General features: G+C 32.7%; 12 protein-coding genes and 1 pseudogene across 20 annotated transcripts; 8 read left to right on the top strand and 5 right to left on the bottom strand.

Annotated features, from left to right (window-relative positions):
• The first annotated feature begins 9,821 nt into the window (after positions 1-9,821).
• LOC129872180 (26S rRNA (cytosine-C(5))-methyltransferase NOP2B-like) lies at positions 9,822-16,215 on the top strand. The gene is made up of 17 exons (XM_055947065.1): positions 9,822-10,335; positions 10,429-10,613; positions 10,695-10,758; positions 10,839-10,972; positions 11,073-11,156; positions 11,243-11,317; positions 11,457-11,528; positions 11,635-11,708; positions 12,150-12,202; positions 12,748-12,857; positions 13,130-13,198; positions 13,273-13,347; positions 14,172-14,264; positions 14,357-14,436; positions 14,514-14,613; positions 15,389-15,729; positions 15,835-16,215. The coding sequence occupies exons 1-17, from the start codon at positions 10,071-10,073 to the stop codon at positions 15,893-15,895; spliced, it is 1,935 nt and encodes a 644-aa protein (XP_055803040.1). The 5' UTR covers positions 9,822-10,070; the 3' UTR covers positions 15,896-16,215.
• A 206-nt stretch (positions 16,216-16,421) lies between these two features.
• Positions 16,422-20,743, bottom strand: LOC129872181 (universal stress protein PHOS32). Of its 2 annotated transcripts, XR_008762482.1 has the most exons (3): positions 19,849-20,743; positions 18,237-18,522; positions 16,422-16,707 (listed from the first exon to the last, which is right to left on the bottom strand). XR_008762482.1 is itself a non-coding variant. In XM_055947066.1 (2 exons), exons 1-2 carry the CDS (start codon positions 20,531-20,533, stop codon positions 16,688-16,690), a joined length of 705 nt encoding a protein of 234 aa, XP_055803041.1. In that variant the 5' UTR covers positions 20,534-20,741; the 3' UTR covers positions 16,422-16,687. The 2 variants fall into 2 exon arrangements, 1 of the variants encoding a protein (XP_055803041.1); XM_055947066.1 differs by lacking the exon at positions 18,237-18,522 and having other exon boundaries at positions 19,849-20,741.
• A 1,090-nt stretch (positions 20,744-21,833) lies between these two features.
• On the top strand, positions 21,834-24,631 carry LOC129872235 (E3 ubiquitin-protein ligase CSU1). The gene is made up of 2 exons (XM_055947144.1): positions 21,834-22,241; positions 23,762-24,631. Exons 1-2 carry the CDS (start codon positions 22,003-22,005, stop codon positions 24,435-24,437), a joined length of 915 nt encoding a protein of 304 aa, XP_055803119.1. The 5' UTR covers positions 21,834-22,002; the 3' UTR covers positions 24,438-24,631.
• A 6,680-nt stretch (positions 24,632-31,311) lies between these two features.
• On the top strand, positions 31,312-34,844 carry LOC129872234 (uncharacterized). Its single transcript, XM_055947143.1, has 5 exons — positions 31,312-31,815; positions 32,538-32,601; positions 33,027-33,191; positions 33,823-33,885; positions 34,080-34,844. The coding sequence occupies exons 1-5, from the start codon at positions 31,517-31,519 to the stop codon at positions 34,221-34,223; spliced, it is 735 nt and encodes a 244-aa protein (XP_055803118.1). The 5' UTR covers positions 31,312-31,516; the 3' UTR covers positions 34,224-34,844.
• Positions 34,845-35,368: 524 nt separating this feature from the next.
• On the top strand, positions 35,369-44,156 carry LOC129872944 (pentatricopeptide repeat-containing protein At1g11290, chloroplastic). Of its 3 annotated transcripts, none has more exons than XM_055947904.1 (2): positions 35,369-38,181; positions 44,082-44,156. In XM_055947904.1, the coding sequence occupies exon 1, from the start codon at positions 35,520-35,522 to the stop codon at positions 37,962-37,964; it is 2,445 nt and encodes an 814-aa protein (XP_055803879.1). In that variant the 5' UTR covers positions 35,369-35,519; the 3' UTR covers positions 37,965-38,181; positions 44,082-44,156. The 3 variants fall into 3 exon arrangements, with proteins under 3 accessions (XP_055803879.1, XP_055803878.1, XP_055803877.1); XM_055947903.1 differs by lacking the exon at positions 44,082-44,156 and adding an exon at positions 42,828-43,357; XM_055947902.1 differs by lacking the exon at positions 44,082-44,156 and adding an exon at positions 38,553-38,602.
• Positions 43,343-45,353, bottom strand: LOC129872945 (putative cyclin-D6-1). The gene is made up of 6 exons (XM_055947905.1): positions 44,999-45,353; positions 44,765-44,851; positions 44,587-44,682; positions 44,286-44,487; positions 44,050-44,180; positions 43,343-43,701 (listed from the first exon to the last, which is right to left on the bottom strand). Exons 1-6 carry the CDS (start codon positions 45,164-45,166, stop codon positions 43,465-43,467), a joined length of 921 nt encoding a protein of 306 aa, XP_055803880.1. The 5' UTR covers positions 45,167-45,353; the 3' UTR covers positions 43,343-43,464.
• Positions 45,354-57,314: 11,961 nt separating this feature from the next.
• LOC129874610 (uncharacterized) lies at positions 57,315-61,166 on the bottom strand. The gene is made up of 2 exons (XM_055949922.1): positions 60,965-61,166; positions 57,315-58,710 (listed from the first exon to the last, which is right to left on the bottom strand). The coding sequence occupies exon 2, from the start codon at positions 58,704-58,706 to the stop codon at positions 57,453-57,455; it is 1,254 nt and encodes a 417-aa protein (XP_055805897.1). The 5' UTR covers positions 58,707-58,710; positions 60,965-61,166; the 3' UTR covers positions 57,315-57,452.
• Positions 61,167-77,335: 16,169 nt separating this feature from the next.
• On the top strand, positions 77,336-80,939 carry LOC129874942 (equilibrative nucleotide transporter 3-like). Of its 4 annotated transcripts, none has more exons than XM_055950338.1 (10): positions 77,336-77,479; positions 78,251-78,337; positions 78,425-78,529; positions 78,656-78,811; positions 78,890-79,033; positions 79,126-79,231; positions 79,482-79,657; positions 79,743-79,903; positions 80,191-80,449; positions 80,546-80,939. In XM_055950338.1, exons 2-10 carry the CDS (start codon positions 78,290-78,292, stop codon positions 80,654-80,656), a joined length of 1,266 nt encoding a protein of 421 aa, XP_055806313.1. In that variant the 5' UTR covers positions 77,336-77,479; positions 78,251-78,289; the 3' UTR covers positions 80,657-80,939. The 4 variants fall into 4 exon arrangements, with proteins under 4 accessions (XP_055806313.1, XP_055806312.1, XP_055806311.1 ...); XM_055950337.1 differs by lacking the exon at positions 77,336-77,479 and adding an exon at positions 77,787-78,066; XM_055950336.1 differs by lacking the exon at positions 77,336-77,479 and having other exon boundaries at positions 78,105-78,337.
• A 2,430-nt stretch (positions 80,940-83,369) lies between these two features.
• LOC129872677 (uncharacterized) lies at positions 83,370-85,256 on the top strand. The gene is made up of 4 exons (XM_055947606.1): positions 83,370-83,460; positions 83,779-83,859; positions 83,986-84,573; positions 84,767-85,256. Exons 1-4 carry the CDS (start codon positions 83,370-83,372, stop codon positions 84,808-84,810), a joined length of 804 nt encoding a protein of 267 aa, XP_055803581.1. The 3' UTR covers positions 84,811-85,256.
• A 4,527-nt stretch (positions 85,257-89,783) lies between these two features.
• Positions 89,784-92,128, top strand: LOC129873770 (equilibrative nucleotide transporter 3-like). 2 transcript variants are annotated; one of them, XM_055948943.1, is made up of 9 exons: positions 89,784-89,874; positions 89,968-90,072; positions 90,212-90,367; positions 90,452-90,595; positions 90,688-90,793; positions 90,924-91,099; positions 91,183-91,343; positions 91,546-91,804; positions 91,889-92,128. In XM_055948943.1, exons 1-9 carry the CDS (start codon positions 89,827-89,829, stop codon positions 91,997-91,999), a joined length of 1,266 nt encoding a protein of 421 aa, XP_055804918.1. In that variant the 5' UTR covers positions 89,784-89,826; the 3' UTR covers positions 92,000-92,128. The 2 variants fall into 2 exon arrangements, with proteins under 2 accessions (XP_055804918.1, XP_055804917.1); XM_055948942.1 differs by having other exon boundaries at positions 90,212-90,595.
• Positions 92,129-98,487: 6,359 nt separating this feature from the next.
• Positions 98,488-107,337, top strand: LOC129873854 (lysine-specific demethylase JMJ28). Of its 2 annotated transcripts, none has more exons than XR_008762783.1 (12): positions 98,488-99,788; positions 99,907-100,052; positions 101,213-101,315; positions 101,401-101,533; positions 101,605-101,668; positions 101,762-102,500; positions 104,095-104,424; positions 104,819-105,343; positions 105,422-105,494; positions 105,572-105,657; positions 106,085-106,195; positions 106,719-106,837. XR_008762783.1 is itself a non-coding variant. In XM_055949047.1 (12 exons), the coding sequence occupies exons 1-12, from the start codon at positions 99,174-99,176 to the stop codon at positions 107,047-107,049; spliced, it is 3,015 nt and encodes a 1,004-aa protein (XP_055805022.1). In that variant the 5' UTR covers positions 98,489-99,173; the 3' UTR covers positions 107,050-107,337. The 2 variants fall into 2 exon arrangements, 1 of the variants encoding a protein (XP_055805022.1); XM_055949047.1 differs by lacking the exon at positions 106,085-106,195 and adding an exon at positions 106,969-107,337 and having other exon boundaries at positions 98,489-99,788; positions 106,719-106,838.
• A 428-nt stretch (positions 107,338-107,765) lies between these two features.
• On the bottom strand, positions 107,766-110,965 carry LOC129872676 (protein MOTHER of FT and TFL1-like; annotated as a pseudogene).
• Positions 110,966-126,973: 16,008 nt separating this feature from the next.
• Positions 126,974-128,695, bottom strand: LOC129875089 (transcription factor MYB41-like). Its single transcript, XM_055950521.1, has 3 exons — positions 128,418-128,695; positions 128,169-128,298; positions 126,974-127,968 (listed from the first exon to the last, which is right to left on the bottom strand). Exons 1-3 carry the CDS (start codon positions 128,548-128,550, stop codon positions 127,107-127,109), a joined length of 1,125 nt encoding a protein of 374 aa, XP_055806496.1. The 5' UTR covers positions 128,551-128,695; the 3' UTR covers positions 126,974-127,106.
• Between the last annotated feature and the right edge of the window lie 15,484 nt (positions 128,696-144,179).

Here is a 144,179-nt window from a genome sequence, read left to right as displayed (position 1 = left end):
CACAACCATAAAGCCAATGATTCCTCAAAAAAAATAAAATTGCTTTGGTTCCTTGAATCATAGCCACACAATTAAGCCCACATACACCTCGTTGTGATTTTTTTTCCACAAAATAAGCTCTAACTCCAAAAAAAATAATTCTTGACAAGGTGAAGATGGTTTAAAATTATATAAGGCGATGATAAAAATTCATAACCTAATTAATTACCTTCCTTCACACGTTCAGAGCCAGTTGTGGTCATCTAAAGCGTATGGATGTATAATATTGCAGTGCGCTTATTAAAATTGGATAAATGAATGAGTTTGGCAGCTCTAATATACTTGATGTTTAAAAATAGACCTTTGAATATCTAACTTATTCAAACTGGAAACATACAATAATATATATTTTTTTCTCTATATCCATTATTTTGTATTTACAGGCAAATAGTAAGGTTGGGTTTAAATGAAGATAAACTAATTGAATGGACTCCACCCAATAGTATTTTCCCACATTACATATGTATGTAATAAAGAAAGCAGATTCTTGTTCAAGTTCAAGTATGCCTAAACAAAAGTATACTTAGTCAAAATCATGTCTATTTATCTACAATTACTAGATTCTTCATCTAAAATTACAGGCCTTTCATTTTTTTTCAACCTAACAATGATGATATGCACAGGAGATTGTTGGGCTATGACCCATGTTCTATCCAAAGGCCAACGGTCTAATTTTATTTGTAAAAGGATTGAAATAATTTTTCTAATTTGGTTTCCAATTTTATTTGAAAAATGATTGGAATTATAATTCTATTTGAAATTGGTTTTGGCTTTAGGAAAAAGTACTACTCTATAAATAGGATGATTTGAGAAAATTATGCAATTGCTCATTGGTAGTATCCTTGAGAGACATTAGGCACATAAGAGAGGTTTTTGAAAGAGCTTTCAACAAGAGAGAAGCGAGAAGAATAGGGTGTTTTCCGTAGCAGTTTTGCCTATTCGATCAGAAACTTTCAAATTGTGTTTGATGATTCATTAACCGTTGGATCGGGCTGAAATTTTTACTTAGTATTCCTAACATCTTAATGTTTGATTTGAACGGTAAAGATTGGATTTGAAGGTCAGCAACATCCAAGTTTAGGTTTCGAACAATAGCTCTGTTTTGGGTGGTTTTCTTCCTATTACTTTTGTTGGTATAACTATTGTTTTTCCTTACTTGGCAATTGTTGTGTAGACATTTAGAAGAATATTTGTAACCCTCTTATTGTTATAGTGGAGCAACTCGGATTTCGAAAATCCCGTGGTGTTACCTTCGATTTGAGGGGGTTTTCCACGTTAAATTTGATGTTATTTATTTTCTCTGTTTTTGAATTTGCGTCCTTCCTTCATAACAAGTGGTATCAAAGCTTTGGTTGCCTATCAAGAATTTTTTGATGAAGGGTAATATGAGCAAGATGGTGTGTTTAAATGGTAGTAACTACAATATATGGAAGAGCAAGATGAAAGATTTACTGTTCGTGTAAAAGATGCATCTTCCCATTTTTGCTGCTCATAAACCCAAGAATGTGACAGATAAAAATTAGAATTTTGAGCACCAACAGATATGTGGATTATAAGGAAATGGGTTGAAGATAATATTCGCAACCATATTGTGAATGAGACACATGCTAGAACATTGTGGAAAAGTTGAAGACGATTTACGCTTCAAAAACTGGCAATAACAAGTTATTTTTTCTAAAGCAATTGATGACCTTTAAATACAAGAAGGGCAGTCATATTCTTAATCACATAAATGATTTTCAAGGTGTTCTTGATCAGTTGTCAAGAATGAGTGTCAATTTTGATGATGAAATATAAGGACTTTGGCTTCTTAATACTCTACCAGATTCTTGGAAAACTCTTTTTGAGTTTCTTTAACAAATTCTGTTTCCGGTGGTAAGGTTACTACGGAATATGCAAAAAGTGGTGTGTTAAATGAAGAAGTCAGAAGAAGATCTCAAGGCACATCCTCATATTCAGACATTCTCTTTACAGAAGATCGAGAAAGAGGTAAAACAAGAGGTTCGAGAAATAGAGGTAAAAGTAGAAGTAAGTCAAGATCCAAGTATCAAAATATTTTATGTCATCATTGTGGAAAGAAAGGATTTATTAAAAATTTTTGCAATAAGTTAAAACAAGACCTTAGAGAAGGAAATAAATAAGAAAATAATGGAGACAATGTTATTGTTGTTGTCTGAGATGACCTTCTCTTTGCTTGTGATAAAAACATCATCAATTTTATATCTCAAGATACAAATTGGATAGTAAATTGTGGAGCTACATCGCATGTCAAATCGAGGAAAGACTTATTTTCATCTTATACTCCTGTTAATTCCAGCGTGTTAAAGATGGGTAATGCTGGTGAGGTTAAGGTGCTTGGTGTTGGCACAGTTTGTTTGAAGACCAATCTAGGTACAACGTTAATCTTTCAGAATGTCAAGCACGCTAGATATTCCTTTGAATTTGGTCTCAATAGGATAACTAGATGATGATGGCTACCATAATAACTTGTTCAATGGCCAATGAAAGCTCACCAAAGGCTCATTGATTGTATCTCGAGAAAGAAAGAATTCAAATTTATACATGACACAAGGATCAATTCTCGGGGACTCTATAAATTTGATAGAAAGTGAGACTTTGTCAGAATTATGGCATAAAAGATTCAGTCATATGAGCGAGAGGGGGATCACATGTTTGGATAAGAAGAATTTGCTTGCTGGTGTGAAACAAGAAAAGGTGAAAAGATATGTTCATTGCTTAGCTGGGAAACAAAAAAGAGTTTATTTTCACAGTCATCCTCCTTCAAGAACGTCTGAACTACTAGAGCTAGTACACTCTGACTTGTGTGGTCCTTTTAAAGTAAAATCAAAAGGTGGTACACTTTACTTTGCAATTTTCATTGATGATCATTCTCGCAAGTTGTGGGTATATCCTTTAAAATCCAAAGATGAAGTACTTGATGTGTTTAAGGAGTTTCAAGCCTTATCTGAGAGACAAATGGAAAAAAAACTAAAATGTATTTGCACTGACAATGGTGATGAGTATATTGGTCCCTGTGATAACTACTGTAAAGTGCAAGAAATTCGTCATCAGAAGACTCCTCTCAAGACGCCTCAATTGAATGGCTTGGCAGAAAGGATGAATAGAACTCTTGTTGAGATAGTTAGATGTGTGCTTTCAGAGGCTAAACTTCCCAAAAAAATTGGGCAGAAGCACTTAACACTGTTGCTTATGTTATTAATTTATCTCCCAATATTGCTTTGGATAGTGATGTTTCAAATAGAGTTTGGTTTGCAAAGGATATCTCTTATATCACTTGAAAGTCTTCGGCTGTAAAGCTTGTGTGCATGTTCCAAAATATGAGAGATCAAAACTGGACGATAAAACTAAGCAGTGAATCTTCATTGGTTATGGTCAAGATGGGTTTGGATATCACTTTTATGATCCAATTGATAAGAAGCTTATCAGAAGTCGTGATGTTGTATTCTTTGAAGACCAAACAATTGAAGATATTAACAAGGCTGAGAAAATAGATTCTCAGATTAATGAGAGTTTGGTTGAAGTTGCTCCAGTTTCTAGTACTAACACATCTTTTGCACATGAAGGAATCCAAGATACTAATGTCGATGGGGATCAAGATCAGAATGATCATCAGAGTGTAGAACTTGAAGATGCTCCTAGTAATGATGTTATGGTTGATCATCCACCAACTCATATTCAAATGAGTACTCCAGATGCTCCAGAAACCTCTTGTAGAAGATCTACTAGGGAGAAGTTAAAGTCAACACGTTATTCTCCTAATGAGTATATACTTTTGACTGATATGGGAGAACCTGAATTTTATGATGAAGTCATGCTAGATACTCATAGAGATAAGTGGATAAAAGCCATGAAAGATGAGAAGAAGTCACTTCATGAGAATGACACATATGAGTTAGTGGAGTTACCGAAAGGTAAGCAAGCTTTGACAAATAAATGGATCTTCAGAGTAAAGTAAGAGCAACATACATATGCACCTAGATATAAATCGAGGTTAGTTGTCAAAGGTTTTGGCCAGAGAAAGAGAGTTGACTTTGATGAAATTTTCTCTCCTGTTGTGAAAATGCCTTCTATTCGTATGGTTTTAGGCTTAGCTGCAAGTCTAGATTTAGAAGTTAAGCAGATGGATGTCAAGACTAGTTTTCTTCATGGTGATTTAGAAGAAAAAATTTACATGGAGCAGCCTGAAGGTTTCGTGATTAAAGGGAAAGAAAACTATGTCTGCAAATTGAGAAAGAGCTTGTACGGCTTGAAACAAGCTCCAAGATAGTGGTACTTAAATTTTGAATCTGTCATCGAAAACCAAGGATACAAGAAAACTTCTTTAGATCATTGTGTATTTTTTAAGAAGTTCTCTGATAATGATTTTATTATCTTACTACTTTGTGTGGATGATATGCTAATTGTTGGCAGAAATAAATCTAGAATTGTATTTCTTAAGAAAGAGTTGAGCAAATCATTTGCAATGAAGGACTTGGGGCCAGAAAAAGAAAATTTTAAGCACACAAATTCATAAAGATAGAAAGAAGAAGGAGTTATCATTATCCCAAAAGTAATACATTGAGAAGGTACTCGAAAGATTCAATATGACAGAAGCAAAAATGGTTAGTACTCCTCTTGCTAAACACTTTAAGTTGAGTACGATCCAGAGTCCATCTACTAATGAAGAGAAGAAGGAGATGTCATGTATTCCATACTCTTCTACAATTGGTAGTTTGATGTATGCTATGATTTGCACTAGACCAAATATTGCTCATGTTGTTGGTACTGTTAGCAGATTTCTTTCTAATCCTGAAAAGGAACACTAGAATGCAGTGAAATGGATAGTAAGATATTTGAAGGGCACTCCAGATATGGAGTTGTGCTTTGGTAGTGGCAAGCCTGAACTTGTATGCTACACAAACTCTGATTTGGAAGGCAATCTTAACAATTCAAAATTTACTTTTGGTTATTTGATCATTTTTGCGGGGGGAGCTATTTCCTGGCAATCTAAACTACAGAAGTGTATGGCTTTATCTACCACAGAAGCCGAATATATTGCTATCACTGAAGGTACCAAAGAATTACTTTGGATGAAGGAATTTATGAAAAATCTTGACTTTAAGCAGTCAAGGTTTGTCTTATTCTGTGATAATCAGAGTACTATTTATCTCACCAAGCACTCCACCTTTTATTCTAAGTCCAAACATTTAGTAGAAAGTATCATTGAATTAGAATGACCGTGGAAGAGAAATTATTTGAGGTTAAGAAGATACACACTGATGACAATCCTTCAAATATGTTTACAAAAGTGGTGATCGCAGAAAAACAAGAGTTTTGTAGAACAGCGACAGGCATGAATCATGTTAAGAGTTCCTCCACTTGAAGTCCATTTAGCCCCTTGGCTGGAGGGGGAGTTTGTTGGGCTATGGCACATGTTCTATCCAAAGGTTCATGGCCTAATCCTATTTGTAAAATAATTGGAATAATTCTCCTAATTTGGAAAAGAATTGGAATTATAATCCTATTTGGAGTTGGTTTTGGGCTTAGAAAAAAGTATCATTCCATAAATAGGATGATTTGAAAGAATTATGCAATTGCTCATTGATAGTGTCTTTGAGACATTAGGCACATAAGAGAGGTTTTTGAGAGAGCTTTCAACAAGAGAAAAGAGAGAAGAATAGAGTGTTTTCCGTAGCAGTTTTGCCTCTCCGACTAGAAACCTTCAAGGTGCGTTTACCAAGTCATTAACCGTTGGATCGGGCTGAAGTTTTTACTGAGTATTTCTAACATCTTAGTATTTGATTTGAACGGTGAAGATCGAATTTGAAGGTCAGCAACATCTTAGTGTTTGTTGGTATAACTTCTCCTTGTTTGACAATTGTTGTGTAGCCATTTAGGAGAATATCTGTAAACCTTTTATTGTTATAGTGGAGCAATTCGGATTTCGAAGATCCCGTGGTTGTTACTTTTGATTTGAAGGGTTTTTCCACGTTAAATTTGGTATTATTTATTTTCTCTGTTTTCGGGTTTGCGTCCTTCCGTCGTAACAGAGATAAACCTACTTTTATACGCACTAAAGTTTAATTTAATTAGTAGTCTTATTTTTTAAACAACTTGATTAAGATTTTATACACACTTAACTTTCAAGTCAAATCATACTCCTATAAAAGCAAAACCAAATCACTTGTAGGATTCATCATATTAATTTTACGGAACTCGGCGTAATTTTGGGACCAATTACGAGTCATTGATTAGTACACTATCGTGATGTTCTGCGATTTGATTTGTGCCTATTTAAGTCTAATGTGGACGACAAGTTTCATTAAAAAAAATGAAAAGCAAAATAGAAAGAGATTTACTTATGGAAAACACAATCCTCGGAAAATGACTTGTGTGATACCAAACACGCCCATATATACATGGTTTAAGCTAAAAAGTATACTGAATTATGCCTAAGTGTATATCTACGTAACTTCTATTAAGGCTCAGCTTAATATTATACTAGGTTTTGTCCAACTGGAGTGTAATTGTCTTCATGTATATGAAGTCTCTCTAATATTCTAAAGACGTGTTGCGTGTAAAATATCTTCGTAGCCATTTTTTTCCGACCAACCTTGAAAAATGGCCTTTTCCTAATTAAGTATGAAAAAAAAAAGTTGCCAACTTCCTTTCTCCGCAGCACTCGAACTTCTGAGCTGTAATTTGATGTGTTGATACTTCTAAAACATATACAATATCCAAATTGATATTTTCTTTGCTAATCTTGTTCATAATCACGAGCAGGGCCATTTAGATAATAAGGCCACTAAACTAATGGTTTATGGTCTCAATTTTTTTGAGACATTCAATTTTATATATATATATTGTTAAAAAAGTATCATGTACTATTAAATTTGTGAAAAAAATTTTGGTAAAATATATAATAATTTTTATCTTATCAATTTATCGCTATAAAAACTTATCAAATTATTTTTTATCTTATTTAATATGGGGATCGTTGTTATAATTGAGAAATAAAATAATTTTTAAGTAATTGTACTATCATTTTTTAAGTGGCTACCTATTTTGTTGTTTTGATTTATATTCTGATTACTTATTATTCTTATATTTCCCTTTGTTTTTTGTTCTTTTTTCTTTTCACCCCTTCTTATGATCTCTCATCTTTTTTGCTCCCTTGGTGACTTGAACTCAGAACTTTATGGTTGAAATTGAGAAGTGCTTACTATACTAGCAATTCTCTTATTATTGAATATTCTGAAGTCTCCCAAATGTTTAAACTTTTTGCATTACGCAAAATCTATTGTTGTCTACTTTCAAAAAGATCAAATATGTTTTTTGATGTATTCTTCAAATTTCAAGCGTTGCAACAAGTTATCATTATATGAAAGCAACATAACACTATTTCGATATCATCATATCAACTTATCAGATTGAGTGCAAAACTTTTTTTTGATATCGCTATGTCAATTTATCAATATCTTGAGCCAATTTTTATTATTCTAATTTTATATTATATTTTTCATTTAAAATTTGCATTGTTTACACTTTCACTTGTAGAATTACATTAGGTGTATTATTGTTGATACTGTCATTCAGTTTATGAAAAAAAGTAAATTAAATTAAGGTCTTCTGATAAAATTTGACTTCAAACTCCAAGTTGAAACGATCCTGAACATGAGAAAGTCTTGCAATTTTGACAAATTTCTTGTTCATAATTTGATGTCTCCATCATTTTGGTGGGAATTAGTTCCTCAATCACTTCTTTCTTCCTTTGAAAATGACACTTTTGCAAAGCATTAGCACTTGGCAATATTCTGGTCTAAAATATAACGAGTTGGATGAATTTGTGAGTTTAACTGAATATATTATTTTAATTAGAATAGCATACATTTAACTTATCTTACATGGTGGACCTCAAAATTCTCTATTTCGCATCAATTAAAGATGCGCTTACCTTCCTCAGCTTGTGCACTTCCCAATTTTAACTGAAATTCTTTACATAAACCATGTACGTACTATTAATGCTAATGTGACGAAAGGAATACTTTATTTCTCAAACACCACTTAATAACCACATAGTAATTACAAACTTCACTCATATACGTGATCCCAAATTATGAACACAATGTCATCGTCACGCTCACGCTCCCAATTCTGCTGCGGGATGTAACTAATAGGCGTTTGAATATATGATGTGAAATAAAGATTTTAAATTAGTGTTTCCATATGTAATTTGGGATCACAAATTTTGCAATTCAAAAATCCTGATTTCAATCATTTTTTTTTAAATGTAAAACTTGATTCATAAGTTTATATTTTGTAAAAAAAAAAGTATTAATATTTTTAAATTTTGCAAAAAAAAAAAGAAGGCTCATGCTCGACGAGAAGAAATTGATCGTACCATGTGGAAGAATTATAATAAAGAATAGTTAGTTACAACTATTGCTAACTAATAAATCTTTATAAAGTTATGTGTATTTGAAAATTTATAATTACAAACATTTGTTTATAAGCGGAACATGAAGATATGATTTGCTCAGTTGGTAATTAAGATTGTATAAAAAATGAGAATTTTTTATAGTTTTCGCAGTTTATGGTAAAAAAATAAAATCTAAGCCTTTATTGAACCGTTGAACCAATAACACAATTACCAATAAATCATTAACATTTTTGAAATTTAAATCATTGTATTTGGTTCAATTTTGAATAGCCCTAGTTACATACGGTTGAAGTTATCCCAAAACGGATAAGCTTATCCAAAAAAAAATAAGGGAAAACTACACAAATTTGACCCATTGAGCAAAGTATTTACCAAATTGACCCAACCCAAACTATTTACCCTGATTGGATCCACAACCCAAACTATTTACCCGACTACCCCCTTATTCTATTCACCGAATCACTGCCTTTTCATCTTTGATACCATCGGAGTATATATATACATTCTGATGGTATTTATATACTTTGATGATATCAAACAGTATTTGAACAATTTTTTTACTAAATTACTATATGTTATATATATACTCTCTAATGGTATCAAGGAGTAACTGAATAGTATTTTCAATGAAGCATTGCTTATTTCTCTTTGATATCATCAGAGTATATATATACTCCAATGGTATCAAGCAGTAAACACAAATTAACAGTTAAAAATAGGGGGTATGAAAGTAAAGAGATAACCGCTTGTAAGCAAAATTAAAATTCTTAAACACAAATTAACAGTTAAAAATAGGGGGTATGAAAGTAAAGAGATAACCGCTTGTAAATAGAAAAGTAAAGGGATAACCGCTTGTAAATAGTTTTCCAAAAAGGGTACAAGTGTTCTTTTCCAAAAAAAAAAAAAGGAAGGATTACACAAATCTCATAGTGTTAAGATCTTATTACATCATATCTCTACTATTTCTCAAATTACAAAAATTTATTGAATTTGGTAAAATTTGGATACATCCCAAAACGTCCTGAAGTGATGTATCCGACTGATATATTGTGTAAAGTGATGTATTCGACTGATACATTGCTTAAAGTAATGTATTCGACGTCCCGATACATCACGTAAAGTGATGTATCTGACTGATACATTGCGTAAAGTGATGTATTTGATAATACCAAAAAATAATTCAACCTCGGACGTTAATTAGATGGCGGCCCAAAAGCGGGATTTGTGCAGTTCGGCCAATGATCTCGTGTCAAAGCCCACATTCCTTTTAACTGGGCCTAAAGAAGAAGAAACAATAATACAAAGAAGAATATGCAATACTTAGACCCAAACCCAAAGTTGCATCCAATTCAGAATTCCAGTTGAGCCCTCGCAAATTAATTCCTACATTCAGCCGCTATGTTCATCTTCCTCTCTGCATGCCTCCATAGTTATTTTCAACTAATTTTATTGGCTTTGGCTCACTGCAACTAACGTATAGTAATACTGGAAAAATAGGGTTTTGTTGATTTTCCTTTGTGTGGTACAAGGTTTGGAAGTCAATTTGGGTTTTATTTTTGAACATTTTTTCTTGTATTACATTGTAGCTTAAATGGCTGGTCCCAAACTCGGTAAGAAATCGGGTTCTAAATTAGGGAAACTGCCTACCAAGAAGAAGCAAAAGAAAGAACCTTTGGTACCTAAGCCACTGGAAAAGGAGGAACTTTTTAGTGACAGTGAAGGAACAGATGGCGATTTTCAAGAAAATGATGGAGGTTTTGATGATAAAGAGGAACAGGAAATGAACTCAAATTCTGATATGTCTTCTGACGTCGATGACCCCTTTGCTGCTGATATATTAGCAAGTGGTGATGCTGGTACTGTCTTACTGCATTGCCTTGGTGTTCTAATTTTAGCCAATCATTTATGACTCACTCGCTATTCTTCTTTGTTTTGTCATATTTTTGCAGACGATGGTGCAGATGTTAATTCAGATTCAAATGTAGATTCTGATTCTGATGCAGATGATACTGATCTTGTAAGGAAGTCAAAAGCTATTGATGATGAAAGGAAAAGAGAAAAAAAGGACAATGATTTAGAACTGCAGCTCAATATTAAAGAAGAAGCTGATGATTTCAGACTGCCAACAACTGAGGTTTGCTTTAATGTTCAAGTTCTTGATTTTAGTGGTTTGATTTGTCAATCATGAATGCCTAATTTGCCATTGTGTTTTTAGGAGCTTGAAGAAGAAACACATAGACCTCCGGATCTCTCTAACCTCCAAAGGAGGATAAAAGAGAGTGAGTTTCTTCTCCTTCATTGAATGATTTTTTCTTCTGAGAAGTAAAGTTATCATTCAAATATAATGAAATAAATGCAGTTGTTCGAGTGCTTTCAAACTTGAAGTCATTGAGGCAAGAAGGTGTGACACGTAAGGATTACGTTGATCAACTTAAAAGGGACTTGGGTTCATATTATGGATACAATGATTTTCTGATTGAAGCGTTGGTGGAGGTAATTTCTATCTCAAAGTAGTCTAGGCTCTGAACCCTTTCCCTTATTCAAAAGCTGCATTTTTTCATTTCAATGTGGATGATATGTGACCTTACTGCAGTTATTTCCCCCTGTTGAGCTGATTGAACTTATTGAAGCATTTGAAAAGCCTAGACCAATTTCTCTACGGACAAACACTTTAAAGGTCATTTATTTTCTGGCTCTTTTCCATCCTTACAATTTCTCGCTCTGATAGATGACTCATGGTGTATTGCTTTGATGGGATTTCAGACTCGCAGACGGGATTTAGCTGGTGTTCTTCTTAACAGAGGTGTCAATTTGGACCCATTAAGCAAATGGTCAAAGGTACAATTACAACGATCAACTGTCATTCTGTGCGTTTTCTTTGGATTAACCCATTAGTTAGGTATCAATTTGCATTTCGTATTTCTTAGTTTCTTAAGTATCCTTACTTATTTCAGCATACACATTTATGACTTTGTAGGTTGGACTAGTTGTATATGATTCTCAAGTTCCAGTTGGTGCCACTCCTGAGTACATGGCTGGTCATTACATGGTAACCTGACTTGCGTACAGTTTCTAATAACTAACTTGCTTACATGATATCTTTGCTCTTAGTATGCAACTGTGATACTTATTTCTAATAACTAACTTGCTTACAGCTCCAAAGTGCGAGCTCTTTTCTGCCTGTAATGGCCCTTGCCCCCCAGGAGAATGAACGTGTAGTTGATATGGCGTAAGTAAAGAACTTATTTTCTAAATAATGTTTGCTTCAATTTACTATTCAGTTAGTTCTTAATCGATATTTTTTTTCAGATTTATTATCATTTCATTTTCTTATATGCATCGGTAAGAATTAACAAGTTTGGTTGCTGAAAGAGTTGTCTAGTCCATACTAAGATAGTCTAGGAGAAGCTAATAAAAAAAACAAAGCATCTGTTGTTTACTTGTTCCTCGTTCACTTTTAATTCTCCTTTCTTTGCTTCTTTAAATAAGCAGCTTTGTCTTGGATATAACTTTGTCCATCTTAGGTTCAAGTTATGCACCTAATATCTTTTCTTTCTGAGAGGAAAGCTAAAACGATTTCTGCCATCTTTTTACTAGTTAGTTCAATAATCAGAAAAGTGAAATTTTTGTTAACTTTTGTTCTCCTAAAGTGGGCATTTTTTTCATGTAGTGCTGCTCCTGGAGGCAAAACAACTTATGTTGCTGCACTGATGAAAAATAGTGGTATGTATTCATTGTTCAGTTAATTGTGTTTTATTTTTTTCTTGTGAAGGGATCTATTTTCTCCACAATGCATCCATACTTTCTGGATACTGATAGGAGAATGAATTTGAATACATCTGGCTGCCCTGGTGTCAGTATTGATTATCTCCATTTCCTTATAAAAGGAATCACTGTTTTCCATTTCTTGTCCTGCTAATTTCTAATGCAGTTTACCAAAATATACTGGATGTTTTCGTTCTATTTTACTATTCGCTCATGTACATCATTCTAGGTAAAAAATAGTAGTATATAATAACCTGTGTTATCAATCTGTTTGCTTGCTCCAGTTGTCATTCCTGATGGTCGTATATACTTACTATTGTTTGTCCTAAGATTTTGTGACCTATTAATGTTTGCCATGGTATTTTTCTAACTTTTCCCTTCGCTCTGGTTCTGCTTTTGAAGTTACTCGTAAATAATGCCGTCTTCCAGATTAGTGGTTAATAGCATTTGCTATTTCAATCATTGTCTGAATGACACTGACATATTTTACCTTGAAAAACTAGGTATTATTTATGCAAATGAGGTGAAGGAGTCAAGACTTAAATCTCTCACTGCTAATTTACATCGCATGGGGGTGACAAACACCATCGTCTGCAACTATGATGGAAGAGAGGTTTGAATTGGACTATTTTGCAATCTTCCTTTTAGAACTGGGACATTTTTATTTTATTTGTATTTCATATGGGGCAATGTTCTATTTTATTCCCCCTTATGAGCACTCATGCTTGTTGGCTGAAGTAGGTCTTTACTAATTTCATCGAGCTACAGGCATTGATCTGACAAGATTTTGTTGTTCTTGTGTTTCTGTTTCCTGGTTTACATTCTTAATGATAAGATATGGACAACGTCCTCTGATCTAATACCTTGTTTGGGGAATCATTTCAGTTGCCTAAAGTTTTGGGTCAGAACACTGCTGATAGGATTTTGCTGGACGCTCCCTGCAGTGGCACTGGGGTATGTGGTAATCTATTTATGTATATGCTTGGCTTGGATCAGGTTTATACCAATGAGTGTTGTTCTTTCTGCAGGTAATCTCCAAAGACGAGTCTGTTAAAACTTCCAAAACTGCACCTGATATACAAAATTGCTCACAATTGCAGAAGGTATATATGAGTTTGACGTAATAATTTGGTTATTTTCTGTCATCCATATTTGTACACTTGCAACGACGTGCTCTGTGCCTATATCATGAAAATTTCCATGAATTTAGTTGTGTGCTTTTGAGAGCTTGTCATGATTCATAACAGAACACCACAAAGTACATTGCAAGCATCTGACTTCTCAGGCTGTTTGAGAATACTGGTTTCAGAAAATCTGCATTTTGGGAGAGCTTAAGTTGCAAGAAGAATTGAACATTATCTTCTTTGTTTCTAATGATTGGTTCCATTTATCTTAATTGTTATTTAGGAGGACAAATTTTGCATTTCTAGTTGTCTTATCGCCTTCCTTTTTGGATGTGTTATTATATGCGCCCTTACAGTTCTTGTCATATGTTATTTATTGCATCTCGATTATCACATTATTTTCCTGTTGTTACTGTTTTCTTTCTTGTAGACTTTTCACTGCTTTTCTTTTTAACCGGTATGCTTTCTCCATTGTTTTCTTCTTCTTTAACTTGGGTTTTGATACACTTGAGCCAAGGGTCTTTTGGAAACAACCTCTCTACCTCCTCGAGGTAGTGATATGGTCTACATACATTCAACCCTCCCCAGACCCCACTTTGTGGGATTTTACTGGTTATGTTGTTGTTGTTGTATTATATGTGCCCTCCCAGAGCTGGAGGGTTTTGGTGATGGTATTGGACGCTTCATGTCCCTCCTTCAGCAGTGTTAATTTTGCTCCATGATTATTTTCACCACATATTCCCCCATTCACATATTGTTGTGGTCTTTGAGAAACCTGTTTCATCGTCAATTTTCTTTTGCAGGAACTAATACTTGCAGCAATTGACATGGTTGATGCCAACTCAAAATCAGGTGGATACATAGTGTATTCGACCTGCTCCATTATGGTTGATGAGGTATCTTTCTAAACATATATGTCCAAGTGAATTCTCAAAAAAGCTGGTGTTTTTCAAAGTGTTCAACTCAATTGTCTAACTTGGTATTGCAGAATGAAGCAGTTATAGATTATGCACTCAAGAAGAGAGATGTTAAGCTTGTGCCATGTGGACTTGATTTTGGGAGGCCTGGGTATGACTTTTATTGTGCATTTGTATTTACTTGAAAGGTTGTCTAATTGTACAACTAATTAAAGCTGCCTCTCCCAGATTTATTCGCTTTAGGCAGCACCGTTTCCACACATCTTTGGACAAGACAAGGCGATTCTATCCTCATGTGCACAACATGGATGGATTCTTCGTAGCCAAGGTATGCCTTTTTATTTGGTGATAATTTGTGCTGTCAATAGCTGCATAGCAAATGCATTATTTAAGAACTTCAGTTTGTCGAACTAGAGATGACTATAAACCAAAAGAAGGATGAGTGTCAAGTTGAGAGAGAGCTTGAATGGAGGCTTCAGAGTCCTACTTATGATGGTCATTATTCTTAAAATTGATTGAGTGAAACGCTAAGTGAAGTACAAAAGGATTCAATTCTGTTCTTCTATACCACTAGAAAAAATGCAGGAGAACAAGCCACATTAGTTATTCTGACTTAGCATATCATCGAATTGTCCTCTGGAAGTCTTCTTCTTTTCTCGAAATAATTTTTCCTTTTTGTTCTACTTGGTTTATATAGTTTTGGCCATACCCAATAAATATCATTTAACACTATACACACGAGGTTTTGTGTGCTTCTCTCCAGTTCTCAGGCTTCTGTACTCGTGAAGAAATCTCACTTCCTCATGTCAAACAAACATTTCATCTTTTCATTAAGCTTGTGGAACTTGAAATGATTAATGATTTTCTTACTTGTAAGAGATATAGAAGAATACAGACCCCACTCAAGTGGGGACTACACTGGATATGTTGTTGTAAGAGATATAGAAGAAATTATTATGGTTTTTGGGACTCAAAAATAAATTGGGACTGGCACATGTGGTTATAAAAACAAATGAAAGATTATAAACATATTTCTTCTTTGGAGTTGCTGCAAGTTTGTTTCAGTTGAACATTTTGCCCCATATGTCGTGTTTCTTATTCAGTTGAAAAAGATGAGCAATTCCAAGTCTGCTGCAAGATCGTCGGTTCAGTCTGAAGAAATACAAGGTGCTGAAAGCATTGAGAGCAACGACCAGCAGGATTCTGAAGAGGATGACGACAAGCATTCAGATAAAAAAGGCATTGCAAATGAGAATGGGAAATTGAAAGAGGAAGTAGCTGGTGATAAAAAGAGGAAGAGGGATGTCCAAAATCATTCAGTTACGAAAGGTGTTGGACAAAACAGTGGTGTAACTGAAAATGGGAAGGCAGAAAACCAATTGGTGCCAACAAAAAGGAGGGAAAAGAAGAAACCCCCTCCTAGAGAGGAAATTGCAAAAGCTAGGTACTATTTTGTAGTGTCACAATCACGAGTCGGTAACACCGACGTGCTAATGGAAGAGTTAACTTCAGATCATATAACCTATTCTTGTCTTCAACATTTTTACAGGGAAGAGAAGAGGAAAGCTCTTAGGGAAGCAACCCGAAAAGCCACGATGAAGAAAAAATGAGGTCTCTGGTGATAGGCCAAGGATATTTTGTCAGAGGCAACATGAGCGAACAACAAAACTAAAGATATTCTCTTGTGATGTTGTCGAAGCTTACCTTATCAGCAGCTGCCAGCTAGTTGTAATATTTTTGTTTGATGACTTTGAGATGAGGAGGGTTGGAGGGTCGTGTATGGCTTGCTTTAGAAAATTGAAAACTAGGATTCATCATGAATCCAAAAATTTTGTATTTATACTTTTAATTTAATTGGGAGTGAGCAATGAAAATTACAAAGGGAAAAGGTAGTTTATATTCCTTCATCTATTTCAATCCTTTTCTATCATAGTTGATATATTTGGAATAAGCTTATGTTATGATTTCCCCAAGAATCTTACACTGCCAACTACTAGGACTGGAATGCTATAAAGACTAATCTTTAGTCCAACATATAGAGGGATTAGACATCATCAACTGATACACGTAGGATTGTGAACTGATACGCTAGAATAAGAGAAAATGTCCAAGCATAATCGTAATGCAATTAACATGGAGCGTTGAACTTGCAAAGCAGCTTCAAAAGATAGTTATTCCACATGAAAAACAGACAACCTATTTTAAAACCTAAAACAAAGAAAAGAAGATCATGAACAATTACAACCATTCCAAACTTCATAAACACGACACACAGCAGACAGCCATAAGAAGAAAAAGAAAGCACTGAAAAACCATGAAATTCATGTTCCAAATGGCCCGCGCCTGTACCAGGATCAAGGCCGTCTCACCAGTACTCAAACATCTCCTCACCTTCAACTTATTCAATAAGCCTTCTCCGAATCTGCATAATGAGGACAGCTTAGGAATCAGCAATGTCATCCAGAATAGTAGGTGAAAACATGATTGATATTTATTTCGTGCAGAAAGAAAGGCCTGTTTCTTGTAGGGTCTTTTTCATTGAGATATGGGTAGAGGAAGCCGAGGGTCTATTGGCAATAGCCTCTCTACCTCTCAAGATAGGGTAAGGTCTGCGTACACACTACCCTCACTAGACCTCACTTGTGAAGTTACATTACTGGATATGTTGTTGTATAAGTAGAGATTCCAAGGAAGAAAAGGGGTACGAAAACTCAGAAATAAAATCAAAGAGAGAAATAAGGACAAACATTCACACAACTCCTTTTTATGCCTTAGAAGCCATTTGATATCATTTCTACTTTTAACTTATTTTAAAGCTTTTAATACAGTTTAGATGCACGGGGCTTCATGTTGTCCAGTGACTGTTGGTACAATAAAGAAAGGCTGGTTAGAAGCAGTCATTCAGAAATAGCAAAATCACCCAATAATTTATTTTTATAACCTATTATATGATCTTTCACAGTTGCCTCCTTTGGAGCACCATATTCCTCTGAGGGAAAACTTGTACAGCACAGTCCAACAAAGATCAGACATTACCCAAATTCTGGAGTCATTTAGTATTTTTATCTAGTAAGTCATTTACCTCACAATTTAAATATTAATACTACATACATTCGTTCCATCTTTATCTAAAGAAAAAGATAATGACCATAAGAACTTCGTCTGCATGGGGACCTTGCAGAACACTTAGTGGTGCGCTAAAAAACCACATAGAGCATCAGCTACAAATCCTTTATCACAGAAATAGGAATGAGTGTTAAACCCACTACACGTCTCACTTGTAAGAAAACTGAAACATGCAAGAAGTAACAAATTGAGGAGCTGGATACTAACACAATTCATGGAGATCACACGATGTCAAGGTTTGTGCCAGAAAAGGGATTAAAAACCTTGTTTTCAGCTATAGTACATATGAATCCTATGCTAGATTGTCAGTGCTGAAGAAGCAATGTTTTCAAGTTGAATGGTGGAATCAAAGGCACCTTACTGCAGTTATTTACATCAAGTTATCTTCTCACAGATTTAGCATATTAGGACTGATTTTTCAATAGTGTACACATACAGAAGATGCAAAGGTAAGTCTATCCCTCAGATGCTAAAACATGGCTACTTTCCACAAGAACCTCAAAGCAAAGAATACATTTCATTGAAATGGCCATGGTTTATAGGAGCTATTCCTTTAACAAAACCAAAAGAACAAAGAGAATCTAGTTTCTAGGTTTTCATATATCTACCAGAAAAAAAATATCAAATTACATTGTTAATCCTTCTGTTAGAGCATATACCAAATCCTTCTAGCCAGTTCTAATTTCCACGTAGAAATGGTTCAAAATCAAGATTTCACAAGGACAAAGTAGAGAAAACAACAAAGAGAACTCAACTTCTTTATAACCAAGAAATCTTTAAGGATCAGCAGTGTAGAGTTAGAAACTCATCGGATAATGGGCTTACCCATTTATCCTTCACGTAGATACCAGGCTTTTGTCTGTAGCAGGGTTCAAACCCATAACGTGCGCCTAGTCCATACATCATGAGCTGCCAAGACATTTCAGCTTTTTTACTTCACCCTGCTCTACCAAGTACCATTCCATGAATTTAGGGCCAGCATTTTCTCTTTCCACCTGTATCAATCGCCACCGAACTCCCACTAAACCTCATCCCTCCTCTCTCCTTGTTGACACTATTTCCACCAGAAACCATCCACTTGTTTACCTTTCTTCCTCTCCCTTTCTCCCATCTACAAATAATTGGACCCTAGGTTAAAAGGCTTCTTTCACTAGGTTTTGGTGGTAACCACAGTTTAAGAATAAGGCACTCAAGAATAACATGTACAAAATTCAAATCCATAAATTGATAATTAGACCAACTGGAAATGCTCTTAGACACAGAATTACTTGCTTAGTTCATTATACAACCTCCATAAAATAGCAGGAGGAGAGTCCCATTAGTACTAGGAGGAAAAGCTTAAAACAAAACTCAGCTTTAGAATTTATGCTAATTAGGAAAACCATATATTTTTTATAGCCAAAGGGTAACCACATATTGACTTCTCTATCTACCCATATCTTCTGATAAATTTTCAGACTTATGTATAAGCAGGAAGACCGGGCTTGGACTTGGCTATGGGTCTTGGGTTGGTCAAGCTCATGTGTGATGCGATACCAATGTCAATGAGAGATGCTTCTCTCAGGTAAAAAAAAAGAGCATTAACATCAAATAATTAGCACTTTAGAAACCTCAGTCTGTTAAATGTTTGTGTATCTTTCATGTAATAATGAAACATGTACTCTCGTACAAAAGTTAAATAATATTTACTAAATTAACCATGATGAAATGCATTCTCCTAAAAAAAATTCGCAGCAACCGGAACACAGCTAATGGTGCATCATCTCGTGGTCTGATAATAAGTTCACTTGACAGAGTATACCAGCTCAGAAAAATGTCATGAGAGCATGGTTAAAAAGGAGAAAGGCACAAGACAGAAAACCAAAAAGAAAAAAGCAGCAGATCAGCAAACTGAAACGAATAGCCGAAAATTGTATACCACAAAGGCGTCACCCCTGATAAGTTACAACTAATATCTATCAATTATGCCAAACAGCTAGTTCTCTAGGCCAAAAAGCGAGAAATAGCCAAACCTTGCTCACAGGCTACAACCCCACAAAATTCTCCTAATATAAATACATTATTCATCTAATCAACAATCATCCTATAATAACGAAACACAAATAATACTTGACATGGCATTACTTACGACTAGCTAAGCTGATTGAAACCTTAAACTAGATTCAGCATACTTCCTAGCTGATAATCAAACATCTGGACGGAGTAATTACAACAGACCGCTTTCATATATCTAAAAGCACACGAAAAAAAATCAAAGATAATGGTCTAAAAGCATGAACCCTTAAACAAAGTCACAATCTTTGAGGCAGTACTCAACATCCAATCATTCAAACTGATCATCACGGTACTCCTTTGATCAAATAGAACTTACATCACTAAACAAAGACCACACATAATCAATGTCTAATTGCAAAGAAATAGAAATTGTGATATATACCTGCAGCTTTATCGGAGGCATCATTATATATAGGTTCCTCCTCAGGCACAGAGTGAAGCACATCTGTGACCGATTCATTGCCACTAGTAGCATCTTTATCATCAGGATATCTAACAACAACAACAGGGCAAACACAATGATGCACACAGTAATCACTCACACTACCAAGCATCCCTCCTTTTGGGCTACGCCTTGATGCACCAAACCCTCTACTCCCCATTATAACAGCACTCAAACCCAACCTCTCAACTTCCAAACACAACCTTTCCTTCATATCATGATCCTTCACAATATGAATCTTAAATGGAATATTTGCCTCCACAAGTGGCTGTGCTAAATCATTAGATTTTGTAGTTGTGAAGTTATCAAAATCATCTTCCAATTTCTGCTGTGATTCTTCATTTGCAGTGTCAACAGAAACATCACTAGCACCCCAATCAGCTCCGTAGAGTACGGAAGTTGGACGGACATGGAGAAGAATAACGGCGTCACCTGGTCGGAGGTAATTTTGCACGGCCCATTTGACGGCATAAGCACTTTCGTCGCTAAGATCGACGGCGATAGCGACCTTCCGATTGGCTCCGGAAGTGGGTGTTCCTAAATGGAAACGAGGAGATGCCGGTTGGTGCATGATCGCCGTCAATGGACGGTCGGATTCTGCCGGTGGCTTTTTTGGTGATGTCATGATTGGTATAAAGAGATTAACACGAAATTGGTATTAAAGAATTATTGTGTCTTTTGCGATCTTCGAATCCGATTCCACAGTGTGTGTTGTTCTATATTGTTTGAGTTCTTGGGGCCTTTGGGAAGAAGAAAGGTTACAAGAATTAACTGGAATAGAGCGTACTGGATCTTCTTTGAACCTTTTTTTATTTTTGGTAATACGAAATGGTCATAATATATTGACTTTTTGGCTATTCCTATCTTCTCCGATACAATACAATATACTTTGGATAATACAGTATTTTTAATTCAAATACTACTACTTTAGTTATTTTATTATCTTAATTGGTGAAAAATATTTCTTTTGGAGTCTAGCTATTACTATATAATAACTTTTCTCTTATTTTTAGCACCTTCAACTTTTTAATTTATTTACCTAAATTTATTTTGTCTTTATCGCATCTCTCTAGTATTTTTCTTCATATTCAAAACAAAATCAAATGATGAACAATTAGAAAAGACACAAACGGGTGATCGAAAGATATAAATTTGAAAATGAATTATTTCATACACTATCACATAAGAAAGTTAAAACGAAAAATAATAAGAAATCAAAATTTAAATTTCAGTAAAAATAAAGTATTAATAATCAGATAATGACATTTGTTGTTTATACGAGGACAACAAGATTGAATCCCAACGACATATAGTTACATAATTTAATTGGATAACTAAACTACAAGAAGAATTGAAAATCTAGACAGGCATCAAAATACAAAAAAAAAGGGGGCAACACAATTTTTAAGATGGATCAAAAGTAAGCATCGGAAACAATTCAAGAAAGAATTGGCAACTCTAATATGAAATGTCATATATCACACATAAAAAAGAGAAAACACATAAAGTCATAAAATATTGTTAATAACATGTTGTATGCAATGAAATTGAATAGGAGAAATAACATACTTTGTGAGATTAAAAAAATCAACTAGATTAATGAAGAATATTAGGAAGAACATATATAGGTTAAAACATTGACTTCCTTAGCTTTAAGGTATTTTGCCAACTTTATGTTTCCTTCTTTTTTGTAGTGTGATGCTTTTATATTGAATTTGTTTTTTAAAAAAAATAATCTTTTCCCATATATATTTTTTTCTTATACATTTGATTTTCTTCGGTAAATGTCCACATTTTTATGTATCTATATTTAAGTTTGATTTTATCTTTTTGAATTAACTAAATTTTATAAGTTTTCTAGTCATAAATGAATGAGGAAACGGATTCTCCAAAAGAATGAAAAAATAGCAAGCCACGTGTACCAACATTTTATCACCGCCAAGTCACGCTATAATTCCCTTAAGGAACCCGACGACTGCTACTGACCCGATTGGATAATCCACTTCATAGGGTTTTTCTTCATCGTTCTCGATCTGCCCAAATTTTCAAAAATCGTCTTCCAAATTCAGGTGAATTACATTAGGGTTTTGAGAGATGCCGCAGAGACACTCGAAGAACAACAACGATCTCGCCTTCTTTACGTATGATGAGAAGCGAAAGTTAGGGTACGGAACACAGAAGGAGAGGCTGGGCAAAGACTCGATTAAGCCGTTTGATGCTTGCTCCCTTTGCTTAAAACCCTTCATCGATCCCTTGTGTTGCCAGAAAGGACATGTATTTTGCAAAGAATGCATTCTAGAATGCCTTTTGTCCCAGAAAAAGGATATCCAAAGGTGCCTATTTTCTGTCCTTTTGCAAACTTTCTCTCAATTGGTCTTTTGTAGATTTGAAAGAATAAGATATTAGATATGAATTGCCGAGTTTTTTTAACCGTTTGGTATGAAATTATATGTCTTGGTGCTGAGATCCTTTGTTTTTACTTGGGTGTATCTCATTTACTTTGTTTGTGAAATTGTGCTTGTGAATTCTATTTCAGCTGTGAAATAATAATAAAAAAAAAGAATATTATTTCAGAAGAGAAGCTGGCAATATCTGTGGTTCTTAATGTGGGAGTTATATGTGTAGATTGGCTGTATGTTAAATTTTCTGCTAGATTGTTAAGAGGAACTCCGGGGATGTCCTCCTTATGCAGTGAGGCTAGTAGTTCGGACGAATACTGCAGTAAGTTTCCAAAATTAGCAACTATGAGAGTACAATGGCCATAGCTACTTAGCTAGTGCTTTCTTCTGTTTGACACCAAAACAGAGAATATCTCATTAATTAAGAGACTCCTATTTTTATGTCCTTAATATAGGTCCAGTTGGATTAGATTGAATTTTATGATGTCTGTAGTTGTAGGCTTGTCTTATGATTCAGTGCATCTTGAGGAGAACCTATTGGATATGTTTGAGTCTATTTTATAGTTGTGAATTTGACCTTCGAACACGCCATATCATCTAATAAATTTTGGTTTAGAGGCAAATCTACCCCAGAACTTATGGACAGGATACTTGACTTGCAAACTATACTTGTAGCCCCATGGTTAACATAAAAAATATTGGTGTTCGGTCGTTCTTACAAGAATAGTCTCCCGTACTTACAAACTGCAATAATCTAGTGATGTGGTTAGTTTTAAGAAGGGTGCTGTCATTTTTCAGCTTCTTCTTTAATGCTTTCTTACTATTACGATTGTACTAATATGCAAGTACAACAACTATGACTCAATCCCAACCAGGGGAGTTGGCTATATGAATCCTCACGGTCCATGTCAGCCTCTTAAGCTCATCTCAGTCCAATACTAATATGCAAGTCAAGAAAGAAAGAGAAAGAGTATAACACTGAATTTTCACGAGCAACTTTAATGTTTGCCTTCTATTATTATAATGATAATATGCAAGCCAAAATTATTTCCAATCTCCCAAGTCCATTGTGTCCCATAAAGTAGTGGATGAAAGGTGTATTAGTTAGACTAGCTATTAAAGTGGTCTTCATACTGACTTGTTGAATATTTGTTTGGAATCTCTTCCAAGTGAAAACTGCAGCCTTTCTGTGTATATGGTTACTTATTCTTAAGTTGCAATGCATGTCGTTAGTTACTTCTATGAACAAAACAGTTGTCTGCCTTCCACCTGGAAGGAATAACATTGACTAATACATCTTCCAATCTTGCTTCAAGCCTGCATTTTTCTGGAAAAAGAGAAAAGGGAAGTGAGGAGTGGGAGAAAGGGGTGGGGATTTGGTAACATTCTTGTTTGTAATCTTAGAATCATCCTTCGAGGAATTTTATTTGAGAAGCTGTTACTTTGTCTTGCAGAAAATTAGCTGCTCATACTGGTCAGCAGAAGCAAGAAAAAGAAGAGGATGAAGAGAGGTTGATGCTGCAGAAAGCTAGGGAGCTTGATGCATTTGATCAACAAAATCATGGTCCAGTTCCGCAGTACAATGATAAGAACTACAACAGAGACAAGAATGGATTCCACGGGGCCAACAGCGTGAAGGCCACTTCTTATGAGGAGGAAGCACTTAGAACCATGAAAGCATTTTGGCTGCCCTCTGCAACACCAGATGCACCTGCTAAGGTTGAAGCCCCATCCACAAGCACAACTTGTCCAGAAGGGAGTGAAAAAATTAAGATGAAAAACCTTTTCCCTATACACTTTACTGAAGATACCAGTGCACAGAAGAAACATAAGTCTCTTGACAAGAGTTTCATATGCCCCAGTTGCAAGGTCACACTAACCAATACTTTGTCACTTGTAGCACTTAATACTTGTGGACATGTCTTCTGCAAGAAATGTGCAGAGAAATTTGTGGCTGTTGACAAAGTTTGCGTCGTCTGTGACAAACCATGTAAAGATAGAAATCTGGTGAACGTGGAAAAGGGGGGAACAGGGTTTGCTGGCCATGGAGATAATCTTGAAGCAAAAGACTTCAAACACTTGGGTAGTGGAAGTGGGTTGGGCCTGGTTAGGCCTGCCATGAAGACGTAACTTGCAGTATACCAGTTTGCTCATTAGAGATAGTGGGGCTTTGTAATATGGTATTACATCTTCTACCCGGAAAACTGAGTATTTTCTTATGTTGTGTTTATTCAACTACAGTTTTACGAAAGCAACTTCTGTTACTTATATCCTTTCCAATTCACAAGAGTTATTTCATTTGACAAGTGAAACTCGTTCGTCAAGTGGTTGCTGCTGCTTTTGCAGTTTCAAATAAACTGTGTATGTTATGGGGGCGATGAGGGGTGCGGGGTGGGAATTTGACTTGTTCTGTGATAAACTGTTGTCAACTTAAATTTAAAACATTGTTTTGTTTTTAACAGGTATACTAAGCTATAAGTTCCAGAATTTTGTATAATTGATTGACTGATGGAATGATTTGGTTCACTCTTGTTGGTTGCGCCTCTTTAGACCTTTAATTGATTGCATCAAATTGAGTACAAAATTCTTTTATTTTAAATCCGAGACAAGGTGGGAGTGGCATCGGTGGAGGACAAGATGCGGGAAGCGAGACTGAGATGGTTTGGGCATGTGAAGAGGAGAGACACAGATGCTCCAGTGCGGAGGTGCGAGAGGTTGGCTATGGACGGTTTCAGGAGGGGCAAAGGGAGGCCAAAGAAATATTGGGAAGAGGTCATTAGACATGATATGGCACAGTTGCAGCTCTCCGAGGACATGACCTTAGATAGGAGGCTATGGAGGACTCAGACTAAGATAGTGGGCTAGGTGGCCGATCGGTTCCCCATAGTAGTCGTAGTCGCGCTCATTTGTCTTAACATAGGATTGTGCATGGGTTTACTGCTTATATTAGTTGGCCCAGTCTACTTTGGGTATCCTATTTTATCTATAGTAGTTAATGCCCCTTTATCCCCGATCTTTCCTACCCTGACTTTATCGCTTTATCGCTCTCATTATTCATTATTCATTATTCATTATTCATTATTCATATCTTTATATTGTCTGTTATATGCCTGGCTTTACTGACCTATGTCTTGTTATTCATATCTTTATATTGTCTGTTTTTCCTTGTTTCTCCTCCCTTGTTTCTTCTCTCTTAAGCCGAGGGTCTTTCGGAAACAGCCGCCCTACCTTTTAAGGTAGGGGTTAGGTCTGCGTACACTCTACCCTCCCCAGACCCCACATGGTGGGATCACACTGGGTTTGTTGTTGTTGTTGTTGTTGAAAGTCAATCAATTTTTTTCTGAACATTTAATTCGAAAAATAAAACTTGTTAAAAGCAATTAAAAATGAAATCTAATCGACCAAAATATGTGGGGAAAAAATATTAGAAATCTTTGGATTCGATGAATATCGATTATCATCTTTTAAGTTTATCTAAATTTACTTCTTAAAAAACTACACAGCACTTCCAAATGTTCATACTCCACGGACCATGAGCAATTTAATCAAGTGAAAGTCAAATGTGCGTGAGCCACTCAAAAAATCTTTAAGATACAAAATGACATTATAGAAAAATCAGAAAGCAAAAGATTGAGGAAAAACACATTCTCCTAGTCTGCCACAACAAAATAGAATAGTATGGTCAATTTGGTTCATAAATAGGCCAACATTTAAGCACTCTGGGATGAATAATGGTCAAAATTGTTGAAACTTTATTATATAAAAAGGCTTACAATTCATGTGCTCATCTGAATCTTATCCAAAACAGACAACTCATTAGTCATTGTCCACTAGGCCACTTTGGTTCCTACCACTACTTTTGCTCATCAACTTGGACTTGATCAAGAATCATTTCCAATCTTTGAAAGGGTAAAAGGAGAAAAAGCATTAATATTACATTCTAAAAGTTGTTTTTGGTTTCCTACTTTATTATATTTTGAGTAAACCATCTCCACAACTTGAATTAAGGTGCTAGAAGAGAAGCCCAAATCATCAAATTGTCCCCATCTGTGTACCTTTCTCTTTAGGGGGGTTTATGACCGCGAGAAATATAATTCTTTTTGTTATATGCTTTATACCAGTCTCATATCTTTATATTGTTATTATTATCTACTTGTATTATCATATTGTAACAATAAAATATAGTTCTCCACGCATAGTGATTCATGAATTGAATCAACTAAGACCACCTAATTTAATTTTACTTGAATATGATTACAGTAGACTCTCCCTTTGGTTATGAAAATTAGGAGTATTTTAAAAAATAGATTCCCGTTTAAATAAGAATGATCTATTTTCCTTTTTAGTCTATTTAAAAAATAATGGCTCATTTTCTTTTTTTGGCAATACTTTAATTTCAACTTTACACGTGACATGTTTAAGGCTATAAGATTAAAGGACATTTTGGTACATTTGATATAACTTTAATTAAGGACCACAAGATTGAAAATTCTTCTTTATTTTTTTAAACTCCGTGTCAAATCAAATTAAGTCATTTTTTTAAACGAAGGAGTATTGTTTTTCAAAGTGAAAAATGGTATTTGGAAATTGTGTATGGTCAATAGATCATGAATATAAATTGGAATTATTTTTGAACTTTTGTGAATAATTTGGAGTGAAAAAAGTGAAAATAATTTTTTGGGGTTTTCCAAAAATTTATGGCCAAACATGATTGAAATTTAACTCCAATTTTTTTATATAAAAAAAATTTCATAGCCAAATGCTCACTTATTTTAATCATTATATAAATAAATTTGTTCCCCAAAAACTCCTTAGTCCTTACAATTTGTGTAATTAATAGAGGAAATTATGGTATATTCAATTTTAGAAAAAGTAAAAATTCATCACACGAAGAATCTAACCTTGAGACGAAATTTCATTTGTATCATAATCGAAAATAGAAAATGAGTCTGGCAAGTTAGTTGTATTACGTGAAAGGATCATTTACTTGTCAAAACGTTTTCTTTGCTTTCTGGTATGTTTCCCTATAGTAGGGGTCATCTTGTTTCTTGGTTGAAAAAGAAAGCTAATGATAGATTTAAGATTTAAAATTAATACGTTCTATTTATTATAAATTTTAGAGAAAAGACTTAAATATGTCATCAAACTTTGAGAAAAGGTTTATTTATGCCTCCGTTAAAAGTCTGGCTCTACGTTTGAGAAAAGACTCATCTATGCTATTATTTTTTAACTCCAGTTTTGCAAAACCACCAAACAACTTTTAATACTTTTTATTGGAGTTTTGAATTAAATATATTCTTTTTGCTTCTTTCTTCTTCAAGAACACATGAAGAACACCAAGAACTCCAAATTCCAACTTCTTCAATTTTTCATGAAATCACCTCAAATTTCAATATTAGCATTCTTTCGAGCTAGACATCAAAATCCAATATCTTTTGAGCTTGAATTCAACCTGATCCAACGAGACACACTTAAAATTTCTTCAAAAGTTTCAAAACTTTTATCTTCTTTAATGGTGAAATTTCTGCCACAACGCCAATTTACTTGAAATTTTGAACATAGACTCAAAAAAATACTATGTTAAAGTTCACTATGTCTATGTTCAAAATTTCAAGAGATTTGAAATTATGGAGAAATTCTACCATTAAAGGAGGTTAAGGTTTTGAAATTTTGAATAAATTTTAATTGTGTCTTATTGGGTTAGGTTGAATTTGAGCTTAAAAAATATTGAATTTTGATATTTAGCTTGGAGGATGCTACTATTGAAATTTAAGGTGATTTTGTGAAAAATTAAATAAGTTGAAAATTAAAAATTAAAAATTAAAGAAGTTGAAAAATTGTATATTTGATTCAGATCTCTAATAGAAAAATGTTAAAAGTTGTTTGAGTGTTTTTACAAAATCGAAGTTAAAAAATAGCGACATAAATAAGTTTTTTTTCAAACGGTAATGGTTCTATGAATAATGTAAAATTTCATGATTAAAATCATAAATTTTCATTATCTTCCTATCCTCGTCCAAACAAATAAAATACAAATTAAGAATTATATCATTAGCTACAACTAACACAATTATTTGAATATTACAAGTTAATTACTTATTAATTCATTATTGATAATATTCCCGATCCCACTTTCATTTATAGACAAAATTATAACTTATCTTTATCTCAAAAAGGATTCAGTGATAAATTATTGATCAAATAAATTAATCAATATTTATAACCTAAGGAATCAAGAGCATTTAATTGATGAGAAATAATGATTGCGGCCTAATAATAATCTAATTAATTCGCACAACGCCTACCAAACCATGTATATATAATTAAATAATACAGCTAATAGCAGGTGCAACGTAGGCTGGCTCACACTTCACACTTAGTCAACCCCTTTCAACTTATAATTAACCGACTGATTCAAGTTGTCCAAATAATAATATCACTTGAAATGGTCCATGATTTAAAGTTAACTGAGTATAAATTTATTAAATTTTACATTACATGGAAAGTTCATAAGAAAATAGTACAAGCAAACGTAATACAATATCGTATTATAATTTTAAAAGATAAATGTCAAAAACACATTTAAATTATCTTTTTTTTTTAAGTTTCATACCTAAAGGCCGTTTGAATTGGCTTATAAGCTGCTTATAAATTATTTTCAGTTTTTTTTTGAGTGTTTGGCTAGCCAACTTAAAATCATTTTGTGCTTAAAATAAGTCTCAATAAATAGTTAGATTTATTTGAATGAACTTATTTTAAGCAGTTTATAAGTTGAAAACAGCTTATAAGTTAAAAAAAGAAGAAGTTGGCCTGCACCTATTTTTTTAAAAAACTTATAAGCAGTTTTCAACTTATAAGCTGGTTAAAAATAAGTCAATCCAAACAGGCTACTAAACTATTGGGAGTGCGAGTTTCATACCAAATCTATCACTTCTTAGTTTGAGAAAAACACATATCTCTTTTATTCCACTCTCACCGTGGTGTGTGTGCGCTACACTCTCTCTTTCATTTTAAAAAAATTATCACATCACACTCCACATAGAGAAAATATTTCACCTAGACAAAAATTAAATAAATTTTTAGAATTGGTTAAAATTAAATATTAAAGTATTACTATCTCACCCTCAAAAATATATAAAATAAAATATAAAATATTTTTATTACCCCACTCCATCACTTTTTCTCACCATACTCCCCCCTTCCCTCCCCTCCCCCCCCCCCCCCAATTTTTTTTGTTTTATTTTTATTTTCTAAATTTCTTTTATAAATTTTTTTCAAAAAAATTCTTACTTCATCTTCCCCCTCCCCCTTAAATAATAATTTAGATATTATTTTTATATATTTTTTTAAAAAAAATTCTACCCCGCCACATCTAATCCTCCGCTTTCGATTTTTTTTCTCGTTTTGTGTTAGATGCATACACATGAGTGAGAGAAAAAAAACTTTTTTTAAAAAAATAATTTCTTTTTTTGGGGATAGAAATACTTTAGTTTTAACTTTTAACTAATATTAATAGTTTTTTTTTTATGAATATAGAATGTTTTAGCCACGTGGCAAAAAAAAATTCAAAAAATAAAGAGAGTAGAGAGAGTGTACTATACACATTACTGAGGTGTGTTTTTCAAACTGAGAAATGATAGTTTAGATATAAAACTCAAAAAAGTAAAATAATTTAGATGTGTTTTTGACACTTATCTCTAATTTCAATATTAACAAGCTTGTTCTCGGTCATTTCCTAATTAAGTTCACTTATTATAGTGGACTTCACTGAATAAACAAAAAAAAATCATGATCATAAGACTAATGTTAGTACCAAAGTAATTAGGTGAAGTGCACAAGTTAGCAAAACAAATCTCAAATGACTATGAGTAAGAAGATACATAAGAAATATATCAAAAGAGACAAAAATATTTAACATGGTTTCGGTCAACCGACCTACATCGACAAAAGAAGATGAACAATTTACTATATAAATATGAGAGTATAAAATATCGAGAGAAACAACCTCACTCAATTCACTCGGAATACAAAGAGGTTCACACAAGTGTTGACGTAACACTTGTGTCTCACTAATTCAATCCCTACACAATTTTTTCAAAGCTCATACGACTACGTTGTGAATGCTACCATGTTAGAATGAATGAATCTTTATTTATAGAATCATAAATCTTTTTCTACCAAAAGAAGGACTAGCTAAATATGGAGATTTTGTATTTTCCTTTAAAAAAAAGAAAAACTCAATTATACTTAGAAAGTCAGAACAAATACCTAACAACTAAATTAATACCCTTGTCAATTCAACAAATCACATGATGCATTAATTTCTGCAACTTCACTCCTTGCATTCTTTGGTTGTGAGCCCCGCATAAAGGGAGATACTAAGGGAAAGGTGTAGCGTTAAATATGTATTGTCTTTGGCTCAATATATACATCAACGACACTTCAAACTATTTTTTAATAATTTTTATTTAGACATTTAAATTATGACATATTTTATATAAGCAATTGAAAAAAAATTAATTTTATACACTAAACTTTTGCTATATGCACGATTCAAAAAAAAAACCAATTCATAAATATCTATTATATGAAATCTTATCTTATATTTATACAAGAATCTGCTTCCACTGTTTGAACTTGAACTTCAACATATGATACACCTTACCTTGTCTTAGAAGTGTTTATAAGAATATATTATTATGTATTTAAATATTCAATTGGAATTGCAGTTATATTCAACCTTTTTTCCCCTCCCTATGATGCGTTAATAATTACGTAATGTCTTTTTTATTGGTTTTAAAACAAATAGTGTTAGTACAATAATTTTGACCGTTAACAGGACAAGTAAAAATCCCTCCAAAGGTATATTCATGTGTGTACGTGTCACCAGCTGTACCGTCATCCATAAGGGCCCACCATCATTATTTCTGGCGCCAACCAAAATGCCTTCTTTTATTTTTTCCCAATAATAGAAGGAATCGCCCCCATATCATCCTCTAAAAATAAATATACTCCACAATATCCCTTATTACTAAATTTATATTTATATATGATAATAATAACTCCCTCTAAATCCCAGCAATTTTAATCATCTATCTATATCTTACGTTTTATTCGGCCCAAATATTCTGCCTTAATCCACAATAAAACTCTGTTGATTGATTTGATTATATATAAACTTAACAATTTTGGAAGAGAGCACCCAGATAATGGATGTTTTTGAAAAGAGAGAAATGGCGGCGGAGAAAGCAAGAGAGGAGGAGGAGGAGGAAGATGGAGAGGGGCAGAGGTTGTTGTTGGAAGGGGTGACGGTGGTGGATTTTGATTTGTTGTGTTCGACGGTGGCGATGCAGGCACAAAAGGGTCAGTGGGTGAAGTTGAATTTAAATGGGGATGAAGAAAATGTTGTTGGTTATGATTATGGTGGAGGAGGTGTATTGAGGATGTGGGAAGGAGAGCTTTTCTGTGATTGTCTTGACGACCGTCGAATTGCTCTACAGTCTGCTTGGTAAATTTTTCCTTTTTTTCCCCCCCAGATTTCCTGTTATTTCTTTTTTTTTTCGCCATCATTTTCGTATGTGGGTTTTGGATTTTAGACAATTTGGTTATGGTATTGGTTAAAATTTTCTTACTTTTCTTGTGTGTTTAGAGTTTCCCGGTCCTCCATCTGTACTTTTTTTTTTTCATTTCTTTGGTTTTGTTAATGGAGCTTCAAAATCTTTCAAAAACATTAAAAACTTGGTGGGTTTCTCTCTCCCCAAACTGGGGGCTGATTGCCCTTCCACCGACGGCGGGTGATAAAGGGGCTGTAGCTTTTCAGGTTCAAGATAAAGTTGCACGATTTTGAAGAGTCGGAACAACATAGGTTTAAGTTGAGATAGAGGGTGGTTGATTGATTGATTTTTCATTTTTAGTTTCTAATTTTGGTTTCTCTTTTGAAAATCCAGGATTGGCTTTCTCTTGTGTTCATTTCCTTTTGTGTAATTTTTAGCCTCAATTTTGTGAGGGAAACCTTTTTGGGAAGGTGCATATATATATTTATATATATTCTCTTTAAAATGAAGAAAGTTTAATAGTCAGCCAAATTTGACTTATAGTTGAACTTTTCCTTTCCTACTTGGAAGTTGAATGCTTTACTTGCAATTGAACACTTCCTCTTGTTCTTAATTCGTCTTCAAATAAATGGTTTCGATTATGCCTGTGATTTTGATTTTTCTTCATGTATTGCAGCTTCCCATGGTACAGATTCGGAAAGAATATGAAACGTGCTGGTTTTGGTTCCTGCTTTGTTCAGGTCAATATTTTTCACATTTAAATCCGTATTAGTTGTTGATCTACCCACCCCCCTCACGTTCTTGGCAATCCCTCGTGGTCAAAGTCCTCTTTAAATTTGTTTCTATTATAGTGATTAGCGATGTGATTTCAATTATGTATTACTTGTTGTTAATCTATCTTAAATTTGTTAATTTACCTAGTTAACATAGATTGGCTAGGACTAGAAGAGTTTTAATGATATACATATGGGAAAGAAATATATTGCACTCTTACTTTCATTACACAATGTCTGGTATAAATGTTTAATTTTACCTGTTTTAGAAATGTTAGCGAGATTAGATTGGACCTGAATTAAGAAAAGTTTACTGCTTAGTACTTTAACATTGATTTGTCAGCTTTCCATAAAATAATCGTGCATTGAAACAGAGTTATACTGGTCTGCAGGGCTCTATTTATTTGGTTCTCACTCTTGTTGCTCTCCTAAGCATTCTGGCATTCATTGTCACAAAGAAGCACTGCTTTCTATATATTGGTGGTCCTTTTATAATCTCAGTTGGATTATATATGGGTTATCACCGCACAAAAATGAGAAACAAGTTCAATATCAGAGTGAGTACTTTAATCCTTAATTTCGCTTTTGCTGCTACTTTTCAGTTCTTCCTGTTTGATCATATTCCTCTAACAGTTGCACACACAAGCTATGTGTGGGAATTGGTTGAATTATCGTTAAGGTTATATGCAGTAGATTACCATAAAATATTGGGTTTAGAGGAAGTGGAAGTAGGTCCGTATGAGAATATTAGAATCAGGAACAGACGAACAGTTGAAGGGTTCTTTTTACAGTTAAAGTCTCTTGTTTTTTTGGGGTCACCAAATGTTCTTGAAGAGTATGCCAATACATGATATTTGGTCCTCCGAAGAACAATCTAGCAAATCTACCTTACCTAGAAAAGGTGTTCAAGTGTGATAGGTATAGCTTTTAATCTTTCTCTAGTTTTAGACTTTTAGTAATGGTTTCTCTGCAGTCCAGTTTTTACAAAGAATAATCTATCTTCAGTTTTTTTTCTTAAACCTACCCTCTTAATTGGTTTCATATTCTCATATCTTCTCTTGTATTTTGAGCCACTGAAATGCTGATGAGTGATACCATATTTTGATGGACAATAGTATTTTACTTGCATCTATTATTGTTTTTCTTTTAACTGTTGTGATAACTCTTGCTCCTTTTATATTTCTTCAGGGTGATAGTTCTTTGGATGATTGCATCTTCCATTTGACCTGTCCATGCTGCACCTTATCTCAGGTTCGTTCTATTATTCAACCTGCATTAAAGAACAACAAAGTAGAGTTTATTTGCAAGTTGCTTTTTCTTCACACCCCTCAGTTCCCAGGGAAGCTTAATAAATCAAGCTAATAGATTGACTCAGAAAACATAATCTAAGTCAATCGGGATATGTAGTTTGATGACATATTTTGCTTTAATGTTTTATTGAACAGGAAGCTAGAACATTAGAGATGAACAATGTCCAAGATGGCATTTGGCATGGTAGAGGTGATACCATATGCGTAGGAAGTTATTCTGAACTTGACAAGACCCCATTTGAACTAAGTCCGCCTGCTATTGTGTCAACAAAGTCCTGAATCATAAATACTGCAGGGCTTAGGACACAAAAGAGAGTGACAATATGCGTAGCAGTTAATTCTAGAGTAGAGCATCCTTCACATTGTTCTCTCCCTTGAAAAGCCAAGCCCACAAACGCGGTCATGAATTAGCAACATTCTTTTTCCAGGACGGAAGAATCACTGAACTTGCCCATGTACATCTCATATGGGTTATCACATGCAATGCTAAGGCACAGAATGCCAGCTGTTTCTTAGGAAGCAAGGCATTTTCCAGCGTCAAAGTGGCAAAATGCTTCAGAAAGATGTGCTTCCAATTTTAAAAATGTATTGCAAATAGGAAACTTGCAAGCATTGTTGTATATTATATGTAACAATAAGCAAATGCTTCCAAAAAGAAATGAGGGAGGCAGTTGAGTATTAATCACATAGTTAAAGTTCATTTTTTAAGGAAGAACTAGCACAAGCTTTTATGTATATATTCAATTTAGTCATAGAATGAAAAGATTTTACTCGTCTCGTGAACTAAATTCATGGAGAGAAGAATTATTTTCTTCATCCTACTTACTAGATTTCTCATTTGTTAATGTTGTGGTTCAATTTACCATGTATAATATGCTCTTTTGGTGTTTGTTTTCTTTACCTTTCTCTAATAATGTCTAATCTACACGCTGATTTTCGTGTTAAAAGATTTATCATGTCTAATGTATAAGATGCCTTTTTTTTAATTACAAAATAAAGTAAAATAATTTTGTTACATCATTTCCAGTTATTGACCGACCATATAAGCAATCTAACATTTAACTCTCAAAATAATTTTGTTACCTTTTATTTTCATAGATCAATAAAAACCAAATTGTAATTTGGAAGAGTTGAAATTTTTTGGAAGTATTGTGTTTGAATTATATTGCGAGAAAATGTTGTTGAACATTTATGTTAATCTTGTACCTTTGCTTTCTTTTCCAAAAGCATATTCAAACGGGTTCTTAGTTTGATTATGAAAAATAAAAATCTATTAAAAAACGAAATACATGTTAATAAATACTTTTGGTTGACTATTTATTCTTAATTAATTCTCTTTGTTTTCCTTTTCAAATGATTGGCTTGTGTTTGGTATATATCCTATTATCCTGTTTATTTGAAAAAATCTAGATTGAAACTGAGAAAATAAGAATGGAGAATTTTACTAGAAATAAAAGCTATATAAAAGATAATGAATATTAATGGAGAATGGAGATTACAGCTCGATTGTAAGCTGCGCTTTGGAAGTGGTACTTTACTGTATCAGTAGATTTCAGTGAAGAATCAGTAAGCTTCATGAGTTTCCCGCTGTTGGCCGGCTCCGCCACTCCACCGCTATCTGCAACACCGTTACCGGCGGCGACTCCCCAGCCGCCGTCTCTATCTCAAAGGGTCCACATCCCATCACATATATACAAACACCCAACAGCAATCCTCCTTGAACTCTGCAATTCCATGAAAGAGCTTCACCAAATTCTCCCTCACATTATCAAAAACGGTCTCTGTAATGAACACCTCTTTGAAACAAAATTAGTTAGCTTATTCACCAAATATGGTAGCCTTAATGATGCCACCAAAGTGTTTGATTTTGCTAAACTCAAAGTTGACCCCATGTATCATACGATGCTCAAAGGCCATACCCATCACTCTACTTTGGATTCTTCTTTGGCTTTTTACTCTCGTTTGAGATATGATAATGTAACTCCGGTAATATACAATTTTAGCTATTTGTTAAAAGCTTGTGCGGATAATTCTGATGTTGTTAAGGGTAAACAGGTACATGCACAGTTGATTCTTCATGGGTTTTCAGATAGTTTGTTTGCAATGACTAGTGTTGTGAATCTCTACGCGAAATGTGAGATGGTTGGTGATGCATATAAGATGTTTGATAGAATGCCTGAGAGGGACTTGGTTTGTTGGAATACGGTTATTTCAGGATATGCACAAAATGGGATGTCAAAGAGAGCGTTGGAGTTGGTTTTGAGGATGCAGGAGGAAGGGTGTAATAGGCCTGATTCGGTTACAGTTGTGTCCATTTTGCCTGCTTGTGCTGCTATTGGGTCCTTGAAAATAGGAAAGTCAATTCATGGATATGTTTTTAGAAATGGTTTTGAGTCTCTTGTGAATGTCTCGACTGCTTTGGTCGATATGTATGCTAAATGTGGGTCAGTGGGTATTGCCAGGTTGGTTTTTGATAAGATGGATTCTAAGACGGTTGTATCGTTGAATGTTATGATAGACGGATATGCACGGAATGGATATTATGATGAAGCTCTTATCATCTTTCAGAGAATGTTGGATGAAGGATTCAAACCAACGAATGTGACTATTATGAGCACTTTACATGCGTGTGCTGAATCAAGGAATATTGAGCTTGGACAATATGTTTACAAATTAGTTAACCAACTAGGTCTTGGTTCTAATGTTGCAGTTGTTAACTCGTTGATTTCAATGTATTGCAAGTGCCAAAGGGTGGATATTGCAGCTGAATTGTTCGAAAACTTGAAAGAAAGAACACTAGTCTCATGGAATGCTATGATATTGGGCTATGGACAAAATGGATGTGTAATGGATGCATTAACTCACTTTTGTAAAATGCATATGCAGAACATCAAACCTGATTCATTTACAATGGTAAGTGTTGTTACTGCTCTTGCTGAGTTATCAGTATTGCGCCAAGCTAAGTGGATACATGGATTTGCTGTAAGAACTTGTTTGAACAGGAATGTTTTTGTAGCCACTGCACTTGTTGACATGTATGCAAAATGTGGAGCAGTTCACACAGCAAGAAAGCTATTTGACATGATGGATGATAGGCATGTTACAACATGGAATGCCATGATTGATGGATATGGCACATATGGATTTGGAAAGGAAGCTGTTGAATTGTTTGAGGAAATGCGGAAGGGGCATGTAGAGCCCAACGATATAACATTTCTCTGTGTTATCTCAGCTTGCAGTCACTCTGGCTTTGTAGAGAAGGGGCGCAATTATTTCACAATCATGAGAGAAGAATACAGCTTGGAGCCTTCAATGGACCATTACGGGGCAATGGTTGACCTAATTGGTCGAGCTGGTCGGCTGAGTGAGGCTTGGAACTTCATTTCGGATATGCCCATCAGACCAGGACTCAATGTCTATGGTGCGATGTTGGGAGCTTGCAAGATTCACAAAAATGTTGATCTGGGAGAGAAGGCAGCAGACAAGCTATTTGAGCTAAATCCCGATGATGGTGGATATCATGTGCTTCTTGCTAATATGTACGCCACGGCTTCAATGTGGCATAAAGTTTCCAAAGTCAGAACTATGATGGAGAGAAAAGGTATTCAAAAGACACCTGGATGCAGTCTGGTTGATTTAAGAAACGAGGTCCACACATTCTACTCAGGAAGCACTAGCCATCCTCAGTCAGAGAAGATCTATGCTTACCTTGAGAAATTGTTTGATAGGATTAAAGCTGCTGGATACATAGCTGATACTGATTCAATTCACGATGTGGAAGATGTAGTTCAGGAGCAATTGCTAAAGAGCCACAGTGAGAAGCTTGCTATTGCATTTGGACTTTTAAATACAAGTGCCGGTACAACTATTCACATCAGGAAAAATCTCCGGGTTTGTGGTGACTGCCATAGTGCAACAAAGTACATCTCACTTGTCATGAAACGAGAAATTATTGTCCGTGATATGCACCGTTTCCACCATTTTAAGGATGGAACCTGTTCATGTGGAGATTACTGGTGATCTGAATTATTGATAACTCTATTAAGTTATTACCTCATGTTAATCATGTAAAACATTTTGTAAATCTGAAATGAACGAGCCACACGGATGCACCATATCTGGAACAAAGGTGGAAAGTCACGACTGAGGTGGAACTGTTTTCTCTAACTAGTTCAAAGGCACCTTTAGAAATATTGAATTGAGCAATCATCATCATATTTGACAACAATTTGTTCAGGTATTTCCTTCCTACCCATAAAAATTTGCAGATACTTCAATTTTGTTCTGCTGAACTTTTTATGTTCTCCTGCGGTTATTTGGATGTTAGTTAAGAATTTAGATTCGAATTTTATTAACTGAAGGAAGATTTAATGATCTTTATATTGATTCAAAAAGGTTTTTCTTCTATCTTCTTTAGCTGTGGTTTAAATTCCCAAGTCTATGAAATTTATGAGTCACTTAATTAGAGGAACTGCAAAAAGCAATCAAGTTTATTTAGCACTTGCTGGTTGAGAAAATGAAAATCCTCTTCTTGAAAAATGAGCATTCTACGTAGCATGCAGTACGATTTTGTAAATTTAATTGATATTTTCTGCTTTATTATTCTAGGATTTCCAGGTCTGGGAAATATGTGTGCTTTGTTCTTCACTCTTTACAACAACAACAACAACAACAACCCAGTGAAATCCCACAACGTGGGGTCTGGGGAGGGTAGAGTGTACGCAGACCTTACTCCTACCAAGGTAGGACGGCTGTTTCCGAGAGACCCTCGGCTCAAAAAAGGCATAAAAGGGGGTCAGATAAGGTTAAGAAATTCAAAGCGCTATAGGAAAATAAATAACGAAGGCATCACAGATAAAATAGAGTAATCAAAAGTACTGAAAGCAATAAATAGTAACAGAAATAGCAGAAATGAGAGTACAAGGAATTGTAATGTGCTAGTGCGCCTATGAATAGGGAAGAATAACGAGACTATGTACTAGCCTTCTACCCTAATGTGGGTCCTCCACAGCCTCCTATCTAAGGTCATGTCCTCGGTAAGCTGTAACTGAGCCATGTCCTGTCTAATCACCTCTCCCCAATACTTCTTCGGCCTACCCCTACCTCTTCTGTAACCATCCATGGCCAACCTCTCACACCTCCTCACTGGGTCATCTGTGTCTCTCCTCTTCACATGCCCAAACCATCTCAGTCGCATTTCCCGCATCTTGTCTTCCACCGAGGCCACTCCTACCTTGTCCCGAATAGCCTCATTTCTAATCCTGTCGCTCCTGGTGTGACCACACATCCATCTCAACATTCTCATCTCGGCAACTTTCATCTTTTGAATGTGAGAGATCTTAACTGGCCAACACTCTGCCCCATACAACATAGCCGGTCTAACCACCACTTTGTAGAACTTGCCCTTAAGTTGTGGTGGCACCTTCTTGTCGCATAACACTCCGGAAGCGAGCCTCCATTTCATCCACGTTGCCCCAATACGATGTGTGACATCATCGTCAATCTCCCCGCTGCCTTGCATGATAGACCCAAGATACTTAAAACTACTTCTCTTTTGAATGGCTTGGGCACCAAGCTTAACTTCCACGCCAACCTCCTGGGGTGTCTCACTAAACTTGCACTCTAAGTACTCTGTCTTGGTCATACTCAGCTTAAACCCTTTAGATTCCAAGGTATGTCTCCAATCCTCCAGCTTAGCATTAACTCCACTACGAGTCTCATCAATCAGGACTATGTCATCCGCGAAAAGCATACACCATGGCACCTCACCTTGAATTTGTCGCGTCAATGCATCCATTACCAAGGCAAATAAAAATGGACTTAGAGCTGATCCTTGATGCAACCCCATCCCAATTGGAAAATGCTCTGAGTCCCCTCCTACTGTCCTTACCCTGGTTTTGGCTCCCTCATACATGTCCTTGATCACCCTAATGTATGTCACAGGTACATCTTTAGCCTCCAAACATTTCCATAGTATCTCTCTTGGAACTTTATCGTAGGCCTTTTCTAAGTCGATGAATACCATATGCAAGTCCCTCTTCCTCTCCCTATATTGCTCCACCAGTCTCCTCATAAGATGGATGGCTTCTGTAGTTGAGCGTCCCGGCATAAATCTGAACTGGTTCTCTGAAATAGACACGCCTCTCCTCACCCTCATCTCCACCACTCTTTCCCACACTTTCATAGTGTGGCTTAGTAACTTGATACCTCTATAGTTGTTGCAACTCTGGATATCCCCTTTGTTTTTGTATAGAGGGATCATTACGCTCGACCTCCATTCTTCGGGCATCGTTGCCGTTTTAAAGATGACATTAAATAACCTAGTCAGCCACTCCAAACCTACCAAGCTGGCGCTCTTCCAAAATTCCCCAGGAATCTCGTCAGGTCCGGTTGCTCTTCCCCAGCGCATCCTACGAACAGCACCCTTAACCTCTTCGACCTTAATACTCCTGCAATATCCAAAATTGCGACGCCTCTCTGGATGTTCCAAATCTCCCAACACAAAGTCTCTGTCCCCTACGTCATTCAAGAGTTTATGGAAGTATGACTGCCACCTCTGTTTAATGAGAGTCTCTTCTACCAATACTTTTCCATGCTCGTCCTTAATGCACTTCACTTGATCCACATCGCGTTCCCTTCTCTCCCGCGCCCTGGCTAGCTTGAACAATTTCCTATCCCCACCTTTTTCTTCTAGTTCAGCATAAAGACGTTCAAAAGCTATCGTTTTTGCCGTCGAAACAGCCAACTTCGCCTCCTTCTTCGCTATCTTATAAAGTTCCTTATTCGTCCACTTCTCCACCTCATCCGTGCTTTCTATCAACTTCGCGTACGCCATTTTCTTTGCTTCCACCTTCCCTTGCACTTCTACATTCCACCACCAGTCCCCTTGATGTCGACTACGACTACCTGTCGAGACTCCCAACACTTCCCTTGCTACAACCCTAATACAACTAGTCGTCCTATCCCACATACTGTTCGCATCCCCACTACTATTCCAGGTCCCCATGTCCTTCAATTTCTCTCCCATCTCCAGGGCACTAGCCGTGGTCAAACTCCCCCATCTGATCCTAGGTCGATCATTCCCGACCCTCTTCTTCCTCGTCATCTTGATCCCTAAATCCATTACCAAGAGCTTATGTCGGGTTGTAAGGTTGTTTATCGGAATGACCTTGCAGTCTTTGCACAGACCTTTATCATCCTTCCTAAGGAGTAAAAAGTCTATCTGAGTCTTAGCCACCGAACTACTGAAGGTTACCAAGTGGTCTTCCTTTTTTGGGAAATTCGAATTAACTATCACCAACCCAAAAGCTCTTGCGAACTCCAAAAGTGAAACTCCTCCTCCATTTCTGTCCCCGAAGCCAAAGCCTCCATGCACATCGTCATACCCTCCCGAAATAGACCCGATGTGCCCATTGAAGTCCCCTCCCACGAAAAGCTTCTCAGTAGGCGGTATGCTTCCCACTAACTCGTCCAAATCCTCCCAAAAACGCCTCTTCTCCTCCTCTGCTAAGCCCGCTTGCGGCGCATAAGCACTAATAATGTTCAAAGTGGTCCCTTCAACGACCACCTTAATCGACATCATCCTATCAGTGATTCTCCTAACCTCCACCACCTGATCCCTTAGATCACTGTCTACTAAAATGCCTACCCCATTCCTATACTTTGATCTACCAGAGAACCAAAGCTTATACCCGTCTACCTCCTTAGCTTTAGTACCTACCCATTTGGTCTCTTGGACACAAGCTATATTAATCTTTCTTTTCTTAAGAATCTTAACTAGCTCTATTGACTTTCCCGTTAACGTCCCAATGTTCCAAGAACCTACTCTTAGTCTAGACTCTCCTTTAACCCATTTACCCCTCCTTACCCTCGTCCCCGACCCTAAATGAGAACATGACCCTAATCTACCATCACTATTCAAAGCCACGAAAACGCGTATGAACTACTAAAGTATTCAATGGTCTAAAGTCAGCAAAATATAACGACAAGTGTATGAACAAAGAATATTTGGAAACCGGAGGTACCAACTCCAGTTGAAAAGAACCTAGTTCACGCCGGAAATATTGTTCACGCGCTAAAAATACTGTTCACCTCGAAACACTGTTCACGTGCCGGAAACACTGTTTGAAATTCAATATTAAGCACAGCAGGTTAACTGAGCAATAAGGAGCGGATATTTAATATGAAAACTGTGGAGCTCATTATGTATGGTGCTTTCAGCTCTTATAATTGTATTCTTATTTGTATAGCTGCATTCCGGCAGATGTAAATTTTTCAGAAGCTAAAATGAAAAAACAGTGAATAATGCTATGGCATTCAAGTATCTGGAAAAGAAGCTGATAATCAAATCCTTTCATCAGTTTTCATCATTCTTTAATTTTGATATGTTTGAATGCCGTGGATTTATACTTAACCTGCAGTAATATCATAACTTGAGTTATTCTGCCTATGGGTAGACATTAACATCCATATCATTACCTTGACTGAAAACAAATTATTGGCCTCCTCTTGAATCTGAGATCTAAGGTCAGTTTTACTGAAAATGTGCACTCTCAAAAATGAATTACGAAAGTTCAAAGATCTGGCTTTGTCGGTATCTCATAATAGTCCAGCTAAGATTTTTAAAGTGCCTTTTACAACCGGTAAATATTTGATGAGTAAATGTACATATTAGATGCATATTGTTTCTCTTTGCCTATTATGTATCAAAGAATGAATAATGTCCACATAATTCTTAATCTTTCTAATTCCCTTAAAAAGAATATATGCTACATGATATTACACTTCTACATTAACATGAGAAAGTTTCACTGTTATATGTTTCTTTCCTCCTAGGCACAGTTATCTGCAAGTAAATTAAGTGTCAGATTTTCTTATTTTCAGATTGTCAACACTTGCGGCCTACCTGGAAAAACTGACAACGAAAAGTAATTTACTTGGTTCAAGAAACACCTGATTAACACAATAAAACTTTGCACGTTTGGCAACAAGTGGAATATCACTTTCCAATATTTGGAGGTTTAAAGAGTAAAGATTCCAGTAAACTTCAAGTAGAATCTCTTGGTTTTGCTGGACATCTTGAAGAATTCAACTGGTACCTCCTCTCTGTGGAAGTGCCGCTTTCCAATCTAGAATTTCCCAAATCAGTGTTGGTACGAAGCATAGAAGGGAACCCTTATCACAAGAAAGGTTCAATGTGGAAGATTGACAAATCCAATTGATATTTAGTGCTATGTCATATTGGACTTTTTAGAGATGCATCAGTAGAGTAATTTCGCCTTGTTGTCCATGCTTATTTTAACAGATTGAATAGTACTATCGATATTTCGAAGCACAAAGTTGAACCGATAGAGATTGTGCATCTAATTCAGTACAATTCTATATTGTACTACTTTAGATTAGAGTTCAATTCATTTAAAGGTTCTCCACGTATCTGTTCCCACTCGAGCAAAATTGCTATGCACGAGACAACAAAACCAATGAAAACAAAATAGGGACGCTGGTACACCGTCTTACTATCTTAGCACCACTGAACCTGAGAAATCTGTAACGTTTGATCATCCATTAAATCGCTCAATCTCCGCTTTTTGTTGTTGTCACTGTCCTGATTTATGGGAGTCTCGCATTGACAGCATGTATTTTCACACTCCAGCACACTTTTTGGCGTCAACATACTACATGACTCTGCATCGACTGTGGACTCCCGCCCTTCTATCAGCATTTCCCGCAATATAGCCAAAGCATTCATAAGTTCCTCCTAACATTGAGTATAATTCTGCAGTTAGAATTGCAAATAAAAAAAGTCGTACTACCAACACAAATGGAGAAAAAATCATACTTATAATTCTAGAAAAATAAGAACAACATTGGGAGTGACTCACTCGGAGTAGAAGTACTTTTTGGTCTTAATGGTTTAGAATGACAATTCAGTGCTTACTTATTTAGAAATTACACCTAATGTAAAATGTACTACTATAAAGTATTTGGCATATTAGAAAAAGCCAGTCAAAAAAAGAATTAGTTGACTCTCCAATCCAATAATATAAATTGTATCATATGAAACAGAATAAGGAAGAAGGAAGCATATTATTTAAAGAAGACTGACTTTATTTATGTATCGACATTCTGAAATTGCAGCTAAGCAAGAAGAAAATTGCATGGGAATCAACTCATCAGCTGCACACAGAAGCGCCGATGCTGCAATTATTGATGGTTTGTACTCAAAAAGTTTAATTTCTGCAGTAAAATTTGTAAATATGTCGGGCATTAGTCAATGGTTAAGATAGCATTTATCACCTAACTAATAACATAATTTTGGAATTACTAGAGAATTAACAATACCGTATTGAGTACTGAAGATGATATCTGAAGCTCGTTGTTTAAGAGACTGAGTCAGAGACGTGTCGCCGAGTTGAAAAAACGAGATGAAGAAATGCAGAAACGAGAAAGGCGTGATGGATCTTAGTCGCCACTTGAGAGTATGGAGAATCAGCGATTCCATGCGGTGAATCGATTGAGCGTCAAAAATTAAACCTACATCTCTCTGTTACAATTTTCTAACTAAGTCGTATTGAATCGAGATTTTCGCAATGATGAGAAATTGAGATGAAAGTTTACTGTACAATATTAACTCACAGTTTACCTGAATATCGGACAGAGATAATTCAAAGTTGCTCATCTTTGCGGCAAGCGAAAGGCTAACAATGACGAGAATCCGTACAATCCATGGCTTATTCTCCTGAAGTAAGTTTCATACAATTCTCATCAGATTCTCAACAATTTCATTACTCTTCTATGAGAATGAAATGAAGTCCGTTTACCAGAACTGTTTGTTTGGAAAGAAAACGATCGACGTAATTGACGGCGAGGTATGCAATATAGCCATCAAATTTGTAAGAGCATTGTACCTGAAAAAATCACAATCAATGAGACGTACAATTAACTGCAAGTTACTATACTATTGATATAATTTTCATTTTTAGAAAAGTAAACTTAGTTCTGAAAATGCAAAACTGAGTAGGAAGAAAGCAGTAAAAATGATGAAGAGTGTTTACTTGAGAAATAAGGAAGACAGAATGGCGGCGAAGGGAAAAGCGAACATCGGTGGATTTGAAGGCGAGAAACGACGGCATGTGATCAGATTCGGTGGCGAAGAGAGCTGAAACGGCTTCGAAATGGTATTGTTCGAAGCCCGTTAATGGATTCTCTAGATCGAATTCCATTTTGCCTTTTGTTAATCAATTGAAGTATAGTACTACTGGTATGAATTAAACGGCAATAAAGTGAAAGGTAAAGTGAGAGCGACTGAACTTGTTGAATTTTGTTCAGTCAGAATGTATGAAAACAGAGCACTTTGCTTTCTGAGCTCTGCAATACAGAGAAAATAAAATAAAAGAAGAAAACAGTTAGTAAGAGCCATACCCGATCTTCATATATAGGCTCCCGCGGGGCTATAAGGATCACATTTAACCCATTTACAAAAAGTTAGGTACAACTGTTACTGCACATAGTACAAGAGTCTTGTTTTGACTTAAAAAGGTTTGTGGATGGACATGCACAATTCTTTTTCTTTTTATATTTTTCATGTGGGGGTGAAGAAAAGATTGATTTAGAGCACCTATTTAATGAAACAGCAAATTAAATTAAATGTATTGAGGAATTTAATGTCCATTATAGAGGAATTAATTGTTTAAATGAGGAAGTCTTTGTTTAAATCTTGATTTAGAACTTTTTTTTATGATAAAGTTGGTGCCTTGGTTGTTAGAGGAAGATCTACTTTGTCTAAAGAGCTGGAGTCCTTTACATCTGTAAAGATGTCGGTAATATACAAATTTTATCCATTGTTAGCACGATATTGATTTAAGTTAGGTACTTACACGGTACATCTTTTTAAAGTTTCATCTTGAAGAAATTAACAATGGTTATATGGTCATAATTCTAAAAATATTATTTTTTTCATCTAAAATTGACATATATTAATTCATTATGAATATATATGTTTAAAGGATCGTTCAACATCATTTACAATTCAATTTGGGAATAATCTTAATCAAGAAAATTCAAACAACAAAGAAGTTGAAAACTTAGCGATTACAAAGTTTCCTCCATCCATGTTATATCACTTTTTCCACAACTTTCATTATTGCAAATGCTTCAGTAATCCTAGACTACCCCCAACGAATTGATCAGGAATCCATGGGTATTATCATGTGATCAAATTTGTTGCATAATTATTACTGTCCATTAGACTTTTTGGTACTTCTTTTTGAATTACCATAGTTTTTAATATATAACTTTTCCATAACTTAGACTTAGGTGACATTTGATTTTCAATATTGAGTTATGTAAATCAACAAACCTTATATGAAAATTTATTTCAATTTGTTTTTATGGTTTTGATTTTACATGAAATTTTAAAAAATAAGAAGGTTTTAAAATCTTGTGGTCTTAAACTTCAAATATGTAGAATGTATCAAAATCCCTTTAAATTTATGGTCTTAAAGAGTGAAAAATTAGAATGAAAAAGTTGTGAAAAAGAAAAAAAAAATACTTTTTATGAAATTGAAATTGTATCATTTTATGAGAGCCGTAATAGAATTAAAATAACAAAAATACAACAACAACAATATATATACGAAGAGGAAAGTGAAACATGTCAATCAATAAAAAAGGAAAAATAGAAAGTATAATAATATTTAGATATAACTTTATATAAAGGCAAACCCGTTCAACTAGGAGTATCTTATACTATTATTCACCGTATAACATTTTCAATATTAATGTCCACGCCGTAACAATTCTCGTATATATTATAGTTTCTGCCTAACTACAGAGATAAATGTCTATCGTAAATTAAGTGGACTGGTAAAATGAGAAAGAGGGTAAGTAACTCGTTACATAATTGTAAATTTATCATGCTAGGGGCGGATCTAGAGGATTCACTCAGAACCTTCATGTCTAAAAATTACATTGTATATTATATATATAAGTTAATTCTAATATTTTCTCAATCCCTTAAACGTAAGACTGGATTTTAATTAATTCAAAATTTATCTTGATTTCAAGGTTCATACATTATATTTTTATTTGTCGAACCCACTTATCAAGCCCCTGGCGATACGTATCTTAAAAATCAAAAAGAAAAACAAGTGAATGAATGGAGAATTGGAAGGTGTGGTCCTAGATAGAAAAGATTAATAAGGATATGAAAGAAAGAAAATGAGAGTCTCACATTTGGAATGCATCTTATCTGAAATTTAGAACTGAGGAAAGTGCATGAGAGAAGAGAAATTAAAGTCGAGGTAATGGGAGTAATGGAGTACAGTTTGTCTGGTGTACGTACTTGTCGTTGCCTCCCTATTTCTCCTTGTCTTTAAGGAGCAACGACATCATCCTTCACCTTCTTCCTTTTACTTTCACATAAAAATACATACTAATGTTTTTATATTTGGACTCAATCAATTTAATGCTCTGTGCCTCTGTTCCGTCCTCACTTACTGCCTTTCTACACTAAGCCTCCTCCATCTCTTCTTTCAGAGCTTTCACGTGCTCTGCTCTGCCTGCCGTTCACATTTACAACAATGACATATCCAATATAATAAGGTTTGGGGAGGATAGAATGTACCCAATCCGTCAAGGTTGACTGAATGTGACTTCCGATACGACGTGCGCCAAATGAACTATAATTAGTAATTAAGTGAAGAAGAGTGAAAGGTTCTAGCAATTATCCCCGATCTTCTATCGTCGCGAATGAGCTAAAGGGTTGACTCTAGATAAATTTCTCAATCATCAAAACAAATTCCATTGAACGACGCCAAGACATAGGAGAATTGTTTTACCAGATAGGCTGGTTCAAGTTAGGTATTGATTGTCCGGCTACATAAATCGGTTTAATTTGATTTTCATTAAAAAATAACTAAAACAGTTATGTCGGTTGATTAAATCTATAAACCAAATCAAACCAACGTAACGAAGGTTTTTTCGATTTCGCTTTTAGTCGGTTCTTTCGATTTTCTCAATTTTTCAATTTTCTTTACAATTACATCGTGATTTAATAAGAGAAAAAATTGAAGAGGTTGTTTCTCTGATCGTGTGACTTAATGCAGCACTTGAAGTTCTCAATTGAAGATTGTCCCCTTGATCATGTAATTATATTGTTTAATGACATTTCAAAAACACTTGAATAAAAAAAAGATGTATAATAACATCTTCAAGACATTGTCTTAGAAACACATATCAAAAACTTACGAAAAAGACACAACACATGTCAATTTTTTTAGTCATATTACAAGCCCAAAAAAGAGTATATGTAAACATGAAAGTTATAGACTAATTTAAAAAACACTTACAAAGCATATTTGAATAAATATCATTTTGTGTATAAAAAAAAATAATTAAAATTATATAAGTATTATGTCGGTTTGATTTGAATTCGAACTGACTTTTTTTCTGCTAATACCAAACCAAACCAACAATGCTCGATTTATTATTTTAACACTAAACCAACCAAATCAAACCATAAATCAATTTTTTTTTATTGATTTAACTTGATTCATCGGTTCGATTTAACTTGACGATAACCCATGATATAACTAGTTTTGAGGTATATTTTCCACTCGTTGCAGAAGAAAGTCAGAAACAGTAAGGACATTCACATGATTCTTGAATGGAGTACAGGCCCCATTTTCTTGGAACATCTATCCCAAATTGAATAACCATAACCAAACATATAATATAACAACACAAACAATTTTACTCCTATTTGAGAGTATAGTTTAATTTCTTTTATATATATATGTGTGTGACACACGTGAGAACAATCAATATGCCTGTACTCATTTCAATCTTCAGAACATTTAATCATAAACTTGGAAACCATATTCAGAGAAGGCAGACATTGGAAAATATATTAGAGAAGGCAGACAGGCTGATCCCATCACCTTTTTATAAGCATCAAAAGGAGATTATATACTCGGCAGCTATTTATAATGGACTAGGATTTTCAATATTATAATTTGCAAAATTAATATAGCTAGTTCATAATATTTGGTAAGATTTAATAGAATTCAGTACAACAAAATTCCTGAATCTGCTACTAATATATTTGATATATACAATAAGCCTTGACCACAGATTTTGGGTTCGAGCCCTGAGTATAGAGAAAATCTCATTCAGACCCTGCAGTGTGCAATACAAATTTAATCGGAGGCTTCAATGTAGGCTCTGGACACGTGGAAAACCAAAAAAAAGATATATACAATAAGCTAAGCAGGGCTAGCTGTTAACCTGGAAGAAAATCGAAGTATATATTGGCTTCTTCATTGCGCGATAGGAGTAATAATATAATCCAAAGAATATGGTTGTTCTTTATTGTACTATTATACGTTTCATACCTAAACTATTGAGACTGTGAGTTTTATACGTAAACTATTACTTATTAGTTTGAGAAGCACAACTCTCTCTTTTATTCTACTCTCATCATAGTGTGTATTACACTATCTCTTTCATTTAATTTGTTTTTTTGGAATATCACACTCTACATGGACAAAATATTCCACCTTAACAAAAAGTAAATAAATTATTAGAATTAGTTAAAAATAATGTAATGACCCGTTAGATCATTTTGAGAACGAGTCTTCCTCCTTTCATACGAGACCCTTCTCGTAAAAATTTTAATGGATTATTTGGACTATTCGGTAACTTTGGCTAATTAGTTGGGGGATAATTTTAGAGAATTAATTTAATTGATAGGCTAAAGTGTGAATTTATTTAATACCCTATACCACTTTTCTTATATTTAATAAAATAGGTTAGTAGGGTTTATCACTTTTAGTACATGATTAATTTAAAAAACAAAAAAAAGGAAATAAATAATAATAAAAGAATAATAATAATAATATAAATATATATGGCATTAAGCCATCAGGTGACGGCGGCGTAAACAGAAAAAAACAACAACGCAGAAATTGAAAAAAAAACATACGGAGGAAGAAAGAAAAGAAAGGGGAAAAGAAAAATAAAGGGAAGAGAAAAATAGGTATTTTCATTTCAAAGCGTCAAAGTAATTATTCTCATCCTTTCCATAAAATTTTCATGTGATTATGAACATATTTTTAGAGTATATTGATGGAGAAAATAATGCTGAAATAAGAAAATATGACCCTAGGGTTCTTCACATAAAATCTTGATTTGGAGGTCGAATAACGATCCGTTTTAGCTGAAATTTGACATGTGAGTTTATTTTATCATGAGTGAACATAATCAAAAAGAAAAATTCAGATTTAACTTCAATGACATAGAATGAGTTAGTTTTCGAATTTTGATATATTGAGATAGATAATTAAATATTAGGTACATTATATTTTATGAATTCCATTAAATTTATTATATTGGGCAAATTAGAACCTAACCTTAGGCTTGAAATTCAGAAAATATGGGAGTCGACATCTTAAGTGGCATCAAGATTAAGAACGTGATTATAGATTTGTGTGAGCTTTTGGGTCTAGGCTAGACATATGGTAATAAGGGTGTTGTTAGTTTCGAAAATCTTATTGTGATTATTCATTTGACTAGATTATGTTGAATTGGAGGCCCAACGAAAAGGGAAGGCTCAAGTCCCGGAGTGACTGCTTGATTAATTAAGGCAAGTGAATTTCTAAACCTCAGTTTAAGCTTGTAGATGCTTGTATTTCCGTGTTATGTGTACTAGGGAGTAATGAGAATTAGATTGGGTTATTGACTATATGATTGACCTTAAAAATAGAGATGAGGGATATAAAATTGTGATCTAATGACATGTATTGGTGGAATTGATATGTTGTGATTATGGATTTATTTTGGGCATGTGAAGTGACTATGTTGATGTGAGATAGGAAAAATTATGGTTGTTGTCATATTATTATCGTGAATTATATGAATATGAATTGATTGCATTGGTTCTGACATATTGTGTTGAGATTGAAAATGATATGAAACAAAAGGGGTCGGGCCACACGCTCCGTGGCAGGTATTATGAAACAAAGGGGTCAGGCCACACGCTCCGTGGCAGGTATTATGAAACAAAGGGGTCGGGCCACACGCTCCGTGGCAGGATATATATATTGAGGGGACGGGCCACACGCTCCGTGGCAGGTTACATGGACAGAAATGTCCCCCATGGGTTCCGGACTGTAATTCAGCGGATGTGTACCGATAGGACAGACATGCATCATCTCATTGCATTGCATCGCATTTTGTTGATATTTGTGAATTCGTGTTTACCCCTTTATTGCTCTGTATATGCTGAACTTGACTGGAGATGATTCATTGATGAGGTTATTGATGAGTATTCGTGGACTATGTTGCTGTTGTTATTGTACAAGTATAGAGTTGGACTGGTTTTATGCAGGTTGTAGTTAAGGAGGTTCGGTTGGGAGGACAGGAGTACTTGTGTCTATCAAGTTTGGCTTAGTTTTAGTTATTCACTTGCTGAGTACCGTCCGAGGGTCTTTCGAAAACAGCCGCCCTACCTTTTAAGGTGGGGGTTAGGTCTGCGTACACTCTACCCTCTCCAGACCCCACATGGTGGGATCACACTGGGTTCGTTGTTGTTGTTGTTGTTGTACTTGCTGAGTACCGTGTTATTTGGTACTCACCCCTTGCTTCTACACTTGTGTAGGTTATGAGCCCGGACCTTCTTGATCTCTTAGTGTTCTCTACCACGTCTGAGGCTATCATCTCGAATGTTGAGGTAGCTGTTACATCCACCTAGCGGACACCTCTTACTCTTTTATTATGTTTTAGTCCTATTCTAGAGACAAAGACATTGCGACTGTATTCTCTTTCGTACTTCGGTAAGGTATTAGTTGCTTATACACGTGACAACCAGTCTTGGAAGATTTTGAGATTATTTATTTATTTTTGACTAAGTTAAACCTTTCTTTATCTCAATTACTTTCGCATTTACTTTCCGTTGAGTTTTAGGCTAACTTATCTCGGTGGGTTGAGATGAGTGCCATCACACCTGGATTCGGGTCGTGACAAATAAAGATTAAAGTATTATTATCTCCCACCTAAAAATATTTTTCTTACCTCACTCCACCACTTTGTCTCACCATAACCCCTACCCCCACCCTAATTTTTTAGTTTTATTTTTATTTATTAAATTATTTTATAAAACTTTTTAAAAAAAATTATCCTGCCCCACCTAACCCTCCGCTTTCAATTTTTTTTCTCATTTTTTGTTAGATATATACATATGATTTTAGAAAAATATTTTTTAATTATCGCAAGACTTCTCTTAAAATAAAATATTATTTTTGCTATATTCGGTAAGTAGGAATATATATTTCTCTAAAAATATATTCACGTATCTAACAAAAAATGAGAAAAATATATTTTAAAATATATAAATTAAGAGCGGAGGGTTAGATGAGGTGGATATAATTTTATTTTTTAAAAAATAAAAATAATAACATTTTTTAGGAAAGAGTGGGGAGGGATGAAGTATGAATTTTTTAAAAATATTTTATAAAAGAACTTTAAAAAGTTTTAAAAAATAAAATGACGGGGATTGTTGGGGGAGGGGGGAGTGCGTGAGCAAAATATTTTAAATTTTAATTTTTTAAAAGTAATTTCTTTTATAAAAAAATAATATTTTTTGGGGGATAGAAATACTTTAGTTTTTAACTTTTAATTAATATTAATAGTTTATTTAATTTTGTCAAAGTGGAATATTTTATCAATGTGGAATGTCATGTGACAAGTTTTTATCAAAAAATTAAGAGAGTGTATTACACACACCACTAAGGTGTATTTCTCAAACTAATAAGTGATAATTTAGGTATGAAACTCACGCTTCCAATAGTTTAGGTATGAAATTCAAAAAAAGGAATAGTTTAGATGTGTTTTTGACCCTTATCTCTATTTTTTTGATTCCCTTAACTGTTTGGTACTCGTTATTTGAGTTCTAAACACATAAGATACTTGTTTTATGATTTGATTAATTTAAATTGGTGTTGCATAAGGTTCATAAAAGAGAGAAGTTTTTTTTATTCAAAAGAAAAAATGATCTCATACGTAAGACTTGAATGCGAAACATTTTTAATTATGGTAAAGATATCTTATTCATTCCACCACAACTTTCGATATTAGCGTTCTTAAATTTGCTTTGCTTTTAACTCCAGAACCATCGAAGAAACATTCTTAGGCATAAGTAACCATGCTTATTGGGGTAAGATTCTCAATTTAACACACCAATTTTACTAATTAGAGTAATCTACAGGCATCAATATTAGTAATTGATAAAATTGATGCATGACTAATTACTGATATAAATTTCGTTACAACGTAATCGTCACATAATCTTGGTGTTAAATGTAATTACAACTACTAAAAAACTTGAAACGAAGGGGCACATGTAATAGCCCAAGTACAAATTAAAGCAATTTTCTTTTTCTTTTTTTTTCTGTTAATGCATTTCCCTTTCCTCTTTGATTTTTACCCACACATAAAGCTAGCAGATTGAACTAATTGAAAAATACAGAAGTTCCATACGTTTGTGATTACATTTTTTTAATACACATAATTTTGTAAATAGTTAGTTATTTTTTAATATATCCTTTCATATATATATATATGATACGGACAATTTCTTCACGCTGAGCATGTATTTTTTGGGTAAAATTTAAAATAACGAGTCTTTTTATTACAAAATATAAACTTTTGGATTAAGTTTACATTTTAAAAAAATTGAAATCAATTTAGAATCTCAAAGTATGCTTTTAGAAGAAATTGAAATTTGTAATTATGATCCAAAATCACACATTTACACATTAATCTAAAATTATGATTTTATATCGCGTGTCGAAACACTTACTTACTATCTTTTGGTGTTTTTGTTCATCATATCATGTCTTCTTCCGAATATGATTCCCTCCTTTTCTTTTGTTGATTGAAGAGAAAGCATAAAGTCCCTCTTCATTATATTCTCATTTTTTCTGCCAATACAACTTTTGCTTTCTTCTTTTCTCATTTTTATTTTTTGCTGACCTCCATCGTACTTCTCAAAATATCAAAAGTTGGACATAATAAATAAGATATATCAAAAAAATAAAAATTAAAGGATTAGAAAGTAAAGAAAAATACATAAATTTGAAAGAATGGGAATTTGAAGAAACGCCAACTCAACAATTAAATACATATTTAATTACTAAGGTAATAGATAAAAGGGAATATACCGAAGTTCACAAAGGAGTAACTTCATCTCCAAAAACTAACTAATAAACTCATTCTTAGTATCTACAATTTATAATAGTGATAAACTAATCTAAAATAGTTACAATAATAGTACTCTTAAGCTAAAAATTAGAAAATTATACTGCGTAGCTGATTAGTTATTTAAAATATAGTCACATCTTGCTTAAATCTCTACTTTAGTATATATGTGGTAGAACTTCTATGCTTCTTTCATTGATTTTCTAACTTTTTCAAAGCACTTAATTAAATCTAGGTAACGATCTTCATATCGATGATGGATAATTCGTATTCCATCATGGATATGAAGTATTTCAAGCACTTTTTTGATACTTAAGGTGCTAAAAAACAAAAATTAAAGATCACAAGCAAAATTAAACATTATCATCCCAAAATATAGGCATTTGTGCGAATGACCTGCTTAATAATCCATGGTCTTCCAATTAAGTTTGGGTTATTCTTATGGGCTTTCATAAAATTCCAGCGGTTTAGCCCAATTTGAAAACAGATCTTATGTGGATCGTTTCAAATACTGTTTATAGATTTTTTAGGAATCACATAGTGTAAAGAGATAATTATCATTTTTTTCTACACTTTTTTAATTTACAGAAAATTCTTTAAAATATGGTAATTCAGATAAATTAATTTATTAATTTAGTAATCCGGATACATTAATTAGGGTTTTATGTATCAGCAATTAATATTTAAAGCATGATACATTGAAAATAAAGATAATTTATAAATCAAAATTAATGTATCCGGATTACTGAATTAATGTATCCGGATGGAAAGAAGAAATTTTTGTAATTTTTTGAAATGGGTGGGAGTAATGGAAAATATGATAAATAAAGGAGTGTAATTAGATATTTTTTTCATCTATTGTTACTTTTTTAGTATTAATATGATACACTTTTTAAGAAATAATAAATATAATAATAATTTTATCATATCGCCATTTGAATATAATAAATTCAATTCATTGAGAAATTACTATAGCTAATAATAAAGGTAAATGAAGAATGATGTGATAAATTATATCTTAATTTTACAAACTAGACAAGTGAACATCAATTTTTAATAAAGTAATAAATAAAAGTTGACCGGAAGAGTAGATACCTTGCCTATTTTATTCTTTTAAGGAATGCATTCTTTTACAATTTAACACTTAAATTATCTTGATAAACTGAAACCTATTAACTCAACTAATTCAAATTCACATGAATAGAAAAACTAACAGACAAAAAGCATTTTTCGCCATAATATTTTCTATTACAAAACTCGATTTAGAGACCTATGATTAAGAGAGTAAAATTCCACAAACTCACGATATTGCTCCATACTAAAATAGTTCCTATTTCAAAGTTTGAAGTCGAAATTTTTGATTAAAGAATTAGTAGATCTGTTCCGCCCATGCTCCAGATTCTTACATATTTAATGTTAAAAATTATTGGTGACATAACATTTTAACTATAGAACTTAAGATTTTAAATAACCTTCTTCGTAAATGATTGCTACCCACGATAAAAACTTAATGGTTATGTAAGGAGTAATTTATTCAACCTACTCAGGTTAATGGTTTTATGTGGAAAGAGATGATCAAATAATTGACCCTTACAAGTTACAAGCTTTTACACTTTGACTTGTAACATTTTTACTTACAAGTAAGGATTTTTTTCATATCTAACACACGAACTCAAAAATTTTGATTAAAAGTGAAGCAGTTTCATCATTGCACCATAAATTATGTTGGTGATGTCTTATTCAAAAATGGTGTTAAAACAGATTATCCAAGGAAAACATCTTTAATGAAGCAACACAAGTTATATGTTTACTGGTGCAAGTCAATTTCCATTCTACTATAAGCTTGCCCTAATCAACAGAACATGTGTATTATTTTTACTCTTTTGAACATGATTAACTTTGTCCGGAAAGAGTCATTTCATGCTTATAAGAAAGTTAAAATGTGTAAATGATTTCCTGCGTATTCTTTTTCTCCCACCCATCATTACCCAGCTAGCTTTATGTCTTTTAGGGTCGTTTGGTATAAAGATACACAACACACAGGATTAGCAATATAGAGATTAGTAATATATGAATTAGTAATGCAGGAATTATTTTTTTATCAAAAGTGTTTGGTTTATTATTTCCCACCTAATCTTATATTTGGATTAAAACTTTACAAAATGTTTCTCCAATTATATCCATAAATTATTATGAAATTTTCTATTTTATATAATTGAATCAAGATAGATAAATATCGGATTAGTTTTTTTTGTGGTCTTCTAAATAGCTAAGAGAGGAACAATTTTGTTGTCATGTTTGCTATTTTCTCACTTGAATAATTTGAGGATAAATAATTGTCATCTTAATAAATAAATCACTCATAAAACATCAATTTTCAATTTAAAAAAGATAGACCATCTACTTTTAAAATCAAAAAAATGGCAAACGGTTGTAAAAATTAATAAATCATCTACATTTACACCTAAAAATTGCAAGTTATAGTTTTAATATGTATGCAATTTTATAAATTGTTCAAAATACATATACTTAGAAACCACATACATATCAACAAATAATACATTCAATTTAAATTACAAAAGTCATGTGGTGATGTATTTGCTTTTTCAATTAGTAAATTTTAAACAACTCACATTTCAAATATTGCATTGATTTGTATTTGATTTATTTATCAACAAATAATTCTCTCTAAATAATAAAAATTGTAAGCTATTTTTTTTTAAATAAATTTATTAGTACAAATATAAAACATAAAATCAAAAAAAAATGATTAAAAGGATTTGAAGGATATTTTTGTCTTTACATAACTTAATCTCATAGTATTAAACCTATATATTACTAATACCACCAAATGTGAGGTATTAATTAATAGCATGTAGGTTGCATAACTAATCCATGAATTAGTTATACATACACCCAAAATTTCTATCAAACATAAAACTAAATAATACGATACATAATACATGAACTATTTTTGTTAATACTTCCTACAAAACAACCCCTTAATATCAAAATATCATTGTAAATGACTGTTTAAAGAAAGCACTTCACAAAAATCATACCATAAACTTGTAAACATTGACAAGTTCTTTACTTAAATGCTTTTACAACTTGCTCTTTACTAGTCAAATACTCACATATTGGAATTGGAGGATCGATTATCAATGACAGCTTACTTACGATTCACAAAACTTTGCTTCAAATATAACAAAATGCTTCAACACAACCAAATATGCTTCTCAATCAAACCTTTAATTATTGGGAGACCCGACCCGTTTTCCCATCAACTCCGGGTCCCTGCATTTCTTCCCTAACTGGACCTCCATAACCCGGAACAACACCTGAATTCCTAACTCCATAGTAATTCATTCCTTCCCTTGCAGTAGCAGAAAAGTCATTCGGGTCAGCACTCATTACCGGCCTCAATCCACTGTATACTTGCCCTATATTTGAAACTGGTGGATATCCGACGGGAAATTGATTCGGAGCAACCGGAAACGGATGAATATATGGAGCCCGTAATGTGGATTGGACCGGGATATTTCCGGGCGGAACCGGACCCGGGACATAGTAAACGGGTATGGTTTGCACCGGTGGGGCGGGGTAGTGCCATAGCGGACTACTTGGATAACTCGGTTGTTGTTGCTGTTGAACCGTCTTTTCGCCTGACTCAGTCGCACTTGCAACCGGCGTTTCTCTGGATTCAGCTGTCGGGTTTGGCTTATCGGGCTTTGTTTTAACGGGTGGAAGATCCGGCATTACTGTCATAGCTGCTGTAGGTGTCATTGATGATGATGATATAGAGCAATACGGAGAAGAAACAATGGGTGGAGCGGGTGAACCCGGCTCCGAAAGGATCTTGTTCTTCACGAATTTTGATTCACGGGGCGGATCATCCGAAGTATCCAGTCCGAACAAGTAATCCGGAACTTCAGAAACAATAGACGATACTTCGGATCGCCCACGCTCCAGACCCGTACCGGCTCCACCATTGAGTGCATCAACAAACCATTGCTCTCTCTTAGATGAGCCGTCAAGGATGGAGCTGATAGTGCTGGCTCTGGAACCAGAATCGTTAGAGAAAAGGAAGAGCCGAAGACGAGCCGATTTCTGATTCTGCGTGAGCCGATCGTACTCTTCCATCATATTCTCCAAATCTTCATCGGTTGTGACGGTTATCAAAGCGTCCAGTTCCTCATTAGGTAGCTGGTACTTGATGTTAATGTTTGGATATCCGACGAGTTTGGAGAGTTTTCCGAGGAGAGCTGCGAAGGTAGTGTGGCGGTTCACTGCAACAATTCGAGTATCGCCGCCAACGTAGCGGAGTTGATTGTCGTGTGGCCTAAGCATAATTTTGCCACCGAAGCTGCACATGAAACGGGCACGTGGCTGCGAAGCGGTGGTTTCATCGTACATGTGTTGATGGTGCTGCTCCGAGCGAGGCGTGGAGGCTACTGAATCGCCGTTGCCGGAGTCGAACTCTGGCGGCGCGTGAAGAGACCCACTCATCGCTCTGCAAGTGGATATGAAAGGAGATTGTTAGAGTCTGTTACGTACTGTTCCTGGTCCTGTTACATTGAAGGTGTAATTGTAGCCTTAACAGAAATTGTGCTGAAAAAGAATAAGAAATTCGAAATTGTGAAGAATTTGTACTGAACTTTATCATAATTAAACATGACTTAAAAGAAATTCTCTCATGTTCTACAAGTATTGAATGCAACTTTTTTTTAACAATGTTGATACAATTTAATTATTGCACTATGTATCTACTATTTCATTTTCTTGTATCTACTATTTTTATTTTCTTTATTATGCGTTTTATTGTATTTTATCATGACTTTTTCTTTTTGTTATTTCTTATTCGATTTGCTTTGATATTTTTTTTTTTTAGAGTTGAAAACATTTCTCTAGCTCTCAAGATATAAGTAAAATATTCAATCTTCTTCCGATTCCACTTGTAAAATTAATTGATATATAGTTGTTAATTGATAATACGAAAAGTCAATGAATTATAATTAGAGTAAAATTAAAATTCAAGTATTTTCGTAAAGTTGAATAATGAGTCACCGTCCTCAACAAATGTCGCATTAGATTAGACTTTTAAAAAAGTGGAAAGAAGACCAATCTCATTAGCGTAATGTTAGTAGCCATTTTAATAAGCCATTATGCAAATCAAAATTAGGTGTTAGCTGAAAGCTTCGTATTGATGAGATCAGCCTGCCATTATTAACATGGACGGCTAATAAACTATGCTTAATTGCTTGTATAAAAAATTAAGAGCACACAAAATTAGAAAGATGCCTATTAAACCCAGCACGTCACGGGATGTAATTAGGCCATTTAACACGAGGATAGGCTAATTAATTCCCTAATAAAATTTTCATCAAAAGCTTTTTTTTAAAGTAAATTTCAAAAAGAATAACACATTTTTATATTTAATAAAAAAATTAACTTAAAAATTTTCATTTTAGCCCTAATGAAATAATTATTGTCACACAAATATTTATGACTTATTTTAGACCACATCTTTCTTAAACTTCATTTCGAGTCGAACTACATTATATACATAGGAACGAAAATAATTTTTTTACTAAATATAGAAATTTGTTATTCTTTTTGAAATTTACTTAAAAAGAAAACGAGTCATATAAATTGAAACAGAGTAATTTTATAAAATCATATGGCATATTAGGGGGCAAATAATTCCAAAAAATTATGTTTGAGGGGGTAATTAAGACTTCTCATAGTTTATGGGGTAAATAGTTCCAACAATCTTTGTTTGAGGGGGTAATTATGAATTCTCATAGTTTTAATTGTACATGTGATAAAGTTTGCCAAGTTTAAAGGTAATTTTAACTATTAACTCATTTATATATATATAAGAATCTATGTTTGATTTCCTTTTAACTCTTCTATTTAGAATCTCATCATCTTTTTAACCGTCAAACACACATTACAATTCTTACCATTTATAGTAGATACATAAAACAAATTATCTCATTTAGGATCAGTTGATAATGTAAAAATTATTTACATCAACGTTGAGTATATGACTTAAATTGTGTTTTTCCTTTTAGACACTTGCATATATTCACGTGGGGTAAGTCTGCTAAAAGTGTAAAATTACTCTATCAAAAAGTTTTTCATTCTCTAGACTCAAAACCTCTGATTATAACCTAATAAATCTAGTGCTTTACATTACAATCTTTCGAATGGATAAGGTTTAAAGGAAGGAGAATCGGTCGATGGAACTAGAAGAAAAATGAGCTGGTCATCCATCATTTCTTTTAGTTGCCAGGTTTTAGGGGACGACGTTTAACGTTACGAATAATGTTATATTATGTTGCCAAAGATAGACAAACATTTGGAATATATGCTTATAAGTTTTATTTCTCTCTTATTCTTTTTGAATAATTAGCGTAGGACAAAAAAAATGACAAAAACAAGAATTCAATTGTGACATTACTTCTATTTGTTCTTGACTTCCAAATTCGATCTCAAAAAGAATGAGGATCAAAGGACTATATCAATTATAGAACTCATTTAATCAATGAGTTTCTCAAGTATATTCGTTCAAAATTCGAATAAAGTTGCGATAGATGAACTTTTATAGCTAATGTAACTATAATGGATCTTTATGTGTACTAAAAAGTCATATAACTGATTTTAATTTGCTTTAATCAAATAGAAAAGATCGATCGAGAAGAAAACGAAAGAATTTAATCAAATATAAGTTTTTTTTTTTTAATAAAATGGCAATAACTTACCTGATGGAGACTTGCAAAAGAAGACTATTAATTATGCTGCAATTTTGGCCTGCAAAAGAAGAGAGGGAGGAAATGTTTGTTGGAAAGAAAGAAAGAAATATAATGGTGAAGTTAGGATGAAGAGATCTAAGGTGCAGGGGAGCTAATAAAAAGGGAGAATGAGACCTTTAGGGGGTGGGGTGGGGTCATTTATTCATGTCTTTAGTCTACCTCTTTCTTTCAAAGACGTGGCTTCCATATTTATTTATTTTTTGGTGGGGAATGGGGATTATATTCCCAAATTGTAAGTAGGAAAATGGTTTATGTCCACTTGTTTTTGCTAACTCATGCAAACCAATCCACTTTTATGTCTTACCTAAAACTATGTCATCATCTCATATTTGTTTCGCCTTAAATTTATTAGCCTTCTTATGAAATTCAATTATTAATAAAAATAAAGAAAGTTTCCACGAGAAACACAAGAAAATAAAATATACTCGCTCCGTATCATATCAGTTGTTATGTTTCACTTTTTGAAAATCAAGTTAACTAATTTTTGGAATAAAATTAAATTAAATTTATTCAATATTTTAAAATTTATGATTCGGATATTTCAAAATTATATCTAAAGTACTATAAATTGTAAAACATTGTGAAAGAATATATTATGAAGTTTGATGGAACATAATTGAAAAGTATTTTGGAGAAAGAAACTAAAATTATAGTGTCACGAGTTCATATTCCGCCAAACCAAATAATTGGAGTAATACAGTTATCAACAAGCTACTGAATTGGAAAGTTTATGTTGTAATTCGATTGATGATTTCTTAAGCAACAAGCCAAATTGGGACAAAATACTCACTTAGTTCATGATCAATACATACAAATAAATTTGAAATAAGTTTTAAAGGTATGCTCTAATTAATTTTGCAAGTTCTGACTTGATATGATTTTCATATCCCTAAGAGATTTTTAAAAAAAAATAGATTTCTCATTTTGTTGCTCAATGTGGGTTCATAAAATTTTGCAAAAATAATAAAAACACTAATAAGTAAACACTTTATTTTAAGGTCAATACTCCAATAAACACTGTATTTTAAGGTCAACACTCCAACTCTCCAAGGATAATTTTCTAAAATTTCTTTTATTATACTACAAAGAGTTTATGGACGTGGTCAATTTGGCGGTTTTAGTCGGTGCAACTAGTCTAGTTTCTTATTTCTAAAATCTTAGGTCTAAGAAAATAATTACACAATTATATGAATTATTTAATTAAGTTACATTACTTATTAGTTTCTTTAAATAATGATTTGTGCAATATTTTGGTTAATCCTACAATTGAGTTCGATTCCATACAATTGAGATGTTAGCCAATAAATAACACATTTCCAACTTATTTATTTAAATACTTAACATATAAAATTATTACCAAGTAAATGGAAGGCCTGATAATTGATTTTAAAAAATGTCAAGACCCCAAATCAAGTTGTTAGATAGAAAATATTATATACTGAAACTCAAAATTGATAATTTCTTAAAGAGGAAAAGAAAGAGTCTTAATTTTGAATGTTTTTTTGTGATGTGAAATTCATAATTGAATTTATATTCTTTGAAGCAAGTTGGTAATAGCAATTATGTATCCTTCACTTTCAGTGTATGATGGTCGGTAAGTAAAACCTTTTAAAGATAAAGACATTATTGTACATTAATATGTCTTATTGTTTAAAAGTGGATGATGAAGAGCATCCCTTTACAAAAGCAACCCTATCCCACTTGCTTTTTTCAAATTAGAAGTGGACAAATCTATTATTTCATTTCCTAAATTTAGAAAATAAAATGAGTTATTTATATATATATATATATATTTGGGTTGGGGGTTGGTGGGGTGGTGGCTGACCAAGGGAATATGAAAAGAAATGCCATTTATTTGGATTGGTTTCAAGTAATTAATATCATATGTTTCAAAATATTTCCCTCAAGTTGGATAGCCAGCATATTTATTTTTTAAGAGAAGTGATCTCAAAATAATTTAGCGCCATTTGGTTAACTTTTTCCAGAAATAGAATATTATAGTAATATGTTCTTTAGGGTCTGCAATAAAGGGTCAGCCCAATTCGGTACACTAAAACTCTCGTTATGCACAGAGTTCGGAGAAGGGTTCGACCACAAGAACCTATTGTAGGCAATCTTACTTTGCATTTCTGCTTACCTTATATTTTTTTTAGAGGTTGTTTCAAAGACTTGAACCCGTGACCCAAGGCTCCCCTTCCCTTTAGGGCCGACAAAATGGTTTTAAAAAAACAAATACTACCATTCAATTCGATGAATTAAATATGATAGTTTTTCTTATTTACCAAACACAATAAATATATTACATTTTATGTGAAATTTGAAAATTACACGATTTTAGTGTATAATTTGAGGAACTTGATTTTTTTCTCTCCATCAGTAAGCCCCACAATTTTGGAACCTTATTTGTTATCTCCATAAGTTGCCTCTCTTCTTTCGATTTCCTTTTCAATTTTAAAAGTTTTTCTTTCTATATATCACAGTTTTGAAGCGCTATTTTTATTTTACAAAAATTGGTTTCCTCCTCCACTCAAATTGGCCATCATTATGCTACCATTTTAATTTTTATATCAAATACAATGTGGACTAATAAAAACATAATTTATAAAGGGAAAACTTATCTTTAACGATGTTAACATCAAATTAAATCAATCTAATTCTAAGAGAGCTATAGTCGCAAATTAAGTTGAACTAAATGAAAAACTATCATGTGTATTATTTCTTGATTAATATTAATAAAGCATATTTTTCACTTCTAGAATAGGACTATAAGGATGTATATCAATGCATATCTTGTTAGTTTAATTTACTCATAAATAATTTTTTTTTATTGGGAAAATTACACCACGTGACAGTCCATAACATTTGTTTATCACTTTTCTGACAAAACTTTACAAAATCACCCAAAATGGTTTAATTTGGATAAAAAGATCATATTTGATGTAATTAATACATTAGCCACGCTTCATTGCTTTTTATCCATGGTTAAACCGTGGCAAAATAACACTATTAAAAAAAAACTTTTTTGTTGTTCATATTCTTTTTGTTGCTCTTTTTTTGAAATAAAATAAAATAAAATTTCTTTTCTAATTGTCACACTTTTTTGTGGAAAATAAATATTTATATCATTTTATTATTTTTCGTTTATTTTTTTTATTTATTAAGATTAAAATGAATGATAGTCAAATTAATATCGATACATTACATAATTGTTTATATAATTCGAGACACGATTATACACATTTATACAATATTGATATATTACATATACACCATATATATATATATATATATATATATATATATATATATATATATATATATATATATATATATATATTTATACACGATTAATACAATATCGATACATTACATATGCACTACATAACTATTTATACAATATTGATACATTACATATACACTACATAACTATTTATACAACTATCGATACATTACATATGCACTACATAATTATTTATACATCATATATACCTGTTCACACACCATTTATACAATATCCTTACTTGTTTAGACACTATCTATACAATATTAATGCATTGCATATACACTACTTAACTGCTAGTTATTAAAAAAATTAGTTATTTAGGCACTATCAAATCGTAGCTAGAGAAAAATAAAAGTAAACCGTGGCTTCATAGCAAATTTGGCTATATTCCATCTAATTATTTTCTTGGCTATATTTTTTCGTAAACTAATAACGTTTTGGTAGATATTTGAAATTATCCCTTTTTATTTGGGATAATAAGTTGATATATATAAGAACTTTTCCTAATCTACCTTCTTATGTGGGTCAAGGAGGCCCATCTTCACATAAAGTGGACTTCTTGTTTAGGTAGACTTGGGCCCCCAAGCTGGGCTGGTATAGGGTAGAGCCCACTTTTTGTCATTGTTAAGTCTCAAGTTTCATATTTTCCAATAAAGATTACTTCACCAGTTGCCCAAACTAAATTGAAAGGATAGTTAGCTTAAATAGCCGTCTATCTAGAAAATAGTCAAAAATAATAATAATAAATAATGTATAGTTAATATATGAAATATGTGTTTTGGCTAATTAATATGATGTTTTTGTCGACAGGCCAAATGTAACTAATATACCAAAAAGGATTTTGCTTTTGTACGTTTAGGGGTTGTTTGCTTTATTAACTTATTATGCATGCTGAAATTATAATACAGAATTATTTATGCATTAAAAAACAATAAGGGATTTTTATATATTTGAAGAATAAATGTTTATGAATCGTACTTGGGTGTATAATAATGTAAGAATTATATTGTTATAAAATGAGTAACAACACATGGATTGTTAAGTAGAGAGATTATTTAATTTAAGGGTATCGTTTGTCTTAGATACTCTTTCCACGTATTGTTAATACTAATATACATATTCTTTTCTCACATGCTCAGATTCTATCTTTTATAACAAATTCCTGTATAGGAAATATCAAAATTAGTAAGTGAGGTTCAATATTGTAAGCCATTGTTGTTTTATATAGTTGTTAGAAGAATTAACTTAACGGTCATTCGCCCAATTGATTAAATTAGAAATAGACGATGAATATATAATTTATGTATAACAAGTGTATGATCGTGTATAAGTAATATATACCGTCTAGAAAAAATAGATAGTAAAATTATTCGATTAATAATTATGTGAAGATCCCTTTTATATTAGTTATGCAAACGTCAAATTAGCTATAAGGAGGTTATCGTTGAAATGAGATAGTGCACAAAAAGAAAAAAATGCATTATAGAGAAGGGGGAAAATGGCAACAAAACAAGAGTTGATCACATTAGTGAGATACACAAATTAATGAAGTATGATATTGATCTAATTTATTTTTTATTTTTTATCGATGCTAAGTTGTTTGTTCATAAGCACATTTAGAAACTTGGTCAACATTAAGGGCGGTATTAAAAGATTGGAATAGCTTCTGCTCAAACAGTTTATTTATATTATTTTTCTTTTATCGAATATATGTATATATTTTAAGTTAAAATCTAATTATTAATATTTGAAATCCTCATGGTAAAATTCAGCAGTTATAAAGTTAAAATTACATCGCCCCTTCAAGACAACATCATTGTAATAGTCGTTGTACTTGTGTGAACTAGCTGTTAGGTGTCCACACACCATTATTTCAATGCAGAAATTTAGGACTTATTATAACATATACTTTTCGACAAGTTGATGATAGTATACTTTTGCAAACCAAATGCTGATTACCATATGACGTGTACTAAAATGGATCTCTAAATATTAGTTTGACAGCCAGCCCAATTTCAACTTCTTGAAGTTATTGCAATACAATATTTTCATTTTTCGCGACTATATACCGTAAATCATGAATATTTTTATAATAGAACTTGTGAAGAAAATTCATTTTTTCTAAAAATAATGATACATTTTTTAAAAAAAATAGTTCATTGCTTTAGTTGCTTTATAGTTGAGCCGACCCTATATAAGTTACTCGTATGATTACGAAGTCCACTTGCTAATACCATTTATGTTAATAAAGAATATGATTTGTAGTTTAATATAAGAAGAAGGAATTACATAAAGAACATTCTTAATTAGTTGATGTTTAATTACTAGTGTAATTCAAGAATTTAGATCTACTCAATCCACCTAAATAAAGGAAAATTCTAACGGTTTACTTTTTAAAATTAGGAGTAGTTGCATTATAAAAGAATCGAAAAGGGTAAAAAAAATGTCTTCGCATTATGTGAAATTGAACAAAAATATTCTTAGTTAATAGTTTGGTCTAAAAAATATTCTTGCCGTCAATAATTTGATTCAAAAATATTCATGGCTTTAATAATTTACTTGTCAACTATGCATATTACTTTTGTATCAGACACTTAGATCAAGTAATTTTTTTTAGATGATTGTGATACTTGTTGAAATTGGTCAGTAATTCAATTTGATTACTTTCACAAAATTGACCTCAATAAAAGCTATAAAGAGTAAAGACAATAAATGACGGAGTTCACTATTTCTTCATATTAAATTGTTGATCTTTTAATAATTTCTTTGCTGTGAAACTCTTTAAAATGTGGTGCCGAATTGAAAAGAAGAAACGTCTTCTAGGCAAGACAATGTGAATTAGAAAAATTAGTACCCAAAGCACATCACTTCAAGTGAAGATTTTAGTATTTAACAATGTTTAATTAATATTTATTATTATCTTATTAAATTATTTAATTACTATAAATTATATGATTCAATGTAAATATTGTAAGATATTTACTCTTTTAATGAGAGTAAGTTAAACGAGGAACCAATTTGAGGGAAAACAGTTTATAATTGTCATTTACTTTGTTTTTTTTTTTTTTTTTTTTTTGGGAACAGACCCTACACGAGGCTCCCACCTCTCGTGCACAGTCAGGGGTTGAGCAGCACCCCCAAGCCTTACCATAAATAATCAAAATAAAATACAAGGAGGGGGACATAAACCTTACCTCCGATCCTATGGTGGTTCATAAGTCGGCTAACCTCTTAAGGTCGGCTAACTCATCCCCGATACAAAAAGAGACTAACTATAACTAGAAAGCATTAAACCTGTGAGAGGACTCCTCTCGGTACAAATCAACTAAGAAAGCATAAATGAGGGAGACTCTCCCCTTCCATGAGAATACAAGAAAGTAGCCTACACTAGTCCTATTCAAGAACAAGTATACGAACCTTCTATCTCGCATGGGTTGGGGAAATTCTTTTCATCTTTGCTCTTTTTAGACATGTCGTACCAAGTAGGTCCAAGAAAAGTTGCAGCAACACCAATCGTAGCCAAGTTGGGAAAATTAGAGATAAACATGTTCAAGAAGGTTGTTTTATCCTTTTTAATCTTCTTCTACTGAAGCTTGCCATTCCTATCTTGTCTAGCTTTATGTAGCCCTTGGTTTCTTGTGGAAGTTGTTGAAGGTTGTAGAAGTATTGTGTATTATCAAGTGTATGGCTGTACTTAGATAATGTATCAGCTGGAAAATTTGCTTCCCGAAAAACATGTTTGCATTGGAAGTATTCTAGCAGTTGGACCAGTTGTTGGAGTTCATTAACGTAGTTTTGAATGTTCCAGGGTGGTTTGATGTCCAGATTCAGCCACTTGATCACAAGTTCCGAATCTACTTCCAATATTACTCTATTATAACCTTGTTGAATGCACCAATTAATGCCAAAACTGGTTGCCTGCACTTCCGCTTGATTATTTGTTCCAACTCCCAAAGGAGAGGCAAAAGCATATATCAAATTACCCTTATGATCCCTTACTATGCCTCCTGCTCCTATCTTTCCTGGGTTGCCTATGGCACTCCCATCAGTGTTAAGTTTAACTATGTTAGGGGGGGTTTGAGCCATTTAACCTGGGTTACTTTTATGTCATGCTTACAGTTTTCTATCCAAATAATTAGATCTTTCCAAGCTGGTGGCCATTGGATATATGGAAAAACTGTGGTAATAAGCATGTATATTTCTTTGATTATATTGAACTTCACCCTAGTAGTACTAGATTTCTTTCCTCCATATTTACTTGCACACCTGTTCTTTCAGATATTCCAGCAAATAAATATAGGGAGGGCTTGCAACATGAGTTTATGTACAGCATTGTTTGGTTTGTAGGTCCACCATCTCATCAAGATGTCTCTAATGGAGTTGTGGTCCTGCCTGATTCCCCCCCAGTTGGAGAAATATGTCCAGATGTGTTTAGCAAAGCTTCCAGAGACAAATATGTGTTCTATGTTGTCCAAACCAGGCCTGTAGCAGCATGAGCACTCTGCAGTTTCTCTCCCAAAAGAAATCAGTTTATCATTGGTTGGCAGTTTGTGTCTCAATGCTCTCCAAAGCAAGAATGAAGCCTTGAAAGGGATGTTAGTATGCCATGTCATCCTATCTGTCAATGTCTTGTTTTTTTTTCTTTCTCACATTTTCCCAAGCTGATTTACAAGTGAAATTTCCATGTGATTGCAGCTTCCATTGAGCTTGATCTAGTGTGTTTTGTTGGTACATGATTTTAGTATTGAGAATTGTGTGTATCATGTGTTGAGGGGCCTGTTGCCTGATTTTCTCTTCATTCTATTTTCCATTTGTCAAGAACATGGAGACAGTGAAGTTGTTGAATCTTGGAATATATTCATAGTGATTGGCTAGAGGGCCAATACCCAGCCAATCATCCCACCAGAAACTGCAGTTCCCTGAACATAAGGTCCACTTAATGTGAGGTTCTATGTCACCTTTGTTCTTCATCATGTTCTTCCACATGAGAGATTGACCTGTGTGCCACTTTTTTGTGACAGGGTGAGCTCTTTGGCAGTATTTAGCTCTCAAGAAATCCCCCCATAAAGATCTCTTAGTTCTGAACAACCACCAATGTTTGTATTGCATTGCCAGACATATATCTTCCAAGTTTTTTACACCAATACCTCCCTCCTCATATGGTAAGCTAAGGGTTTCCCAAGAGGCCCAATGGTACTTCCTTTTCTCCTTATCCCAACCCCAGAAGAAGTCAGCAATAAGGCATTTTATTTGTTTCAAAGTGGTTCTGGTAGGGGTTATGGCAGATAACAGATGTATGGGAAGTGATTGAAGCACTGATTTGATCAAAGTGGCTCTCCCCCCATAGCTTAGCATCTTTGTCTGCCACCCTTGAATTTTAGCAATCACTTTTGAAACTATACCAGTGAAATATATGACCCTTTGTCTTCCTATATACAATGGACATCCCAAGTATGTCATAGGCCCATGAGTGCATTTATAACCAGTGATGGTCACTACTCTATCCATTATATCATCAGGGGTATTGGTAGGGATTAAGATTTGGCTTTTGTCCTTATTAATAAGCTGCCCAGAAATGCCTTCATACATCTGAAGAGTCTTCATGATGAGTTGAAGGGAATACTTGGAAGTTGAGGTGAAAATAATAATGTCATCTGCAAAACTCAAGTGGTTAATTTGAGGACCCCTTTTCTCCATTTGAAAACCAGTGTATAGATAGTGCTGATGAAGGTTGTTTAACATTCTGGTCAGTACTTCTGCACCAAGAACAAAGAGAGCAGGAGAGAGTGGGTCTCCCTGTTTGAGACCTCTTGTTGAGTGGAAAAAACCATGCCTGCTGCCATTTATGATGACAGAGTACCAATTGTTAGACATTATTCTCCATACCATGTCTATGAAGGTTTCCCCAAATCCCATCTTTCTCATGACAAGACAGATAAAGGACCATGAGACTCTATCATAAGCCTTGGCCATGTCAAGTTTAATAACCACATTATCTCCAATTTTGGGTTTGTTTATGTTATGCATAATTTCTTGAGCCAGCATAATGTTCTCAGATATGCTCCTTCCTTGGACAAATCCAGACTGATTATCAGAAATAAGATGTGGAAGGATGGGAGCCAGTCTGCTACTAAGGAGTTTGGAGATTATTTTGCTACTAAAATTGCTGAGAGATATAGGTCTGAATTCAGATAGTCTATTAGGATGTTCAACTTTTGGGAGTAGAACCAGACATGCATGGGAGACGTATTTTGGGATGTCATGGCCATTAAAGAAAAACAGAATCAGCTCCAAAAGGTCCTCACTGATAATGTCCCAGCATACCTGGAAAAACTTGCCACTCATCCCATCAGGACCTGCAGCAGAAGTACCATCCATAGAGAAAATCACTTTCTGTAACTCCTCTTTAGTAGGTACCCTTTGCAACATGTGGTTTTGATTGTCACTGACCTTTCTAGGTATGTACTTAAGGAAATCTTCATTGATTTTCTTGTTGTCTGTAGTAAATATCTTTTCAAAGTAATGACATGCAGCCTTGGCAATTTCCTCATTTCCCTGAATACTATTACCCTGATCATCCTCAATTTTGTGAATATACAGTCTTCTCCTTCTCCCTCTAATGATAGCATGGAAGTAATTGGAGTTGGCATCCCCTTCCTTAAACCATTGGAGTTGAGTTTTTTGTTTGAGGATGGATTGCTCTATCTTTAGATACCTGATGTATTTGGCATTGATCAAGTTCAACTTGGTTCTATTTTCTTCGGAGTTATCACTGATTATTGCATCCTCAGCCTCTCTAACTTTTGTCTCAAAATCAGTGATGGAAGAAAAAATATCACCATATGCTTGTCTTGACCACTTACTCAGAGTGCTTCGCACTCTTTTCATTTTTTCCTGAAATCTTCTCATAGGATTTCCTGCGGCAGGTTTTCCCCAGCACGTTTTCACTACATCAAGGAAGCTATCATTATCAACCCAGCAATGTAGAAACTTAAAATACTTAGGGGCATTGTTCTGTCTCTCTGCACACTCCATGAATAAAGGGCAATGGTCTGATCCAGTGAAAGCTAAATGAGTAATAGTAGTCATGGGCATCATGTCTAACCACCTATCATTTACCATAGCTCTATCTAGTCTCTTCCAAATCCTGGCATCATTATATCTGTTGTTACACCATGTATACTTTGCACCATGAAAACCCAAGTCTATGAGTCCACAAGCTTCAATAGTACTTATGAATTCAAAACTTTTGTTCATGTTGTAGGGTATGCCCCCCAGCTTCTCTTCAATGCCAGTGATTACATTAAAATCCCCTATTGTACACCATGGTTTGCCTACATTGGAATATAGCAGTAGTTTATCCCAAAGATCTCTTCTCAAATGATCTTTACATTTAGCATAAACAAAGGTTGTGAGATAGGTAATATGCCATGTAACGTGTTTGATCTCACAGGTAATCTGCTGCTCATCCTGATCTATAATGGAGCATGCTACATCTTTATTCCAGAAGAGCCAAATTTTGTTGTTGGAATTATGAATAGCACTGTCCATATTAAGCTGAATTTTATGCGAATTGAGGTGTGATTGGTTTGAGAATGGTTCAAGAATTGCCATCATAGATATTTTGTGATAGTCTTTGAGTTTTTGAAGTCTATCTAGTGAACCCTGAGTATCAATATTCCTTGCATTCCAACATAGGGTATTAATCATTGAGACTTATTTGATTTGGACCTTGTTTTGATGCCACTTTTGCAAATAGCATTATCAGAACTTGTTGTGTTATCTTGTTGCTTCTTTTTCCTATTTTCTTGCTGACCCCTGGTAGAAAGAGCCCTCCTTTCCTCCTCTTCTTTTTGAACCTCATCATATTGGTCAGGATCTTCCTCATCCTCAGAATGTGTGACTCTGTATTCATCTGTTAGTTCTTGTGGAGTAATTTCCTTGTTAAGGGCACATTTTCCAGTATTCGGTTTCTGAATTTGCAAAGCTGTCACATGGATGCCTGCATGTTCCACCACCAGTACATCATGTAAGCTCTGTTGTCCTGATTGCATTTCTTTAATAATTTTCTTCTTCAACGCATCCCTTTTCTTCTTACTAAGTGCTAATGTAGACTTGTTGTTAAACGCCTGAGGACTCTCATTTTGCCTTTTCGGATCCGGAGGTTCCTTATCCATTGTGTAGCAGTCCTCTTCTTGTTGTGAGTATTCATTGTACCTCTCCTTTCTGGTTACAGTTGTAGTAGTTACCTCTGTGGTAGCAGGAGCTCTAATGTCATTCCTATGGTCAACCAAAGTACTTTCCATCCCTCTGGTAACCCCTTCCTGCAAGTTAGTGGGTTCCTCCTGTATTCCCCCATCCTCACCTCCATAAACTACAACAGCTACATCATTCACAACATTAAAATTATTGGGGGAGCCATGAGGCTGTGGGAGAGATAAGTCAATACCTGGCTCCTTCATTTTTGTAATATTGCAGTCATCCTCAAGTGTATCATTTGTGTCAGCATTTAAACCAATCATCGGGACTTGGGGGTGTGGGAGAGATAAGTCAATACCTGAATCCTTCCTTTTTGTCGTATTGCAGTCATCATCCCGTGTGTCATTTGTGTTAGCATCTAAATCATTAATGGGGACTTGGGGGTGTGGGAGAGATAAGTCAATACCTGAATCCTTCCTTTTTTTTTTTGTTGCAGTCGTCATCCATTGTGTCATTTGCATCAGCATCTAAGCCATTAATGGGGACTTGGGGGGATGGGAGAGATAAGTCAATACCTATTTGCTTTGCTAGATTCTGCTTTGATTGAACATTCTTTTGTTGTTCCTTCTGTCTTGGTTTTGTCATTTACTTTGTTAGATGCCCAATTGAACCTAAAAATCGACCCAAAATTCCGAACTCTTATCACAAACACAACAAAATAAGCCAAGTTGAGTGCAAAATTGACAATTCATCATGTCTGGAGCCAATCAAGTCAAAAAAGTAAAGCGTTCCATGGCCCATGCTTTTACTGGCTAATGATATTTAAAATATTATATACAAACATCCAATAAAATCAGGCATACAGATTCCGTAAGGATGACCAATTTGATTCAATTGAGATTTTAGGTTTGAAAGCTCTGATATGTTTTTTTTTTTAAGTCGAGCTTATTGTATGGGGTTAGGGGTGTGTATTGGTCGGTTTGATTTGATTTTATGTATTATTGATTTGATTTATTGATTTTTGAATTTTGAATATGCTAAATTAATAACTAAATCAATAAGATATTTTTTTTTATCGATTTTGATTTTTAATGGTTCAATTTTTGGTTTAATTAATAAGAAAATATTTATAAAATAATAAATATATGACTTCTCCCACAATTTACACCATAGGATATTAAGAGGAATATGGTTCTTACTTTAGATTTTGACGTTTTATATAATGTGAAGATGTGAACTCAAAGCCATTGTGAAGTGTAAATTGAAGGCTAAAGAAAAAAAAACACTAATCAGTAAGATACATAAATATTAAATATTAATATTTATGTAGCGGTATAGTAGTAAATTAGTATAGGCTTAACGGACTATTAATTTACTCAATAAATCAATATTAAAAAATCAAAATCGAGCTAATAATTCAATAATTTTTTTTTAATAAAATCATTAAAAATTCATTAACCCGTTAACCTAATAGCAATAAATCAATAACGTTTTTTTCGATTCAATTTATTAATCAATTTAATTTTTACACATCCTTATATGAAGCTCACCTAATACAATTTATCTCTCGTATGATTGTAAATTTATTACGTTGGAATGAAATTTATTTTGCGTAAACCTAATGGATAACAACGAGAGACTTGTAATAATAATAATAACAATAATAATAATAATTAAAAAATAGGGATAAAGTGGGATTCTGCTTGGATTCTCTTTCCAATGCACATTTGTTACTACTATTTTATTATTGTACATATAAAGCCAGAAATATATGGAAAACTACACACGAATTCGACTTTTTTGTCCTTTCATTGAAAAATATCCTCACCGCTCTCTGTAAAAATACTCATTCATATAGAGCATTTATGCAAATTATAAAAAAAATTAATAATTAGTTAATTTCATAAGGTAAAAATGTATATGATGAATTATTATTAAATGCTAAAAAACTGAAATTAAATACATACATTTTTATTATCATTGATCCACCTTACACAATAAAAACAATTTTCGATTTTCATTAGAGTTTTATTCGTTTTGAAAGTCTATCTATTATAGCAATATGTGTTATATTCAAACTACATATCTTTATTTATTTATTTTATTATCAAAGCTCATTGTCTAATGAGTTAGATTTCCACTATGCCTTTTCCTTTTCTCTATCCCAATACAATGGAAATTTGTTGAATTTTTTTCTTTCTTTATCTTTTAGTAACCCCTTTAATATTTTTCTAGTTATGACCCCCTAAGCAAATCCCCACCGAATTATTACATGTTGACTAACCACTTTGTTATCTTTGAACGTGATTAAGTGGTTTTCCATAAGTGGAGGGTTAATTATATAACTAACTAGGAAATTTTAAAATAAAATTTGTATTAAAATCGCACCTTTTTACATGATTGGTATAAATATATTACTTTTTCATTAATATTGGTTTTGTCAATTTTCAAAAATATCAAAAGTGAATCTTTTTCAACTTAGATATTCTAAAAAAAATTCAAATTATCGTTTTTTCTTATAGTATATACGTAATCATAACAAAGTATGAAGACACATTTCACGAACCATCCTTGATTTTTTCCGTTTAAAACTCAAACAAATCAAAACACTAAAACTTTAAATATAATAATTGATATATAATCATGGTCCATGACTTGTACGAAGGTCAACTTACATAGAAACATAAATGATCCATAGTTTACATACAATGCTATCTTTGTTGCACTTACAGCCACAGACCATGGAGAACAATTTTTGTTTGCAACATTTGTTTTAAAAAAATATCTACTGAGTTCCAAAGTAACGTAAAAAAACGTAGCAAAAATGTTCCGAAGCAAAGCACAATATTACTCGATGATTGTTTCTCAATCTTCAATGGACTTGCAACCCAAATTAACAAACAACGACGTAAAAACAAAACATATTAACAATAAGTTTCAAACTTTAGAACAATAAGCAACATTATAAAGCTGTAGTTTTTTCCCCTTCATCTTTAATAGATCACCAGAACAGGACTGTACAAATAGCAAATAACATTACTGTAAAAAAAATTAAATCCTTGTGATAGTCTTCCAAAAATATTACTCAGGAAAATGCTAACCGGTGGCCACAAAAACAATAATTCTAAATAAGAAGAGAAAAAACAGTCACATGAGGAATTCACAAGAAAATAGTTAAAATAACTTCCTAAACAATAAAAATATATAGCTACTCGAATCATCTTAAAAAGGCAAGAATGTGTTATATCATCATACATTATAGTCAAGTATACACTATTTTTGAGATTATCTTTCCATAGCCTTGTCTTCAGTTGAATAAGAATCCTTAAGAGGGAAAAAAAACATGAAAAATTGAAAAATAAGTTGCATTATAATTACAGTAATTGCTTACTATACTTACGTCAAGCCTTTTTGGAGATACTTTCTTGCGAAAAATGATAGCAAATATTCACATCTTTCAGCATATAAACGTGAGATGCAACGACAATATACTCAATGTACTTCCACATGTGGGGTATAAGGAGGGTGGGACGTACGCAAACTATACCCCTTCTTTTATATAACTCTGAGATGCATGATTACATAACTTCAAGTAATAAGGAAACATATGAAAATTACATGATGATCTAAAGATACAACATGATATATTCGTGAGTGTGAACGATTAAACACTACTTCGAAAGACATGTCGTTCAAGAAACGTAGGTGAAGACAACTTCTACAACACTTGCATGTTGCAAACCACTTATCTACTCATATTGTCTAGTTGCTTTATTGAAAGGAAAGAATGAGAAGAAAAATGCATATTAATTACTCAAATATATGAATATCTCGACTGCTATGTCTTCTTCAACACTAAAACTCAATATGTGATCCCTATGTTAGCAACATAAGATCTGCATAAAAAACATAGAAAAGTATTTTGATTGTTTGACTCTTCTATAGTTGAGATGAAGTGCTCTGCTATCTATGACACAATTGTACATATTAACTTATCTTAATAATACATTTATATAGATAGCAGGAAAATAAGATCTGCAAACATATGCCTAATCACGAGTCTGCTGCAATAACCAAAAAAGTTACCGAATAGAAACAGCAAATCAGTCTCTTTCACTACACCAGTCCCATCACTTTGCAGAAGACTAAACTTTCATTCGATGGAAACAATGAGCCCTATAAGAATTCGAAGTAAAAGTGAAATGTACTTATCTTCGAAGTAAATGTGAAATGTACTTATCAACAGTAAGAGACAGGAAAGACTAAATTGATGTATCCGATGCAATAATCGAAATATTTGATTGTTGAAAGAAATACTGCATCATCTCTCTAACTCCACCAATCCCAACACTTTGCAGTAGACTAAAATCTACATATCTATGAAAACAATGCCCTCAATCAAGATCCGAAGCAAAAATCAAAATGAATTATCTACAGCAAGAGACATGAAAACTCTCTCATAAACTTATTTTGAGTTCAAGATTCAATTGAAATGTGTATATAATTTTATATAACTACGTAAAATCAATATATGGATAGAATAAGTGAGGAAAATTAACCCCAACGATTTACAGTTATCAATTAAGGAAAAAGTTTATATCAATCCATTAATAAAGGATGTTATATAGTCAAGAAACTTACGAATTGCAATGACCATCAAAATTGTTGTTTTCCAAATAATAAAAAATAATTGATTCATATTTTGTACTTCCAGTAGAGCCAAACTAAATCATTTGATAGTCTATGAAGATATCTTCAGGTGAGGAATATTGGAAGCAAGGATAGATACATCAAGGGCTCCTATATTAAACTTGTCAAATTCTAATGGCGCACATGGCGTTGAGAACCCGGAGGCTGCTGGTGGTATGACGGTAGAGGCGGCAGAGAGAACACCAAGGTCGTGGGCAGTGGTGCTTTCGCTGTGGAAGAAGTGCGCCGACATGGAGTTGTGATTACGGCGAGAGAGGGAAGTGACAAAGGAGGTAACTTGAAACGATGCAGGGAGAGAAAGATAGAGAATAAAAATTTTCTAAAATTATTGATTGCCGAAGCGGTGATTTTTTCCATTTGAGTTTGGAGTGCCGTATGCCATGAGTAGGATAAAGGATAGAAACAAAAAATTTTAATTAAAAAAGAATTTGGCGGATCTAAAATTCTCTTATATAACCTATTCATTAATTTATTTTTATGAGTAATATGAATAGACAAAGTCTAGTACAAATTAATATATTCCTACAATTATTGCATAAGGTATGCCTTCAAATATGTAGAATTCTATAAATTCTAACGAATCTCAATACCAATTAAACTTCCCAACAAACAAGCCGCTTTATAAGGTTCCTACACATACTATTGCTATTTATTAGTTAATTGACTACTGAATTTTTATCTGAGATTTATTCTGCCACCTTGTAATTCCTCTCCGTTGCCATTTTGACCCCTTGGGATTCCAATAAATTCATGAATATAAATAATCCTAAATAGGCCTAGAGAATCTTCCATTCACATCTTTTTACACTTTTGCAGTCAACAGAGACTCCATCCATACCTTTCTTTGTCACTTGATAAGGTCTCTTTAATTGGTTTATTATTTCAATGTATGTAATGTTCATCTATATAAGATCCCCTATTATAAAATTGATATAGGGTTTTATTACAGTACCCCTGTTATTGCTTCTATACAAATTTCAAATTCTGTTTTACAATTTGTTCAAGAGGCAAATTAAAGATTGATAGATGTTACTGTAGAGCAGTTTTTGTTGTGCGATTTTATTTTGCACGAAGAAGCAACCATGACTAATGCTCTTTCTAGTAGAAGTCCAAATCCTACAAGGCTTGAGGTTTGTTTTAGATTTTGTTCTGTTATGACAAATTGGAGTTATTGAAATTTGTTGTGGCTGAACTTACGATGTATGTGAAATTTACAGGGGAAATTTATGGGTGTTTTTGTTTGTTGGATTTTGGGACTTGGGTCCCTTGTTTCTTGGAACAGTTTACTGAGCATAGGAGATTACTACTATGCATTGTTTCCGGTAAGTTTTCCTTGATAGCTTCTTATGTATTTTTAGTTTCAATTTTATTTCATATAATATTAGACTATGCTTGGGATCTAGGCGTAGTTGTATTCTGACTTGTTTAATTTGGTATTAAAATTGAAGGATTATCATCCTTCAAGGGTACTCACCCTAGTGTATCAACCATTTGCACTTGGAACAATGGCAATTCTTGCATATAATGAGGCAAAAGTTGATACAAGAAAGCGTAACTTAGCTGGATATATTCTTTTTACCTTAAGTACAGTTGCACTCATAATGGTATGTTCAATTTCTGATGTTTTTACGTTGTCATTATTTTGTTCCCCGTTTAAAATCTGTTGTTTTACTTCTTTTCAGTTGGATTTGGTGACTTCCGGTGCGGGTGGAATAGGAAATTACATTGGTATATGTTTCATAGTAGGCTGTTTTGGAGTTGCAGATGCTCATGTTCAAGGTGGAATGGTTGGAGATATAGCTTTCATGTGCCCTGAGTTCATGCAAGTGCGTGGCAGTAACATTTTTTATTTTGTTTTGCTTCAACTGCTACATGAAACACTGAATTATGTTTGTATCCCGACTCATGAATTATGCAGTCGTTTTTTGGTGGTCTTGCTGCATCTGGTGCACTTACCTCTGGTTTAAGGCTAATAACCAAGGCAGCTTTTGAAAACAGTAACAATGGCCTACGCAAAGGAGTTAGTACGTAATTCTGATCTCATTGTTAAAAAGTAGTACGTAATTCTGATCTCATTGTTAAAAAGTAGTACGTAATTCTGATCTCATTGTTAAAAAGTAGTACGTAATTCTGATCTCATTGTTAAAAAGTTATATAAAGAAAAGTATGCTTGAGCCTTGATGTACTTCCATTGTGATGCAATTTTAACGTTTCTTCATATACTATGTTCGAGAGTTTCCCCTTGTCAGAAACTTATAATTGTTGATTTCGCAGTGTTGTTCCTTTCCATCTCCGCATTCTTTGAATTCCTATGCATCCTTCTATATGCATTCATATTTCCTAAGCTACCAATTGTGAAGCACTACCGCTCAAAGGCAGCTGCAGAAGGATCAACAACTGTTGCAGCAGACTTAGCTGCTGCAGGCATCGGAATTCAACCGATGGACAAAGTAGGCAGCTTTTTCTCCTCAACTAAAAACTGTTTTAAGTGATATTTATGATCATAAATTTGATATGTTTTTGTTTGCTGAACAGGCTGATAATGATACCAAACAATCGGAACGTCTGAGCACCAAACAACTAATTCTTCAGAACATTGATTATGAATTGGACTTGTACTTGATTTATGTCCTCACTTTATCAATTTTCCCTGGATTCTTGTACGAAAACACTGGTACCCACCAATTGGGATCATGGTAATTGTGCATACCTTTTCTCTGAATTGATCCCTCTTGTTGTAACTTTATTTGCACTACCTCTTGAATTTCTTTTCTCGAACTATCTTGATTGGATGTTTCAATCTAAAGTAGCATATTCCAACTCCATGTGATCGATCATTCATATTATCAAATTAAAATTCAAAAGACATACTATTTTGTATTATCTTGCTTGTGTGCAGAGCCAACTTGATTTCATGGAGTTCCTAACCAATGTAGATTAGACCTGCTAGTTGAATTACTGATAATATATATATTTATTTCAGGTACCCTCTAGTTCTGATAGCAATGTACAATGTTTGGGATCTGATAGGAAGATACGTTCCACTGGTTAAGATAATCGAGCTTAAATCACGAAAGGGCCTCATGATAGCGACCCTCTCTCGTTTCCTGTTGATCCCTTGCTTCTACTTCACTGCAAAATATGGTGATCAAGGCTGGATGATATTTCTCGTATCCTTCTTGGGACTCACTAATGGTTACCTCACTGTTAATGTCATGACAGCTGCACCTAAAGGATACAAGGTTGGTGAAATTTTAATTTCAGAATCCATATAAATTGTCATTTTATAATCATATGAACTATGAAGTATCAACATCATATTAATTTGAATTTTGTAGGGGCCTGAGCAAAATGCATTGGGTAACTTGCTAGTGTTATTCCTACTAGCTGGAATATTTTCTGGTGTTACTTTAGATTGGTTGTGGATTATTGGTAATGGAAAATTCTGAGGAATACTCAAGATTGGTATGTGACAGGACAATAGCTTACATTGCATTTTAGTTTGGGATGAACATATATGGTTCTGGCTTCAAATCTGCATTTTGTGTGAATGTTTTCTTTCTTATCAACTTTCAGCTTCTAGGATATTAGTATAGTATAGAGAATGATGAGATTTCCATATGTGATTATTAAACTTCTTTCTAGACTGCAAAGAATGTTACAGAAATTGTAAAGTTCAATTCAAACAGAAAGAGGAAAACGAAATGGTTATCTTGTTCAAGTTCTGATGTACATTCATTCAGTCTTTCCTTTGTTCAAGTTCTGGTTGTCATTCATATAGTAGTCTTGATATGGCTAATAAGTAAGTTTTTAGCAACATAGTACTGATTTTGGGCGGTATTTTAATGAGAAAGTCACTTCTAAAAGTTTTCGTAACAATGAAGTCATCCAACTTAACCTGACTTTTTCAAAATTGAAGTCGGAAAATAGATTTTTCAATTCCTAAAAAGATGATGTGGCATGTCAAAAAAACAAAGGATAGCAGAAATTACAAAAAGTGGACTTTCAAATATGAGTCACGTTAATTTATTCTTTTTTAAAAAATATAACTAAGAGAGTAAATATCACCAAAAAGCATAACAATGAAGATAGATATGAGTCTATGACCAAAAAAAATAATAGAGGATAAATATGTAATTTTTTAGAATAAAGGAGCAAATATGAACATAAATGGTCAAGGAACTATATTAAATCTACCCCAAACATAAGGGCCCTTTTTATCATTTTCTCCAAAATTAAGCAACAAAAATAACTTGGCGCGCAGCTTGCAAACCCTAGTCCAAGTTCGTCTCTCAGAGCCCGTTTGAATGGGCTTAAAAAAATAACTTTTATGTATGAAGTGCTTTTAGAACTTTGAAGTGCTGAAAGTTATTTATATAAATAATCAGTTGGATGTTTGGATAAAAGTGCTTATGTTGAAAATAAATGTTTGAATTTTAGGGTTACAAGAATAAAAAGGATAGTTTGAGAATTTAGTTAAAATATAAGGGATATAAAAGTAATTTACACGGTCAAACAAAATGGCTTTAAGCACTTAGAAAAAAAAAGTTAGAAATCCTAACTTTTCATTTTTGACTGAGTTTAAGAACTTTATGGCTTAAAGTTAGCATTAGTCAAATACGTCCAAAAGCTAAAAAGAAGCTTATAAGTTGGTTTGACCAATTTAAAGCCCATCCAAACAGGCTATCACTCACCTCTGTGCTCGAGTTTCTTGCAGACTTGGTACGTCATCACGAGCTCAATCAAAACATCAATTAGTTCTTTTAATAGGTTGCATTTTACCTAATTTGTACAAGCTTTATTCTTCTTTGTTCTAAGCATAATATTGCATCTTACCAGTCACTCTGTTAATATATACATACATGCCTTTTTTGGTTATTCTATTTCTGTATGTTGAATCTGAGAATTGAGATGAAAACTAACAGTAATATCTGTGAGTTTGCTTTATAACTTGTAAGGCATTTTTGGTGCAACTGATAATGGAAGGACCTCATGAGAAAATTGTCCAATTTTATACTTGACGAAAGAAAATATTGGAGGTAGGCTGGTTTTCAAACTCATTTTGCTACCGTTTCACCCTAGATTTTGAAGTTGAAACTTGAAAAATTGAGTTTTTGAAGTTGTGTTCGGACAAGCATTTTACTAGGAACAAGTTTGAAGTTTCGTGAGTGGAAGTGAAATTTCTTTTAGGAAGATAATCAAATTTCACGGGCAAACAGATATTTGAAGATAAATTTTTAAAATGTGATCCAAAATCTATGCCTGAACACTAACTCTATTGCGAAGTAGGAAACATGGCCAAGAATGAGGAAAATTCATAATGTAAAGAATGGGTATTGAATTCAGGTGTTGTCAAAGGCAAAAAGAACTAAAAAAACACTCCAGGTCAGTTGGGGCTTTAAGCACTAAGCATAATTTAAGTGTAGGATTTAATTAAAAAAGGCTTAATAAAGGAAAAAATAAAAATATATATATGTAAATCAAGAAAGGTAAATTTAATCATAATGTCGTTCCTTAACAACTCATACATTTCTTTGCTGATTATATTTGTTGCTTGTTACCGTTTGATTCAAGATATAACTCTTGGGTAATGAGGTGCAAGTCTTAGTGCCTTGTAAGTCTTAGTGCATGACCTACACTGAAGCGCAACTTAAGTGAGGCGAAGTGCCCTTCCTGAGCTTTAAGGCTTAAGTGCGCCTTAAATAATCCTTTGACACACTGAATGGATTAAGCCAAACTGAGAGTAATTCTTATAGCTGAGATTTGCTTTTTTACAAAGAACTCCTTGTCTTTCCATTGTGGTTGGACATAGCAGGAAATCTCAGTTCCCAGATTCCTTTTATTTTCTTGAGAAACATTTACATCCTATTTAGTCGGTTGTAATCTATAATTTATTTGCATCATGCATCAATGCTACTTGCCTTGAGACATTCACCCAATGCTAAAAGCTGAAAGCATTGATGACATAGCAATTTGGACACTTATCCTGCTGTACATAGTTCACTTACTGGGGAAAGTGACAGAATCTTGTTAATATACCTTTTGTACTTTAAAATCAGTTGGATAAGCTGTATAGAACTTTTTTCTTTCTAGTATTTTCACCATTTAGTATAGTTTTTTTTCCCTTTAATCCAAATGTCGTTCTAGTGATAGTTGAGAAAGATGGAGATATTACAGCTGGTGGGGAAATGTACTCTGACAGTTGTTTTAGAGAGCTGTGTTTATTGTGAGTTGCATAGCACCGATGCCATGGGTGCCCATCAGACTTTGTAGTCAACTTCATTTATATATCTTCTAGAATGAATCCCTTACCCCCACTGCCTAAACGTTATGCACTTTTGTGTTTAATTCAGTAAGAGAATGAACATCATTTTGTTTTCATATTATACATGAAAAAGAATTATATTTGTCATTCATCTGTAAAGCTGGAAAAGTTAATAGAAACATACATTTCTTTCCTTATGGTGAAACTTCCTTTATTTGGCTTGTATAGTTTGTTTTGGGTTGCTCTTGGGTTTGGGAAGTTGATTTCAGTGTTTTGACTAACCAAATTTGCAATTTTTTTTTGAAGAAATTGATGATATTGGAAGTCTTCAAGGTATTGGTTTCCTTGTGGCTGGAGCAGAAAATATGACTAGTGATTATATTGAAGGTCAGCAACATATTAAATTAGACACATACAGATAATAAATATTTCAGTTCTAGTCTATGATATATGAAATTTAGTTCCCTCAAGTTGCTTGCCTCTTTTGTTTGTTCTTTCTCCTTTTTTTTTTAGTCCCTTCACGCCCATTGCGTTCAAATGTCGTGAAGTTGTTAGAGGTGGAGCAGAGAAGGAATGCAATATATGAGAAGACATCTGACTTGGAACTACAAGTGCTCAAGGTCGTGTCTAAACTAGAGCAGTATATCCTCATTCTTTTTGCATGGACGGGAGGAATTAGTATCTACCTAACCACCAAAATACCGTCTGACGTGGCCTTTGCCATCTCTATTCTATTGATGTGTTTATTTTTGGCTATTTCGTTCATTCACATCGGCATAGCAAAATCAAGGATTACAAAAATGAACAGTTTCATCATGTTATTGACTGAAAGATATAAAAATGTAAGAGAAGAGGCAAGAACTCTAATGGAATTGGAACGAAACAGGAAAGGAAGGCTAGCAGTTAATGTTGTGGATAACATTGAAGGTCCTGTCATGGACATGGATTCTTTTATTGCCAGAACTATGACTATTTATGATGATGCTACAGATTTTTCCGACTTTGAGAAAGTTTACCATAAGATGATCTATATGTCTTGGGGGATTGGAGGTATCTTCATTCCTGTTGTGCTGGTCATGTCATTTTGTAACTATTACTACGGTGAGTACCTTTTTTTCCCATGATTTTTTTACCTAATGTACAGAAAAAGTTGCACACTTTTACTAAATGAATTTAAAGTCTATTACGTGATTAAAAAAATAAAATTGAAGTCTATTTTGGTGCATGCTAAAGCGTGATCTTTTAAAAATATAGGTCTTTTTATGCTAACCATTTGTTGATTTATCAATTACAGGAGAGGATTCCTTGTCTCCTGACAATCAGTCTTTTGCTGCATGAGATGTTCAAGTTCTGCATCAGTTGTAGTCGTAGTGGCAGAAGATCATCATTTTCATTAGACGAGATATAAATACTTTTGTGGTGGCAGTGATTTTTACTTTTGGCTGAAAAATGCAAACCATTATCATATGAATTGCTGATGGATATTGGGGGTTAGGTATTGGGGACTGACTTATCAGCCTGATTCTCGACTGTAATTACAGATTGTTTATGCTTTTGCCTGCTGCTGTTGTAAATAAACGTCTCCAACTCCAGAAAACCATACACGTTAAAATCACTGATATGTTAACTTGTGCTAATTTGCAATATCTTTCTTGCTTCATTTACTTCGGTGTATCCTGTGTAACTCCTCTGGTTAAAGTTAAGTGATTTGGTTGCATCAATCAGCGATCCTATATATAGCAAAAGCTTTGTTACTATTCTTTATTTTATGTAATTAATTTGGTGATACGATGGGAAATTAGCTAAAGAAGTCTCAAGTTTGACTGTACATGTTCCTTGAAATCAATTTCTATGAATATAATTATAAATACTAAATACTGATGTAATGTTAAGAGAAGAGGAGCTCTTACTTGATCAAAAACAGGAAGAGGAGCTCTTACAGTTTTTCTTTTTCCTTGTATAAATTTTTTGGCTGCGAACTACTCAAATTTCGAACTACTGGAAATAGTGCCTCTCATCACTATTTTGTATTTTTTTCAAGAATTTAGGGTTATGATACAAGTTTTTTAAGACTTTAGAAATGAATCTTAAAAATAACATATTTTTATATTTTTCAAGACTCGGCGTAAGATTAAAGACTTATTTGGGATGTAGTCATGATAGAAAGATATTTCATCAATTTTTAAGATTTATGGTCTCTTTACTCAATTGAAAACTCAGAGAATATTTTGCCACTAGACCCATGTAACAAACTCCTAATTACAGAATAACATAAATGAAAATGGAAATTAATATTTTTTGTAATTCATGTCGGGATGAAATATTTGAAGGCATAAATAAAATATTACTTTCCATTATATTTTGTCCACATGTGTAAGCATGTATTTCCAATACATATCTCCGTTAATTCCAAAGTGGACATAAAATTCTTTAATATGAAATAAAGCTTTCTTCTTCCTCGATTTAGTATTGTAATACCCCTATTCTTGAGGAAACTACTTTTTTTTGAGAAATAATCATTTTTTTCTTTTTCGTAGCGTTTTCATATTTTGTTTGTGATATTGGGATGTTTGGCACAGTTTCCGATGAGATTAGGTGTAATTTTAGCGATTTGATGTCTTGAGTGGGAAGTTTTATTGAGATAGTTGGCTTCGGTCAACATATTGAGAACCGAGCATCGAATAAAAATTCCATCAGTTTCATTGCGTCCGGAGCGTCGAGTTTGGTCTACTTGAGTGTTGACTTAGAGTCCGGGACCTTAGAATTTATTTTAGGAATATACGCTAAAAGCTGAGTTTTAGACCTAAAAGGGATCCGGATAGGATATTTTCATCATAATGATATTTTTTCGAAAATTCAACGATTTCGTTGAGTCTGAAGTATCGATTTTAGTGAGGTAGCATATCCGGTTTATTTTTATTGGACTCCAAACAAATTCTGAGGATCCGTTCGAAGATTTTTTTCTTAGCTTGGGGGGTTGTTCTAGTGCTAGTATGTTCCCTGCGTCACGTTTGTGATGGTCAAATCTGCGTTCGCGAAGGGTTTCCTCTTTGTGCTCCGTGATCACAGCCATGAGGCTCACGTTCACGATGAGCTTGTTTGCAGTGTTCCGCGTTCGCAATGCATTACTTCTGTGTGCTACGCGATCGCAGAGGTAAGTGACCGTGATCGCGATAAACCTTTTTGAGTTCTGAAACAATGATTTTTCTCATTTATTTCATTGTTACTCAATTGGAGAGATGATTTTTGAAGCAATCTTTTGAGGAAATTCGTTATAGTAAGTTTCTTTATTAATTTAAATCACTTCCTTCAGTTTTTCTCTTCCAAAATCATTTTAAAATCAAGATTTGAAGAAAGATTTTGCGATTTCCCCCTCAAATTTCAAAAAAAGTAATTTCATGATTTCGAATTTGTTTCTTGCTCCATTTTAATAGGGTTTCAACTACGAATTCCTTTTGATGTGTAGAACCTAATTTTAAAATAAAATTCCAGTTTTGCTCTTTTCGTTTTCAAGGTGATTTTTGGACGATTTTGACCCCGATTCTTAAACCTTGTAATATGGGTATCGTTAAACTCCTTTTGATGAACACTTTCCATTCTTGATAATTGGTGATCATTTCAGAGTCGGTGTTCGTTAGTAGATCTCCAGTTAAAGTGTCGAGCGAAGTTTCGGCCTTCGGGGTAGGTTTAACTATCCCTTTTTGAGACTAAATGGGGTAATTAATCATTTTTATGTCATAGGCTTTGGGATGAGATTGCAATTGTGATTGGGACTGTTGATTATATTATGATGCCCGTGGGGGGGGCTTGATTATATTGTGTTGCCCGTGTAGGGGCTTATTTGTACAGTTTAGCCTGTGTGGGTGCCTTATTTACTATCCTATTTATTGTGAGAGTATGTGATTCATGATTTGCCCGTGAGAGAGGCTTGTAATGCTATTTTACTTGTCATGCCCGTTTGAGGGATTGAGTTAGGGGTTTTGATCACACTTGAATAATGAAACATTTTCAAAAAGGGTGAATACTTATTTCAATGTATTCCTTCCCACTTTTATCTATTTGAGGGTGTAGATCATGTTTAGGTTGAGTTTTGAAAACTTTGAACCTTATATTACATGTTGAGTTGAATATTGCCTCTATGCCATATGTGTTGTGATGCATTCATCCTCATTCATCATATCATTGATCTTGGGAAGTTGAGAAATGTGGAAATTCTTTTTGAAAAAGAAAATGAGACACCTTTTTATATGGATTGCGAGTCCCCTATAGGTCCTTGTTTGGAAGTCTTAGCTCGACAGGTGTATACGACAAGTCGTGCGGCAACCTTAATTCCACCATACCACCACATTATTGCATTATCTCATTGCATTGCATTGCTCTTAGATTATTTGACTTATTTGATAAAATGTGATATTGAGTTGACCTTATGTGTTTACTTTACTCGCCCCTTTCTATATAAATTGGCGACACCAATGTCGGAGTGAGATATTTCTGTATGCAAGTGGAAGCATTCCTTAGCTTATTGCATAAGTTTGACTAATTCCTTATATTCAGTCGGTTGATCCTACTGAGTACATGTGGATTGTACTCACCCCTACTTCTGTGTCTTTTTTTTATGCAGATCCTAGTCAGGGTATCTCGCGCGGCAGCAGATCTCTTTAGCCGATATTGCATTATCAGATTAGTGGTGAGATCCTGGGATCCAGATTGTCACTTGTTCTACCTTTTATTTTCAGTCTTTTCTATCACTCAAAGACTTATGATGTATATCAAATTCGAATATTGTACTAGATACTCTTTATGCTTATGACACCAGGTTTTGAGATATTTTTCTTCGTCATTCTTTTTTTTTTTTTGTAGCCCAACTTCTTCTTTGGGAGTCCTGTGTGAGTTAATATTAGTATATATCTGGTTGGGTTTTGGGGATGTGTACCATTTTGGGGTGTTTATGAGTTGGTTTGGGTCGATTATTGGTCAAAACCAAAACAAATAAAATTTAATTATTTTAAAATTATTAAAACCAAATCAAGCTAATTACAATAAATATCCATCGATTTGGTTGTAATCGATTTCGATTTGGTTTGGTTCGGTTATTCGATTATTAATAATACACAAAAATAAAAGAAACAATTAATTCAAAAGAGAAGAAAATACAATAATTCATTCAAAAAAATAGTCTTCGTGCCATTTTGGATCTTATAATTCTTATACCAAAACTTTAATTATGTTTAACTCCCTGCTTATATTGTTAGCTAATTCAATGTACTAAGTAACATAAACTTACTGAATAATGCATAAGCTAATGATATGGTTATACAAATAAAAGACGTATCATACGTTACTATTTTAAATTAGTGTGCTGTATTTTTTGCATAAGAAATTGTTCATTAAAAATAATACATTATGTATATATAATTATAAAAAAATATGTATTTAATTTTTTGATTTGGGTATTTCTTTGATTGTTTTGAACAAAATCAAAATCAAACCAAATATTATCGGTTTTTAAAAATGTAATACCAAACCAAACTGAAATCGGTTTATTTGATCGTGTTTGGTTTGATTTTTCGGTTTGAATCGATTTTTATCCAAACCGTGAACATCCATATGTACTATCATGACCTCGATTTTTGGACCGTGACATAATATTTGGTTTGGCTTGAACTAAGAGAAATCAAATCAAACCAACCCAACATTACATGTATACATTCTATAAAAATATTGTATACACACAAATATTTATGCTAATAAAGTTTATGAATAATTCCTAAACTTTTTCATAATTTTTATCTTTTAATATATTATTTTAAATTTGGACTTAGAATTTTGAATGATCCAATAAATTTATAGTTCATAGATGTCAGGAACTCAAATAAAATTCAACCCAAAATCTAATTCACCTTAATGCTAACAAAATAAATTCAATTCAAGATTATGAATTAAATAATGTTGGATATCTTTCTTTAGTTTTACATTTGTTTAGATAGTTCAATAATTAACTTAGTTTTTCTTTTTTTTATCATGTAATTAATATTTATTAGCCATACTTATTTTTTTACCAAGTAATTAGTAAAGAGGATAAATGATAGGAAAAAAAAGTTTAATGGCTCATAGAACCGTCACAGTTTAGTTGTGTCAATTGACAATTTCACCCTAATTTAATTGTGTTTCTATGTCTTATTCACAATAAATTCACATATATAAAGAATCCAAAAAAAAAAGTTAAGAGAATCTGATTGGTCTTTTTAAAATAAATTTTACATTCTATTTTCAAAAGAGGCAAATCAAAGATTTATATATGATGGTTTGTGCAATTGTCTTTAGTGTTTGAGTTTATTCCACAAAGAAGCAACCATGAGTAATGCTGTTTCAAGTGAAAGTCCAAGTCCTACCAGGCTTAAGGTTTGTTTCAGACTTTGTTACCTTATTCTATTATGGCAAATTGAAGGAGTCATTTGTTATGGCTGAAATTATGATGTATGTGAAAATTTTCAGGGGAAATTTATAGGTATTCTTGTTTGTTGGATTCTGGGATTTGGGTCACTCATTGCTTGGAATAGTTTAATGAGCATAGGAGATTACTACTATGCACTGTTTCCTGTAAGTCTCCCTTGCAATAGAAAATATTGACAACTTGTAATGTTTATGTTTTTTCATTTTATTCGGTATGTTTGGGATTGAGGAGTAGTTGTGTATGAATTATATATCTGACTGGTTTGCTTTGATATGAAAATTGAAGAACTATCATCCTTCAAGGGTACTCACCTTAGTGTATCAGCCATTTGCACTTGGAACAATATTAATTCTTGCATATAATGAGGCAAAAATTGATACAAGAAAGCGCATCTTAGCAGGATTTACTCTTTATACCTTAAGCACACTCACGCTTATACTGGTATGTTCTGCTTTTGTCATTTTCTGGTCAATATTTTGTTCACCCTTTCAGAATCTCTTGTTTTTTTTCCCCACTGCTTTCCAGTTGGATTTGGCAACTTCTGGTACGGGTGGAATAGGAAATTACATTGGTGTATGTGCTATAGTAGGTTGTTTTGGAGTTGGGGATGCTATTGTTCAAGGTGGAATGACTGGAGATTTATCCTTCATGTGTCCTGAGTTCATTCAAGTGCGTGGCAGTAGCACGTTTAACTTTGTTCTGCATAAGTTGCTACATGAAATCCTGAATTATGTTTGTATCCTGATTCATGAATTATGCAGTCGTTTTTCTCTGGTCTTGCTGCATCTGGTGCAGCTACGTCTGGTTTAAGGCTAATGGCCAAGGCAGCTTTTGAAAACAGTAGCAACGGTCTACACAAAGGAGTTAGTACGTAATTTTTATCTCTTTGTGAAAGTTAAATCGAAAACATTATGCTTGATGTACTCATAGTTTGATGTGTCTTGATATATTATGTTGAGTTTCCCCCATGAGAAACTTAGAATTATGGATTTTGCAGTGTTGTTCCTTGCCATCTCCGTATTATTTGAATTTCTATGCATCCTTCTGTATGCATTCATATTCCCTAAGCTACCAATTGTGAAACACTACCGCTCAAAGGCAGCTGCAGAAGGATCAACAACTGTTGCAGCAGACTTAGCTGCTGCAGGCATTGAAACTCAATCAATACAAAAAGTAGACTACTTTTTATCGTTAACTAAACTGTTAGAAGTGATTTTCATAATCATAAATTTGATATGTTTCTGTTTACTGAACAGGCTGATAATGATGCTAAACAATCGGAACGTCTGAGTAACAAACAACTATTTTTCCAGAACATTGACTATGAATTGGACTTGTGCTTGATTTATGTTGCTACTTTATCAATTTTCCCCGGGTTCTTGTATGAAAACACTGGTACCCACAAATTGGGATCATGGTAAGTGTGCATACCTTTCTCTAAATAAATCCTTCTTCCTATAACTTTATTTGCAGTACCTCTTGAATTTCTTTTCGAACTGTCCAGTTGGATGGTCTAAATCATTTTTTAAAAAGGAAAATGGATAAAGTATTAAAACAGTTCTCTTATGAATTACTGATAATATGTTACAGTAATTTTATTTTATTTTTTAAAATGTCAGGTACGCTCTAGTTCTGATAGCAATGTACAATGTTTGGGATTTGATAGGAAGATACGTTCCTCTGATTGAAAAAATCAAGTTGAAATCACGAAAGGGCCTGATGATCGCGACCCTCTCTCGTTTCTTACTAGTCCCTTGCTTCTACTTCACTGCAAAATATGGTGATCAAGGCTGGATGATATTCCTCGTATCCTTCTTGGGACTTACAAATGGTCATCTCACTGTTTGTGTCATGACAGCTGCACCTAAAGGATACAAGGTTGATGAAGTTTCAATTTCAGAATCAATACATATGACATGAAGTATCACATCATATTTTAACACTTAAATTTGAATTTTGTAGGGGCCTGAGCAAAATGCCTTGGGTAACTTGCTAGTGTTATTCCTATTATGTGGAATATGTTCTGGTGTTGCTTTAGATTGGTTGTGGATTATTGGTAATGGAAAATTCTGAGATGCTATGTGACAGGACAATACCTAACATTGCATTTTACTTTAAGTGGGGACGAACATATGTAGTTCTGGCTTTACAAGTTGTAATCAGAAAATTGTCAAGTTAAATTCATTCAGAAGAGAAAAAAGAAACGATTGTCTTGTTCATGTTCTGATGTACAATTAGTCTTTCCTTTGCCTTTTTTTTTTTGGTTCATCAAATATGTGAATATGATTAAAGTTGTCATTCAAATTGTAGACTCTGGCATGGCCAAATAAGTAAAAGCCTTTAGCAATTAAAAGTCGACGTAAAAGTTTTAGACCTCACTTTGAGATATTTGAAATACCTTGCTATATATAGATTCAACGAACCAAGACTTTTCAAGTCGAAGCTAAAGGTTGTACACTTAGAATAAACAATAAATATTTCCTACTTACACTATGAGCCCGTTTGGAGCCCTTTTTAGCTTATTGTGGTGTTTGTCTAATGTTAACTTTAAGTTATAAAGTTCTTAAAGTCAGCCAAAAATGAAAAGTTAGGATTCCTAACCTTTTTTTTTCTAAGTGCTTAAAGTCATTTTCTTTGACCATGGAAATTACTTTTATATCCCTTATATTTTAACTAAATTTTCAAACTACCTTTTTTATTCTTTTAACTCTAAAATTCACATTATTTTCCTCATTTCTTCGGCATAAGCACTTTTATCCAAACACTCAACTGCTTATTTATAAAAATAACTTTCAGCACTTCATACATAAAAGTTATTTTTTTTAAGTTCATCCAAACGAGATTTATATCCTCTTCAGACTCCATAAAAACTTTATGGAATTTTACTGAGTATGTTGTTGTTTATTTCCTTCTTAGCACAAATAGATACTAGTACCTAACCACTTTCAGCCCATTTTGTGTTCTAAGACTGACTGGTCTTCTTGCTTCTTCTTGAAAGGGTCGTCATGTTTCGGGCCAAAATTGGGCTTAGTTAACGGATAAAAAGGATGGGCTCAACTTGCCACCAAATAATGTCATTTTCAAGTAACTACATGGAGTAGTTTCTTTTAGAAAAAAAATTAAGACCCTATATTTATCCAAAATACTGGTAGTTTAAAGAAATTACATAATGTAGAGATAGTTTGTAGTTTTACAGGAGACACATACAAATATACTTATTAAACTCGTAGATACAATATATTTTGGTTACACATGCAGATACAATATATTTCACTATAGAGATATTGTATACACATAGATGCACTTATTATGTGTATGGATACAATTAATATCTCTATTATTATGTGCTCGTGAATATAATGTATTTCGCCACATTTTAATTTTTTGTAAATCTAAGCGCAAATAACACTATCTACGAAATTTTTTCTCTTTTTTAAAAAGTAACTACACATTAATGAAATCGAGAATGTGTTCGTTGGTTAAAATTTTTGGAAAATATTTTTTCTTTAGAGAATAAATTTCTTTAAAAAAATGAGGACAATGATTTTTCTGGTGGAAGTAAGGAAAACAAGTTTCACAAGTGATATTCCGCATTGATTGTGCATCCTCCCCACCCTCCAACGCACTGCATTTTCACCCTCACCGCCATAGCCATCATCCCCACCACTCCACAACCTCCCATAATATTTGTTTAGATTATATATATGTACACAAATACTTTTAAGATAATATGCATTACTTATATACCAAACACAAAAAATAAGAAAAAGCCCACTTAATTTCCTTCATAACAATTTCCTTATTGCCTTGCAAGTAGGGCTGTACAGGACAAACCGATAAACCGCACCAAACCGACAAACCGAACCAAACCGGAAAAAAAACCCGACTAGTGGTTTGGTTTGACTTGATTTGGTGTTTGAAAAAAAAACCCGACCATTATAGGGTTGGTTTGGTTTTAACTAAAAAAAATCAAACCGAACCCAAACCGACCCGATTATAGATATACTACTTTTAAATTATGTTATACATAAAAATATTTATTAAAATGTAATTTATAAATATTTTTTAAAATTTTTTCATAATTTTTGTTTTCTTTCTTACAATTAGATTTGGACTTGAGTAGCCCATCTAAATAATATACAAAAAAAACTTATCTTATAAAGTTATATTATAAAGTTAAAACTTCAAACAGTGTTGTGCCTCCATCTTATATGTTGATATTTTGTACTAGAACTCTTTTTAAGAAGCACTGCTCTGTACTTTTTATTAGATACTATGAGAAACCCAAAAAAATCCGAAAAAACCCAAAAAATCCGAGAAACCCGAAAAACCCGAAAAAATCCAAAAAACCCGAGAAAAATTGATATCGAAAAACCCGACTTTTATTGGTTTGGTTTGGTTTATAGATTTAATAACCCGACACAAATGGTTTGGTTTGGTTTGTAAAAAATCCGAACCAACCCGGTCCATGTACACCCCTACTTGCAAGTCTAAGTTGAATGCTCAAATTCTTCCACGAATAATTGTTCTATTTCCCCTTTATTCTGCTTCAACGCAGTAATAAGATGTACAAAGGTTAAAGTTTACTCCGCTTCTTCTCTTGTAGCAGTAGTTTTTATATATGTCTTTTCATTTTTCTCGTTCAAAGTAGTAATTTTATATATTATTGTTGTAGTTCCATAAATACAACTATTTCCACAGGAGTGGTGTTGTTAAATTTGAAGATATATTCCTACCTCTCTCATTTAACATAAGAATCGTAGTGATATCTAGTATACGTACAATAACACGACCAACGATATATAGGAGTACTAGTAAACATTAATATATAGTACTAGCTAGCTGTAGTAGTATTAATTTAATTACTGGCAAAGTTTCTATTACGTATGTATCTTACCCTAACTTCGAGTAGTTGTACAAATGTTGAATTGGCAAAAACACAATATATATAATTCCCATATAGGGAGTAAGTTTTGTGAAACAAATTAAAAATTAGATAATGAGTTTGTCCTTCTATCCTTCTTCACTTAAATATCCAACTTTTGTCTTGAATAAGATTCTCGTGACATACGCCTAATCCACACATCATACATTGCGCTCTTACAACTGAACCAAGGCCTGGGGCTGGTGGAGTAAGTTAAACTTTAATTTGATGGATATATAATACTATATTAATGCAAATACAATATTAATGCAAATACAAAATAGGAAGAGCCAGTACTACTGAAGGGATTTTCAGTAACTATGAGGCCAAATTTCTCCTAGTCTTTGCTCGTTGATTCCATTGGTAATGAAAGGCTCTCATAAAAAAAAAAATCTTAGCTATGTTATCACGCAAAAAAAACTTTTAAGATGTTGCAGCTAGCGTAGATGTACGCATTTTTGTCATACAATATGCTTATAAATTCAGGAATTGTATCATGTTAATTTTCATAGTTAATTTCTTGCCTATAACAATTCAATTTTTACTATCGCTTCTGATATTACGAATCAGAAATTAACGAGAAATTGAAAAAGGAGGTGCTCAATATTCTCCTACGTGGAAAACGCGATTTGGCCTTTGTGCCGCGGGTTCAACCTAATCCGAGTAATTTAAATATATATGTGAAAAACCAAAGTTTCAACGGATATTAAATCTTTAAATCTGAACCTATAACTTCAAAAGTACAATAAATTTAATACTAATAATGATTTTTGAAGTTCAAATTCATCAAATTTAAATTAAGAATGCGCCTATGGTACGATATAAGGTCGAGTCAGGCTGATGAAGTCTCATGAGGTTGATTTTCTGTTTTTGGTTCGTGAATGGCTTCAAGAAAGCTTCTCGAACACTTCGGGTGTGCTTTTGGTACGGAGAAAAATACTTTTCAAAAAATATTTTTAAAGGAAGAAATAACTTCTTTAGTAAAAGAAAGGAAAACAAGTTTCATATGTTACATTTCAAGTTTATTGTCTCTTCTCTATTCATGATCCAGTAGCAACCCCACCCTCCATACCCTTTGACTGGGGACGTCAAAATGAGCCTAAATATAGGTAACCCGTCCAACCCGTTCAAACTTTTATAAGTTGGGCTCAAGATAATTTGTATTGAGTTCAGTCTCAATCCATTCAAGTCTTAACACATTTTAAAGAATTTTCAATTGAGCCCAACTTAATCTCCAATTTCAACCCGTTTTAAAGTTCTTTATTTGCATTTGTGTAATGTATGTTCTCATATTAAAGATATGAATTACTATCTATTTTATATCTTTTAGGATTAATCTATCCATTTGTAATTTTTTTTATTTATTTTCTTGAGTTGAAATTCAAATTGTGGTTATAAAAGGTAAATAATAATATGTTAAAATTATTAAAGGGAAACTTACATAAATATACAATATTAAGAAAATATTTACCATTTATAGCAATAAAAAAATAATTTCACTGAACACTTATAATACATTTATAATACAGTTTTAATACATATTGCAGAGAACTATTTATAAAGCATATATAATACAAGTTTTATAAATGGATAATACATTTATCACATATTTTAATAGACTTATAATATATTATGTTAGTTTCTTACTACACAAACATAATATATATTTTAAAATACTTATAATACATTTATATTGTATGCATAATTCACTTTTAATACAAGTGTAGATTTATCATAATATTGCTATATATTGCTATAAATGGTAATAAATAAAAAAATATCGCTAAAATCAGTAATTAATTTTTAAAAAGCACTCAATCAAGTAATTTTTCCATTATTAAAATTAAGCGTGTCAAATTGGGCGAGTCATGACCCAACCCGAATTTTAGCTCTATTGAGCCCAACCCATTTGAGCCCAAAGTAAATTTGTCCTGATCATGACTCAATCCGATTTTTATTTCAACTCATTTTAATATTCTCAATTTCAACCCGACCGGCCCATTTGACACCCGGCCACCCTTGACCATCCCACCCGGCCACCCTTGAAACCCCCCCCCCACACACACACACACATCTCACCCCACGGTGTTTTGCTAGATTACATATAAATTTATTTGGGATAATATTTTTCTACTTATTTATCAAACACTAGAAAAACAAATAACAAATACACTCAATTTCCAAGAAAATATTTTCTAACACCTTTCTTGCATCAAATTTCTTACTCTATATATATAGTTTGATTAGTTTGAAAATATATCTTTCATGCAAACGTAAATTAAATTTAAAACTTAATATTAGTATTCCAAAACGGGACTGTTGGAAGCGGACAGAGGTTTTGAGATATACGTTTGACAGAACTTGGTAGATTTGATCCAAACACTGTATAAATTTATTAAATATGTACACAAATTAAATTTAAAACTTAATATTAGTATTTTTCTCTTTCATAGTGCCACACCATGAAAACATAGCGGTGCTATAACTTTATCAGCGGACAGTTGAAAAACGATACGACTGAGGACCAAGCTCTATATATTTGGCTGAGCTCAAGCAACCAGGGGCTATATGCATGATAATTGAGGCAATTTTGCTGTTTGGTTGTCAGGCTAGTGACTGTTTAATGTAATGGGATGGTACAAAATAATTGAAGTACAATTATCACTTATTGTCTAAATAAATCCACTTTAGAAAGCAGCTGTTGCCTGTTTCCATGAAATTTCATAGATATATGCTATGAATAGTGCAACCAATTTTGAGGTCCATTGAAGCAAAATGCAACCAATTTTGAATATGTAGTTTCATTCATCATCTCAACTTCCATGTAAGATTTCAATTTTGGAAATGAGAAGCTAGAGCTTTTTCTAAAGGACAATTGATTGATACTCATTTGACAAACATACTAGCATACAACTAGCACTGGTTGGTTGATGTCTCTGTCTCAATGAGTATTTATTTTCTTGAAAAAAGCTAAGGTTAGCTATCTTCTGATATTCCTGAATTGACCAACAGAAAAACTCATAGATCACGAATATAACTCTCCTTTTTCCAAGACCATCTCTTCCTAATAAATTAGTTTATATTTAAAATGTTGATAATTTCTACAAACAACTATAAATTGTTATTGCTGCAGCCTTAACTAGAGAGAAATAATAGATTCAGAAACTTTGGGGGTCGGTAAATGTCAATAAGAATAAAAAAAAAAGTAAAGAAAACAAAAGTATCCGTAGAGAGAAATAACAGATTCAGAAACTTTAGGAGCTCAATAAATATCAGGAATAGAAAAAAAAACCAATACAAAAGAATTCGTGACAAAACTCACACTTGATGCCAAACCTTTTTTGCTGCTGACAATAACAGTCTATTGTATAAATGTGCTGAAAATGCACAAAATACACCTCCAAATTTATTATTTCCTGGTCTATCATTACTATATATACACAAAATCTTGAATTTTAGCACTATTACTTGAACAGGTTGGTCATACCAAAATATCCAACACATAATCAAATATTATGCATTGCCATTATTTGATAAATCATTCTTTGAACATACCAACCGCTATCTGATATCCAAATTACTACATCATATATTTAGCTGTTTATTATAAACTTTCCCCAAGTTCCCAACCAACCCTATTAATGTAACCTCTGCCAAAAGTGAAAAAGAGAAAAAAAAATCATTCAGGAGAACAATTTCATCTTTGCAGCAACTTATATTCAAACATAAAATTCATTTCTTTTGTTCAGCCCGACATAACAATAACTACGCCTCAATCTCAGACAATTGGAAATTGGAAAATGTAGATGCACCAGGAAAATGCAAACGACCACATTATCTCATTGACCAATACAAACAAAAAAATCATTCACAGACAAACAGAGTATACTGAATTTTGCCATCTCTCATCAAAATGCTATTCAATTTTGTCTGATTCATCCATTGCTTAGCTACATAGGGTGAATTTAGGAGTTCCTGATTGTGTGGGACTCATCAGATGCTGTGACACATCTATCTATACAGTATAAAAACTACAGAAACTGAGGGGGTCATTATTGGTTGCAGTGTCAAATAGATTCCACTTGTGATTCAATCGAAGCATCCAAGACGATATAGGACTCTATATCTTTGCATCACAACACACACAAAGTACATTTATCTATCAATTTCTCATTACACACACACTAAAAAGGAAAAAGTCACGCACTAAACCCTAGTCACAAAAAGTCCCTCAAACACCCACAAAATTTTCTTTACTCTGTACTTCCAAGATTCGGTTTTTCCTAGAAAGTTTTGAATTTTCTTGGAAAATAAAGACACCCAATGGAGGATAACGAGGCTCTACCGGACGATCTCCGGTGTAACAGAACTGACGGCCGACAATGGCGGTGCAAGCGGCGGGTAGTGGAAGGGAAAAAGCTTTGTGAAATTCATTATGTTCAAGGTCGTCACAGGCAGATGAAGAAGAAAGTACCTGAATCGCTGAAAATCGTGAGAAATACGAAAAACAAGAATCAACCGAAGATTCAGAATCCAAAAGGGTCTCTTGAAATTGGGTTTTCAAAGAGTGAAAGGGCGTTGAGAATTTTGAAGAAAAGGAAACCCCTCAAGCATAAACCCTGTGTTTCAGAGGCGTTAGATGAAGCTTTGAGGAGAATGGAGCTGAAAAGAGGCGATTTGCCGTTAGAATTGATTCGTGTTTTCTTGAAACGGCAAATAGAGAAGAAAAATGAGAAGGAATTAAAGAATGGTAGTGCTGAGGTGATGACAGAATTCCCTAATGCTTTAATGGCTATTCCTATTATACCTGCAGAGAATTTCAACAATGCAGGTTCTTTTTTAGACGTAAAATTAGGCTTGGATTCGAGCTCTAACCCCTTTTCGTTAAGGCGTTTCAGATCAAAAAATATTGAACCCCCTCCAATTAGTACAATGCAGGTTATTTCTTTTTCGTGTGAGCTTTTGTTTTAGTTCAAAACTGATGTCTTTCAAATTGTTATTGTTGTGTTTACATGGCAACTGTTGTAATTATTGTGGATGCCTTTTTGGTGTTTAGGCCGTGCCATTTGCTAGGAATGTGAAGAATTTAAGTAAAGTAAAGAGAAGGTTGTGTCATTGGTGTAGGAGAAGTTGCTACCGGGTTCTGATCAAGTGTTCGAGTTGTAAAAAACAGTACTTCTGTCTGGATTGTATTAAAGAAAGGTTAGGTTTGCTTTCTTTAGATTTTGACAAATGTACTTTTATTTATGTATGTTTACCTGTTTTATCACTACTCTCCTGTATGCAAAAGTATTTATAATGAAACCATTTTGAATGTTAAATACATATTGGACAATATTTAGCTGGATTATCCGATGACTTTAAACTGTTGTCAGGGAGCTTATAACTAACTTTAAGTGGGTAATATAATTGCACTTGTCTGTCTCTGATTCTGGTACTTCCAAATTAGGGACGACATTCAGTTCAGATGTGAATGAATTTAACCTGTTGGCATGGATCTTAGAATTATGAGTTGGTCAAGAAATGCAATGGACTATTTAGGTTGTCCTGATGATTCTCTCCTTATAACCAAGTGAGTTGGTAAAAGTTTGGTCATTGACTGGGGGGGGGTGGGGGTTGTGCAGAAGGGTGGAAATGTAAGAATAAGTTAACAGTCACCTATTATTATTAAGGATTGAATTGTTGTGTCATGAGTGATGTGGTTTCATGAAGATGTTCTTTTGCAGAGAGGAAATATTATATGATCTAATGTTACATGAAGTCTATGGATATAAACGGAATCCTCGGACGTCATTAGTCTAATCAATCCTAGCATAACATATATTATGGAAGTAGATCACGGCAGAACAATTACTTGTGAATTGCATTGTAATATGTCCAGCATTTTTAATAAGCACGAAGTTTTATGTGTTCGTGCTCCACATTCTTGAAACACTTCACTCCCTCAAAAAGACACATGAAATTATTAGCCTTCCGGTGTTGAAGGAAAGAGGCTGAGGTGTATTCCCCAAGTGACTCCTCACTGTGAGTTGGCACATGGAATCCATTTGACCAATACAAGGAAACAATAAAATCCCTCTGATTCATTTGTATGCATGGCAGGCAGCTAAGCCCACAGAAGACGCCTCTCATTTATATGTGAAAAACAAATACTATCTTTATGTGTAGAAAGATGCTTGGGTAGCCCGCTTGCATGTATTTCACATTTACCCCTTACTGTCAGTATCTTGGTTTTTGCAATAATTTTTTGTTGACTGGTCTAAAAATGATCAAACAAATAAAATTTTCTTTGTGGTGGAGTTGCTTTCATGGAAACTGGAATGACTTGTTTAGTGAAAGTTCTGATGTTTGATCTGTTTTAGGTATTTGGAACAGCAAGAAATTAGGGTGAAATGTCCCATTTGCCGTAAAGATTGTAGCTGTAGGATCTGCAAAAGGAGTGAATTGAAGTCCAGCAGTCATAAGGTATGACAATATGGAAACTGCATTTGAGCGATCATGTGTACTTATCCAACTCTGATTTGTTTGTTTACGAACAACATTGTACCAGGAATCCTCAAGGCATAAAAGAGAGGTTCCAAAAGTCCAGCTATTTTATTATCTGGTCCACCTGCTTCTTCCTGTACTGGAAAAAATCAATGAAGAGCAGAGAGTTGAAGTAGAGATAGAAGCAAATATATCAGGTACTGTTATTGACTTAACACTCTGGGATTTGTTCGATTTTGAGCAGCTACTCATTTTTAACATATTATAGGAAAGGGGGAATCTGACATTCAGATTCAGCAGGCTTCAGCAGGAGATGGAAAATTATATCACTGGTAAGTTGACTGATCCTGAGTCCTGAAAAGTTTGGTTGGTAAGGATGTTAGACCTGCTTCCTGTCTTATCCATGCTATTTTAATTCTGAGCAGTAGTAACTGCAACACCTCCATCCTGGATTACCACAGAATCTGCTCTAAGTGTTCATATAGCCTTTGCTTATATTGCTGTCGGGAGTCCCGCCATGGAAGCTTAACTGAAGATTGGAAGTCCGAAGGTTCCAATGACGAACAAGCTTGTTCTACTAACTTTGAGCGACAATCAAGGATGAATCATACTAGCACCTCAAGGCAAAGTTTCTCAGGGATACATTACCCATCTTCCAAGTCATGCTCCAGCTATCAAGCTTGTGCTGATGGCAGTATATATTGCCCCCCTGCAGAATATGGCGGTTGTAGTGATAGCTTCCTGGATTTAAGATGTGTATTTCCTTACGCATGGATCAAGGAGCTGGAAATCAGCTCTGAAGCAATATTATGCAGCTACAACATTCAGGACACAGAACACGATTTTTCATCTTGCTCACTATGCAGGGGAAGTGATCATAAAGATGCTGTTGTTAATTCATTCATCAAAGTGGCCGAGAGACAAAATTCAAGGGATAAGTTTCTGTATTGTCCATCTATAAAGAATCTCCGTGAGGAAAACCTTGAACACTTTCAGAAACACTGGGGTGAAGGTCATCCTATTATAGTTCGAAATGTGCTTCGGAATTCTTCTGATTTGTCTTGGGATCCGGTTGTTATGTTCTGCAGTTACCTTGAGAAAAGGTCAAAATGTTCCTCGGATAAAGAAACAGCTAAGGCACAAAATCACTCGGACTGGTGTGAGGTAAGTATTTTGATGCTCTCTTCTTTAGATCTGGTAAATACTTATGTCCTCTGGGCCCTTGACAAGAAGTTTCTTCTATCATCACCCTTGACAAGAATATAACCTCTAATTACAAATGGATGTGGTCGAAAATGAATGTTTATATGGTTCAAACTTGAAGTTAGTTAGATAGAAAGGCAATTCTCTACCATAATAACAAAATTTTGCGCTCTCTCCACAATGGGAAGAACTTTTGGGATAGGCTTAAGTCATTCAATCTTTTTTTAATTCAAAATAATGGATGTGTACGATATAGCTTGTGTGCACCTTTACTGTTCCACTGATTACCTGATATCTCCTACCAGTATTGGTACTGGGTAACTCTGCCTTCCAAGGCTGAGACAGATGGTAAAAAATCATATATTGTTGATTTCGACCCCTAGTCTCCATATTTTCACCCACTTTTTACCTCTTCGTTAAAAATCAGAAGGATGGATGGACTAAGTTCATGTAAAGGAGAACTGCACTTTTCCTGTCAATAATTGTGATTATGAAAAAGCTGGAGACTTAAGCAGAAGCCGAACAATCTTATTTGTTGTCATTTCCTAGATATTCTTATATCTAAATCATGTTTTTCTTGGTTGATGGAACAAAGGTTGATGTCTATGGACTTCTCTCTTTGGTTTAGGGCAGTAAGAACTACTCATTGTTTCATTTTATATGGTAAATTATATGTAACACACAAAGAATGTTATAGTTTTTAGCATACTATGCCAATTCCTCTAGGAGCGTATCATTGAAGGCAAAATGGGTGTGTCAAGGTTAAAGAGTTTCCAAAGATAAAAGGTGTCGATCTTTTCAGAATGGACCAAAAAGGAAATAGTTTCATGCTAAATGTGGGGGGTAGGGGTAGGGTGGGGTGAATTTGTAATATGATGAGTCTATCATCTATATATCTTATTTGTATTCACCTTGCACCTTGCATTCTCACCACCTGTAGAAATAGAAAAGGAAGAGAAAATTAATATGATGGATCTATCATCTATATATCTTATTTGTATTCGTGTTGCACCCTGCATTCTCACCTCACCACCTGTAGAAATAGAAAAGGAAGAGAAAATTAATACTCCCTCACTTGACACGGAGTTTAAGAAAGTAAATCAGACTTTTGAATCTTGTAGTCTTAAGCTAAGATATGTGGAATGTAACAAAATGCCCTGTAATCATGTGGCCTTATATATGTCATGTGGAAAGTTACAATTAAATAGTTGCCAAAAAAAGAAAGAGACATTTTTTTTAAACGGACTAAAAAGGAAAGTAAGGGAGCACTTAATAATTAAAACTTTTGAAAGAGGACGAACAAATGTTCTTGGATATTAATCTTAATTCTCACGCTATGTAATTAACAAATGAGAAAAAAGAAAAATGTATATTTGCAACTATGCTACATCATCCCTTTCACCATCTTCTTAATCAGATTTGTTTTCTGTTGTACTAGGGCTTAAGTGCACCGGGCTGCCCTTTTGCCCTTTTCTTTTGTATATGAGTTAGCCTCTGACTGTGTACATGTTTATGTAAAAACAAATATCGTGGCCTGATTATCTGCAGTTTGTAGGTTGAAATAGCTAGAAAACAGATATTTATGGGGTCACTTGAATGGCAAACACATGCAACAATGCAGCGTGAAATGGTAAAATTCAGAGCATGGCTTTCTTCCCATCTATTCCAAGAGCAGTTTCCTTCTCACCATGCTGAGATCTTGCGGGCTTTACCACTTCAAGAGTATATGAATCCAAAATCTGGTCTTCTAAATCTAGCAGTTAATTTGCCACCGGAAATGCCAGAAACTGATTTAGGACCTTCAATCTATATTTCCTATGGTGGGCCAGAAGAACTATCTCAAGCAGAATTTACCACTAACCTATGTTGTGAATCATATGATGTGGTAGGCCTAGTTTTCTGCTAATATCTCTATTTTTGGTTCATTTTGTTATCTCGACTGCAAGCAACTGAACATCGAGACCATCCTCTGTTGTATATCTTCTCTCTGACTGCTAATTCGGAAGATGAAACACATCTCTACTTCTGTGAAAGTAATCCTACAAGATTCAGTGATATAGCATTTCAAGTTCATAAAAACATTTAGTGATTCAATCATCCAGCCCCCTTTCATACATGCAGCATGAGAAGGGAAATTTAAATAGACTGGAACTATCCATGTCTTATGGCATCCCACAGGCTTCTAAATATGATTTTCTCTTACAGTCTGAAGTAAAGAGTGATCTAGCATGTGAGATGATGATTGAAATTTTGATTCATATCATTTGGATTTTGTTCAGGTTAATATTCTTGCAAGTGCTACTGATGTTCTTGTTTCCAAGGAACAAGTAAGAAAAATAAAATGTTTAATGAAAAATAAGAAGCCTCAAGATCACAAGGAATCTACCAGCTATTCCAGTGATCAGAAAGGAAAATCATCTCTGCATAGTGGAGACACAGAAGAATCCGGTCTGCAGGATGCAACTGGAGAGCAGTTGCCTGATGGTATTGCTGAAGTACCTTTTTATTCTGGTGACTCACAAAAAGCTCAAAGGTATGAAGACCAAGATGGCAATATCTCCAGTGACAATGAAAATGACTCTGAATCTGAGTCCGATGTCTCACTGTTCTGCTCTGGGTCTGTTGAAAGATCTGAAGATTCAGACAGTGATTATCTTTTTAAAGATGTTGATGGTGCAAAGAAAGAAGCAAAAGCCTCAGGTGCTCAATGGGACATTTTCCGTAGACAAGATGTCCCAAAGCTTCTAGAGTACCTCAAAAGGCATTCTAGCGAGTTCACCTCCGTGCGTGGTTATTCCAAACAAGTACAGCTCTTTGTACCAAGATTTTTGTGGTAAAAGTTAGAGTATGACAATAGAAATTAACTTAATTTCCATCTGCAGGTTGTTCACCCAATTCTTGATCGAAGTTTCTTCTTTGATGCATTCCACAAATTGAGGCTTAAGGAGGAATTTGGTATATTTGCCTTGTCTTCTTTTATCTTTATCATTTGGATTAAATTAGTTCTAATTCTTAATGTTATTACTTTTTAGATGTTCAACCTTGGACTTTTGAACAACATCTTGGAGAAGCTATTATCATCCCCGCTGGATGTCCATATCAAGTCAAACAACTTAAGGTATCCTTTATAATGATGACATTCATACTTCTTCACACAATTTGGTGAAAAAACCTGCATATCTCCCTCTTTCTCCTGTTCTTGTAGTAACAGTGTTTGAAAGAAAAAGCAATTTGACCTGTGTGATCAGACAACCAAGAAGTGTAGCCCGATTTCTTGGCTGCTCATATAGATGTTTACTATATTGGATATTTTGAACAAAGAATTAAGAACTGTTTTTCTGGTCATTCATGGATTAATATATATAGTAAACGTCAGACTTGGATATAATATTAGCAAAGAATATCCGGATCAATTGAATTGATTCCACCATATTCAACTGCTGGTTTATTTAAGGTGACATCTTCCGCGCTGTAACTTTTTCAAAGGAAGTAGATTTCCGTTTCATTAATTTGCAGTATTATTAACTGAAGCTTATTGATGGCAGTGTTGTTAAAGGTTCGGATGAGGAACGCTTATGCCCCTGAAACTAGGTGCAAAGCGGCTGGCGCTTCGCGTTGCTTAGGTGGCACTTCAGTGCAGACACCAAGGCAATACGGTGTGCGCCTCTTCACCCACAGGCTCCTTCTTGAATAAGACGACACTAAACAATAAATATAGTTGACTAATTGATATGTTAAATATTATTAAGCTCTATGAATGATTTGCCATGATTTAGCAATAGGAAATTCTTTACAGGGTGAATTAGGAATAGGAAACTAGAAATCCAGTATAAGAAAATAAGTCAGTATACCTGAATTTAATAAATAAAATTGCAACTTTGCATCTGAATCTTATATTATGATTTTACACTTTGATTTACATTATATTTACTAGTTTCAAAAAAAAAGATTTACATTATATTTACTATGTCGATTTTACTTTATCATAATTTTCAATTCCGTTATCCATAGTTTCATTACCTCTTCTATGTCTAAAGGAGCCTTAAACCAGCCTATCATTGATGGCATATGTGCATATTACATACTCAACTGATTGTATTCTCATATATATTTCAGTTATCTGGGGACTTTGTTTCTTTTAGTGCAAATAACTGACAAGATTCTATTCACTGTCTGCAGTCATGCATCAACGTTGTTTTGGACTTCATCTCGCCTGAAAATGTTGCTGAATGTATCCGCGTAACTGATGAAATTCGTCTACTTCCTGAGCACCACAAAGCCAGGGGAAAAATGCTGGAGGCAAGTTTCACAACACTCCTTTGTTTTACTTATGCCAATGTCTAGTAGTCCCAAATGCATGTCATATTCATTTTCGTGTTTGCAATCTTCTTACCATCCATTAATATAACTGTTATAATTTGACCCGCAGGTGAAGAAAATGGCTCTCTATGGGATGGACAATGCAATTGCAGAAATTCGCAACCTCACGCATACCAATCAATCCTCTTGAAAGATGATAGCCATGCATCTTTGTCAAAACTGATTGATCCAAATATCACATAGTTCGTGCTACATACTGCTAGGGAATAGGTTCAGTTCATTTTTTGGACAAAGGGATGACTGGATACTGATTGCTGAAGATCTTTGTCACTCGTCAAAGATTTTCTTATGTGTGTATCAGAATGTGAAGGTGAAATTGATAGATCTAACCAGAGACGGATTTTAACTCATAAAAAGGCTATGAAAACATGTACTATTCAATATTTCCTTGTACATGCTTTGTTAGGAGTCCTTTCTATGCTTCTCTGTGTCCATAATTTGAACTGTCCTAACTGTTGTTTTTTACCCTCTTGACAACTTTAGAAGACACAACTAAGAAATAACGGATTATTGTTAGCTTATTTCTACATCCTCTGAATTGTTGCCTCCAATGTGAAGCTCTGCACGTCAGTATTCTTGAATTCAAATGTACAAAAAAATTGCGTCAACTCAGAAACAAGTCATGAGATCAAACCGTACATGTATAATTACACCTACATAAATACAACTATACACGACTCTGCGTAGATACTGGTATATACTAAGTACTTGCAATAATAGCTAACAAGCGTAAAGCTAGAAATTACATTGTTATATACTCACACATATATAGACTGACTTATCATTGATACAACCTTATATATAGCAACATGATAAACACACATTGTAAAGAGCTAGTGATGCTAGCTAAGGTTTCTTGTTTGCATCATGTTCCTTTTGTGAATTGAAGTAAAGTGCAGTGACAGGAAGACCAAGTCCATTGTCACTTGCAAACTGGCGAGTGTTGAAATTAGAACGCCCTTGTGGTGGTTTATGGGGCTCTTGCTCCACCTCTCTCTGCCTAAACAGAGTGAACACGTATCGATGTATACCTGCTGGTGGCTGCGGTCCCATATATTCCACCACCTCCGTCCCTGCAGCATGTGAACAAATAACATGTAGAGTTCAAAATTATATGTGCATTGATAGACAACGAATAATAATAGTAATATCATATGTGCATTGATAGACAACGAATAATAATAGTAATATCATATGTGCATTAATATAACAACTTGGTAGCTAACCTGCAACTAGATAATAGTATACCTTTTGTTTTGTCGGTGTATATACCACAAATCACAATAAATTACAAATTGAAAATAAAATGACAAAAATGAATAAACAATTGATTTAGACTGAGGAGCAAAAATCTAGCTCTCTTTAAGGAGAGATTCAAGCCCATTGCGGTATAATTAATATATCTCTTAACTTATTCCCTTCAAGATACAATAGTCCAACGTCATACAACTCAAATAACTTCGGATTAGTTGAAAAGTTCAAAGCTCCACCATTAGAACATATATAAAATTACTCTATTTTGGATAGTAAATTAGTTGTATATTTAAAATGTCATTCTCTGTCTCAACTCTCTTTCACTACACTAACCTCAATATAAGTACAATATAATGTAAGACCATGACTATTTATAGGTGAGAAATTCTTCCTTGTAATGAATAAGAAGAATATGGCATAGTAATATGGGTACATGAGTTACAGGACATAATGGATGAAATAATATATTAGAGGTTACAAGGTTTTAAGGCCAACTCCCTGCCACTTTCTTTGGCTGCTAAATATAGCATTTTGACCAACAACGTAACCTTGTGCTTACGACAACGTAAGTAGTAAAAGTGCAGCATCATGAGACAATTTATGCCTACATAATGAGGCTCTCTAAATGAGAGTAAAGAGGGCATACAATGCCCACCAACGGACAGAAATTGTTGCACATTGTGGCAATGCATATTTTATTCATATTAAAATGCCACACCAACACCTTTATACTATCAAACAAATACAAGTTTCCAATTTGGAGAAAATAAAAAATGTTCTAATTAATGCTAATAATAATCTCAATTAATTGATGTTACATTGAGAGGCATCGCCTCCCTCTGCAATATCCGTGACAATCCTGCAAAGAAACAGTACCACATCATATAGAAACTACTTTTCTGGTACTTAAATATAAAGTTGCAATTAAATAAAGACATATGCATGCATGTGCAGTCTAGTTGATCAAGATGAAAATAAAACAAAATTAATATAGGATAATATAGGAAAAATCACACCACATATTTAATCAAGAGTTGATATTATAGCCTTTAAATTTACTCTTTTATAATTACTATTAATAAAGTTTTAATTACAGATCTTAACAGATTTGTATTAATAAAATTTTAATTACACGTCTTAACAAATTTGTACGCACCAATGGAGCCATTCTCTAAAAGTCGGTTCCCTTGGACTTGGAGCATCTGGATCAGCCATAACCTGTAAAATATCCATAGACGAAACAAACCCAATATCAATAAGATTTTTGAAAAAACACTCAATTGCATATTTATTTTAGTTAAAATAAAGAGAAAAAGCATAAATTTTCCCTTAAAATTGTACTAAAAAGTCTGTTACACACTTAAATTATCATGATAATCTATTATACATCTAAACTATCTAAAAGTAAAACTATTAGCCCTTACAACTGATGTGGCCAAAAAAAAAAGCGCGTCAGTCAGATACAAATCAGTTAAAAAAAAATTTTAAAAAAAAAATCACCCCATCCCATCCTTACTTCTTTACACCAACCTACCCCTCTTCTTCTTCACACTCGCCTCCATTTACTCTCATTTTGAATCTTGATTTTTTTCTTTCAAACCCATTAAAGTAAAAAAAAAAAAAAAAAAAAAACACCCCACCCCACGTCCTTTCTTCTTCACACCTACCTATTCTTTTTTTTCTGTACACCCACCTCTATTTACTCTCCATTTTTAATCTTCATTTTTTTTCTTTCAAAACCTATTAAGAAGAAGAAGAATTCTTCTCCCCATTTTGGTGGAGAAGACGATTGGGGGTTTGGGGATTGGATGAGTGGTTAATAATTAATTAAGAGTTAATTAGTATAAAATATAATTAATAAAAGAAAAATTAATTAATAATAATAAAAAAAAATTATAAAAAATCGGATGGATAGTTAATAATTAATTAGGATTTAATTAGTATAAAATATAGTTAATAAAAAAAAATTAATTAATAAAAAAAGAAATGAAATATAAAAAATCAGATGGATGGTTAATAATTGATGGGTAGTTAATAATTAATTAAAATTTAATTAGTATAAAATATAGTTAATAAAATAAAAGTTAATTAATAAAAAAATATTAAAAATTGAATGGGTGGTTAATAATTAATTATGAGCCAATTAGTATAAAATATAGTTAATAAAAGAAAAAAAAACAGATGGATAGTTAATAATTAATTAGGAGTTAATTAGTATAAAATATAGTTAATAAAAAAATTAATTAATAAAGAAAAAAATATAAAAAATTATAATTTCTAACGTAGCATCAACCGTGACAATGAATGTAATACACCACAAACTATATACTATATGAGAGTGGTGTTATGCATTCAGGTGTGTAATAGTTTCACTTTTAAGTAGTTTAAGTGTGTAATAAATCGCCATGATAGTTTAAGTGTGTAACTGATTTTTCGGTATAATTTTAAGAAATTTATGCCTTTTTCATTAAAATAAATACTCTAATTTTATGTTCTCTCCTAAAATGACTGAAGTACGTAATTGAAATTGTAAATGGATTAATTAACTAACTTTTTTGAAAAAGAATAATAATTAATCTTACAAGGGTGTAAAGATTGTTAGAATGAGGAGAACCCTTTTTATGAACTCTAGGCTTTTGTGCTTTAATTTCAACTCCATTATTTGATATTTGTTTTGAAGCATATTACACCGTAAACTCAATCACCGGAACAAATATGTCGACAACATCTCCGATCACCTTTCCGGCGACTAGAGGATCCACTGACCCCCACGGAGTTTCCATACTTGCCATTTATTCTCAATTAATAAAAAAAAATTGACTGATTTGTAAATCAAGTCAATTTATATATTCTCCAAGTGATTGAAATAAATTTGGTGAAATGGATAAGAGAGGACACGTATATAGAAATGGCCATGTCATGTTAACGATGATGTGGCTGAGGGGACACGTGTTATGATTATAAGTCCTCGGTTTGTAACGATATAATTTTAAATATATAAAATAAAGTATTAATTTACAATAAATATATTCATGTTTTTATTTTCATAAAAAATAATCAAAAGTCTTAAAAAGTATACATTATTAATTATAAACTGACTATATATTATGATACACCAAAAAACTTAATACTAATTAATTATATATAAAGTATATATTGATTATTTAATTTCGATCAATTCAAAATATCCTCTAAACAATCTCAAATTTTAGATATGAAATTCTCTCGATATTTTAAGTCTTTTATTATATAACTCACTCCAAATGATTCACGTTTATAGTACGTTGAATTTTCAAAAATGCGGGGAAGCAACTAAGGAGAAGGAAGAAGAGAAAGGCTGGATCTGGATATTTTTTTGGTAAATAATATGGCTGAACAGTCCATTTTTCTAATTTTATATAAATCGGGCTAAATAGATGGTCCCTATAATTTATGGATTGACATTCTGTATAGTTATCTCTTTAACAAAACTGTGAATGTGTTAGTAAAAATAAATAAGAAAATAGATTAAATAAATTAAAACGAAGAAAATAATGTAATTACTATCAAGAAAGCCCACATAGTAAGCAGCCCAAGCTAAAGAACCGCTTCAGTACCGTAGAACCTCAAGGGAAACTTATATAAATATATAATATTAAGAAAATATTTATTATTTATAGCAATAAAAAAAAAATTATTAAACACTTATAATATATTTATAATACAATTTTAATACATATTGCAGAGAACTATTTATAAAACATATATAATACAAGTTTTATAAATGGATAATACATTTATCACATACTTTAATAGACTTATAATATATTATGTCAGTTTCTTATTACACAAACATAATATATATTTTAAAACACTTATAATACATTTATATTGTATGCATAATTCACTTTTAATATAAATATAGATTTATCATAGTATTATTATGTATTGCTATAAATAATAATAAATAAAAAATATCATTAAAATCAATAATTAATTTTTAAAAAGCACTCAATCAAGTAATTTTTTCGAACCTTAATGCGCCCGAATGAAAAGAGCCCATACAAATTGGAAGTTGCCCAAAGATATAGCATGGGCTCAACCCAATACTAGGAAAAACATTATTTAATGCCTTTTGTTGGGCCTGACGTAGAAATTTTCTTAATATTGGCATCAACACCTTAACTAGTCATGTTTTTTTTTTAAAAAAAAATAAATTACCTCGGGGGTAGGGATAGGGAAAAATGAGAGAGGCAATTACAAGGCGGGGAATTGAATCCTCACACCAGTCAACTGAGCTACTAAGATTCCTCCTTTAACTGATCATGTTATTTTGGTCTTTGTAAACAGTGCGAGATTTAATTTTATAGTCCTTTACAAGCTTGTTTTTAGTTTTATGTTATTTTTACAAGAGATCTTCAATTTTATACATATGAAATCTGAAAAGGTTATTTTCTTCTATTTAATTTGTAAATGGTCATAAAAATTCATTACAGTTCAACATTCACTAATAATTAGGTTAAAAGAGTTGTTAAAAAGAAAATCAAAGAAGAAAAATAAGCATAATTTCATAAAATATAGAGGAGATTAGTGTTATGAAGTGAAATATTGAAGGAAATTTCTATAATAATCCCAAAATAAATCAAGACATTTTTGTGAAATTTTTTGGCTTGATTCTTTCGTGTTCCACGTTTTGTCTTTAATTAACAAAACTATCAAGCTAGCTATTCTGACTAAAGTTCCACTAATTAATAGAGGTATGTCATTTTCTAAATAACAACGTTACTTTTTTTGGTTATATAAACTAAACCTTTTTTCAACGAAGTGAAGATTTTGGTGATGATATATGGCCGATTGATGGCTATGTATGGATTAATAACTTCATTTAATGTAAAAAAAAAAAACAACTAATAAGTTTTACGGTCATGTTTATCTCTAATCTATATGTCATATTCTCTAAGGCCATGACGTAAACAAAATCAAAGTGCATCCACAAAATCAAGTACATATATATTATCTCCTTTACTCGTTTTAAATAATATATCTTGTTAGCCTCCCAAATCTGTTCTTCTTTAGGAGACCACACAGAGGATAAATGTTTAAATATTAAATTTAGTCATTTTGATTTATTTATTGTTGTCTGGTTTTGAAGCACAGTCTCAGCATGATTTATAGATGATAATGATAAATTCCCCCTATTTACATTTTCGTCTCTCATAGTATTTATCTAAATCATATATAAATATTTTTAAAATAATAATTTTTATTTGCATATCAAACACAAAAAAGTAAAATAAAAATATATACTTATTTTCCTAGAAAATAATTTCTAACCAATCATACCGAACACACCCTTTGTTTTTTCTTTTGAATTTGTATTGCATGCAGCCATGCACTATCGAAAAGGTGATCCGTATTTTCCATATATATAAAGGCATTGACTATATGCCAGTAATAGGCCATAAATCTTGATATCATACCCAGTGGTGGACCCAGGATTTTAAATAAGGGGGTTCAAAATCTAAATAACTAGACACACGAGCTAGTCGAAGGGGGTTCGACATCTACTTTATATACATAAAAAATTATTTTAACCATGTATAAATAGTATAATTTTCCACCGAAGAGGGTTCGGATGACCCCCCTCGGCATAAGGTGGATCCGCCACTGATCATGCCTCACCTTTGTTATTCGTTTTTTTTATGACATGTGTTTTCATTTTCGTATTACTTGCGATTGTTATTTTTTTTTATTATTTTCTTTATGACTCTTTTATTATTATTATATTTTTTTATTGATTTTAATATGTTTTACTAATTGAGTCGGGAGTCTATCGAGAATAATTTTTCTATCACACTAGGAGTTAAGGTTGTATATACAGGGTCATCTCGATCATAAGGCCACTAAAGCACTCGCTTGGGGCCTTAATTTTTTTGGAGCCCCCATTTTCTCGCAAAGATATATGTATATGTATACAATATATATATTGATAAAAAAATTCTCATGTATTGATAAATTTGAAAAGAATTTTTTGGGTATAAAATATAATAATCTTTTACCTCATTTAATATAGGAATCGTTGTAATAATTGATAAATGAAATAATGTTTAGTTAATTGTAGCATTCTTACATTTACTTTTTTGTTCCCCTTTTACTATTTTTATTCTCTAATTATTGAATATTCTAAAGTCTCTCAAATGGTCAAACCTTCTACATTATGCAAAATCTATTATTGTGTGTTTATAAAAAGATCAAATTTATTTGTTGGTGTCTTCTACAAATTTCAAGCACTAAAAGTAATCAACAATTCAACACTATTTTAATATCATTATACCAACTTATCAAATTCCATGCAACTCTATTTCAATATTTATATAAACTTTTTAAATTTTTTAGTTAGTTTTTATTATTTTAACTTTATATTATATATTTTTCATTGAAACTTTACATTATTTGCATTCTTACTATAGAATGTCCGTGTATATCCTACCTCTCCAGACCTTATTTGTAGGATTACATTGATTATGTTATAATTTTTCAATTTATATATGTCAACTAAAAAAATATAAGGCCTATATATAAAATTTGGCTTCAGGCCCCAAAATTTGTTGAGACGACCCTGTTTATATACACCATTCTCATCATACTTCACTTAAAAATTTATATTAAATATGTTATTATTGTTATTATACCGTTGTTCACTTATAAATTTACACTGACTATATAGATAAATTTCCTAGGACAATTTTAAAAACAAAACAAAAAATATCTTTTATGAATAGGTTAGTGTGAAAAGAGAAGTGTGAGATGTAATCAACTAATCTTGATTTTAATCAAACTTGAAAAATGATCCGCGAAAGGTTTTGCTTTTCATCTTTGACTATATCATGAGAATAAATAAATAAAATGTGTTGTCTTTGTGCTGCAAAAAAGGAGATCTAAAAAAAAGGCAATCATTTTCATGATTTTATCTCCTAGTTGGAAACATTGAATAGGTGTCCTATCACCTACATGGGATGTGGTGCAGTGGTGGGCTGCTTCATTCCTAATCAGAGATTTTAGATTTGAGCTCTGGGTAAGAAAAAAAATTATATTGGGAGCGACACCTCCAAATGAACCCTCAATGCTCGATTCAAATTTTATCGAGATTCCACGGAGTTCGAATACCGCTGAAAAAAAAATGGTGTCCTATCATTTTTCTTTTAGGCCGCAATTTCCTTTGCCTTAATCATGCCTTTCCTCAAGTGATCAAATTAAAAACCATGTATAATAAGAATCAGCGGTACAAATCTTAGTAATTTGTAAAAGAGTTTCATTTATTTACACTATTAAAGCAAAGAAAATTGTATACTTTTTAGTTACCTAAAAGAATCATAAATAACCTAATACATAAAGCAAATGATCTATCATAATAAGTAAATGTGATCTGATTACGTAATTCAATTCAAAACAGAAAATGGCCTTTTTGATTTCTATGGACGGTCGACAGAAATAAATTAAAAGAGAAAACAGTAAGTATATGACTCTTTCGTATGGTCGGTTTATCCTTTTCTCCTACACTAATTAACATTCTGACACGTTTGCTCTTTAATTATTAGTCTTATAAATCATTGCTATTAATTAGTTTTTTAAAATGTTTATATTAGTAAACATTTTGACACGTTTACTCTTTGTAAGAACTACGTACGCTAGAGGGTCAATACACATTTTCTTTACGTAATGACACATATATATTGCGTTTTCAACTCATTTTGACATTAGCCTTCTTTAATTCATGTGTTTTAGAGAATCCATATATAGCGACTAAAAACAAAAGGAATGGTATAGTGGTGATATTTTCTTTGTGCAACATAAATTATGTGTTTTAAACAATTATTTGCTTAGTCCTAACTCAATCGAGATGGATACACCTGCATGTTCAGATAATATGAAATACCCTCTCTTTAAATTATTGTAACATATTTGTTTGTTTTTTTATATCTAGTAACATTTTAATCTTAATATTCCATACTGTATATTTAATCAAGGATATTTTAGTACATTATACACATTTTTAATTTAAGATTACAAAAACAAAAAATTAAATTTTCGTGTGTAATAAGAAAAAGACCCATAAAATGAAACTAAGAGTATAATAAATAAACCATGTACCTTTAGTAAGTACTGTTTTGAGGATTTTAATTATTCCGTGTTATTTTACTATATACCCAAAATAGTTACTTGTCTATTTTAGCAAATTAAGATAATTTTATTATCTTTTTCTCATAATATCATTGATATTAAATAACTATATAAAATAATACATAATAGTCAAATTTAGAGTTTCGTAAGCATTATTAATATAATTTATTTAGTAAAATACACCTCTAATTAAAATTTTCATAAAGAATGTATCAAATTAAATTAACATAAGTAATACAAAAGGGAGGGAGCAATTATTGGCATACGTATGGTTGACGGAGGGCTTACATGGCAAAAATGGTGACATCTTATCATGTAATTAATTAAGGGATGCAGATGACCCCAAGAAAATAATGTATAAGGAAAACTGAGACACTTTAATTATTTCATGTGACGATTCATTGTCGTATTTAATTATATGGTTTCTAGACGCTCTTACTTTCTTTACATAAATAGTTGACTATGTACAGTGTGGTCCTCGCATGAATTTGAGGTCCAGACTTTGATAGCTTATAGCCTTTTCTTGTATAAGATCTCCCTCGTTTTTCTTAATTTTCTTCCTATTTAAATGTGTCTTAGTTTGATCGAGTATAAAATTATAAAAAAATATAAAAAAATTTATATTTTATGATTTTAAAATCAAAAGTATGTATAATGTACCAAAATATTATTTTAATTTGTGATCTTAAGCATATCATGTAATATGTTGAAATATAATATACTAACTATAAAAAGTGATATGTTCTTTTAAATAAATAAAAAAAATAAGACACGTATATTGAAACGAATTAAGGAAGTGCAACTTATAGTGAACATGTAATCCTGTGGGGGATCCTGTTTAACTTACCAAAAAGAGAAGAAAAACTGGGAGATAGTAGCATAGAATTGCTAACAATACATGGAGTCGCCTTTGTTAGAAAGCATTTTAACTTCAGTATAAAAAATTTAAATGCGAATTCAAATTTAATCGGGCAAGTACCGGACACCTTGAAATTTTTCTTCACCAACAATATAGGGATCAATGTATCTCGCTTAAAACAACAACTGTTTGGAGCCCAATAATGATTCATGAGATTTGTCTTTGTCAAGAGCCATTACGGTTTGTTGTCGACTTCTCCATTATTCTGTTGTCATTATCAAAATGTGGCAGTAGAATGTTTGATAACTTTTGTACCGGAAGCCATAATTTCGATTTCGAACTCTTGTATCTTATCTTTAAAGTAAGTTTTTTCAACACAAATTCAAATTAATTGGAATCAATTAATTAATCTCTAGACATCTCTTCCTCTTGTACTCACAAACAACCAAGAACACTCTTATCTATTCTAGGACGTGTAAGGCAAGGCCTAGATATGTGGAATGAATGACAGGAAAAAACTAGTGAAACAAAACATCCTTTCCAAATAATTGTTTGATTCACCCAAAAGTGACAAAAAACGTCTTGTGAGAGACGTGTGGGACACAAAATTATTAGCAAATTGAAACTTGTGGACCTGACCTGATCAACTGGTGGAATAATGCAGAGCACATATATATGTCACGGTCCTAACTCCTACATGTTTATGGTTAGTCATAAGGATGAGTTTGATACGGACGGAAATATTTTCCAATTCTTTTTTATGATTGTTGGCTTTAATCATAATCATATGTATGAAAAATATTTCTTGAATGGACTTATTATATATACCTACATGGTCCTGCATTGGTTGGAATAGAGTCCAGGTCTGTGGTAAAAGCCGTAGATTTTGGTCCGACTCCGAAAAAATAATATTTTTTTGAATTATATTTAAATATTATTGGGATAACATTTTCTCCTTACTAACCAAACATATCCTTAAAATTAATTTTTTGGTCTCTCACTTCCTTTTCTTAAATTAATTTAATTTGTCATTCTTAATTATTTTCATGTTTTACTAGTCAAATGACTCTATAAGAATATATTTTTGTTTTAAGAAAACAAGTTTCTCAAAGATTAAAAGACTAATTTTCAAGTAGGGAAAATTTCTCAACTCAATGGCCCCAAAATTTTTAGGAAGCAGCGTAGATATTTACAAAGGAAAGATAAAAGTTTAACCATCATACATATATTTTATTTGATTGTCTTATTGATTTAAATTAGTTTTAATTTAGAAGAGGTCTTGAGTTCAATTCTACTTAACTAGAATTTTATTATAATATAAATATGATATATTTTACAAAAATATGCTTGGGTTTGGGGTTTGAACCCCAAGTTCAAACAGAGAAATCAACCAGCAAACCAACACACCACCGAATGACTTCTGTCAAATAATGAACATTTTGCTTAAATATATCTTTATGAAATTTTCGAAGAAGGGATGTCGCTTAACGTTACTATTGACTTTCTAAGTTGATTGTCTCCCTCGGTTCAACAGTCCAGCACCCACCTCCTCGCCCCTCCCCCCACTCACCAATTTCCAAGGATACCCTCATGTGGTAATCAAAGGAATTTTATTCTCTTTAATTTTGAAGAAGAATCTAAATTTAATTAGTATTTTCTTTATTCCATATTAAACGAATTTGTGAGGTAATGCACATAACAAGAAAAATATTTAAGAACATAATTTGAATCATACTTTTCACTATTGTTCTTTGTAAAATCATAAATATAACTTTATAAGTAGTATGATTTATCTCTTAGAAAATACAAAACTTCAATAAATGAAAAGGCAAATATGAAAAAAGTTTCAAACATCTATCTTAAACTTTGAATAATTTAATTATTTTAAATAATAAAAAAACTTTTAAAAATTCACTTAATATGAAACGGAGAGAATGTGATTTTTATCTAAATAAAGTGGAGTACTAGCTTATTTAAAGTTTGTTTTGGTCAAACCTGTCAAATCGATCTTATTCAGAAATGGTAAATATTTCACATGATTTAGAAGTCTGCCGACTAATTACAAAGCGAAAAAAGAAGAACATAAGTCCATATAATAATTTGTTGATATTACAAAGCCAAATGTAATAACATATAGCCAAAATAATGGTCCACAATATTTATTCGGCTGGAAATTAAAACAGGAAAATTGGATGTCTTTTCAATCGAGAGGATAAAGCGGTTTTAATTATATTGCAACTAATGAACATATATTATTTCACAATTATGTAGGAATACTATTTTCCATGAGTGTTTTCCAAGAGCAATTTCTTTTCTTTTGATTTTTGTTGTGCACTGAGAATAATATTCATATTTTATAGAAAATTAGACTAAAAGCTCAAGGAAGTACTGGAATTACATTCTCACAAATTTAAGAAATCTTTTGTGCCAATACGTCACATTAAATTCCTCTTCACAGATTTACTTTCATGTCCTTAAAAGGATACACCGTCGTCCGGTTCATTTAGATTAATCATTAATGTGGGGAAAAGGAGAATATTAAGAAATTGATGTTAAAAAATAATTAAGAATAATTTAGTCAAGTTCTTCTTTAGTAGCTAAATAGTCAAAGACATGCCATTGGAACAGTAACATGCTTTAAGTAACGAGGAATGTGGTGAATAAAAAACTTTTGAGCAATTAGTCTTCTTGCTAAAGTTTTGTCACCTCAATAATGAAATGATTAGTATGTCCTTACGCAAAAGTGCTAAATTGTCAAGCACATAATAGTACAGGGACAAATAAAATTTAGAGCAAACTACTACAGTATTTTTCTTTTCGAAAATATACTTCTTTTAATTGAAAAAAGTAGATCTAATTTGACTTACAGCCGTATGGTTATTAAGGGAAAATATTTAAATATTGCACTACTTGGTCATTTTGGTGTTTGACTTTTGTGACTTAGCCATGGAAGTTTAAAAATTTATGAATGTGATTTTTTTTTTTTAATGTTTTGGATGAATTGAAGTGTTGAAAGTACCTGCATCTTTAACAGCTTTTCTTTGAAGATCAGTAATATATATATAAAAAAATTACACTACATGATTTACGTGTAATGGCTTAATAAATTATCTTATTTTGTAAATATATCTTACCCCATTATTATTAGAGCTTAAACTCTCGTCATATCAAAATGAATCAAGAAAAGAAATAATAATTGAACATTATAATGACCAATATCCTAACAATGCAAGTGTGAAAAAGGAATTATGCGATGTAATAAGCTAGTCTTTAATCTATTACTCCTAGCAAGTAGCTAATTGAACTTGAGGTTGCCCTCGAAAGGTTCTTCCTATTGGGTCTTGCCTAACTTCATCCCAGGCCGCCTCAACTATTGATAAAAAATAAAAATAAATGTAAAACACACACTTAATTTTTAATTTTTTTTTGAATTTCATATCTAAATTATTGAAAGTGTGTGTTTCATACTTAAACTATAACTTATTAGTTTGAGAAACACACATCAGTGGTGTGTAATACACTCTCTCTACTCTATCTATTTTTTAAGAAAACCTTGTCACATGGATAAAATATTGCACCTTAACAAAAATTAAATAAACTATTACTATTAGTTAAAAGTTAAAGTTTAAAGTATTTCTATCCCAAAAAAAAGAAATTATTAAAAGAATTTTCTTTTTTAAAAAGAAATTATTTTTTTTAAAAAATAAATATTTTGCTCATGCACTCCACAACCTCCCCCTCCCCCACCCCCATCCTTTATTTTTTAACTTTTTTTTAAAATTTCGTTTATAAAATATTTTTTAAAAAATTCATACTTCACCCTCTCTCTACTCCTTTCTAGAAAATGTTATTATTTTTATTTTTTAAAAAATTAAAATTTTACTCACCCCATCTAATCCTCCACTCTTAATTTATATTTATTTATTTCTATATTTTTCTCCTTTTGTGTTAAATATGTATATATATTTTAGGAAAATATTTTTTCCTACTTGCGTATTGAATATAACAGAAATAAAAATTTATTTTAAGATAAGTCTTGCGGCAAGTAAAAAATATTTTTCTAAAATCATATTTATATATCTAACACAAAATGAGAAAAAAAAAATGAAACTGTAAGGTTAGGTGGGGTGTGGTAGAATTTTTTTAAAGAAAAAATAAAAATATCTAAATTATTATTTGAAGGGCAGGGGAGAACTGAAGTAAGATTTTTTTTAAAGAAATTTAATAAATAAAAATAAAGCTAAAAAATTGGGGTGGGTGGGGTGGGGGGTATGGTGAGAGAAAGTGGTGGAGTGAGGTAAGAAAAAATATTTTATATTTTATTTTATTATTTTTTTGGCGGGAGATAGTAATACATTAATTTTTAATTTTAGCTAATTCTAATAATTTATTTAATATTTATTAATGTGGAATATTTTGTCCATGTGGAGTGTGATGTGCCAAATTTTTTTAAATAAAAAAGAGTGTAGTACACACACCATGATAAGAGTAAAATAAAAGAGAGAAGTGTGTTTCTCAAACTAATAAGTTATAGTTTAGGTATGAAACTCACACTCCCAATAGTTTAGGTATGAAACTCAAAAAAAGAGAATAGTTCAAGTGTGTTTTTGACACTTATCTCTAAAATATATGAAAAACTACCTAATTACACAAACATCTATCATATTTATTAGTTCTTTTCATAATTTGAAATAATTACATAATTTCATTAATTAATAATTTTACACTCAATTTCAAGTCAAATACACATACATATTTTTTGCTACCAGATACGCTAAAATAGAGAGAGAGGCGAGCAACAACAGGAGTGAAGCAAGCGAGATTTGTTTATGTATTCCAGATATATACGAATCACACTAGATATATGTATCTAAAATACCAAGTCGATACGCAAGTGAGATAGGAGGGAGACGAGATATTTGACTATAACATATGTGAATCCACTTGGACAGTGTATCTAGAACAAACTACACCTTATTTCGACTACATGTATCCAGAGATACGTGTATCTGGACGTATCTGAATGTATCTCTAGACGCACAAAATAATGGTAAGATTCGTAATTTTGTAAACTAGTGTATATTTATGTAATTAGCTCCTAAACTAGTGAGATTTCTGTAAATTACCCTAAAAAATAAATAGTAATCCCTTGCAAAATAAGTAGGGGAACTTAGAGCCTTAAAGCTTCTATGTCCGAAGTCGCGGTCAAAGTTTAGATATTTGAATATCAAAATTTCAACTGTGTACATAAGTTGAGACAAATAAAATACTATTTTTGTCTTGAATCTTTAAAGTGACACTTATTTTGAAACAATGTTTATATTTCTTTGCTAAAATAATATTTATTTTTGGACGGAGAAGTATATGCCTTGTCTGAGTTAATGGTGAGAACAAAAAACCATTTCCATTATTATTCATCTCTTACTTGGAACCAGGTTTCTTAATTCCTCCACCGCCAAAAAACGAAAAAAGAAAAATAGAAGTAGAGGAAACATAAAAATTGAAGATCATATTGCAAAAAATGCAAGTCAAGGTAAGGAATCATTCAACAATTTGCCCAAAAATGAAAAGAGAATTTCCACTAAAAGATAACATAATTAGTCAACCCTTCTTCCTTTTTGACACAATGTGCTTGCTTCAAACATGTTTTTCTTGTTTTATTTTCTCAAGTGGTGCACTGTCACACCAACCTAAAAGCTATAACATGAAGAAAAAGAATAGAAGTAACCAAAAAGGGAAGAAATTCTTGAAACATGTACTCGTATTGAGAAGAAAAAGAAGAGATCGATGGAAACGCAAATGCAAATTAAGACAGAAATGCACTTTCGATTGTTGTAAAAATTCAAAATACAAATAAGAACTTTTTTTTCTTTGGACGGTCGGTCATTAGTCGGTTACGTAGTAAAAAGACGGGCTGTCGTATCCTTTATCCTTGTACTAATTCAATTGTTGACACCTTTATCTCACTTTTATTTTGGTCTTTTAAGTGTTTTTTTGATATTTTTACTATGTGTTCCCTCATTTTCATTATTTGATGATTGTATGGTAGTATTTAATTGAATGCAAAGTTTATAAAGAAAAATATAATATTTTTTTGTGATATAATTAAAAATAAATTATGAATTTTTGTATGATTATAAATAATTCCATTAATTAAGGTTAAAATAAAAGGTTTAAAACTTATTATTTTGAAAATATTAAAAGAAATAATTATTTTTAGACCAAAAAAAGATTGCATCATTTATTAATTGGGGACACAGGAACAAAACTTAAAAAGTTTGATTTTTGTCTTTAACATAATCGGAGCCTTGTTTATGTCAAGGCATTGTTACTCACAATAATAACTTATAAGTGGCTTAATACACAATCAGTCTCTTAAATTTGGCAAGATCTTTTATTTAGATACTCACACTAAGCGTTATTTCTATTGAACGTCTCAACTCCTAATAAAATGTTCTAGTTAGATAGTTAAGTTAAGTTAATTAACCACATAAAATACGTTATTTTCTTTAGTTATATGTAAAAATGCCTAGAGTTTTACGGCTTATTGAGGTGAATGTATACAATTAGAGAAAATGACATATTTTATGTGGTTAACTTAACTTCCTAATAGACGAATAAAAACGCACAAAAAAATCTAAAATTTGAACCGAAAATATCTAATTGAAATATTTTATTAGAAGTTGAGGTATTCAATTAAAATAAAACTTTATCTAAGTGTCTAAATAAAGATATCCTAACAAGATTAAGACATTGGTCATGTATTAAGCCTTTCAAAAACCCCACTGTTTACATACGTATGTTTGACGTGGGGCTTACATGATTGGAGAAAAACTTTGTTTGACCTAAGACAAGGACGTACAAATATTCGGATCGTACGAATAGAAGGTTAAATATAGACAACTTATGTGGCGAATGGCCATTAATTGTCGTGTAAGATTTATTGATGCTCAATTAATTCTTTCACCTATAAGTACATAGTTGACTATATTTGAGGTATATATATAGTGTGTACACATTCCAATTTGATAGTAGATTATAATTATAGACTTTGCTAAAAGTTTAATTTCTTTGACCTTTCGTTTGAACAATTTACTAGTCAGCTATAAAAAGAAAGTAAACCCCACATATATTAAATACTTTATGTAATAATTCTTGGTTTGATGAGGATGGGTGAATAGCTAGTCAAAATGGAAGAGATGGCATGTGAATTTGCTTCTTTTTAATTATACTTTTATGGAATGGTTTATTTGTTATTACTTGAATATATTCAAAGTAAAATAAATGATTGATAGGTGTAATTTTTTTAGAAAAATAATTAGATCAAAAATGTTGGATTAGGTAAGTAAGAGAAGTGGTGCACTTTAATTTAAAGATGAAAGCTTAAATAAGTGGCATTGTTGAATATAATATGTCAAGTTAGTCTATGTACTTAAATCAATAATTGATTGGAGTCCAATTATGAGTTTAATAGCTAGCCATCATTGTTTTTGTCGACTTGTGAATTGTTGTGTTGTCGGATGTGACTTTTCGTCATGCAACAGTAGCTAAACATGGCTTGATTCTTGATTAATTACTGACCATATATATTGTCTTCTTTTAAGTTTTAATCTTCCATCTATGAGTTGGTAATGCGCGCCATTTTGCAAATTAGAGTATTTTATTAGCTAATCAATCATATCAAATTTCAAAATTTTCTTATGAGAAATGACAGCGTAACTATTGTATCTGATGTTTTGATGAACGTTAAATAAGATATGATTAAAAGAGAGTTCAGGCATAAAGTAATTTTATTTATATAAGATTCAAAAAATGGTTAGCTACACCCAAAATATTAAATAGTACTGTGTAATCTATCCTGATATAAATATTATTTACTTGTTTTTATAGCTTTAAATGATCGACTTTTAATCCAAACACAAATAACTTTATCATTATTCTGACATTGCTCCTACAGAATTTTATGTCTATTAAGCAATAATGGGAAAACAAGATGTTGTCCACATTATATACAACCAAGGAAAGCCTTTATTGATCTCTAGATAGAATCAGAAGACATAAAAGACGAAGCCAGCCTTTTATGTGCAATGTTGAATGGAAGAGATCATACTTTCCCAAAACATGAAGGATTTCACATAGTTTTGACTGCACATAAAAAGTCGTACATAGATGCCAAAAGAAAAAAGTCGTACATGACGGAAATTTATTGTGACAAACGTATAGGATAAAAACAAGTAGCTAGCTGTCCATCCGATAAAGAAAAACACAACATAATTTTTTTCAAAAAAGGTTCTTTTTGCTAATCTGTATTTGTTAGAAAATACATTTTGTCTCTCCTTCATTATTTATGAATTACAAAGGAGTTAATAATATCATAAATCAGTTTACTAATAATATCATAAATCAGTTTACCCATTATTTTAAGGTTTTGTTTTACCTGCGCGCTCAAATTAATTAACGGTCATATATAGATGCCTTCAACGAAATTAGGCGTGTATAATGGGACTAATTGATAAGAAATGGATTATTTGGAGCGATTTTAAGCATAATGATCTGACATTATAGCTCTTAAACAGAATTTCCAATTTATTATAGTGATAATTACTTTAACAAAGGACAATTATTAGAGATATATATTGGTTGTATTAATAAATCTGCTAGATAAGAGAGGGTTCATTTCTAATACCGGGTCAACCAGTTACCCACGCAACCTTTTCGTGGGCCCCGTTTTTTGAATCATTGAGACCACGTGTACTAGTGCTGACGTGCCCCACAGTCTCATTAATTAAAAAGACAAAAAAAAAAATAGCACAAGAGCCATGCCAAGATTTTCAATAAAGTTTCTAATTATTTGGAGCTTTTTTTTCCCATAATTAATTTCATCATTTTTCCTTCTTCTTTTTCTTTTTCTGTGAGAAAAGAAGTGGTCCCGTGTAATGTAACCTTTAGTACATTGCCACGTACAACTCTCAATGGTCAAATATTCAATTTAAGCTACCCTTTTTAATACACACAATCCATGCAATTATAAATTACTTTATTTTTACGTGAAATGACAACAAGTCGAGGAAGCATGTTCCCTTTTAAAAAAAATCTCCGGCCACCATAATCGGCTGCGTTGTCGCCGGTGTGTTGACTGTTGGGATCTATGAAACCATAAATATTGGCGTACGTCTAATTAGATTTTGTATTTCCATTATTAGAAATTATAGACCATTTGGGGTATGAATAGAGTCACCTTTCCCACTGAGATGACATAATTTATTTGAAAATTGGAGTATTAAAGAAAGGCTATTAATTTATTTAAAAATTAATTAAACAGTAAATAAGGAAAGTCTTTGACATGATTGTGACTTTGGTTATGAGCTGTCTATCCATGCCAATTATTAAACTATTTCCCTATTATTTTTTAGAGGACTCTTGTCTCATGACAGTACTACGTATGTAGTGTATAAGATAATATAATCTTTATTTTATTTATGTTCAAGATATATTAATTATTGACGGATGAATTGATGGTTATGGAAAGTCTGTCTTTGATACAAGAATTGAGATGAATATATATTATCTATATTTATCAATCCAAATATATACTTAGTTATCTTGTTTCAATTAAAATAAATTCATATGGTACGTGACAAAATAATAAAGAGACACAACCAAATAATGTAATCTACATTATTATTGTATACGGAACTTCTAATTTAGAGAAGAAAACAAAGAATGATTGTTTCTCGTGATAAAAATAAGGTCAACAAAATAGAAATTAAGCACTAACAAAAAGAGGTAACTCTTTTTTTGTTTTGGTTATGTTTTTTTTCCATGAAACAACAACATGTCCAAAAGCTCAGAGGTAAAAAGAAATAAAACACCTCTTCCGAACCGTTTGTCTGTTCCATTAAAAAAAGTAAAAATTACATAAATTCATTAGTAGAATCCCAAATATTTGGAATATTATCAAAGTTCAACATGTTACTGCAGTAGCTATCTCTTTCATCTTCAGTAGTCGTGCTGCTGCTATTGTTGAAGTAAGTTGAATTTGAATTCAATGGTGTAGGACTTGATGAAGTTGTCGATAAATTCGAAAAAACAGCTGATTGGAAGCTGAAGTTGTTGTTGTCGTCGTTGGATTGAAATGTTGAACCATCGGATGGTAGAGGATCATAGTACCCATAATTTTGTAAAGGAAAATAATCATCCGTTAAAGTCACCCCACTGCTTAATTGCCACTCATCCTTAACTTGGCAATTATTTTGTGAGTTACTAAAGTTTTCAAGATTTGATGAGAAGTCATCCATATTTGTTGGTGGTGGTTGCATGAGTTGAGCTTCATGACTAGAAAATGGAACACACGGGGTTGTACTTAAAGTTGTACAAGTTGGAAAATCTTGAATAGGGGCTTGAATTTGGTTATCTTGGACCATTTGTTGCAATTGGTTTTGGCAAATTTGATTTTCTTGAAGGTTATTTGGGATCAAGAAGTTATTTGAGTTTTGGCGTTGTGATGATAAAAGAGAATTAGCTAATCTCAAGACTTCAGGATTTACCAAAGGTTGCACATGGCCTAATAATCTTGAAAGATTCATTTGATTATGAGATGGATTATTGTAAAATGACTGGTTTAAAATGGACGAAAGATCAAGAAGATCAAGGCGTGGACTGTGTGTCACTGGGTCAATTCCCATTCTCAAAAGCCTTTTTCTGATATGTGTATTCCAATAGTTCTTAATTTCGTTGTCAGTTCTTCCCGACAATCGTGCTGCAATAGCAGACCACCTAAGTTTAAAAAAAACACAGTACAAGTTAGAATCAATCTCTAGGTACATGACAAAAAACTTAGATATGTAATATCTATAATTAATTCGAAAAAGTCCAAACCTATAGAGAAAAATGAGTAGTGCTATATTATCACCCCCAATAAAAAGTACATACAACTTTTTCAAAGTTTTTTTGATTAATTAAATAAAGAAACTTACTTGTTCCCTAAAATACCGTGGAGTTGAATGATTGTCTCTTCTTCTTCAAAAGAGAACCTTCCCCTTTTAATATCTGGCCTTAGATAGTTAGTCCAACGAAGCCTGCAACTCTTTCCACATCTTTGAAGCCCTACACACACAATAACCAAAAGAATTATTAACATGACTTAGCTTTAAAGGACATGGAAAAAGTATATTCCCTTAATTATAAGAAAGGATAAATTTGAGTAGTAGAAGAAAAATATATACCAGCATTCTTTGGAAGAGTCCTCCAATTACCATATCCATGTTTTTGAATGTAATCAATGAGATTTTGATCTTCTTCTGGGGTCCATGGACCTTTTTTAAGTCCATTTTTGTCACAACAAGGAGCTCTGCCCATATTGGTGATGATGATGATGAGTAGTTTATGTCACTTGGTGTTCTTTTTGTGTGCAAAAGAATCCACAGAGAGAAAGTAATTTAGAGAGTAGTAATTTTTAAGTGTTTGTTGTTGAGGAGAAGAAATGAAATTGCAGGTCCATATTGATATGAAGGGTTATATATATATATAGGGAGAATTACAAAGGAAGAAAACTAATAAAGGGGGGAAGTCAAAGGGATTCGGTGGCCGTCCTCTGTTTATCACTTTGGCAACGTGTCCCTTCTCTTTTCAGGAAAAAGTGTGAATTCAACCACACACTACCCCCAGCCCCAAAACAGGTGGGGAGGCGGGGGTGCAGCATAAATAAAATAAATTACATTGTACCCTTTTTTATTTTTTATTTGTATTCAAACTTCTCATATATCGCCAACTTTCTCTAATTAAAACAATTCAACTTTAAAATTTTTCATTGCCACAAAAATAATCGTGGAGTGTTTTTGGCCATAAATTTAAAAGTCTTTTTTTTAATCTTAAATTTTGTGTCAACGCTACAAGACTGTATAAAAGATTAAAACAGATATAAAATAGAGATTGAGAAGTATAGATATTGTGGAATAACCAAACAATTATCTCCAAAAACTCCGAATAATCTCCAAGTTGAAGCAAAATAACATGTCACTAGTATCAGGGACGTATCGATACAGAAAGCAAGGTGATCAGAATGAAAAATACGTCTACTTAACCATATCTTCGACTAACTCTATGTAATTAAAATGAATGTGCATGAGAGTTGGTTTATTTCATGTCAACCTCCACGCTTACAACTAATGTCACATAAATTGAAGAGGAAGAATATATTTTTTAAAATTCCTTTATATAAATTTTTGGTTTCGCTGCAAGTACGATATGTTTTAGTTGTAGTTATAATAGAGTATATACTTACTTTGACTTCACATTCTTGCATGGCTTCAATTCAAAGCCGGCTCATGTTTGTGCTCCATTTGCTCGTTGGCTTGAATAGTACCTTTCTATGTATTCTCTTTCAACTTTCATTATATTATTTAAACCAACATTAATTTCTTCCTCTTTTTTTTCTTTTTGATAATTGTGGTTGACTAATTTCATGGGATTTATTCCGTTCATCAAGATTAGAATAGATAAGAAAAAATGATCTATAATTTAATGCTTGAATTTAAACATGAGATATGATCTTTAATTCACTTTATTAATCATTAAACTACACCTATAATCGTTTAATAATCTTTTCCTTTTTAGTTCACAATTTACAGTATTACCACTTATATATGGGTAGTCTTGGGGGCAACAGGGAAGAGGAAAATAAGATTGAAGATGGCTGAAATATGAATTATTTTATGTGGCATAGTTTGTCTCATCATGAACACGGAATTCAAAATTAAAAGAATAATTTTTAATTTATTATTTTAAATATGTCAAAATATTTGGATGTAAATTATAATAAGATTTTTAAAATTTATGATCTTAATTCTAAAATATACAATAATATTTGTACTGTCATAAAACTTATCACCACGTCCGTGGAAATACTGGATTTTAATGAATAAATAGGGACGGCTGATCTAATTAAGTTACGTTTACGTTAACAGGACTACAAAATGTGTAGAAAATATATTCTAGGAATGCAGTTAAAAATAACTTACTCTATATTTAAAAATAATTTAATTTTTTAGAATTTTCATTTTAACGTTAATGAGATAATTTATAATAAACTTGGTCAGCCGAACAGTATTTTACCACATATCGATCAATTGAATGGGGGAACATTTGACTTTATGTTAAGTTTCATTGAAACAATGGGCTGATTAGTAAGAAGGGAATTAATCATGGCTGTTTTCATGACTAGCCATCATAACAAATGGTACTGAACAAGCATTGAAGAGAAGACAATGTAATACTTATTATGGTCAAACATGGAAACAAAGTTAAGTACAGAAAATGACATGCACTGATGATATTGGAAAAGATATAAATGGTGTGCACCAAGAACATGTTACCAAATCTTACCAATTACTCCTTAGTTGGAACCTTACTTTATGTCATAAATATTATAGTTGTCGACTCCTCTAAATTTAAAAATTTCTTCCATTAAGTACCTATTATTCCAAAAAATAGACTAAGAACTTGTTTTGTCGTCGCCACGGCTCATCATAAATTCGATAATAAGATGGATAACTTATTTACAGTTTTTTTCGATAACAACATATCTAGTGAAAATTACATAAGTGAAATTTGGAGAAAGTAGAATGTACACAAATTTTATTTTTACTTTTGTGGGATAAATATGTTGTTTCAATAAACCCTCAGCTTAAAAGAAGTGTACTTATCAAACTTTTTACTACGATTTGCATTATATTATCATAATCTCTTATTTTAATAGAATCGCACTCTTTTAATTTGTTTCTTTTCCTCGTCCTCCTTTACCAGAATAATGTGTATACTCTCTTAACCCAAATTAATAGTTGATCTATTTCGTTTGAAAAACTAATCGACATGTTTAAATTAATAGGATTAACATTAGTCCGTTATTTTCAGAATGGAGAAAGTACATATATAACACCCTTACACAACAGTTAATTATTAGTAAATGGAGCTTAAGTGATGGCAGATTATTTGTGTTAATTAATGTTCATAGATCAATGAAGAGCCCCCAGTATTATTTTAAAATTAAAAGAAGTCAATTTATCTTTCCCGTCACATGGAAATTAATTAAGTCGATTTTGAAATGAAGCAAATGCTATTGGATTTCAAGTTTTTTGACTTTGTATACTTGAAAAGAGACTTAAGAATCCAAAGTCGCTTGAATAGTGATTGCATTATACCAAATACCAATAATTAGCTATCTTATATCCAGTCTTTAGTACGTTGTTAGGTAGACCACATTCTCGCAGGGAACACTCTTCCTTTTAGTAGGATTTACATGACCAAATGAAAACTAAAAATGAAAGATGGCTATATTAAAGTTAAAATCTGGCATTGTAGCTATTGGTTGGTAGGCTTGCAATCAAGTTATTGCTATCCTATGAGAGAGTTTTTTTTAGATTGAAATATATATGCTAGGGGTGATAAATAGTTGAATTGGATCGAACTTGACCGTACCACCCCACCGCACTCCTAAATAAATTAGCCCCCCTTCCCCGGCACTCCTCCCTTACCCCCACCCGGACCCTCTACTTTACCCCATCCCCAATTATTATTTAAAGAAAAATTTAAAAAAAAGTTAAATTTTTCTCACACTGCTCCCTCCCCCCTCCCCTCCCAAACCCCCCTACCCCCACAATTTTTATTAAAATAATATTTTAAAAAGTTAATTTTTTTCATACCTCGCCCCCCACGTGGACCCCCTACCCTAACCCACCCACAATTTTTTTAAAAAAATAAAATAAAAACTTTCAAATAAAAGTTAAAAAATTTTCATCCCCACCTTCACTCTACCCCCACCTCCTAATGGTCTTTTTAAAAATAAATAAATAATTCTTTTAGTACAACTAATTATGAGTGGTGATCTATGAGTCTATATGGAATTATGGATTCTATATTTTATCCATTTTGTCCATATTTGTATGAACTCTTAAATAACATCTACTCATATTTACCAATTTAGTGAGTGATCTATTAAAACAAATATGAGTTCAATGGACTCCTTTCATCTTATCTGGATTGAATTTGCCACCCCTAATATATACAAGTATTTTGCGGTTTATTAATTTTTTATGTCATCTCTCTGGCTTCCATGCCTCTTTCTTTTTCAGTATGTATATTATCGTTCACAAATATATATGACTTCTTGAAATGAATGACCATCGCATCCAAAAGTTCAATCTATAACGGACTTGTTTCTTTTTCATCACGAGCCCAAGCAGATGGAATTTCAGATAGTTAAAATGACTAATATTTGAAACAAGTTGCTTTAATTGCATCTTACATAAAACAAATATCAATCACAATATTTCAAAGTTTTTTTTTTCCATAAAGATCTTAATATTTAACTCCGCTAAATTATTCCTAGAATTAACTCATTTTAAATGTGCTAATTTTAATGAAATCTTCTCTCTTTTACTTTCTTGATTACTTTCTTGATTGATAGACAAACTTTGAAATAGGGAAATAAAGAAATTACTTTGGTAACCGTTTCTCATTTCTAAAATTTATTTCAAGTTATTTAAGACTACTATTGGCAAGCGATCGATGGCTTAAAGCTAATAATATAGGCTCAAAAAATGGCTCGAAAATTTATTAGATAAACTTAATATGTGGAAATAAATAAACTACAGTAATCGTTTCTAAATTCTGATAAAGTACAAAAGTGGAAAAAATAAATTAAAAAATCATGGCTTTCTAGGCTAGTATACTATACATACAATCCAATCCGATTAATCAACACCACGTCATTGTTTTAAAAATTATTTATAAATGAAGTGACGTTATATATTACTTTCTTTTTAATTAATAATTGTTTGGAAAAAAAAACTAGACACCTAATACGTGTCCTCCTGCGATACCCTTAGCCTCTTCATAGTTAGGACCGCAGGCCAAGAAATCAAGATTGTGACAAATCAATCTCATATATACGTTTTCTGATGTGAGAGTTCTTAGTTTTAAAATTTCGATACTTTCTCCTTCTTGTTAGAATATATTTTAAAAGCGTCTAGAGTTATCATCCAATTTTAATTTGGTTTTGATCATATCTTGTTCTTAAGTGGTGTTCACGTTATTAGCTTTTTTTGAACATCTTGATTAATTGTATGAATATCTTTTATTTCCTATAAAAAGTAACTTTGTCCATCAAGGTTTACAAATGGAAGAGTCTACTTACTATTTTTGTCTTTATCGAAATTTAAACTTAAAACTTTATGAATCTCAACTCACTTGAGTATTCGTTAGACCACACCTTTGTCCATTAAGGTTCACAAATGAAAGAACTTACTTACTATTTTTGTCTTTATTGAAATTTGAACTTAAAACTTTATGAATCTCAACTCACTTGAGTATTCGTTAGACCACACCTTTGGACGCAACACAACTATATATAAATCATTGCAAGAGATAGCATAAACTTTGGTTTGAAATTACCATTACTTGTAAAGATGTTTTGGTGTATTCTGTAAGTCCAGTTGTTATATGAAATTAGTGTAATGAACTTCTTATGGACGATATTTTTACACTATTAATATAAGATATTTAAACGACGAGCAAAGAAAATAAAAATAAAAAAATCTATGAAAGGGAAGAAAAGGGATAGAAGAGAGATTTGGCAAAATTTGCAAGATTGAGATACATGGAGATAGGGACACGTGTTGTGCTGTAAAGGATTGTAGATTAATTTGTAGTATTTTTTATTTGGGTCACAAGAAGTCGGGCGCCTACTATATATATGTATTATTTTTAGACGTGGAAAGGTAATATTTATTCATGTGAAATGGGAAAGTTCATAATAAATATACGACTCATGTGCAAAAGTATAGCGTCTCCTCTTTTATCCGTCTCACATAAGTTAACGTGTACCCCTATTAAGATTTAGGTCAAATATTATTTCAAGTATCTAGTGTGATTTGTGCTGTTCATTACCCATGCAAGCTGTTCATTTTGACTCCACCCCACCCCACAAAAAAAAAAACTCTTCTAGCTCCTCCTTGCTTGTGTCACTACTAAAAAGAGTCTCCTATTAAAATAACTATAGTAAATAAAATATGACTGATAAAATAATGTTATCCATTGATTTTATTTATTTATTATTTATTTTTTACTAGGGAGATGGACAATAACGCTTAGTTCGTCGCTTATTTTGGTGGTTTTTTCTGTTAAAAATAAATATTATTTTATATAAATATTTTATATATTTTATTAAAAAATAATTATTTATAAATTAAATATTACGATGCCGTCTGTCGCAAATATTTATTAATATTTTTTTTAACGTAGCGACGGACAGGGTCGCTAAGTCCGTCGCTATTGGTCAAAAAATTTGGTCAAAAAATTTAAAATAGCGACGGACTGGGTCGCTTTGTCCGTCTCTTTTTGATCAAAAGGGCGGTCAAATATTTTTTAAAAAGCGACGGACTTAGAGAGTTGTCCGTCGTTTTTATTAAAATATATCTGAAACAGAATGTTGTTTTTTCTGTTTCCTCTCTCTCTAAATTCTCTCTTCTCTCTCCCTTCTCTCTACAAATCCACCACTTTCCGTCACCGTCCCGCCATCCCCCACCCCCGTTGGTGTCCCCCGCCTCCACCGCTGCTGCTTTAGGAGTATTATTCATATTAGAGGTTAGGTCTTAAACCTTATTAAAAAAATTAATTTTTTTATTTGTCATTTGTTAGTTAGTTAATTAGTTGATTAAATTTAGTTTGTTGTAGTTCATTTGTATATTGGATTGTGAAATTAGTGAATGTAGTTATAGTTTTGATTTTAGGGCATAAGTTTGATTTGGGTTGTTGAATTAGATTGTAAATATTTTAGTAATTTGTGATGTTAGTTAGTTAATTAGTTTATGTCATTTAGTTTGTTGTAGTTTATTTGTATTTTGAATTGTAAAATTAGTGAATCTAGTTATAGTTTTGATTTTAAGCTTTAAGTTAGATTTGAGATTTTTGTATTAGATTGTAAATTGGATAGTAATTTGTGATTTAGTAGTTACTTAATTAGTTTATTCCATGTAGTTTGTTTGTATATTGGATTGTAACTTGGAAATTTTTGAAGTTTGAAACTTAGATAAAATTATTGGAACTTAATTAAAGGCTTGAGTTTTAGGACTTTAGAACTTATAATTAGAATAATTTAGATACTTGAATTTTAGGATACTTAAATTTAGAAGTTGAACTTAATTAGAACTTTGAAGTTGATTTTTTTTTAACTTTAGAAATCTTGTTGAAGTTAAGCTTCCTATTGAACTAATTAAGCTAATGTTGAATTTTAGATTAACTTAGATACTTGAATATAGGAAATTTTGAAGTTTGAAACTTAGAAAAATATTGAAAATTGGATACTTGAATTATAGGACTTTAATTTAGAACTTATAATTAGAATAACTTAGATACTAATTTTGAACTTTAGATTTGTATAATTTTTGAAATCTTTAGACTTTAGAATTAATTACGCTAAGTAGAGTTAGATATTTAAGGTCATGAAGTTGAATTTTATGACTTTTGAAGTTAAACTTAGAAATTTTTTAGATTTGTATAAATTTTGAACTCTGTAGACTTTATAGCTAATTTGAATAACTTAGATACTTGAATTTTAAGATATTTTAATTTAGAACTTCAACTTGAATGTCATGAGGTTTGAAACTTAATTTTTACTTGAATTAACTATAACTTGAATTAATTGGAATGTGAACTTAATTATAAGTTGAATTAATTAGAAATTAAAATTAATTATAACTTGAATTAATTAGAACATGAAATTAATAACTTGAATTAATTAGAATATGAACTTAATTATAACTTGAATTAATTATAACTTGAACTTAATTATAACTTGAACTTAATTATAACTTGAATTAATTAGAACTTGATTATAACTTGAATTAATTATAATTTGAATTAAGTAGAACTTGAACTTAATTATTATATGAATTAATTAATTATAACTTAAATTAATGACAGTTGTAGTCTTGATGAATTGTAGTCTTTATGAACTAATTAAGCTTGAATATATATAATTTTGTAGAAGGATCATCATTTGTGGATGTATAACATGCATTATGAAGTTGGTGGTGGTTTGAAATCTGAATTTGTTGACGGTGTAAGAAGTTTTAAGAGAAATGAATTGATTAGGTGTCCTCGTCGTGAATGTAGGTGCTTGAAATTTTTTAATCCAGATATAGTTATGGTTCATTTGTATGGTAATGGATTTAAGCCTAGATATTTTGTATGGATTGAACAAAATAGATGGATTGAATAATATATTTTATAATCTGTTGCCCGTGGATAAATATAATATGCTTGCACCATATGGTCAAATTAGGGTTGAACATAATAGGGTTCAACATGATAGATTTCAACATGATAGACTTCATGAAATGGTCAATGATGCTTTCGGGGTTCAAGGTGGATGGAACACGAATAATATTTTGATGAAACTTCTAATGAAGAAGCCAGACGCTTTTATCAACAATTTGAATAGGCTAGTCGTCCACTATGTGAAGGGAGTCCGCGTTCTGCTTTGTCAGTTGCAGTTAGGTTAATGAATATTAAATCAGATAGGAGTTTTCCTCATGCGGCTATGGACTCAATGGTTGATCTTTTGGGTGAACTAGTTAATTCTGAGTTTAACATACCTAAGAACTTCTATCAGGCAAAGAGATTGGTTTTCAAGTTAGGATGGTCGTATGATAGAATTTATTGTTGTGTTAATGGCTGCATGTTTTTCTAAAAACTGATAGCAAATTAGAAAATTATAAGTTTTGTGGACAAGCTCGTTATAAGAGGACTCCTACTGGAAAGATGGTCCCAATTAAGGTGATGCATTATTTACCTCATATTTCTAGATTAAAGAGGTTATATGCATCGATGAGGTCTTCCCCACATATGAGATGGCATCGTGAATATAGAAGGTCGTCGGGTGTCTTGTCTCATCCATCTGACGGAGAAGCATGGAAATATTTTGATAACATGTATCCTGATTTTGTTAGTGAACTAAGAAATGTAAGATTGGGGTTGTATGCAGATGGCTTCACAGCATTCTCTAATGTTGCCTTACCTTATTCTTGTTGGCCTGTATTTCTTACCCCGTACAACCTTCTTCCTTAAATGTGCATGACAAGTCCGTACATCTTTCTAAGTTATGTTATTCTAGGTCCTCGTAATCCTAAAAGTTTGATTGATGTCTATCTATAGCCATTGATAGATGAGCTTAAACAATTGTGGTTTGAAGGCGTAGTAATTTATGATATCAACTAAGTAGAATTTTGTTATGCGTGCTACTTTAATGTGGATTATTAATGATTTTCCTGCATACGAAATGTTGTCTGGTTGGATGAATGCTGGAAAGCTTGCTTGTCTTCATTGCATGGAAAATAGTAAGGCATTCACCTTAAAGCATGGCAGAAAAAATTTATGATTTGATTGTCATCGTCAGTTCTTGTCAATGAACCATGAGTTTAGAAAGATAAAACATGCATTAAAAAAAACAGGGTTGAAAATGACCCTCCACCTACATCATTGACAGGACATCAAATTTGGGAAAGAGTTTCTCAATTGCCTAAAGTTACAGAAATTCCACCATCTAGACTTTCTGGATATGGTGTTGAACATAATTGGAATAAACAGAGCATATTCTGAGAGTTGTCGTATTGGATGGATAATCGCCTACGACATAATCTTGATGTGATGCACATTGAGAAAAAATTATTTTCATAATTTGTTTAACATAGTGATCAATGTTAAGGGCAAGACAAAAGACAACACAATGTACAATATGATTATTGCGACTACTTTTGAAAGAAAAGCGAGCGCCAGATTGTCTATTTGGCTAAAGAAAGTTAGGGATGATCGGGCACCTTCGAATTGGATGTTGCCTCATATATTTGAAAAATTATGCGTCTATTGAAATACCGAAGAATTCAAGGTTTTGTCCGAAAAAGGAAAAAAAGCAAGAGTCAGCTTAAAAGGTGGTTCGTTACACACCGAAGGTGCAAAGAGTGTTGGTACGATTCAGAGGGAGGTGGTAAGGTGAAAAAGGAAAAAAAGCAAGAGTTAGCTTAAAAGGTGGTTCGTTACACACCGGAGGTGCAAAGAGTGTTGGTACGATTCAGAGGGAGATGGTAAGGTTTCTAAATTTTAAGTTTAAATTCATTTTCATTAATAAATTTGATAAAATATTAATTCATTAATTGTATTTTTATTTATAGAAAAAAGAATTGGGACGCACTCCCTAGCATCATGAAGTATTTAAAAAGACTCATATAAAAAAAAGACTAATGCGTCGGATCCAGATGAGTGCGTGGAGGAAATGATCGAACGAGCCTATGTAAGTTATTTAACATAATGTATAATATATTTTGATTCTAACTTCTATTTTTAATACATACACACACACACACACACACACACACACACACACACACATATATATATATATATATATATATATATTAATTATAACTTTTATTTTTTAATATGCAGCAAGATTATAAGCGGCACATATGTGATATGAGAGATTCGATCCAACTAACGCCTGAACAGTCTACTCAAATTTGGACAAAACAAGTGGTTGGAGGCAGCCACAAGAGCCGAATATATGGAATGGGCTCTAGGAATAATGTACGACGACTCCCATCAGGTTTAGAAGGTATTGGATCATCGCGTCAAGCCGAGGCCATTGATGGGGTTCAGATAACTGCTATGTAGCAGCAAATTGCAGAACTTACACGCGTATTGGCAGAATCTGAGAAAAAAAGGGTTGAGGAGCAAAAAATTATGAATGAACAAGTTGAGCAAATTAAAGAACAAGTGTTCAACCTCACCCGTCAGCCTCCGCCCCGTTATTCAAGAGAGTCCCCTCCGGATGAATCTGACGATAGTGATGAATACATAACAAATAGTTCTTAGATTCCTATGTTAGTTTATGAACATTTTGAAATTTTTTGTTAACTTTGAAACACTTAAATCATTCTAAATAATGACTTTATTCATTTTAAGTATTTAATTATGTTTGTTATTATGTATTTTGCGTATTTTGTTTGTTGTTATTTGTGTTTGATTGAGCTAAATTGCTATGAAGTGAATTGAATTTTGATTGCAGGTGGGCGACAAAAATTGCAGATTTCTGTTGTCAAAAATGTTGTAGATAAGCGACGGACTGGGTCCTTTAGTCCATCGCTTTTCTGGGATTCTTTTTAAAAAAAATTCTAGAAAAGCGTCGGAAAGAGACTCTCAATCCGTTGCCTTTCTGAAATTTTTTAGAACACCAAGATCAAACAGTGACGGACGAAGACCAATAATCCATCGCTTTATATTAAATAATTACTTTTTAAAAAAAATAAAAAGACAGAGTCCGTCGTTTTTTAATATATTTTTTTAATTAAAAAAATTTAGGTGTGACGTAGTCCGACGCCTTTTGCGACCCTGTTCGTCGCTTTTTTAAAAGCGTCGAGCAAAAAAGCGACGGAAGTGACTGCGTCGCTTTTCTGTCGAGTTTGACCAAAAAAGCGATGTAGTCCGTCGTTTTTTTGCGTCATTTTTTTCATATTTTTTTAGTAGTGTGTCCCCTTCTTACTCCATAGGGATTGGTTGGGTTACATACTAAGTATACTTACTTAGCTAGACCTAGGTTGATTCAAAATTTAAATTTTATAGGTTTAATTTTATTATATTTTTAAAGTGCGTTATCGATTCATATAGAATAGTATTATTTATTATGATTTTAATGAATTTTTATACATAAATTTATTCATCGCGTTAAAAATATTGAGTTAATAAAAATATTGAGTTAAGATGAACTTGCATCGTATCAATACTCTGCATCCGCCTTTGATTAATTATAATGTAGAAATTATTTATATGATGCTAATTAATTATGATGAAATTATTGTTACATCTGAATTACTTAGTTTAAAAGGGTATTTGTATATTTAAATACTTTCATGCTCATATATTGTTAATAAAAATATTATTATTTAACTTTTTATGGTGCATAAAATAACTCTATGGGTTGTATTTGAAGATCTGGAAAGAGATTTTTATGTCAAATTTGTTGTATAACTTTATAGTGGTATACGGAGTGGGAGATATTATCATTTTCTTATGCAGCCAATCAAACGTTTTGTTATTTTATGGGAAATTTTATGTTGTGTTATTATAAATACACCAAACAAACGATCCCTTAGCATATAAATTACTGAACCCAACTATTTTCATCTTGATAATATATATGATCACTTTACTTTGCATTAATATTTTCTAATTTAAATATATACCATATCTTAATTACATTGAAAGTGTTCAACCCAATACTTGGGCTAATATCTTCAGATTTTGGTGTCGTACGTCGAGGTATTTCTAGATTATTAAATTTGTGTTTAGAATGCTGATTGTGCAGAATAGAACAATTAGTACTTAATTAAGGAACACATAATCCCTCGAATTGGTAACCACTTTTCCAGATTATAAACTAATTATAGAGTAAGTTTGACATTTAATTTAACAGATGGTTACATCCTAATTACTTCTTATTAAGTTAATCATTATTTACGACTTTGTGTCTTGCAAATTGTAACAGAACCTCCAGTTTCAACAAATCAAGATACATATAAATTATAATACATATTCTCAAGAAAATCGTAGGATCTTGAAAGAAGATAAATTATAAATATATTGAAATCGAACAATATACTTAAACGGGAAATTACTTGTCAGATAATTATAGAGAGTAGATTTGGTAGTTAATTTAACAAATGCTTACATGCAAATACTCGAATTAGTTACTACATGTCCAAACCTTAGAGTTTGCTTCTTCATCATTGCCAAACATATTTAATAACGTAAGAGTCTACGTGTTATGAACACAAATAATGACGTGGAAGACAACTTGGTAGTCACGGTGGACAAGAATACTACTCAGCCTAGAAGGAGCAAGCGCGTGACAATTCCCTCTAAAAGGTTGGCAGATTTTATTGTCAAACCTGGATAACAAAAACGTGAATAGCAAGTGGTGCAAGGAAAAGTGTAATGAGTGGAAGTTTGTTATAAGTAGCAGGGAGTAGGCATAGTAAGAGCAGGCTATTTTTATGTGAAGTTGTCTATCTCCTCATCCCTTATCTTCTTCTGTGTCCCATCTCTTCTTCTTATTATTTGTTCTTTCATATCAGTTCAGTTGTTAATCTCTTGTAATTTCAATTAGTGATGGCAATACTAGTGTTTCCTTGGTTATTATTGAGTTTGTTACACTATGTTTCTAAAATTCATGATATATTAAAAGATTTGAACAAAAATTATTGAGTTCTCGTGAACCATATATTATAATCTAAATAAGTCTCCTTTTGTGGTGAGTTCAATTTTTCCAACAAACCCTTCAACATATATAACTAACCCCTGAATAATCATAATCTTCTTCTTCATTATAAAATTTGATCAATTTTTAAAGTTATTAATAGGCTTTGTTGGCTATTTCTGGATACAAGACCAAATTAAAGCGCTTGTGGATGGCACTTTTTTGTTACTATTATAAGAAATCCCACTTATTATATATAAAAAAAACATTATATGTGTATGGTGTACCAAGAGAGTAGCCATGCACATAATAATATTTTACTCAATAACCATGCAATCTATATATTTATTTATGTACGGCACACATCTGATCTCCCCTTTCTTCCACCTTTAATCTGCCTCACATAATTCCATCCTCTATATTAATTTAAACCAAACATTAGAATATTTTTTTGGTAAACTAATTATATTAGGCCAAACATTATTTTATGGATCCACTGAGATTTGCTATCTCTTCCTTTCCCATGCGAGCGGTTTATTTTGACTCAACCCTATGCCATCCCTTCAATAATAAAGTCAGAGCTAGAATTTTGCAATTATGAGTTCGGAATTATAAAAAATAGAATATATTGAGTTTTGAATAAATTATTTATACATATTAAATGAATTTTTAATCATAAATTTAAAGTCTAAATTAAAATTATTGAGTTCTGTTGAATCCGTTATAAGTCGGAATTGTTGATCCGTCCCTACCTTTTCAAAGCGCCCTTTCTCCTCTCGCTTGCAATTGTATTCAGTGTTTACATTATTCATGCTGAGTTGGTAATTTTAGAAAAGAAAAATGGCAATTTATTATTAGAGTGGAATTTCTAATCTAAGTAAAGAGAAAAGGAATACTTTATAGAATTAGAAATTGAAAAATATGTAATAAATAGAATTAACCAAGTAGAATAATTTAATTAATTATACGGAAGAGTAGAGTTCATTCTTTACACTCACGAAAACGTAACCTACTAATATATTATAATTAATCACATTACAATAGGCACAATCTTAGGCTAATGTCGCAGGTTTTGGTGTCATGGAAGCATTTTTGAATTATAAAATTAAGTCTAGATTGCTGATTATGCAAATAAGTACAATTAGTAGCACTTAATTAACGAAGGCATAATATCTCACACTCTCAAATGTGTCCACGTTATATATAATAGAGTAGATTGTAAAATTAATTTAACGAATACTCACATATATTAATACTTGGATCACTAACTTCTTGTCCAAAAGCTAGTGTTTCCAAAATATTTGTTATCTACGCTTTAAATTGACCAACAAACGTATGTATTTTACGCAGAATTTACCATTAAATTGAAATGTGCTTTTTATTTTTATTTTTGGTTGGAAAACTATTTTATTTCTCCAACAAATACTCTATTAAATACAAGTTTCTCTTATTCTCAGCTATTTTTAGATCGAGCCCCCCCCCCCCCCCCCAAAAAAAAAAAAAAAGGTTCTGTGTTGATGGCACTTTTTGTCTCTATTCTTGATATCTAATTAATTAGCTTATTGTTTAAAAGATATGTGTGTGGTGTACCAATAGAGTGACATAATTATTTTAAGCAGAGCTATGCACATAATATTTTACTCAATAACCACATAATCTATCTAAGATGAGAGCACATAATTGGCGAATAATACTATATTGGGATGCTTAAAACTTTGAATTAATTAATTAAATATTTGTCAAGGGATTACAACTGGCATTCATGAAAAATCGAGATCTTTCTAAGAAATAGGGCCCTCTAAATGCTTAATTTACCAGTTTCTTACCATTTTAATTGGCTATACGTGGAGTACTTCAAAGAAGAGTTGACATTTCTGGAATGATCCTACGAATTACATGAGATAAATAATATAAAATGATCATAAGTAGAATTTCCAACCAAAGAGCCAATAGTTTGATGACACTCAATGATCAGTAGTCCCTAAAAATAATAGAGTAAATAGTTCTCCCTCCATTCCATATTAAGTAAATTTTTGAGGGATTTTTCATTGATCAAAATAATTGAATTGTTCAAAATTCAAGATAGATGTTTAAAACTCTTTTCATATTTACCCTTTTATTTATTGAAGTTTTATATTTTTTAGGAGATAAATCACACTACTTGCAAAGTTATATTTATGATTTTACAAAGGGCAATAGTGGAAAGTATGGTTCAAATTATGTCCTTAAATGTTTTTCTTAATATATGTGCATTGCCTCACAAATTCACTTAATATGGAATGGAGGAAGTAATATTTAGGGTGCTTTCAATGCAAGAAACACGAATCACAAACAGTGTGTTGTCTCAGATTATTAATTGAGCATGAAGGACAAAAAATGGGGAAATTTAATATTGTCGCAAGAATAGGGTCTAATTGCCCACGGGCATAGTGCAAATAATTATTTTATCATAGTATGAATTCCAATATTAAAGGGATTTGACTCTAATTATTAACACAACTTTAACCTCTGGAGTCGATTGGATGAATTTGGAGAAAACTCTAAGCCTGGAAGTGCACGTTCATGTATTAATGACCCTTAATTTATTTTAATTACTGTCTTAACAAAAAGCTAAAGACAAGAAACAAGGACGTATCAGCTGCATAAAAGTCATTGCACCTTACAACATCAAAGATAACTCAAA

The sequence above is a fragment of the Solanum dulcamara genome, chromosome 11, assembly GCF_947179165.1.
Source record: "Solanum dulcamara chromosome 11, daSolDulc1.2, whole genome shotgun sequence".
Lineage (NCBI taxonomy): Eukaryota > Viridiplantae > Streptophyta > Magnoliopsida > Solanales > Solanaceae > Solanum > Solanum dulcamara.
The sequence above is the reverse complement of the archived record's forward strand: the minus strand, read 5'-3'. Positions and strand labels throughout refer to the sequence as shown.

Bases quoted from the DNA above. Each gene is read 5' to 3' on its own strand.
- LOC129872945 (XM_055947905.1), bottom strand. From the start codon at position 45,166: ATGGAATTCGATCTAGAGAATCCATTAACGGGCTTCGAACAATACCAT. The intron at 44,852-44,998 runs GTAAACACTCTT...TGATTTTTTCAG, and splicing joins CTGTCTTCCTTATTTCTCAA to GTACAATGCTCTTACAAATT. The intron at 44,181-44,285 runs GTATTGTTAATT...ATTTTACTGCAG, and splicing joins CATCTTCAGTACTCAATACG to AAATTAAACTTTTTGAGTAC.
- LOC129875089 (XM_055950521.1), bottom strand. From the start codon at position 128,550: ATGGGCAGAGCTCCTTGTTGTGACAAAAATGGACTTAAAAAAGGTCCA. The intron at 128,299-128,417 runs GTATATATTTTT...TTGTGTGTGTAG, and splicing joins GACTCTTCCAAAGAATGCTG to GGCTTCAAAGATGTGGAAAG. The intron at 127,969-128,168 runs GTAAGTTTCTTT...TTTTAAACTTAG, and splicing joins CACGGTATTTTAGGGAACAA to GTGGTCTGCTATTGCAGCAC.
- LOC129872234 (XM_055947143.1), top strand. From the start codon at position 31,517: ATGGATGTTTTTGAAAAGAGAGAAATGGCGGCGGAGAAAGCAAGAGAG. The intron at 32,602-33,026 runs GTCAATATTTTT...ACTGGTCTGCAG, and splicing joins TTGGTTCCTGCTTTGTTCAG to GGCTCTATTTATTTGGTTCT. The intron at 33,886-34,079 runs GTTCGTTCTATT...TTTATTGAACAG, and splicing joins CATGCTGCACCTTATCTCAG to GAAGCTAGAACATTAGAGAT.
- LOC129872181 (XM_055947066.1), bottom strand. From the start codon at position 20,533: ATGACATCACCAAAAAAGCCACCGGCAGAATCCGACCGTCCATTGACG. The intron at 16,708-19,848 runs GTATATATCACA...CTCATTATGCAG, and splicing joins TGCCTCCGATAAAGCTGCAG to ATTCGGAGAAGGCTTATTGA.
- LOC129873770 (XM_055948942.1), top strand. From the start codon at position 89,827: ATGAGTAATGCTGTTTCAAGTGAAAGTCCAAGTCCTACCAGGCTTAAG. The intron at 90,794-90,923 runs GTACGTAATTTT...TGGATTTTGCAG, and splicing joins CGGTCTACACAAAGGAGTTA to TGTTGTTCCTTGCCATCTCC. The intron at 91,344-91,545 runs GTAAGTGTGCAT...TTAAAATGTCAG, and splicing joins ACCCACAAATTGGGATCATG to GTACGCTCTAGTTCTGATAG.
- LOC129872235 (XM_055947144.1), top strand. From the start codon at position 22,003: ATGCCGCAGAGACACTCGAAGAACAACAACGATCTCGCCTTCTTTACG. The intron at 22,242-23,761 runs GTGCCTATTTTC...TTTGTCTTGCAG, and splicing joins CAGAAAAAGGATATCCAAAG to AAAATTAGCTGCTCATACTG.
- LOC129872944 (XM_055947904.1), top strand. From the start codon at position 35,520: ATGAGTTTCCCGCTGTTGGCCGGCTCCGCCACTCCACCGCTATCTGCA.
- LOC129872677 (XM_055947606.1), top strand. From the start codon at position 83,370: ATGGAGATATTACAGCTGGTGGGGAAATGTACTCTGACAGTTGTTTTA. The intron at 83,461-83,778 runs GTGCCCATCAGA...TTTTTTTTGAAG, and splicing joins GCATAGCACCGATGCCATGG to AAATTGATGATATTGGAAGT. The intron at 83,860-83,985 runs GTCAGCAACATA...TTTTTTTTTTAG, and splicing joins GACTAGTGATTATATTGAAG to TCCCTTCACGCCCATTGCGT.
- LOC129874942 (XM_055950338.1), top strand. From the start codon at position 78,290: ATGACTAATGCTCTTTCTAGTAGAAGTCCAAATCCTACAAGGCTTGAG. The intron at 78,812-78,889 runs GTATGTTCAATT...ACTTCTTTTCAG, and splicing joins GTACAGTTGCACTCATAATG to TTGGATTTGGTGACTTCCGG. The intron at 79,034-79,125 runs GTGCGTGGCAGT...TGAATTATGCAG, and splicing joins TGTGCCCTGAGTTCATGCAA to TCGTTTTTTGGTGGTCTTGC.
- LOC129872180 (XM_055947065.1), top strand. From the start codon at position 10,071: ATGGCTGGTCCCAAACTCGGTAAGAAATCGGGTTCTAAATTAGGGAAA. The intron at 10,614-10,694 runs GTTTGCTTTAAT...TTGTGTTTTTAG, and splicing joins TCAGACTGCCAACAACTGAG to GAGCTTGAAGAAGAAACACA. The intron at 15,730-15,834 runs GTACTATTTTGT...ACATTTTTACAG, and splicing joins GAGGAAATTGCAAAAGCTAG to GGAAGAGAAGAGGAAAGCTC.
- LOC129873854 (XM_055949047.1), top strand. From the start codon at position 99,174: ATGGAGGATAACGAGGCTCTACCGGACGATCTCCGGTGTAACAGAACT. The intron at 99,789-99,906 runs GTTATTTCTTTT...TTTGGTGTTTAG, and splicing joins CTCCAATTAGTACAATGCAG to GCCGTGCCATTTGCTAGGAA. The intron at 105,344-105,421 runs GTACAGCTCTTT...TTCCATCTGCAG, and splicing joins TGCGTGGTTATTCCAAACAA to GTTGTTCACCCAATTCTTGA.
- LOC129874610 (XM_055949922.1), bottom strand. From the start codon at position 58,706: ATGAGTGGGTCTCTTCACGCGCCGCCAGAGTTCGACTCCGGCAACGGC.